The sequence below is a fragment of the Manis pentadactyla genome, chromosome 2 (assembly GCF_030020395.1).
Source record: "Manis pentadactyla isolate mManPen7 chromosome 2, mManPen7.hap1, whole genome shotgun sequence".
NCBI lineage: Eukaryota > Metazoa > Chordata > Mammalia > Pholidota > Manidae > Manis > Manis pentadactyla.
The window spans coordinates 64,886,501-64,993,555 of NC_080020.1; the positions used below are offsets into that span (position 1 = coordinate 64,886,501).

Genomic DNA, 107,055 nt, shown 5'->3' on the forward strand with positions numbered 1-107,055 from the left:
TATTTTAAGAATTTAATAGTTTTAGCCCTTATATTTAGGTCTTTAACCCATTTTGATTGTCAGTTTTTGAATATGGTGTTGATATTCAACACAGCCGTCAAGGTCAGTAAACTGCTTTTTCCCTCCAGTTGGCAAAGCCCTCCCAGCTCCCTCCCCCCTCCTCCAGGCTCCTCTTTTGCCCTGCTCATGCTGAAATGCCACATATCCAAATAACATAAATTGCTCCCCTTGCTTGTGCTCAGGGCTCAGGCCTTGGGAGATCACTCCCCTCTGAACTCACCAGTGCAAAATAAACCTCAGCACTCCAAGACCTCCGAGTGCCACTTGGTTCTTCTGTCAGTGATCCAGTTCAGGTTTTCCAGTATTTTCCATAACAGTGTGAGATAGTGGTCAAATTCATCCTTTCACCAGCACCATTTGCTGAAGTGACTGTTTTCTCCCCATTGAATTGTCTTGACAACCTTGTCAAAGAGCAATTAACCATAAGGTGTGGGTTTATTTCTGGATTCTCAATTAGATTCCATTGATCTATATGCCTGTCCTTATGCCTGTACCACACTGTCATGACTACTGTAGATTTGTAGTAGATTTTAAAATTGTGTAGTGAGTCCTCCAACTTTGTTCTTTCAAGATTGTGCTGGCCATTCTGGGTTCCTTGAGTTTCCATCGAATTTTAGGATCAGCTTATCAATTTCTACAGTGAAGCCAGATGAATTCTAATAGAAATTGTGTAGAATATCTAGATCAATTTGAGGAGTAATGGCATCATAACAATATTAAGTATTCCAGTCTATGAACATAGGATGATTTCTTTCCATTTATTAAGGATTTCTTTAATTTCTTTCAGCAGTGTTTTATAGTTTTCAGTGTATAAATCTTGAACCTCTTTGGTTAAATTTATTCCTAAGCACTTTAATTTTTCTGATGCTAATGTATATGGGAGCTATTTCTTAACTTCATTTTTGGATTGTTCATTTTGTTGAGAACACATTTTTTTTTACTCTGCTTATTTTGCTTAGACCCAATTTCTTCTTAATTGAAGTATAGTTGATAGACAACCTTATATTGGTTTTAAGTATACAACACAGTGGTTCAACAGTTACCCAGATTATTTAATCCTCACCCCAATGAGTGCAGTTACTGTCAACATAGGAAGATGTTACAGAATCATTGGCTGTATTCACCATGCTGTACTACCATCCCTGTGACCAACTTACATTATGATTGATAATTTTTGTTCCCTTTTATCCCCCTCACCTTCCCCACCCACCCACCACAACTCCTCCCCCATGGTAACCACCAGTCTCTTCTTAGTATCTATAAATCTACTGCTGTTTTGTTCATTCTGTTTTGCTTTTTTTAAAAATTAAGGTATCATTGATACACAGTCATTATTTATTTATTATTAAGGTATCATTGATACACACTCAAAGGTTTCACATGAAAAACATTGTGGTTACTACATTCACCCATATTATCAAGTCCCCCCCCATATCCCACTGAAGTCACTGTCCAACAGTGTTGATATGCAATCTTATGAAGGTTTCACATAAGCAACATTGTGGTTTCAGCATTCACCCATATTATCAAGTCCCCCCAACTCCATTGCAGTCACTGTCCATCAGTGCAGTAAGATGCTATTGAGTCATTACTTTTCTTCTCCATGCTGTACTGTCTTCGCAGTGACCTACCTGTCTTGTGAGTGTTAATTATAATGCCCCTTAATCCCCTTCTCCCTCCCTCCTCATCCTCCCCAACCCTTTCTATTTGGTGACAGCTAGTCCTTTCTTGTAGTCTGAGTCTGCTGCTGTTTTGTTCCTTCAGTTTTACTTTGTTGTTCTACTCCACAAATGAGTGAAATTATTTGGTACTGGTCTTTCTCTGCCTGGCACTGAACACAATACCCTCTAGCTCTATCCATGTTGTTGCAGATGGCAGGATTTGTTTTCTTCTTATGGCTGAATAATATTGCACTCTGTACATGTACCCCATCTTCTTTATCCATTCATCTACTGATGGACACTTAGGTTGCTTCCATTTCTTGGCTGTTGTAAATAGTGCTGCAATAAACATAGGGGTGCACATGTCTTTTTGAATAAGGGATCTTGTTTTCTTCAGGTAAATTCCTAGGAGTGGAATGACTGGGTCAAATGGCATTTCTATTTTTAGTTTTTTGAGGAACCTCCATATTGCTGTCCACAATGGTTGAACTAATTTACATTCCCACCAACGGTGTAGGAGGGTTCCCCTTTCTCCGCATCCTTACCAGCATTTGTTGTTGCTTGTCTTTTGGATATTGGCCATCCTAACTGGTGTGAGGTGGTATCTAATTGTTGTTTTAAATTTACATTTCCCTGATGATTATGGATGTGGTACATCTTTTCATGTGCCTGTTGGCCATCTCAATTTGTTCTTTGGAGAAGTGTCTGTTCAGATCCTCTGCCCATTTTTTAATTGGGATATTTGTTTTTTGTGTGTTGAGGCATGTGAGTTCTTTATGTATTTTGGATGTTAACCCCTTACTGGATAAGTCATTTATGAATATATTCTCCCATACTGTAGGATGCCTTTTTGTTCTGCTGATGTTATTGATCTGATGTGTTACATTAATTGATTTTTGGATTTTAAACCAAAGCTTGCATTTCTGGAATAAATCCCACTTAGTCATGATGTAAAATTCTTTATATATGTTGTTGATTCAGTTTCCTAATGTTCAGTTGAAGATTTTTGTACCTATACTTATAAAGGATATTGGTTCATAGTTTACTTGTTATGTTTTCTTCTGCTGCTGTATTGCTAGGGCCAGAAATTGTTTCTTATCAATAGCAGAGAATAGGATAAGAGTGATACATAAGGATCTGAGCAGCACCATGTTAGAAGCTTTGATCTACCTGCTGTGCTCCACCCGATCCCCAGCAACTGGCTGGCCTGCATGAAGCACAGGAGAGAAATCCTCTACTTGGGGTATGCTTCTTGCTCTCCTAGCAGGGTCTGCACAAGTGGACCATGAATGTATGGAGCATCATCAATAAACTTGGTATTCTAAATCATGAAACATCTGCCTTGAAAAATCATCACCTTGAACAAACACTTGTGGAACTGCAAAACCAGGAAATGTTTGCTAAGACTGCTTTCCTGCTTTCTTCCACAGAAGTCCAGGGTCCAAGACCCTCAAATACGTATCTCTTTTATTAGTCATAGAATGTATCCTCTATGTTTTTCTGTGAAACTATTTGCAAAGGTGGCCTGGTAAGGAGTGAAAGAGGACATTTCCCTGGAGCAGCCATAGGCCAAATGCCAAAGTTGCAGTTCATTTCTATACCACTTGGAATGTTGTCTCTGAAAACCACCCTTCAGGGCAAACCAACAGTCAGTACTTCAGCCTCATTTCGGGTTGAGCAGGTTCAAGGGCTAACATGGGACAACCATCTGCAAGGCCACCAAGGCACATCTCTGAGGACTAGCACTCTTCTTGCCTGCCCCACGAGGACTCTTGTCTCACAGATCCTAGGGGAGACTTGTTGCCTGCAGGGGCTTCGCCAGTACTTTCCCACTTTTGGGATGAAGTGGCCTCCAAGCAAGTCCATGCACTGCCTCCTCCTGGAAGGAATTCCGGCCACACTGGGAACCTACCACTTTCCAGAGCCCCTGCCAGAGCAGGTCCTACTCAGGACAGATTTCTAGCTGCCTGAACCAGACCGCAGCTCTGCCTGGGTACTTTACAGGAAGGGGTGAGAGATCCTTTGGAGTTGGCTAACCATCTTTTTTAAAAGAGGGAAATACTTCCATTTTTTGGCCACTCTACCTGAAACTTGTTTTCGTTAGTGCCTTCTCACAGGGGGAGCATTTCCCAGGATTCCTTCAATTTTATCCAAATTTTCCCTAGTCTCTGTGTGAATCTGGGGTCCCTTTCATGAGGGTTGTGTGGGCTCTAAGCCAGCTCAGGACAGACAAGTCTTCCCAGCTATTCTTGGTCACTCCTGGTGAGTACTGGGCAAGGACGGAAGCCACTGGAGTTCTTCTCCCACTTGCCAGTAGAAGTTGCATCTCAGGAACATTCTGAGACTTCTGCAGACTGCTGTTAATTTAAGGAAAGGACCTCAGAGAGGTCAAAGATCAGAACTGCTGCTCTGATTGCTGAGGCTAGAAGGCAGTAATTGAAATAAATGAGGTGGGTGCCTGGCATCTCAAAGCCAAGCAGACAAACAGTGTGTTTCCTGTACTGCACATCTAATTAACCATGCTCTGGGATTTCACCTATGGGTTTTCAACTACAGGAAACTACAGACCCTCCATCTTTTATTGAACTTCAGTGTAAGTCAGGACTCCATGCTTTATAAGTCTATCTTGAAAAATTTTCCATATTCTTGCTTAACTACATGAAAACTCAGACAAGAAAGCACTCTTGAAACTTAGGTTGAGTTGAGCCATGCACATTTATTGCTAATTAGAATTTAGGGGGAAACTGGAGGGAAGCTGAAACAGGCAATTAACTTCCTGCCTCTTGTCATTTACCTGGAACACCCTCACGAATGAATACCTGTGCAGTTACTCAGCACAGATCAAAAATGCCTTTGGTTCCCAATCAGTGACACAGGCATTAATGCAGATGCTTAAGCAGGATCTGGTGAGAGACCTCCATTTCTCACGCTGCACTGCACGCTCACAGGAGCAGAGGGAGAAGTCTGGCTGGGGAATGAGTATCCCCCAACCGTACCCCACTCAGGGTGGTTGCTGTTATTGAAGTGGCTGCACCACCACCCGCCTCATAACTTAAAACCTCCCACCGTGACACCCTTCACTTCTGTTCCTTGTGAACCCAAATGCCTTTGACTATTTACCACCCACCATGCAGACAGTGTGTATAAAACCCAGGTGGCATTCTCCCAGCTGGAGCCAGCTGCTCACATTACAGAAGCCGGCCCCATGTACCCACCTAGCACAGGATCTGGTGAATAGTAGATTATTACAAATATTTATTGAATGAATGAGCCATGAAAAACATTTTAAAAGTATGGCCTGGCTTCCTTCTACTGCTTCAACTTATGGCTGCTTTCTCTCATCCAGTCAGAGTCAGGATGCACTCAGATATTCCAAGCCAATTTTCATATTAGCCTAGAAAAATAAGAAAATATCAGTTGCCAATCTAAAGAGGTAGGCGAAGTTTCCTTTTATGAGAACAATATGTTTGTTCGAAATAAATCGTTGGTAAACTGCTTGGATTCAGGAGGGAGACTCCAAGGAGTTTATCCAAACAGCAAAAGGCTACAGGCCAGTCTTCAAAGTCCTGGGGCCAGCTGCTAATTACAGGTCATTAGTCTCCTTGGGTCCTGATGCCCCTGGGTATAGGTGCTGAGGCACAATGCCATAGAGACATTCCAGGTTCAGGGGATGTCCAGGAGCAAGTGTGAGGCCTGTGTGTGTGTGTGTACATGTGATAGATGAGTACAGTAAGTGAAAGGATCTCCCAGAAATGGCAAAGTACAGAAGAGGCTCTGGAGAAGTGAAATATCAAATGAAGAGGAAGCTGTTCGTTGTGGACGTGAGCATAACCTCCCTCTCAGGCTCTTCCCCGTGTAATCTTAGGGAAAACCTGCATTGCTCAGTAATGCTCTGGCCGCAGGGGCTTTGTGGGAAGGAATCTTGAAGAGGTGCTAGGTTGGGTCTGGGTTTGCTCAAGGCAGAAATGAGATTACCAGCATGAATGCAGAGCAGTGGAAGTCAACTGACATCTAGGTTATGTCTGCATCAATAAATACTTGAAATAGATGACTTAAAAATTCTTTGTTTTAATGTCTTTTCCCATAACTATAAACTTATTGAAGTTCCTGTCCTTGCAGCAACAGGTCTGTTAAAATGTAAGGACAGGAGTCTGCACCCATGGCCTAGAATTCTCTTGTCTATCCAAAGAGAGAAGGCCCAGCTCAAGCTAACTTCAAACTGCTTTAGAAAAATGGCTCATTTTCACCCTAACTGGTGAGGCTAATATGTATGTTCCTTCCTCTAGCTCATCCACCATGATGGTACTTGGCACCTCACTGCTGTTAACCACCCCCCCCCGTCCTCCCTGATGTCCCCTTGGTGGTGAGAGAAGTCTGGCTGAACCCTCCTGACATGAGTATCTTCCTCCTGAGAGAGGCTACTTCAATGCAATCCATTTAGTTTAAACATATAGAAAAGGGCTACTCTTTTTTGAGATCATGATATTTGGATAGTTTACATCATCATTAAGTTTAAAAATTAAAATATTAAGATAGCCTAATTTAGCTCCACACTCTACATTAAGACAATGTAACACCTCTTCAACGGTAAGTTCTAATACTCTTGCTTGTCTCTAAGAAAACAGTATCCTGCAGGCAACTAACTGCACATCATTTGTCTCAAAGGTGATATGGCCTTTCTAATACAAACACACATACAAATTTATCATACACTCTTATATTATGGGGGCCTTACCTATGATATAACCTCTGGTGTCCTTATTTTATCCATAAAATGTGGGAGTTGGACTAGGTCATATGGAAGGTTCCTTTCAGCACTCAGAGAGATTCTAAAACATTTGGCCAATTTCTCTGTCATGTCATAAGTTATATACAATGTTTTCTAGCTAGAATTGAGCCTTAGACATCCTTGATTATTTTGCATATTTAAGGCAAATAAATTGAGAGAAAATAAAGGAAAGGTGTGTATTTATTGAGTACCTAAGAAGCACCAGGTCTATTTTCCCATATACTCGTGCTTCATGCTATTCCTGCAAAGTAAATATTTTTACTCCCATTGCAGATAAGTCAACAGTCAGGATTTTATTTTGTAATTACTTGTAATTAGCTAAGTTCAGTGACAGGGAATTATTTCAGTTGTAAAACCTATAAAACTTCACGTTTTCTAATATAGTATCTCTTGAACAAATGAAATCTTTGCAAATGTAAAGCTTAAATTTATAAAAAGAGGATTAGACTGAAATTATTTCTCTAATTTCCTAACTGGCAAGTTATATAACCTTACTCAATTTTAGAAACTCACTTCTATCTGTAACTAAGGGTATAAACATCAGTAAGTCTCAGAAAGCAGCAGTTTTAATAATAGCAGTTGATGTGTACTATGACACTTACTGTGGTATTTATAGGTACTGTGCTAGGTCCTTTACAGATAATTCATTTAATGCTACCAGCCCTGTGAGGTCAGCAGTATCCCTGGTTTATTCATGGAGAACAGGCAGGCTAATGGGCATTAGGTAACAAGTGGGAAATGACTGAATCAGGAATCAATTCCAGTCCTGACTGATAGCAGTCTATACTCCAGACTTTTAAACTGTAGGTTCCTAGAAATTATCTTTTGTTATGTATAACAGTAACAGTCCAATAGTTTTGCTCAAATTAAAAATTAAAAAGACCTGGGAGGCAAGAAAAATTAGGATACAAACAGCCACTTCACCTATAGGACAGCAAATGTGCAATCCTGCAGCAGGCATCCAAGGATCTTTCCAACTATATTCATGTAGGAGAAGAGCTACAGCATCAGAAAGTAATAAACAAAAAGCTTCCAATTCCCCACACTTGGCTTGTATACAAATAACACTTGCATTTGCAAGCACACAGCTACCCTAACTAGCCTTTCCTAAGCTGGTTTGGCCTCTTATATGTCCCGTCTTGCTTTCCAACTACTGCCTCTTGGTGCAGCCTGCTCAACAGCTCAACTTTGGCTGCATCGCTGACTTGACAATGACAGCCCTGTTAGGTCATTTTATTATGTTACTGCATCGTGGTCTTCCTTTATAGAAATGAATGGGGAAGAATGAAAGTTATTATACATGTAAGCCAAAGTCCTGATAATCCTTCAGCTCAGCCAACAGAAATCACAAGGGTCACAAATCACAAAAGTGTATTTCTACTCCTCTGGACTTTGGTCACTTCATTGAATATCCAGATATCCACGTCGAAAAATAATACAAATGAAGAACAAGCACAAAGCACTGGGGACACACCAGCTGTTGCTGACTGGAACTAGAGGGTGGACTGTAATAATAACTTGGAAGTATGATTTTGTTCTCTGGTAATAACACTCCCATATAGCATGTAAGTCAACTGTTCAACTCACACACAAGCTTTAGGAGGCACTGGATGATGAGAATTGAAGAAGTAAAGCAAAAAGAAAATGTAATCAAACTCATCTGTTCTATGAATTCTAAAAATGATTTTGAAAAACAGAAAATGGTTATTCTCCATCCAAAAGTTCATTGGAAACAAAGTGTTCTTCTCTACCATCATAATGGGTTTTGTTCAATTGTTTACTGCAGACATCCATAAATAAAAAGTCAAAAATTTAACCAGAAGCTTTTGTTCAAAATCTTTGCAATTCCTAAGGGCATTTCTCCAACGTAACGTATTACTAATGATCATCATAAGAGATTTTCAAAGGGTATGGCTTTAAAGTTGTTTTGTTTCCCCAGAAATAAGGTTTTAAGTAAGGCGATTAAAAGAAACTGTATTTGCCCCAAATGCCCAACTTTAAGCCCAATTACCATAAAAGAATATTAGTTCTAGCTTCCACATCTGGAAGCCTAGGAAAGTCTCAATTCTCACTTAAGACGATTCGTGGGCAAAAACAAAGACGCTGCATTTGTAGATCTGACAGGGCCTGCCCCTCGCAGTGTCCTTGGAGAAAGCCGTGCATTCTCCCTGCCCTTATGTGTGAGCCGAGGCAAGCAACGCTCCCTTCCACCTTCCAGTTGAGACAGTGAGTGGTCCTTGGTTTCACTGGCATTAGAAGTTACATATTTCATACTGATTTAGGTACTGAGTTATTATTGTATTCACTGGCTACTCAGGTGACTTCAGTGTTTACAAGAATCAGTTCAGTCTAAAAACTTAAAAATTTCCCTAGATGGAGTTCACTAACTGCTGTTACTGACCTCTCTGCCCCACGTATCCACTGAAAATTTAATCCGCAGCCCTACCCCAAGGGGATATTTGGTGAAGTCGTGTTTGCTTGTCACTGTGCGAACTGGGTACTGCTATTGGATCCAGTTACTTTACAGTAGAGGCCAGCGGTGCTGCTGATCATTGTGAATTGCCCGGGACAGCTCAAAATGTCAACAGTGAGAGTCTGAGAAACCCGGACCTTCATGCAGTCAGGACACTGGGTACCAGTGAGGGAGCAACAACTTATGCAAGTCAGTGAATACGGCCCCTGTCCTGGTAGAGCTCAAAATCTGAGAATTATTACATTATATATATAATTTTTTTCATCCACATAGTCTACACAATATTTATATTTAAATACTTTTATTTTCATTTCACAAAAAAAAAAAGCAACAGTGTTTGCAGTTACACATGCCTTTGAGTCAGTCAGTGCTGGTCATATGCAAAACAAGTTATCAGAAGTATAAAGAAAAATAAGCCTTTTCCCTTTATAAGTGACACAACACAATTTGCATATATAATATTATATATATATACTATTTTCAAAATCTTCCACAAAAGACAGATTATGATATAAATTTAGAATTCCACCCACAAGCTCAGATTCAAGGAACTGGAGACTTCTCTAGATGTCAATACAAAAATGTAATACTTTTGCAAATTTCCAAGTAATTACTTTTCAAAGTGTTTGAAAGAAATTACCTTCACAGGAACATGAAACACTTGGCTTTAATCAAGACAACTATAAGACTAAGTTTTGTCTCAATGTGAGTTTGTTGATTAATGCAAATGCTCCAATTATGCTGTAATTCTCATATATACACACATAAGTGTATTGTTGTACTGATGGTTTATATAGTTCAACTTCTGGAGCATTCCATTCAGCTAAGCCATGACCTGTACTTCCTTTGAAGTTTTTCAAATTAGAACTGTTCAGAAATATCACTGACGACTACCATGACTAACTCTAAAAAGGTGCCCCCTTTTCTTTTATTTATGATCAAAGTTAAATGTGTCATGAATAAACTTTTATTTTTTCTACAGCAGCAAGTATAAGTAACAGCAAAGTATAGGCTAATTTTTCAACACTAGAACCTGAGTTTGGTATGGTAAATAACATCTCTTTGCAAATTTTTTAGGAGTCCTATCACTCAGTGTTTCTAAAAAAAATAATAATAATATGGCAAATCTTCAGCATTATATTCATTATAAATTGCAGAGCAAACAAACAATGCTCAGAAGCTGGAAGGAAGGGAGGGAGGGAGGAATGAGGGGATGGATTTTACACATGCATTTGCTTTGAAACAGACAAATGTGGAGTCATGACATTTACAAGTGGATGAAGAATCAATGTGAAATATGATTGAAGAATGCTGAAAGCGAACATATGGGTCTCAATGTATGAAATGTGTGCAAAGACATACGGCTGACAAAGCAACATTGGCTTACATTGTTGATGCACTTAAAGATAATGTTTAACACTGCGGATGCTGAAGAAGAAAGGAATGAAGAACAGGAAGAGTCCAGCTGATGGAGAACGAGAGAGACGCAGCTACACAGGAGAGCTCCGGGCAGGAAAGGGCCAGCCTGCCCTTCCCTAGGTGGGTGTTCACAGTTAGAAGGGGCTTGCCCGCAAGGTCTTTTTGGATTAGTTTTTGGGTCCATGTTGTCATTCACTAGAACTATGGCAATAACTCAAAAGGTCCATTCCAAAAATCAGAACAATTTCTACTGGGTACACAAGAAAATGCTATTGATAAAACTGCAACAGACTCCTGTAGAAGAACCAGAATTCCAGGCTTCAAAAAGAAGCTGCTCTCAAGGGTCTTCAAGTGAGTGAGTTCTTGGCAGACCTTCTATTGGCTTACCAGTTACTGAAAGATCAATCACCAAAGTACTTTAAAAACACCTTCACTTGGCCTTGTCCTCTGGTCTTTCTGGAATTTCCAAAGTACAGGTCCTTTCTCACCATTTCATTCAGTTTGAATCAGTGTAAAATGCTGCATCTGATTTATTTCACAACTCAACCATATCCAAGTGTCACCTCCCATCTTATTTGCTCTATGCCTGTTGCCATTAGTTACACCACCACAACACTACACCTTCAAGACAGGTGGCAGGGATTTGGTGGGACTTTATTTTGGTTAGACACACTTGGAGTCCTGCAAGGGACTATGCATTAAAGGAAAATAGTGGAAAAACAAAGATACATGTTTGTGTGTGTATTTTTATCTTTAAGGGCATATATCCTAGAGAATAAAAAAAAATAATCACAAAACAACAACTATCCTAGCTACTGCCAAACAAGCCAATATGGGAGAAAGGAAGAAGTATTCTGCCACCCTGTGAAGCTCTACCTTCCTGAGGTTCCTACTTAGCCATACACCAAAGAAAAATGAAGTAACAAAGAATGAAAACATATTAGATGTATCAAGCATATTCCCCTGCCACAAATATAAATCCTCCCAAAACAAACAAGAAAGTAAACACCACACAACTATTCTACGAGCTACTGCCTACACAGGCAATGAGGGGAAAGGAGAAGGGGAGATGTCCATACACTGAGCCTCGATTTTCACTGGGTACCTATACATCCAGGCAAAGGACTAGGTACAAAATCAGTAACAGGAAAACATTTATATACATTTTTAAAAAGTTCATACCCTGCCCTTTTCCCCTACCCGCTACCCACCTAAACAATCCCTCCCTCTAAAAAAACAAACCCAAATTATAAAACTATTGCCTGTGTTAGGCAGTGAGGGAAGGGGAGTAGAGGAGATTTATCATACATCTGGACCTCCAAGTTTCATTACATACCTACAAGTTCCAGCAAAGGATTGAGTACTAAATGAAATAACATACAATGTAGTAAACATATACAGTAAATATATATATATACAACACACACACACACACACACACACACACACTCACCCAGAGTTCCACACCCACAACCCCTTCAGAAAAAAGAAACCAAACACCTATTCTTCTGTCATTGTCTACCAGCAATGAGGGAAGGGGAGTAGGGGAGATTTTTCATAGAATCAATCTCAACCTTCACTAAGTACCTAAATAGTCATGCAAAGGACTAGATTCAAAATGAAGAGAATATTAAAAAGAGGTAAAAACACTGAAGAGAATATTAAAAAGAGGTAAAAACACTTATATACATTAAAAAATGTATGTATTTTGCCTAACAAGCCTGTTCCTCATTAAAAACCTAAAGAACGGAAAACAAAAACCAAGCTCTAAACTACTCTGGTGCTACCATCCATGTACACAGACTGCAGAGGGAAGGAGAGCACACTGACCACCTCTGGTCTGGGCCTCCACGTGACACGGGGTATCTGCAAGTCCAAACAGAAAACTGGGTTTGGAGTGAGAGAAAAAAGCAGCAAACATTCACATACTTTAAAAAAAACGGAAACCCAGAAATTCCCCACTACCCTGCCAAAAAACAACAAAAAGCCTCTAAATAACCACGCCAGAATCATTGCCCAGGCAGGCAATCAGGAAAGGGGACAAGAGGAGATTTTTTTCATAGAATGAACCTTAATTTTTTCATCATGTACCTAAGAATCCATGGGAAGGTCTAGGTACAAAATGAACTTAACAGAGAAAAGGAGCAAAAACATTTATATACATTTAAAAAAGTACATATCCCCACCCTCCCAGAGGAGGGAGTAATAAGAGTTAAAAAAATAATCTAGTCTACTCTAAGTAAAACTATTGCCCACAGAGGCAATAAGGAAAGGGGAAAGAGGAGATTTTCATACATCCGGACCTCCAAGTCTCATCAGGTACCTGCACGTCCAAGCAAGGGACAGGGTACCAAATGAGTAACACACTATAGTAACAAACACTGTATGTACAGTTTTAAAAAGTATAGATCCTGCCCTTAGTCCCTTCCCACCCCCTAAAACTTCAAAAACCTTTAAAAATTATTGCCTACATAGTTATAAAAGAGAAAGAGAGAAGAGGAGATTGCTAAACATCTAGAACTCCATGGTTCGTTAGAAATCTATGTGTTCAAGTGAAGGACTGGGTACCCAATGAAATAATAAAGAAGTAAAAACATACATATATATTTTTAAAGTATTTACCCCAATGCCCACAAAAGAACCCCTGAAACGAATCAACTATTCTACAAGCCATTGCCCAGCGAGGCAATATGGGAAGGGGAGAAGAGGAGATTGTTATACATCCAGACCTCCACAGTTCATCAGGTACCTTCCAGTCTGGGCACCTAATGAGATAATACAAATTGGTAGTAAAAAACAAGTATATACAGTAAGTCCATCTCTCTCCCTCAGGCGGCACTCCAACAACTACTCTAGCTGCTGCCCACACAGGCAATGTGGGAAGGGGGCAAGAGGAGACTGTCATACATCTGGACCTCCACGCTTCATTAGGTACTTTCCTGTCCTATGAGAAGGATGCAGGACCAATTAGCAATACTAAAGAGTAGCAAATTTATTTATATACATTAAGCACATACCCCACTCTCTCCCATCCCACAAAACAGAATTACTCTATTAGCTATTACATAAAGAGGCAATCTGTCATACTCTGAACCTCAATGTCATTAAGTACATATGCATCCATGCAAAGGAGCACATATAAAATGAAATACAAAAAAGTAGCATAATTGGTACATATACTTGAAAGACGATACACAACCCAGCTGCACCCAAGACCAGATCAGAACCACAGCAACTACGACTCCTGTGAGTCACTGTCCATGCAGGTAGCAAGGGTGGGGGCGGGCGACACCGTCACGCTTCCGGGCCTCCATGGCTCACTGGGTATCTACACAGCTATGGGGGAATGAAATCAATGCAAAATGAGACAACACCACAAAACAGCAGCAAAAACATTGGTATATATTTTAAAAAGAACATACTCTGATCTCCTCCCAGTATCACTATCTCCTTCCAAAAAAAGGAACTCAAATCACTCTGTAGCTGTTGCCCACACAGGCAATATGGGAAGGGCAGAAGAGACTTTCATAGGACAGGATTTCACTTTTCATCAGGACAAAATTTACAGAATGAAAGAATATAAAAACATATCAAAACACATATGTACATCTGAAGAGTATACACTCCCAAAAAGCCATTCACAATCAATCAACTGTTCTGTCAACGACTGCCCGTGCAGGCAGTAAGGGAAAGGGAGAAGGAGATTGAGCTCCTTTCATTTGGTACTTACTTGCCAACGCACAGAATGAAGCACAAAACAAAAGAACCCAAAAAGCAGCAACAACATAGACATTAGTTTTTTAGAGTACAAATTGGGGTGTTTTTTGGTAAGAGAGGGAAGCTCTTTAAAAACAGAGTTAAGTCTAATTAAAAAAAAAGTAACAAAGGCCAAGAAGAGAAAAGCCACGCCATACCTAGGCAGCTCAGGACTCCTTCTGCAAACCCAGCTGCCCTTGGCAATGAGACATCTCCTGAGAAGCATACTCCTTCCCTGTAGCCCCATGAAATGCATGAAGTGCATGTGAGCAGCAATCTGAGTGCAAATTACCGTCCCAGGAGCTTTAGTTTGAGGAGACTCTATTTCAAAGTTCAACTAATAGGCACCAGTAATCCAACCATCTCAGCACTTAGCTTTCATTTCTTACTTTCCAGTAATCAGAAAGGATTCTGTTCTGTCCCCAGTAAGACTGATGCAGCTCAACATCCTCTACATACCCGGCACTCTTCTGATAGCTCTTTTGTCCCTACAGTGGTTAAAGTACAATAAAATGAAAACATGAATGGCAAAAAATATTAGAGTCAAGTAGAACCTGTGATGGTAATAAAGTCCATGAACACTGAGACAATGGCAAACAACACAATTTCACTTAGAGACTTAAAACAGCAAGGTGGAGGGAGGGGCACGAGATCATGGTGGAAGCTGACACCACTTGCAGTTTAACAGATCCAAACACTTGATATTAACAAAACAAACTGGACTCCTTAGATTTCTACATTCATAGTCTTTCAGATCTCCAAAGCACAACTTTTTGCTCTACAACTCCAGATTTCCAATTCTGTCTTTCCTGTCACCTAGGATGACGGAAGTGCCTTCTCTACTACATTCACGAGATGATCTCTGCACTGAGTGCCCTACTTGTCAGACAAGCACTTCCTTGCACCGTGGACCCAGCTCCTCGAGCAAAGGGCAAACTGACTGCTGGGCTTCCATCTATCTGAGTTCTCAGAAATACAGAGACAAGGAAGTTTGGGGGGGAAAACCTTCAAAAGCTAAAATTACACTTATGATACTACAGGTTCTGTTACTTAACCTTATATTACTAATTTAGAGTTAGTTTTTGAAGTCCCATATAGATGGATTAGCATGACATTAAAAAATAAGGGAATTCTGTGGGAAAACTTGAGGTGAGACTTTACTAAAACTACAGAGAGTATGGATCAGGTATCAGGGGAATGAGCAGCTTCTGAGTAGAAAGATAGCAACAGTTAATGAATTTCCTCTTTTTTTGGCCAATTTTTTGATAAAATTTTACTTATAACAATACCCCCTGCCCACTACACACACACACACACACACACACACACACACACACACACACACACACAGGGAAAAAATGATGTGATTCAAAACAAGATTTGCCATATTCAGAGCTAATAAAGACAGGCAGGAAAAACTGAAGAATCTTAACTGTTTTCGAGAAGTAGCAAAATTTAAACTCTGTATCAAAGTGGAATTTAGTAATATAACAGTAAAAAACAGCAACAAAAAACACCCTCAAAAGTTTAGTATTTTTCCCCACTCTAAAAATATAAAAACATAATAACTTTCAATATCGACTAAATAATCATTCATTGACTGAAGCACAAGAGGAATAAAGACCAATCATCCCAGTTTCGATAAGACATCTGTAGATGGTTCTGTGATTCTCAGGATATTTGCTACTCTAAAACAGAAAGATAAATGTTGTTTAGAAAATACTGAATTGGGGAAAAACACTAGGATTAAAGAAGGCTATCTTCTAGCTTGCCAACCTTTTAAATTTTGTTATATAAAAATATTTTCATAAAATAAAAATAAAATTTTATACACAATCCATGTATCCTTACTTTACACCTGCTGAATAAAAAAGATGACCTTTCCCACTGTCTCATTCTGTGGAGTGTTTTAAGTGCTTTCAAATGGGTAAACTACCCTTTTTATGTACAAAGAAGATATTTTCAAGCAAAATATAAAGTACTCAAGAATTTTTAGGAAGAAAGCTTTTCTTCTAAGAATCAAAGAAACACAGCAATCTAGGTATAAGTCTGCATAGCTCAGAAAATTCAAGTACAGTATTCATCCTTTAGAAGGAGTAAAAATGCCATACAGTTTTGGATAGCTTCCTCATTTTTCTTTCTTCCTTTCCTTTGCCATTCCTTTTAATGTTAGTTTGGCCATGATAAAATAAAACTATGATTTTTCAACTAAAGAAAAGTACTGTTTTAGTAACAGAAAAAAATCCAAAGCCCACCATATTAAAACTGAATCAAGTTACTCCTATCCTACATTCTCTTTATTCCTTTAAGGTACTATGGTGAACTTCAAAAATGTTCAGTTTCTTAAAGGCCCTATTTAAAAATATGCTACTCTATCATATAAAGTGAAAATACCTACAGATATGATTCAGAAAGTGTCTATGATTTATTATGTATGCCAAAGGCAACTTAAACAAATCATATTCTTAGTGATAGAGTCATGATAAAAGACACCAGTATTAACAAAATGCTTGCCATAAATGTAGAAATACTTATTTATAACATAAGGTGTGTTTATGGCAGGGAGTGATAAAGGTGTATAGATTTGAAGAATTTGGATTTATTTGGCTTATCAATAAAACAAAAATTTTTTGATTTTGTAGCACCTGGCTATTATGCAGAAAAAGATATAGTAGTTACAGATCTCTTTTAAACTTTTTCCAGAAAACAAAGGATTAATCAAAACCCCAAACCAAAGTGGAGGTGCACACCTGAGGTCAGCGGTCTAGCTGCGTGATTCACTGACTTTATTACCATACTTTTTGAAGCTAAGTCTGTTCCACATTCAAATAACATTTGTCAACAAAAGCAACAAATGGCTGATAAACCAGAGCCTGCAGCGATGGAGGCACCCACGGCAGCTTTTTCCTTTTTCCACTTTGTCAGTACCTTCTGGGTAGTGAGAAATAGAACAGAATTCCAAAACAGATTTTTCCCACATTTGTGTATCTTCAAAGTAGAAAAATTACTCATTGTTTGTGTAGACAGTTGGCATATAGGTGAATATAATTTTGTAATAAATAACTACATACTGCCAAAAACTTTCTGAAAAGACAGATGAAAAATACAGATGGGCCCTGAGCTAACTAGAACTCCTAAGAGTGCAAACAACTCAGCAGCAACCTGGTGTCACCTTGACTTTTGCAAAAGCAGCAGAACCCAAGTTAACAAGCTCTCTGGATGGATGACAAAACAAGGTGCAGTTGTGCATGCTACAGCCACCATGTCAGAGTTTTGAGGTTCTTCTCCATCCACTGGATATTCGACTGAATGATTTCCAAAGCCTCCTGGACACAGTGAAGCCGAAAGGTTGCCTCTGACTGATTTTCAAAAAATGCCTGGACCTGTAAATTGCACACAGGTATTTTGAAAGAAGAAAAGAAAAGTAAATTTCAGGTAATTCTAAATATCCTTTTCAAATAAGCTTTAACTCAGTGATAGCTATGTTAATGTCTTAAAAGAAGTAGACCCAAGAAGTACTTTAATATTTGAGATGTTTACACTGAGTTCCTGATCAAGCATGGTGAAATCTTTTAAGTAATTTAAAAACTGAATTCCCCTAACTCCCACAAAGATGAATTTCTTAAATTAAAGAGAAAAGAAAAAAATACGGCTAAGTAACAGTAAATGAGATAGAGTCTAAAGTTAGGTGTGAAACCCAATTTTACCTTGGAGTAGATCTCTTAAAAACAATTTTATTACCACTTAAAAAGAGACCAGTATATGATGGTCTTAATTCAAAAAATTATGTATATCAGGGAGATAAGGGAATATTGTTGAGAATGGAATCAGAATTTTTCCTCATTGTTTTATGTATATCACGCTTCAGAAGTAATCTCAATGCAGAATCATTTGCACTGATGAAGGCAGGCAAGAGAACAGAGATGGGAATTGACGTGAAAGGGCACCATCTGACTTAAACTGAGCAGCCTGAGAGGAAAGGGTTACACGATCTCCCTCCTAGCATTTTACCCAACGGACCTCAGACAAATGTGCCTTTGTTGAAAACAGGTGTGTTGATCCAGCAACAATACTTTGTATGGTATAGGACCCCAGATGGAACCTGAAGAAACACAAATACAAGAGCAATAAGAACAAAAAAATGAGGCAACTGTTGGTAAGCAAAGTTCCTGAGTGCAAAGGAAATGCTTTACTGTATGTTATGCATACCGAGCTGTAGCCCCATAGATCAGGAGTCCCACACACACTTACTGCCAGAGGGAGGGAAAAGTGGGCAGAAAAAGGCAAGAGTTTGAGATAGCCCAATAAATTATTAATCCATTTAATCTACTTAAAAACTACATCATATACCCAGAAATGTCATTTTTGCTTTAAAAGAAAAAAACCTACATGTGCTATCTAACTGTGTGAGTTCTTAACTGATCCCTTGGCAATGAAGAGATATTTTTCAACACTTGTAACTAAATAGCTATTCTGAAATAGTCCATGGTTATTCAAAGCTAAGTGACCTGATGTCAAGCATGGTTGGGCTTGATTAAGACTCAAATGGAACACCACTACTAAATGACTCATGTTACAGAATTATGCTTACAAAGATGAAAATTCTAGGTGTTTCAGTTAAACTGTCACTGAAGCATTTTTATCTCTCAAGCAAATCGTAACTCCTGTGAACCAATACAACTCTGAGACCCTTGTTTCAAATGAGGAGCCTGAGAATATTAAAAACTAATAATTCTCTGAGAAACTTACTTCTGTACAAGCTTGTTCCAGTTTTCTTTGACAAAGTCCCACGCCAGCAAGTAACCAGGAAAATGTCGTCCCACTGTTCTAATGATAAAGGAAAGCTTTTGTGTTCGGATGGTATCTCCACTGAGGCTAGTCTTCATTAACCTAAACAGCAAAGCAGATTTAGCTTCCAGAATAATTATTCATAATGAAGTAATCACTGAACTTCAGTTAGAACCAATCTCATAATTAAAGCTCTACAGCAATTCAAGGGATACAAATTTTGGATCAGTTTAAGATTGACGAATAGATTGAAAACTTGTCACTTTTTTAAATGAAGGAAGAACTCACCAATGAGATAATAAGAACTTAAATGTACTGTCACATAATAATAAGTAGTTCTTGATATAGTAAGGACATTTAGGAAATAATTTCTTGTAGATAATATTGTAATTCTAAGATAGTATTTTTTTTCTGATAAAAATTATATTATTACTCAAAAAACTGAGTTACTTGAATGATGTGAAAAATGAAGAAACATTTCAGAATATACTTCCAATATTAATAGTTAACATTTATTTTTACTTCATATGAACCAGGTAAACTCCAAGTTCTTCAAACAACAATGCTTAAAATAGGTAATTATTACCTAACCTCATTTTATAGCTTAAGAAATGCAGGCTATGTAATTGTCCCAGTTACACTGCTAACCCATACTACAGCCAGGCATTCAACTGTAAGCAGTTCTCTTCTACTATCTATAATATCTGCTTATAGTGAAAAAACACATACCTAAAAAAGAATGGAGCAGTATTTTTAATAGTAGGACAAATCTGAAAGCCCATCAAGATGTGATGTTTTAACTAAACTGATAGAGCCACACTACGGTATATTCTGCAGCCATAAAAACAAATGAGATAGGCTTTATGAACTGACATGGCAAATCTCAAAGACTGGTCATTCACTAAAAAGGATGTCACAATACACTGGGTATGGTGCAAACCTGTATTTATGTATGTAAATCACAGACTAGGACTGGCACTGTTACCAGAGAAGAGAGAATAAGATTGGAAGTGAAGGATCATATGAGAGATGCTTTCACATTTTATTCCATTTTCTAAGGCATTGTTTAAACACTTTACAATGGAAACTTGGTGTATTACTAGTTCAAAGCATAATTATTACCAATTTAAAAACAAAAGCTTTTCTTTGAGTCAGAGGCTGGCTACTACTTTAAAGAAAATGACTACTAACAGTGTATCATTTGGAAAGCGGTCCAGGAGGTGCTGAGAACATCTCTGGGATACTTAGGATTTATCTGAGCAAAATTATACAAAAGCAGCAAGGAGACCCACATGCCTCCCTCTGTTCTTTCTAGTGTTGACTTTCAAGATTCCTTCATATTTCTCTTGGCTGCTTAGAGCTTCTCTCCCCTGCTCTGACTGTTCTTCCTGTCAGGAGGCCCTATTTATTGCTCGTCTTTCCTCCATGTGAAACTCCCATTTCCGGCTCTTCATCAGCTGAGTATTAAAATGTAAAGTTCTGACAAATTCACATGAAGGTGTAACCTGTCAGCTTTTACATGTTACCTTTTCCTGAAGTGTCTGCATTTTCAAAAGGCATCCCATACTGGGTGGGAAAATGCCTTGACCAAAAAGAATGAAGTACTAACTGTGCAATTAAAGATAACATGCCAGGGGATGAAGAAGTTTTTAAGCAGAAACTAGGAGGGGGTGTGATTCTTGGCAGCTCTGAATCTCTTCTGGGCAAAGTACGTGCTGCCTCTCTGTACAGGTCCAACCCTGAGATGAAGCCCCCACATATATAGCCTCCTTACCACACTGTCCAAGTCAGGTCTGGCCTGTGAGTCAGGGCAGGAGAAGGGAGATCCCAGAGAAAAAGAGTTCTCCACCCTCGGAGCACAATGCTTTTACACTTTTGGCTTCTAGATATCATATTTCTTGGGTGGTTTCATACCAGTAAAGTTTCCGTACATCTTCTGAGCTGGCAAGAGCTTCAAGTATTTTATTCTTCTCTGCTTCAGAGCCTATAGAGACGTACTTGCTTAAGAGGAATGACCAGCCTCTCTCAGTTTTAGCCCCAACTTTGAACACAGTAGTCATGACATCAGTAGGTAGGCTGGAAGAGAGATGGTCAAATATGAGAAGAACAAGCTAAAAATCCTGAATACAAAGGCAAGAAATTACTAGTGGTGGTGTGTCTGGGGTCACAGCACGTAATAATTAGAAGTCTTTACTATATAATTAATAGTTGAGAAAATGGTCATTTCACTGGCTGCTACTTTCCTAGTAATGTGACTATAAATTTTAATTTAATTTAATATAATAATTATTCACTGAGCCCCCACAAGAACCAGGCAGGTAACTGGCTGGATGCTGGGGAAGGAAAGAGGAATGAGACATCTCTGCCCTCTGGAAACTCACAGGCTATCACAAAGTATGGCACAGTAAGTACATACATTACAGTACAGTGGAGTCAGTTCCGTGGTAGAAATACAGCAGCAAGTGTCAGCGGGAGGGTGAGGGGAGCAGCAGCACAGTTTTCTGTCTTTATTAAGATCTCAGAGCTGGAAAGGACCTCAATAGCCTATCCAAATCCCCCACCCCAACTCTCCATCTGATGCTTGACTCTTTTTCTATAAAGGCCAGTAAGAAGCCTGGAGAGAACCAATCATCATCAAAAACACTTCTGCTAGCGGCAAACTCCACCTCAGGTTTTACTCCTAAATTACAAGACACTTGTTTGATACTACACATGCCCGTTAGGATGGCTGCTAGCAAAAAACAGAAAGTACAAGTGTTGGTAAGGATGTGGAGAGATTAAAGCTCTCTGTACTGTTGACTAGAATGTAAAATGGTGCAGCCACTATGGAAAGCAGTATGGCAGTTCCTCAAAAGATTTAACTAGAATTACCACACTATCTAGCAATTTACCATTTCCAGGGATATATCAGAAAGAATTGAAAGCAGGGTCTGGAGGAGATATTTGTACACCTGTGCTCATAGTGGCATTTTCCTAAGAGACAAAAGGTGGAAACAACCCAAATGTCTATCAGTGGATGAATGGATAAACAAAATGTGGTATATACATACAACGGAGTATTACTCATTATATATATAATAAAAAGGAAGGACATTCTGACATATGATACAACATGGATAAACCTTGAGGACATCATCTTAAGTGAGATAAGCCAGCCACAAAAAGACAATTACTGTACAATTTCACTTACATGAGGTACTTAGAGCAGTAAACTCACAAAACAGAAAGTAGAATGGTGGTTGACAGGAACTGAGTGGAGGGGAAAATGGAGAGTTGTTTGGGTAAAGAGTTTTAATTTTGCAAGATAAAGACATTTTGGAGATGGTTGCCCAATGATGTGAATATACTTATACTGCTGAACTGCACACTTAAAAATTATTAAGATGGTAAATTTTATGTTATACGTATTTTACCACAATTTTCAAAAGGCAGCCTAGTTTAAGAACACAGGTACTTGGAGTTCACCTATGTTACCACTCAGCTTTATGACATTTCTGACCCAGGATGAGAAGGTATTGGTGTCAGTAGATGCTGTGAACGAAGAAGAGGAAGAGAGTCTATCTGAGTAGAGGCACAGGTCACCTTTGAGTTCCGTTGGACGCCACCCAGTTGCTGAACAGCTTCATGGCGGCAGTGGTGCAGTTCTCTAGGCTGTGGGCGCAAGCGAATTCCAGCAAGGCTGACCGGAGCTCTCTAACAGATGGTGTGCCCTCATCAGTCCAGGTCTGCTGCTGGATTTGGCTTTGAAGCAATTTAAATACCCTGGTCTAAAGAGACAAAATGGATTATAATGGAATAATAATAATTAGGACAGACAGAAAAAAGTCAGGACCACAAGATATCTTTTTGTCAACATTTATGTAAGGAGGAAAAAAGGGGCATAGACACTGCTCATTAAATATCAACTGACATGTGAAAGCCCACATACAGCTGGGATGAAACCATTCAATAACAGGCTATATATACATAAGGCTGTCATCACCAGGGGGGACTTTTAATGACATAACAGAAAGAATTAATGACTTCTGTGCAGTAGGGACCTTTCTTCTGTGTGTACTCAGCTAGAAGTTATTTTCCTGCCAAAAAGTATCACCTATAACACTGTTGGAAGGAAGTTGGAACTTCCTGACCTCATGACTTTACAATCCATAAATATCCATAAAACAATGAGAGAAAAATACACTTCTTTACTGACAGGCAGATGTTTAAATGTTTTTGGATATATTTGAGGGAGGTTTAAAATAGCAACTAGCTTAATGCTATAACAAGTTTATCTAATCAAATTATTAAGAAAATGAGACTGGCTGGGAAGAATGGTTGATTATAATTATTTTTACTCCCTGCCCACAACTTTTTATTTAAAAAATTTTCAAACCTACAGAAAAGCTACAAGAATAGTAAACACCCACGTACTAGATTTTTTTTAACACTCTTATATTTGTTTTGTTTCTATGTGCATATAACACACATATACACACACTTGTTTTTCTGGTTTTAGCTGAAGCATACGAAAGTAGGCTACAGATACAATATTTCATTTATAAATACTTTAGCACACAACTCATAGAAATATGGACGTTCTCCTCCATGACCTTAATTCCTTATCACACTTAGGAAAATTAATTTATGTAGTAATATCATCTATTATTCAATCCATTGTTATAGTCACTTTTGAATGAGATGTCAATCTTAAATGTATACTTTTGGTATTAAGAAAACAACAAGGCTCTTCTGTTTCATCTATCCCCACAACAAAAGCATAGAAGCTGTTCACAGTATATGGAAATACTTCAGTATTGGAAGCTATAGTGCATGAGGAGGAGTGAGGACACATGGCATTTAAAAAAACTCATCATATGGAACATGAACTTATGAATGCCACTAAAAGGAACAAAAAACTCTAACATAAAAATGCCAATAGGTATTTTTTAGAAAATCTTCATGGCTATAAATAAGGAGAACGAAATGAAAAAAATTATAGGCATGACCCGCCCTCAGGGTTCTCAGCCCGGGGAATTTCTCCCCCCTGGTCCTTCTTTAACATCACCACCGTCAGCACGCCTCACCTCAGGTAGTCAAGTACCACAGGTGCCCACATACAAAACTCTCAACCCAAGAAAATTCACTCAAGTTCTTCACAGAGCATCATATTCTTCCAGACTACCACTGTCAAAACCTAATATGAATCCTAGATGTAGAGTTTTCAACTGCTGAGGCCTTTTGCTCAGCGGCTCTTCTCTGACGAAGTCTGCTATGGAGCTGACTATGAGAACAGGAGAAAGAATCAGGGTGAGGAGAAGGGCTCAATGTTTATGATAACTTGCTTTTGTTGGTTTGCTTCGAAAGCAATGAAATAGAGACCAGACACTTTGTGGAATGTGTGAGTCACAAAGCCTGCGAGTCATTGGGAGGACATGAGGTGGAAAAACACTGCCATGCTGACTGATAATGCAGGGAACATAAAAGCGGTGCAGCAGATCCTGCTGGATACACCCGACTGCACTGGGGCCTGCCGCTTCCCCCAGCCTGCCTCCTCAGTGGCAGCACCACAGCAAACCACCCCAAAGGACTCAGGAATAAAATGAATTTTAAAGCTACTCATACCTGCCAAGTAGAAACAAAGGAAGAATGAGAGAAAAAAAAGTTACATGCTTGAAAAAAAAAAACTCAGTAGAGAAAAATGCTCTTTGAGAGTTAACTAAAACATAAAAAAGCCAGTGGGAAGAAATGGCACTTTACAAGTACTGCAAGCAGGGGAAACATGACACCTGAAGATGCTCACGCTGATTCCTGAGCAGCTACTCCACTGGAATTACAGGGTGCAGCTTTACCAGCTGGTCCCTGTCCCAAAGGGTCAAGAGGAATTCCCAAAACAGCTTATTTTAGGCTGCAAGCAAATTCTTAATATATATTTAAATATATTTCAAGTGATAACATAATAGAATAAAATATTTTATTTAAACAGTAATTGTTTTTAGAAAATTTCAGCTGTTATACAGTATCATTTTTTAAGTAGTCCAGGTTTCATTTTTAATATTAATAAACCATACAGCAAGTGCTTCAAGTTATCTTTCCCTTTTAGAAATAAAATTAAATGTTCTTCTGCAGTTCAAAATTAAATTTTTGCAATTTAAAGTCATTAAATAGAATCCGATTCCTCTGATTTCCTAGAGTGAAAATGGCAAGGGGAGAGAGGGAATAAACTGACGGGTTATACAAGTTACGAACACTGACTATTTGGGGAATGGATGGGGGAAGAAGAGACAGGCAAGATGCTGGCATTTATGTTACATACTACATTTTGATTTACTGCTTTAATTTTACACTGATACACTCAGGGAGCTCTTTCTTGGGTTAACTGAGTTTCTTAAAAGTGACGTGTCAGCTTTTATTGCAAAAGGTTTATTCCACCAATCCCTCATATGTAAAAGAATGACAGACTTAAAAGTGATGAAGCAGGAATATAGCTGGGATCAGATATTAACATCAAGTGTGTTCAATCTGTGAACTGAACGCAATTCAAATGTGCCTTGGACCCCACCCACCACACCAGCACAGCATACATCACAAAATGTGATGCACAGGCATGTGTTATGGAGGCATGTGCAGCCTACAGAACAAACTAATGACCAATAAATGTACACAATGCTCTGGCAACAATGACATAAATAATTAATTAGACACCAGTCTTAATCACAAATACTATTTGAAACTGCATCCAAGAACTCAGAACTGCCTGGCATTCCACTCCCACTACAGTGTGTCAGATTTCATAGTTTGAGAGTTTTGATCCTACCAGAATGCCTTAAGATTAGAATAACAGAGATGGTTTCTCCCTCTGGATGAACTAAAGCTAACCTACTACCTTTTAACTAACAATCATATGATGATCTACAGCAGTAAAAGGGTCTGTGGTCCTACCAATACGTACTAAGCCTCCTGCTCTTGCCCTCTAACCATCAGTCCCCGGGCCCCTACCCTGAAGGATGTTCTTAATAAACACATACCTACCTACCCAGTAAACCAGAAATCATCATTTGGGATGAAGATGTAGAGTTACCTGAGTGTCATCATAGGAAAAGTATTTTAAAAATCTAACTCCAGGGATAGTTTGAGGGAAGTATCAAGTGCTTCCTGACACTGGGCCCTCAAAGTTATGGAGAGAGGCAGGGGGAAGAACGGCATCTGCCATCATGGGATTTAACTAGTTGGGCAGCTTCGGAGTAGGCAGATACCTGCCTCCTGTCAGGGTAAATTCAGTACCAACATTTTCCTCTAATAGGGAAAAAAGTGAGTGATATGTGTTAAAGCTATTTATTGCTACCTAGACTGGGTTGAATGGCATTCCCCCCAAATTCATGTCTGCCTGGAACCTGAGAATGAGACCTATTTAGGGAACAGGGTTTGCAGATGTCATCAAGTTAAGATGCGGTCACACTGGATTATGGTGGGCACAAGTCCAGTGACCAGTACTTTTATAAGACCAGGGGACTCTGAGCACAGAAACACAGGGAAATGCAATGTGAAGGCAGAAGCAGAGATGGTACTGATGCATCTACATAAGGAATGCTGAGGATTGACGGCAATCACCTGAAGCTAGGAGCGATGCATGAACAGATTCTCCCTCAGAAGGAACAAACCCTGCCCTGCCAACACCTTGATTTTGGTCTTTTAGCTTCTGTAACAGAGAGAATAAATTTCTGTTGTTTTAAGATACCAAGTTTGTAATGATTTATTATGACAGCTCTAAGATATTAGTTTACTACCTCAAATGGTATTGATTTGATATGGCACTAATAGCCCCTAAACTAATTATAGAGACTCTGTAATGAAAAATCTATGCATGCAATGAAGGAAACAGTGCTGGATCAACTGGATATCCATACTAAAAAAAAAATCTTTCCATCTACCTCACACCATATACAAAAATCAATTACAGATGGATCATATATCTAAATGTAAAGGGCAAAACACTAAGTTTTCAGAAGAGAACAGTATCTTGGGGTAGGCACATTTCCAACATTAAAATTAAGAATTTATGCTAAGCAAAGAAAGATCATTAAGAGAATGAAAAAGCAAGCCAGACTGGGGGAAGATATTTGCTAATATACATGATCAACAAAGGACTCTTAGCTAGAATATATAAAGAATTCTTACAAATCAATTAGAAAAAGGCAGATCATCCAACAGCAAAACAACTGAAAGTTTGGAAACTTCACAAAAGAAAACATTCAATGGTCAATAAATATATGAAAAAGAATTCATCTTCACTAGTTACTAGGGAAATGCAAATTAAAGCCAAAATTGTAATACCACTATAAACACATCCAAATGGCTAAAAGGGAAAAGATTTATTATTTATATTAAGCATTGGCAAGGATATAGAGCCAAATATCAAGAAGCTGACATATAGAAATCAAATTCTCATAAACTGCTGAAGGAATGTAAACTGGTAGTATAACTTTGAAAAATGATTTGGTAGTACAGTATTAACTATGCATATATTATGACTCAGCAATTCTACTTCTGGACACATACTAGAAGTGGATACCAGAATGCATACAGATATTCACCAAAGACATGTATAAGAATATGCATAGCAATGCTCCAAACTGCAAAGAACACAAATGTCCATCTACAGTAGCTGAGCTGGTTCATAAATGGCTCACTTCTTTAATATACTAACAGTAGAAAGTCTGTTCCGGATTCTAAGTTTGCCCTAAAGAGACCAGTAAGATATCTGCATACTTGTTGGAAATGCACATAAAAACTGAACAAAAATATTATTACTAACATTATGGATATAAAATAAATCTCAAATAGTAAGCTGACAACTTCATTTTCAAGAGAACAACGATGTGTTTGAAACGTATCAGTTATAGGTTTCAACATAATGATTTGATATCTGTATATATTGGGAAATAATTACAAGAATAAGTTTAACATCTATTAACACACCGAGGTACACTTTTTTTTCCTTGTGATGAGAATTTTTTAAAGATCTTTCTTAGCAAATTTCAAATATACAATATTACTCGTTGATTTATTTTTGTACCTCTTTATCCTCTTCACCTATTTTGCCTGACCCCCTGGCTATCTTGCCTTGGTAATAACCACCAGTCTGTTCTCTGTGTTTATGACTCTTTTTTTGTTTTCTTGTTTCTGTTTATCAGAAGTTTTGTTTCAAGACCATGTCATGTTAAACCTTTATCAGCACTTCACAGTAAGTGGTGACATTTTAATTCAAAGTAAGGGTTTCACAACTAGGAAAGTGAAGAAAATGGAATATAACTGGTTGCTCTTTCAGCCTATTAGAACTGAATGGAACTATAAATAACAATATTAAAGGCAAGCAACCAAGAGAAATCGGCAAAAAAAAGCAGACTTACCACTAGCCTCGAGGCTAGATCCATGTATCCCAGTTTTTCGAGGAGGTCATAGATGAGGTCTGTTTGATACAGGGCTTCAGTGATGGGTGCTGTACAGGTCTCATTTCTGAGATAATCAATCAGATTAAAGGCTCTCTGGAGAGGAACCTTGCCTAGGCTAAAGGGTAAAAGAACAGGAAAGTAAATATGCTGAGACAGGCAGATGAACTGCATGCTGAGAGAGAAAGTTTATGGCTAGTGGTGAGTCTTGAAGACCTAAAATTTAAGCTTAGAGAGGCATTTTGTAAAGTTAGACTAAATATTATTATCTTTGATTAAGTTCATGTGTGTGACCCAAGGTTAAAGACACATTTCAGGAGAAAGATAAACAATAGATCAGTTTTTATTCTGGGAGTCAACTATGAATTTCTACTGATACAAGAAAAGTATTACAATGTCTTAGTAAGAAAAGATGAAGAGTACTAATTTTATTTACTTATTTTTTAAAAAACCTTATTTCTTTATGTATTACTTATTTTTACCAGGTCATGCAAAAGGATTTGAATCAGAAAAGAAAAACTTTCATTTGTAATTTATATGGGAATTTGTCAAACTTAAGGCAAGGTATACTGTGAATTTATGGTGAATTAACCATTTTACAGAAATCTTAACAATGATGGTTGCTGGATGATAAAGGTCATTTGATAAAAAATGAACCAAAACAAGAAGGTCAAGAGCAGTCAGAAGGAGCACTTTTGAATGTTCCTTGTGTCGTCAGACCCATCCACAACATAGACTGGTGATCTCCCACCATACGCGAGGCCACTGACATTCTTGGCTTTGGGGCTGTTATGCACAGGGTGGTGACGGAGGCAAGCTGGACAAATAAGGAGGCTGCAGCTCTGAGAGATGTCCCTCAAACCAGAAGGCAGGCACTAAACATGACTCTTAAACCAACTGCTGTTTGAAAAGACTTCCCATGAAATAAAACAAAACCAGAACTCCTGCATCAATTTATTCAGCAAATATGTGTCTTGCTTATTGGTATTTACAGTCTTGAAATTTTATTTAAATCATGTCATTTAATTGCTCAATATGTTTGTAGCTGATGTTTGTATATAGATTTTAAAGCTCCTGGGAGCAAGGAATATTTCTTACACTTTCCCAATCCCCCAAAATGATTCTACCTAATAGGCAGTACACACTAGTTCTTTGAACTGTTTTTCTAAACTGTTCTTTCCCTCAATAACTTGTTTAAAAAAACAAAATCCCAAACCAGGTATACTTTACCCTGCAAGTTCAAAGATGTTGTTGATGAGGTTGGCTCGATCTTTGTCACTCAGGACATAAGGATTTATTTTGAGCTGTTTGATTAGTGCTTCCCAGTCTTCATCTGCATAATGTACAATGTAATAGCCATTCATGTTTGTATTGACCTTGATCCACTGCACTTCTTCTGTGAGATTGATGACACCTAATAAAGACCAAAAAATGAGAGACAGAGAGAGAGAGAGAGAGAGAATAGGGCAAGAAAAAATATTAAATGGATGCTTTCTTTGTCTCAAAACTTTTAATATGGCATATTTTTATATTTAATTATTCTACTAAGAAACTAAATGCTTACCTCCCTGAGCAGTTATTTTCATGTTAATACAGATCACAGTCATTCATTTAACTATTATTTACTCAATGGTGAAAAAAGTAGATATGTCCCTTTTTTTCTACAGTCTAATGTAACCCGGTAAATAAAATATCATTTAAATGTTATCACTGGAAAAAGAAAATATGGTGTTCTATGGAAGCACCTAGGAGAAACGCTTCACCTCCCAAGGGAGGTTAGGAGAGGTTTCTTGGAAGAAATGACATCTAAGTTGAGACTTTAGGATAGACAGGTGTTAGCCAGTTGAAGAGGGACCCTAAGTGTTCAAGGCCCAGAGAGAAAATGTGCATTCTGTCACACACTGAACTGGTTGCCAAGCTCACCGTAGCTAGAGAAGAGAAGCAGAGAGAGAGGGAAGGGCGTGTAGGGTGAGGCCGCAGGGCAAGACAGTGAGAGAACTACAAAAGATGTGTTCCATCTCAGCCTTTGTCTTTCATTACATTAGCAAAGGAAGAACAAACAAAGCTATTTAGAAAAGTCATGTAATCTAAAGTTAGCAAAATAATCATCAGGGAAGAATTAAAGTCTCATTAGGCACAAATAAATAACTGAGTTAAAACAATAGAAAAGTGATGTGCACTTCTTGGGCCCCTACCATTATATATACAAATGCTGAGAGAATCGTTAGAAATTTATATGGAATGATTTTAATTAATGCACAAGTAATAAGAAGTTACAAATATATGACTACAAAAACTATGAAATATAGGTAGAAATTTTTTACATCCTTAGAATTACTAATGAAGAAATATCCTTCGACTGGCAACAAGGACATGGATTTAATATAATAGTCAAGGGCTTACTATTAATTAGAATATAAATTCCATGACCTTACTATTTTCTTCACTGCTAATCCCTTAGCATCTATAATAATGTTCCTAGCAGGTACTCAAAAAATACTTGGTGGATTAATGAATGAATGAATGAACAAAAGGACTATGACATGGTTTCAAGCAAATCTAAATAAGGTTTGTAGATGCTTATGATGTAAGATTATTCCACTTTGAAGTAAGGAACACTAATTTTTAAAATGATAAGAGAAAGAAGAGATCAGAAAAACAATCTAAACTCAGACAGTGATAGCCTTGTGGGGTGTATGTCCTCTAAGATTTCTCCTCTACACATTTTAATTGATGTAATATTTTGTACAGTGGATCTATATGCATTTAGTCTTTTACTGCTTTTTCAGCTATGAAATTCTACCCTCTACCATTTTTCTCTTATTTTCATATGTAGTGTTCAATTATCTTCATAATATGAAGAATATTATCTTCATAGTATTCTATTTCAAGACCTACCACAGTTTAATGAATCCCCTATCTAGAAATATTTAGGATGCTATAAAATTTTCACTATCATAATATTTCTATGTGATGGTTTTCGCACATAAAATGCTTTAGAAACACATTTAAATACTTCAGTCCTGAAGCCTTAGGGTCTATCAATTTCAAAAGCATGAATTATTAAAATTCATCAGAATCTCTTAATACCTAAGTTACTCCAACTGCACTGAAACATGACCTATCACATAATAGGTCTTTCTCATTAAAAAATTCCATACTAATTCCATGTTATTGGTGACAGAACAACAGATGGGAAATATCAATTACATTAATAGAGTCTATTCCTTTTTCTACAGCAGAATGCAGTTCTAAGGAATGAATGTGATGGCAACAGTAGCTGTTCCAAGTTGAAGACATTTTTAAAAAACCTATGACAATGAAATTAACTTTTTCATTAGGTAATGCAAAAATGACATTCTCCAGGTCACCAAACACAATTTCCTCAGGACTTTTTATCAAGAAAAGATTTTGTAAATAAAGAACTGAAGAGCTCCAAATCTCCCTTTTCCAAAAAAGGAGGCAAGAAAAGATAACTATGGCTATTTTTCTACTGGATGGTGTGGGAAAACACTGGACCATCTTGGCTGATAAGCAACCGGCTGTGCTGTAAACCTAGCCAAGTCCAGATGGTAGAAAAAAGGAGCGCAGCTGGGAGTGTACTTGAAATTATTACTGTCATCTTGATGACATAATATAAAGCAATAAGGACAGCCAACAGCATAGACAGGAAAGTTATCATTTAGAAATCAACATATTAGTTTGTTTCGGGTCTCCCGAATGATCCAGAATGGAGGATCTTAAAACCACAGACATCAAAAAATAATAGCCTTGCACAAAAGGGAGCAAACTACATTCTGCAGCTCAAATGTGGATGAGGCCACCCTCAGATGTCCTTAATTTATTATGATCATTAACAGATTAGCAGTTCAATTTTCACAATCCAGTGGGTAGTAAAAAAGAGTGAGCAACTCCAACCTTAAATGGCAGAAGCCCAGATAAAGTAATCTAATAGCGATTTTGAAAAACCATTGGTCATTGAGTTATGAAAATCAACCCAACTACTCTTTTATAAAGAAACATTACAGCACAAAAACAAAAAACATGTTATTATTACAAAGTTGCAAAATTTCCCCTGCAGTTTGCCTCCAGAGGGCTGGCATGGTACATGCAGTTGAACTGTAACTCCTCTTGTTCAAAAGTATTCCTTTCTCCAGTACTCCTTTCTTCACCTTTATTTTATTTTGAGGGGGAGGAGAGAAAGGGGGAGATGGCAAGAGCAGAGAATGGCACATGATAAATATCTTAATTATATGCCCTTCCTTCTTCTTCTTTTTTCCAATTGCCTTTCACTCCAATGACATGTCTTTTAGTTATAATGAAGTATCTATGGCACAGAGGTATCCTTTTTAGAAACATGAATGTTTCAAGTTAGAGTTAATATAAAAATTTCCTATAAAGAGCTTAGATCTGAGTTAAGATGTGGATAAAAGGAGGAATAGGAGGGAGGGAGAGGGGAAAGGGTGAGGAAGGAAAAGAAAGGCAGAGGGGGACACTCAGTTTTTTAGTATAATTTCCTCAGTACATGGCTTGAAAAATGGACCCTTTCAGCCCTTCTTATGCAGAATTATTAATCACTCAAAATTGAAGTATATGGAGAAAAGTGACAGTGATACTGACCAAACACAACCCCTACATTTGATGGGACTATTGGACTAACCCAGCAATCCTGGCATTAGAACTCATAGAAATACACTCCAGACTTAGCAATCACCAAGATAACACACTGTACTAAAGTCATGTGGCATAAAATAAGCCTCTGTAGTTACCATCTCTGCTACATTTCTTTTGAGAATAGAAAAAATTAAAATGCAGTAAAATAAGATTGATTGTCACTGAGCAGTAGGAACCAAGAAGACCTAACTGTCCACAGAGCCAAACATTTTTTGTGAGGACAGAACTTTTTCAGTGTGGACTCTCCAAACCTGAACTGCCAGAAATTAAAGCAGCAGCATCAAGGGAAATAACACAGTTAAGAAGAACGGACACTTTCATTATGTATTGGTTTAGTTTCAGCTCTGGATCAGAACATATGTATTGGCTTAGTTTCAGCTCTGGATCAGAACAGTTATGATGCATTTCAGGTATTCCCCTTTAAAAGAATATTTTTGGGTGAAGGAGAACAGAAAGTGTCATTTAATCAGGCTTTGAAAGCTCTTTTCCTAGAACTTGTTTACAGTGAGTTTTGAAATTGAATCACTTCATTATAGATTAAACTTTATGCATTCAATAAATTTTTGCATGCCTACTGGGTGCTACAGTTGCAAAAGTGATTCATATAGCCATAATCTATCTTCAATGGGGGACATATTTAATGTGAGGACAGATATAAGTGAAACAGTAGTTACAGTATATTAAAAGTAGAGAAGAAAAGAATTTTATTAAAACACATAAGTAGGGCATCTAATTTGCCTTGGGGTGAGAGAAGGCTTCCTGCAGCAAGCAATGGGTGCACTGAGATCTGAAGAATGAACAGGAGTAAATCAGGGGAGTCAGGAAGTAAGAGTACTCCTCCAAGAGAAAATATGGCATTCAAAAAGGCCCAGGGACAGGAAGCAGAAGGCATGTTTGAGTTGCTGAAACAATTTTTTTGTGCAGCAAAAATACAGAGTGCCAGGTAAGGACTTATGAAACAAAAGGCTGTAGCAGGAAAATATGAGCTAGGCTGTGGGGTGTAAATATCAAAAGTTTAAAAAGCTCACATATAAACTGAGCTAAAAAAAGTAAAGGGCTAATAAAAGTAGATTTCTTATTGTCCCATTATTTATAATACCACCCGAAACTTAAATACTATTGGGAGATTTGCAAAATTTCCTCATTGATCCCTTTTTCAAAAGGGGAGATAGAATTACTCTCTCTTAGGTCAAAGACTATCTATTCAGAGCTCACTTAAAGTATGGAGTTTTTTCATCAAAGAATACAGTAATTTCTTGTACCTCTAGCTACACAACGTTAATCAAATATATGATGACATCATCAACTGTTCTTAGTTTTTTAAATAATGAGATTGTTGTTGAAACATTCCGCTCTAGTTAAATTGCATCATATATTTCAACTGGCATTACAAATTGTTACCACACAGAAGTGCAACTTAGAAACATATATTAAATCACAAAAAGTAACACAGAATTCATTTTTGAGAAGCAATCCTATGAAAAAGTTCATATTATGAAAAAATATTTAAGATCCCAAATTTTTATTGAGGTGGTGGTGTTTTTTGGAGACAAGGTGAACCAAGAGTCCAATAATAAGGAAACATTAAGTCAATTACTATATATGTTGCTGATTTAAAAAATTTCATTCCCTATGTATATGTGAAGTTTAAAAAAAAGGCAAGAGAAAGTAATCACATGTACACAATGATATGAACTAAGGGAAAAATATTTTTTTAATGGCTATAAAAAATAATCATGACAGTAATTATGATAGGGTGATAATATTCTCCATTTTCTGTACTTCATGTGATGTGGATATATTATGTTTAAAATTTTTTTTTCAATAATAACATTAATAATAATAGCTAACATTTATATAGCACATAACACTGCCAGACATTGTTCTAGGTGCTTCATATAAATGAACTCAATCCTCATCATAACATGATAAAGTAAGTAAGTATAATTACTATCTGCAGCTGAAGGAGGCTCAGAGAGGTCACATAACTCACCTAGTATCACACAACTCAGCCAGCAGGCTAGCTCCAAAGTCTTTTATGTTAACCACTAAGCTACACTGTCTTCTCAAAAATACAGTACTGAACACCAGTTTCAAACTCAACCAAGAAAATTACCCTTTCAAAAAATCTACAGTATCACTAATGGTTCTTGCAGAACCCAAAAGACTTATGTTCCTTCAGGATATAAATTAAGAAGATACATGGTGCGGCATTTGTGGTGGTATTTAACAGATGGTCAGAAACTAAATTTCAATGGCTTTTTATAGAGTCCTTGTGACTCAGCATATACAGTGTTTACAGTTTATTTTTCCGCTCCTTGCAATCATAATTTCTTGCCCCATTTTCTCCTTACAAAAAGATCTATACTATAACCACATGACATTTTGGAGTAATAATTTACTATAAATCTAGATTAAGAATCATCCTTCATTGTACATAAGAATCACTTAGGGTGCTTGTTAAAATGCAGTTGCCTCAGTCCACCCCTAGAAAGTAAGACAGCAGAGCAGACTTTAAGAAACTGTTCTACTTTCATTACTTACTTCATAACATAAAATATTTATCTAGGATATAAAAACATAGCACTGCCATTTTCTAGGAGGGCTGCTAGTACATTGAGTGTGCAACTTTAATACAGCATTTCACATGACTAAGAAAGGCCAGTTTTATGCATGACACATAGAATCAATCTCAGTTTCATCACCTCTTGTACAGGTGACTCATAAAGCCAGCTTAGAAAGTCTGTGCACTGGAGTGTGATATTTCTGCTGCTTGGTCAGATTTTTAAAAAATAATGCTGTTTCCAATTTCTTATCAGAAAGGTGTTAATAATAGTCAAACCTGATTTCTTGTCCAGTAATGATATTGATGGATTTTTTGAGTAATTTCTTCCCTCAGTGACATAGGATATTGGAATATGCCACAGATAGCTGTAAAAAGAAAATATTGGAAAGTTATTACTCTTTCCAATATTCCAATCAGTTAACATAATTTGTTGAGTCTTTTTTTGGCAGGAAGATGAAATTTTTCAAGCTATTCCCAGAAAGAGGTAATCTTGTTAGGTTTTATAAGAACCTATGATTACAAAACATTTAAAAATAATTTCACTTGAGGGTACAAAAGAGAGAGAGCAGGGAGGGAAAGAGGGGATGTACCTTGCATCTGAAGGCTGAATTTCAGGCTTCATATTTGAAAAGAATCTTTCTTGTTGTATAAGAAGTTCCTTTCCTTTTCTTTGAACAGTCACTAAAGGAAATCCTTTCTGCAGGGTCCAGGTTTTCATCATTTTCTTTACATCTAGTGTTTTGTTTGTGACCTATTAAAAAAAAAATTATTTTTGTTTTAAGATAAACAGGTAAGAAACTTAATAGTTTGTACTTTACCCTTTTTGCTACCACATTCTATGACGAGTACATTTAATGTTAATATAAAAAAGAAACATGTAGGCTGAGTTGAATTTACATTTCTAACTTAAGTAAATCAACAATTGCTAAAAGGAAAGTAACATGGAACAGAACTAAGTGAGAGCTAAAGAGCTGAGAGGCACTAAGTTGAAAAAAGCATATATACCAACTGTGTCATTAATCCCTAAGAAGGTATAAGCACTCTTTCTGGTCACAACACTAGCATTTAGAAGGTATGAATAATGATATACCCTACACTCCACAGTCAGAAGCACTGCTACTTACTCCTATGAATCAGCTGAGTCCAGATTTCTCTTTATTCCCCAGACTGTCTGCTTTTATAAATGTTAAAGTTCCTCTTTTACAGAACTAATACTGGGAATGCCCAGGAGCACAGCAGTGTGAAATATAAACAGGTCTGTTGCCTTGACTTTAAATCTCTCCAGAGAATAGTGGTAAACTTTGATGGTCATAGACCTTTTCTTTCCAGAAAATACATGACCTTATCTACAAAACCTAGAATCTAGTGTCAGATGTTCCCAGACACTGTACAGCCCACTGTCCCTAAGACATCTGCTTTTAATGATTAAAAAGCAATTTTTGAACAATCCTCTCTTTAAAGCAGGTGAGTTAAACCTGTGATTCAAGTTATTTTTCTAGATTACATATGGATTTGAATTGCAAGCCAATAAAATCATCAAGTACTTAAAGTGTTTGGTAATACCACTCCACTATGGCAGGCCTGACCTTGATCATTATATACCTATTTATTTAAAGCACAAAAGAATGGAACAAACCTTCCCAAGTTTATTATGGTATTCATCTTACATTTCTCATGGCTCTGACCTACTTATTTCTGGACAAGGGGTTGGAAAAATAAGCTTGCCCGAAAGCAAGAAACTTTTGGTCTTTCAAATGGAACTGAAATGGGGAGACCAGTGTGTAATTTGATGTGGAGGATGAAAGACCTGAGGATGACATCAGACACTGGGTTGGGATAGGAAAATACTGTGATGGGAAAGAAGAAGTCAGTGGGGAAAGCAGAAGTATTATAAATGCCAGCAGATAATACAATGCATATAAAATAAATGATGTGGCTTCTAATTCAATGCTGCTATATGATAGGAGGAAAAACAACTCTTTGGAAGCAACTCTTAGGTAATAAGGACTGGTCCCTCTTCTCAAAGAGAACTGAGACTAGAGAAGTTATATCTTCTGGGCAAAGGGTTAACACGCAGAAAACACCAGGTTTCAGATAAGGCAAGGAAGCAAAAAAAATATATGAAAAGTTCCAGATTGGAGGTTCTTAACCCAGGTTCATCAAGCTTTGAAACAGTGTGTGTTATTTTGGATATATGTGGTTTTTCTGGGGAATATGTCCAAATCTTACACCACATTTTCAAATACACCTGAGATCTTCCACAACATTAAGTACCATTGATCTAGATCAGGGTAACAAATTCAAATGTTTGTAAGGGTTATGCAGTCAGCATATATGCCCAGTGCAGGCTGGTTCACGCACTGCTATGAAGCATTACTTGTACCTAACTATACTGCTTATTAGAATATTTGCAGGCACAACATAATCCAGACTGCCAAGATGATCCAAGGGCAGCATGCAGCCCGTGGCAGCCAGTTTGCGATATATCATGCAGTCTAGAGGAACATACCCACATAAGACAGGAGGATTCATAGGGCAGAGTGTAGAAAAAAATGATGAATGGGAGGTAGAAAAAAATGCAAAAGCATAAGAATAAGAGATTCTTGAAAAAAATCAAACAATGAAAATACAGTAATATCCATTAATTCTGAAAAGACATCTTCCCTAAAAAGCAGGAATAGAAATTAAGGTATAGAATAAAAATGGCTACACAAGTCCACACACAACTGCCTTCAACAATTAAGACTAGCACTTCCATTTCTTGACTTTTAATTCTGTGCTATATTCATAAATATTTATATACTAAGCTCCATCCCTCTCCCTCTTAAATAACTATCCCTGGTACCCTAAGTTATTTACACATTTGTTAAAAATATAAACAGAACTCCTCCTCTCTTCTTACTTTAAGGGCTAAATAAAATATCCAGGTTACTCACCTCATTAAAACTCTCCCACAGATCATCACTTTGAATAGATGCATAGCTATGATTATGCAGATAAAGAATAACAGCATGTTGAAATATATCTTCACTAAGATAAGTTTTCAGCATCAACAAGAGAGAAGCTCCCTGTTCAAAAAAAAAGAGGTGAGAAAGGGAAGAAAATAATAGGATACAATAGGTTTCTAGAATCAAGAATCAAAATTCAAAACAATCATTCTAAGCATATACTTTCATAAATTGAACTAAGTTATAATACACTGTCATTTATTTTCACATAACCAGATCTGAACTGTGTTGAGACTGTCTTAAAAATTTTAAGGGATTTGGAAAAGAATTAATGGAGTTAGATTCCTATGTGCCCTAATTCTTCTCTGAGCTATTTTGTGGTATCTATCAGTTACTCACTGTTTCAGTGTTAGTGCTAAGAAGTGAAATGTTTATAAATATATTTTTAACAGAAAAACAGGCCAGATTTTCTGCAGCAGTCCCACCCTTATTCCCAGTACTTAAAATACTGGTTGAATCCATGGGCACATTGCTTGTGCAGAGCTCTCAGAAGTCTCTCTGCTAGAAAGCACTTTAAATTTCCTATTTTGGTGTATCAGGTTGCTGAAGAAACCAAGATCTCTCTTCTTCCTGCAGAGTCACTTCAAACATGTTTGGAACTAACGAATGTGTAGGGCAGCACGCAGACAGTAATGATTCAGAATGAGGCATGCAACTCTTAAGGCCACACTATATTCAATGCATACTGTCACTTCCAATCTTCAAACAACCACTTCCCCTGCGAAGCCTTCCCTGATTTGAGATAGAAATCAGTATTTCTCCATATTCAAAAGTAACTTATATCACTTCCTGCATCTGCTATAGATACATATTTATTTTCTCTTCTAGACTATGCTAGTTGAGGGGAAAAACTGAAAAGCTCAACTTTAATGACTAATACAATGTCTGGTACACAGTAGATACTCAAATTGTTTTTGAATGCATATCACTTCTGATAAAAATGTAGCAATGCTAAGACCTCAAGATTATCAGATACACATAACTAAATTTAATACCTATTATTCTCTCATTTCTATATCATACTTCAAAGTGTCACTTGTCCTATAAATAGAAGTACTCAGACTTGTTCCCAACAGTTCCCATTCTCTCTGGCACCATTAGCATTCCCTCTCTACCCTACCCTTCCTATTAACAAAAACAGTGTAACAGTCCTCACTTTAAACAAAGAAGAGATGTCCATCCTTCCCTCAACCCCATGCCTCCTCTGGTTAGTGCCCAATTTCTTGTTTCCCCTCTTTGTAGTAAACTCCTTAAGAGAGTTATCTGTATTTGTCATCTCCAATTTCCCTCTTCCTATTTGCACCTGCCATCTTCCAACCATCACTCCACTAGAAGTGCTTTTACGAAGGTCCCTGGTGAACTTCATGGTGTCAAACCAATGTCAATTCCCAGGCTCATCAAAATACTAGTACCATTTGATATGACTGATCACCCACTCCTTGGAAGTCTTTCTGCACTTGGCGTTAGGGCACCACTCTTGATTCTCACCCTATTCACTGGCCATCCCTCTGTCTCCTTTGCTGGATCCTCATCTTCCCAAGGACTCGATTTCGGTATCCCCTGGTATTTAATCTTTACACCTCTTCTCCTATAAATTTACTTTCTAGTTGATCTCCTCAACTCCAGGGTTTTGAATGACTCCCAGATTTATATATCTAACCAGACTTTCCCTCTGTGTTCCAGACTCATAACAACTGCCTGCTTGGTATCTCCACTTGCATATTTCAAACATACTCAAAAATTGAACTTCTTATTTTCTTTTGCCCCAAATCTACTCCTCCAATAATCTCCTCCATTTCAGCAAATAACAACTCCCAGCTGCTCAGGCAAATATCTTGAAGGCATCCTTGACTCCTCTCACAGTCCATATCTAATCCATTAACAAATTCTATGGATTAGACTTTAAATATATTCCAAATGCAACTATAGCTCATCACTTCCACTACTGTCACCCTAGTCCCTGCCACCATTATCTGCCACTGGTCCATTACAACAACCTTCTAACTAGCTATTTTGACTCCATGTGATATTGAAAGTTACGTGTCTTTTAAGAAACTTATCATACTATGGCACTTCCCTAGTCAAATGGATTTTCATTTTACTTAATATATAATGAAAGTCCTCGCCATGTCCTATCAGACCCTACAATGATCTAGAACCCTATAACCCATCTGACTTCATCTAGTACGTTGGGGAAGACCACTGATAAGGTGATACACTACCTGGAGGATGTGAAGGGGTATGAGGCATGTTGATTTCGGGGGGAAGAATGTTCCAGGCAGAGGAAATAACCAAGGTATAGGGCTTATGTGCAGAAATGAGTTAATGTAGCAGGTAATATAACAGACTGCTATCCTTATAAAGGCCTGCCTTCATGGTGGCCACTAGCTGGTATCTGGGACGTTGGATTTTGGGAGAGTTCCCACAATCCCCTGACAAGTACAACTCACTGCGCTTAAACTGTACAATGTAGTTTATGCTAAACATCTCTTTTCCTTCCAGGAGCCTGGAATTTTGGTATGTGCTAGGCCAACAACTCCATGACTAGCTGCTAATAAAAATCCTGGGTACTGAGTCTCTAGTGAACTTCCTGGTAGACAACACTTCATATATTTTGTCACAACTTGTTGCTGGGGAATTCAGTGCACTCAGTCTGACTCCACTGGAGAAGCCTCTTGGAAGCTCCCTGGGCCCCCCACTGAAGGGTGTTCCTGGGCACCCCACTGAAGGGCATTCCTGGGCACCTCACTGTAGGTGTTTGACTTGGTATCCTCAGAAGTAACCCACAGTGGTGAGTATGATGATACACGAACTCCTGTGAGTACTCTGAGCGCATCGTCAATGCTGGGACTGGTCTTGGGGAACCCACCCAACTTGAGAGGAGAGACGACTTGGCATGCTCAAGCACCAGCAAGGAATCAACGTGTCTAGAGCAGCACCAGCAGAAGAAGCTCTATCTTATGTAGAACAGCATTTCCCTTGCCACCCTCATTTCTTCACCTGCTTTATTTCACAACAGCACTTATTGCCAACACAGTACCTCCTTAATCACATTCATTGTGTACTGTCTCTATCTGCTGAAACGGAAGGTTCGTGGTAGAAGCAACATAGTCTGCCTTGTTTCCTGATGTATCCCCAGCATCTAGGACACTGTGAGGGTCAGTACTTGTAAAACATGCTAAATGAACAAATTCTCACAGGACAACCCTTGTCTTTAGGCTTGACGGTTAAGAAGACCAACTAGAATATGTCTTTCAAACACATTTTGCCTACTGACACTCATTTCTTGCACACAACACTGGTAAATTATCCAACGTCCTACCTTTCTCCATTATGTAGGTTATTTGCCAGATTCCCAATTCTGGAATAAGTAGTTATAACCCCATAATACAGGGGTTATGCATGCTATGGAGACCTCAAGATTAGAGGACACTTTAAGAGAACGGGCTTTAAGAATCACAGAAGTAGCTGCAATTGAAATATACTTAATATAACAATTTGACCTCCTGATTTCCTTCCTTGTTCACAGTACCAGCATTCTCTCTGCCAGTCAGGCCTGAAGCTCCCTCCTCCTTCACCTGCCCTACCCTGTCCCTAAGCTTTAAGGGCTTTTTTCACACCCGGCATTCTCCTTGCACTCTCACTATCACTTCTAATTCCAAATTTTCACCATTTCACACTTGGATTTCAGCAATTTTCTGACTTTAGGTCTCACTCCACTTAAATCTACTTTATAAACAGAAACAAATTAGTTTTTGTAAACAGTAACTTTAATCAAGTCATTCCTCTGTTTGAAAATCTTCTAAAGCTTCCCATTGCTTACAGGAAAAAGTTCTGATCCCTGACAGCTGTCAGGGCCTTTACAACCCACCGACCCTTCCTCTCATCTTTCCCCTGCTCCATAGGAGGCTTCCGGTGCAATCAAACATTTACTCCCTAAACAAAATTCCTTGCCCACTAGTATTCCTTTTTCTTTTGAGACCTCATTGTCCCATTCCTGCCCTACTTTACTCTCCTCATTCTTCTTTACCTGTATTCTTCTTATTTAATTTCAATTCCTATTTTCCCCCAAAAAATTTCTCCTCATAATCTCAGACAAAATCACTCTGTACCATTCATTTAGCACACATCATCGCTTGTCAATTCACAAGTACCCACCACCTAAACTTTGGGTTTCTTGATGACACAGACTGTATCTCACATGTTTTGTGTATTTTCTTCTTTCACAATTTATTAATGAATTAATCTGATAGCCAGAGTAAGGAGAAAAATAAGCCATAACATCCACCCCTCCTGCCTACACAAATCCCCGTACTTCTGTTCTCTGACCTGCGGTGATCCTAATCAGGTTTCTAGTTTCCTGATTTTCTTTACTCCCAAAGCTGGAGTCTATCTTTCTGACCTGGCAGTCCAGTCTTCAATTCTTAAAAATCTCTTTTGCTTACATGTTTTGGCATTCTGACTTAGGAACATACCTCAGTTCTGAATAACACAGCTAAGGAAGGGCTTGCTTAAAACCTCCCTAGCCAAACTCTATCTATCTGTAGATCTGGAGAGTGAACCAACTTTAAAAGATATATTGCTGTAAGATCTGGTTAACTACTTAGCATACTAGTCAGAAAACTTAAACAAGAGGCAGAGAAAGAAAGAAAAAATCCAGAAAAAGTTAAGACCAAGATCCGAATAGAAGCAAATATTTAAAGATTTAAACAAGATCCTTGAAAGTAATACTCATTTAATCTTTAAAATAATGTACATAATGCAGCTTGTTCATATATGTGATTAATTTGAAACCTACTCCAGGTACTTTTTGTGCATGGCAGTACCTTAAAATAGGAAAGAGAATCAAACATTTCTTCGATCTGTTCTGAAGACTGAACAGATGATGACGATATTGGGTGAGATGAATTCAAGGAATCTTTCTTCATGGTTTTAAACCGAGCATCTAAGAAATCTTCATACTAGCAAAAAATGAAACTGATTAGGAAATCATGAATAGTATCAAAGGCAAAGCAAGTACTCTACAGCAATTATTTATATGAATTAGTCTAATTACAGCTTAAGGTTCTTATAAAAAAAATAACCATCACTAAAATCAGGTCATAAGAATAGTGTGATATTCACCTATATTCCTTAAATTTAAAAATAAAATTATAACCTCTTGGCCACATGAAAAACCGTGTTTCCTAAACAACAGCCTAAGATGAATTAACAAACTATTACTAAAGTATCCAAATGCCAAACTGAATATTCAAGATGAATTTTCTAAACAGATTAGTTTATATTTTAAAAATAAATCTAAAATTAACAAACAAAAATAAAAACTGGTCCCTTAAGCTGATTTCTCATATATAGTCCAGGTTTTCTATTAAGATAATACACATTTCCCTCATCTAAGGTTCACCTGGAATAAAATGTAACTTTTAAACAGAGATAAATTTTTGACAACTCAGCAGATGAGGTCCCCTAGAATATACATTAGAAGTTTTTAAACATTCTGGGCACCACCAAGTGGTGAAACTGTATATCTCATTGCTTAATTAAGGAACATAGATTTAGGATACGTCGCTTAGCATTCTAGTTAAAATGAGTTCCTTCTATCACTTGAAATTTATGAACAGCCCTAACAGAAAATTCAGATTGACAGCTCTAAGAGCACTCCTGTTTTGAAGCAGTCTTGGATCATATATCCAAGAAATTTAATAAAAAGTCAGAATTTTAGGTTAAAAGGGCTCTTCATGCTTTCCTACCTATTGCTTGAATTATTTGACAATATCTGTCATATCATGGCCTGGTGTGTCCAAATATCTCTAAGGATAAGAAACATCTCCAGAGAATCTAATAACACTGACAACATTATTATGTGCTCTATAACAGAATGGTGTTCCAAGTCTGAAAACAGCACAAAATACGGTTTGTACCTCAAAAGAGCAAATTAATTGTCTGTATCAACCTATGTATCACTGTTACAAGAATGATCAGAGTAATAACAGGGAGACAGCATTGCTAGGAAATATCTTAATTTCTTCTCTCTTTATACACATGATAATGAGTTTTGTTTTGCAAAAAAAAAGGCTTTTTAACTCAAAATTTCTTCAAGCAGAAGGGTCTGAACCTATTAAAAATAAAATGTAGTAAAGTGATTTAAAGTTTTCATCTTAATGACAAAGTGTAAAATAATTTCACATAATTTCAACTTTCAATAAAATATATCAGTAAATAAAGGCATATTTTTCATTGTCAAATCTTGAGAGGTATAGGTATCAATAACAAGGGTCAGTTTTACTGCATCTTTCTAGGTACATTTTCATTACTCCAAATAGTAATTGCATGGAAAATATGCCACAAATATGACTTGACTATTTTTCCCCAGCATTCACAGTTGGCCTTAGAAAACTACTTACACTGGAGAGTTCTTTAAATATTTTTTCCAAAGAGAAATACTCCATGAAAGTAGCAAAACCTTCATTTAGCCATAGATCATTCCACCACTCCATTGTTACCAGATTACCAAACCACTGTGGGGGGGAAAAAAAAAAACACTAACCAACACAATATTTACATTCTCAAGAATTCTCTAATAAACTGAATTGACAGATCAATCACCTGTAACCAGATTACAATACAAAATACAGTTATTACAGTTAAACTATGTTCAAATTAAAGAGTTAACAATAGATGCATAAACTTATTTTACAAATAAAATTAAAATTTTAACATTTTACCTTAGTTGAATGGGAAGATAATCAAGAAAGACAATTAGCATACTTATCAATTTAACATACAAGTTATATGTTATTCAAACAAAAAGTTTTTAGCTACCTCAATAAAAGTGCAATTTCCAAGATAATGTAATTCTTCTACCTTCTAATATCAAGTTAGTAATTTTATTTTTCATTGTCTCAACAACTATTCATGACAACTAAAAAAATTAATTTCTAAATGAGAGATTTTCCTATATTCAGAGAGCCCACACTCCACGTTTCTCCTCAGTTACCCAAGTTGAGGACAGTATTTACATGATTCAAAACAGAATGCAAACAAGATTCCTTAAGAAAGTTGGCATGCATACAAGTAAGGGAAAGCAGAAAGATCCTTAAATACCTTCTATAAGGTAGTAAGAAGGAAAAATAATGGAAGAACCTCCTAAAACAATGAATCCCATAAATCCCTGAAATAAGGTATGGTCATAGGGTATGCAATTTAGTCAGTGAGGCGTAGGGCTTGTCTCAAACGAGTAGCAAATGTTAGGGTTACAAGATAATGAAACAAAACATTTTGAAAATTACAATAGTGTATTTTTTAAAGGTACTATCTTAAAACCTGTTTTAGTAGAAGATGATTTGTAAGTCCTATAGTAACAGAAATACTCTTCAAGTGGTGATGGGTAGCCCCAGAAATAACAGACCCAGGGAAATCCCCCACAAGACAACTTGTTTACATGCCTAAAAGTAGAATAGTAAGCAAGTATGTGCTTCACATGTCAGCTTGTTATGAAGTCTTCACAGGGAGCTACAGGGTCATATACCAACTGTGCTGAAGATAGGGAGTAAACTGCCCAGAGCATGTCCTACTCTTCTTCCATATCCCCTCACCATCATGACACCCCCAAACCAGACCCAACACTGATAAGCATCTCATCAAGGGCATGAGAGAGCAGCTGTTGGGGAAGAAAGAGCCAAGCTCATGTACCCATATAATTTTCTTTTCTTTTTGCTCATGTTATATAAAGAGTGCCTTCCCTCTCCCAAATTAATAAAAGAACCCAGTTCTAGCAGGAGTTAGACAGATGAAAGAGAGAAAGAGAGGGAGGGACGGATGGACAGAGGAAGGATGGAAGGAAGGAAAGAAGGAATAAATAAATATAGTCTTGACAACTACAGTCCAAGAGGTGTGAGAACGGAGTGCAACTGAGGGAACATGTTTCTCCCCCATACTGAGTCACACTGAGAAGCTGGCATTTGTCAGAGGTGAAGCTGTGCATTAATTAGGGGGGGAAATACAGCGAGATCTTGATGACAGAGTGGTTCTTCAAGAACCAGGGCTGCCACTTACCAATGCTGTGACTTTGGGCAAGTCATTTACTCAAGCTGCTCGGTTTCCATATATGTGAGATAGTTTTATCACCTACCTTACATACGAAAGGTAAGTGAGATAATGGATCTAAAATTGCTTTATAAACTATACAATCCTATACAAACATTAGGTCGCATTTTCATCTGAAAATTAAGTTTGTGTAAAAAGCATCATTTTATTATGGAAAAGGCAATGCTATAACAAAAAGATGAATTATTACTAGCCTCTAATTCTACCCTAAAACTCTAGGATATGAAATAGACAATAGGTATATGAGATACAACAGTCTTGGTTGCTCATACCTGATGGGACAACTCATGAGCAATGATCTTAATAACCAGTTTTCTATCCGCCACTGAAGAAGTGTTGCTGTCATATAGAAGTGTCTCTTCTCGGAAGGTGAGCAACCCCCAGTTTTCCATTGCTCCTGCTTCAAAGTCAGGGATAGCCACCAAATCTGCACATAATAGGAAGACGTGATCAACTTTCCCTCATTTAAGGTATCCCTAATCAAATCAAAATATTTTATCCATTGGTTATCACTGTGAATCAGGAGGCAGTGAGCTCATTTTATACTACTAATGAATAGAACCTGCCTCATTCTAGCCTTTTATGCTCCTCACCTGTCTGTCAGTTGGGGAAGACCTGATCAAACCCCTGTGGCGTTACTGTTCCTCTGTCTCTTAGCAAACAAAGAGAGACCTTATTCCTTTATAATGAATTAACCTCTTAGAGCAAGGCCAGAGTACAAGGGCTCGCCTCTTGAACAGCACTGAAATGCTTACTTTCCTGAGCTACCATTTTTCAGTTTCTGTTACCTGAATCAGGAATTTCTGAGGAAGTTAGAATTAAGTCAAAATCCAGACTAAGCCCTCAATAAATTCCCATTTACACAGCACTTTTCTAACAGCCTCATAAACTTCTAAGTGTTTTAGGCTCCACATTCAGACACATTTATGGGATCTAAACAATCTTAACAAACACAAACAATTTTAAAGCATTAACAGTGTTTCGTGGTTTTCTTTTCAAATAACCTCAGCAAAAGGTTTTTCTAAAAAACATTTGCAAAATGAAACTAGGTTATAATGGTAATGAAAATCAGAGGCACTGTTTGAATCTTACCCAGTTTCTTAAGTGGGTATCGAATTTCAAAGTAGTTTTGATAAAAGTCAAGAAGCTTCACAGTTGTTTCCAAGGCATAGTGAACTTGACCAATCTTTTCTGGTACAGCATATATAGAAACCTAAAAGGAAAGATGTATATTGTAAAGACAGGTACAACTAAAATTAGCATGATATTCAGGTGAACACCGAGAACTGCACAGAGTTGCATGAGATTTCTCAGGACAGAAACCCTTGTTTATTGTTCTTTTGGGGCCCACAGTTTAGCAAGTCATTTCCATACATACAACAATGTTAAAAAAAACTTATTGATTCCCTTTTTTTAAAAAGTTAATACAATATCCCAAACAAAACATTCTGGGTCATATTATAGTAATTTCAGCATTTGCCCATTTAATTTTATGATGCTCTTCTCTTTCCATTATCTACAGTTGCCTTTTCAGGCTCATTAGCTATCAAGACTATGAATTATTTGAAGGACAAAACTAGGTTTTCATCTTTTTAGCACATAACACAGAGCCTGGCATTGAGCATACACTCAGTACAGAGGAGTCACATCTTTCGAAGAAGTTAGTTCTAAGGTAAACACACAGCCAGAAACTGTAAATTGTTGAAATTACCCTGGAAAAACCTACTAAAGACCAACACATGGTCTTTCAGTTAAGTGTGGCACTGCCAGTTTTTCTTCCAGCCCTGGAACAGAATACTTTTCTTCTAGTTGTTTGCTTGTTTTCATGGACCATGTTGTATAAAAAATTAGCCAACTCAGCAGAAGGAAACCTTCAGTGAGCAGCACCTGGCTATCGAGGCCAACTAAGGGGACAACAGGCACTGCTACCACTGCCTGTGCACTCCAGGGCCCGTGCTGAGGGGGAAGGCGCATGCAAGCACCCATTTATTTCTTTTTCTCTAAGAGGATAATTAAACACATATGTGACTAACTGTAAATGTCTTATTCAGTAAACATCAAGATGCAAAAATTCAACTATATTAAAAGCCATGGGTTTTAAAAAGCAGTATTTATTTATTTTTCAATTAATGAAAAAAAAAAAGCCCCTCTGTACTCAATGGGGAAAGTGGGATGTGGACAAGACTTAGCAGAAAGTTAAAACCTCAGAATAAAGATCTCAACAGGTGGGAAAAGGAGACTTACTGAATAAGTCATCTTTGGACAAAATACACTAGTGAACTCTTAACTCCAAATTAATTTAGCCTCCCATTAAAGGATGAAAAACTTCCAGTGATGTCTGAGAAGTCAAGTAGATTTCAGTCAAAACTGCCTTTATGTGGGGCTTTGGTCTACAGAACATATGCATTAATCACAGGACCATGGAAGCAAGAAGGCATAAAAATTAAATGTAAAGAAAACAAAATTTTAAAAGCAAAATTAAAAGTACAGCCTCCGTAGTGAGAGTGGGGTTCAAATCTCCACTAGTTGTGTGACTTTGAACAGGTTAACCTCAGTTTCCCTATCTCGAAAATGGGGATCAACTAGCTCCTATCCTCACAGGCCGCTGGGAGGGTAAAATAGGCACTGGCATTTGGTGCTGGGTCCAACAGCTCCCACAGGCATTTCTGTCCACGGATGGAGGACAAACTGTTGTTGGGGTGTGATGACACAAATGAGGGACATCTTGTTCAGCCATGTTGCTTTCATCTAATTTTAATCAACTTAAATTTAAATATCACATAAAGCTAGTGACCTCAGTCACTGTATAGCTGTGTCCTAGAAGCTCTTTTACACAAACATTGTCTCAATCAAATTCTCTTGTAAAAGTAAAATTAAAAGAAACTTGAAAATCATTGACTTTCAGGTATTCAATTAATAATAGTAAATAAGTAAAAAGTAACATTTCTTGTATAAAATGTCAGAGTTGTAATTCAAAAGCTTGATTTCTTTCATAAAGCAGTTGCCAGAAATCATTAAAGAATTCCTCTTCACCTCTTGTGAACAGGCTCCAAGGACAATCACAACATACCAGGGTTCCGTTTACGTCCTGACTCAGGTTCTTCATCTCTCCCACGAGGAAAGCAACCAGGTACGTGCTCATTTTCACGCTCTCGGAAAACTCATCCTGAACAAGCCCATCTTCCATAATGACTGATGACTTCTACAAAAAAGGGGGAAAAGATGACAGCTCTGTAACTATGGGACAAAATGACAGTGGCAAATGGAGAAACTGAAAATTCAAATAGGAAATAAGAAGTGAAGACATTGGCGTGTCTTGATCTCTCAGCACAAGTTTCTAAACAGCATGGCCCTTACCTCTCAGCCTGTTCTACCACCCTTCATCATGAGGACATACTGAGCACAGTGAAAATCCTTAAGGAGAATTTAGTCTCAAAAAATGGCTTGAAATAAATGTAAGTCAGAGAGCATAAGTAACAGTGGTTCTGTTTGTCCCCTTTAAAATACCACCAGAACCAAATCCCTCTTTCCGACCTAGAAGTGCCCTGCTCTGCTGCTACCATGTCCACAGAAGGAGCTGTGGCTGCGATGTCCTTCCAAGGATCTGAAATGGCTTTTGATGTGCCGTGCTGACGGCCCCAACCAGGCCCCGTGGGATCAAAGGCGACAGTCACTTGAGAGCCTGCAGTGGGCACAGATGAGGGAACGCAGGCGACCTTGCGGGGTTTTCCAACCATGAACTAAGTAAGGTTTGTTTTGGGAGACTAGACAAGTAGGCATCCCACCTTTTAAAGAAAGATTAAGGTGAAGAAGACAGCTAGGAGAGGAGCTGCAGAAGTGACAGCCCTGCTGAAGGACAGTTCCGGTCCCCTCCTGCCTGCCAGGATTGACACCATAGTCTGTGAGAAGTGGCTGCTCCTCTCCCCTGCTGCCTGGGTTTGGAGAGGTCTATCAGGCTGCACACAGCTCCTCAGGGGTCACCAAAAGGATCTCCTAGTTCTGTTTAGCATAAAAACAATTCTGCTTGGTTCATCCTCAACGCCTCCCCTGCAGAGCTCACATCCAAGAAAGAGGTTGGAGTTCTTGTTGTTATACCTCCAGGTTCCAATGGCTATTTTTTCATAACCAATAAAATACCAAGGTCAATCATGATTCAACACTACCAAATGTCACTCTTAGAACAGCAAATTCACCATGTCTCAGGAAATATCACTGCAATCGTTAGTACTAGTTCATATAGGACTAATATTTGCACAACTTTAGTATACAGCACACATGTCACTGTTCCTTCCCACACATTCCACATCCAGCAGGTCTCACCTTCCTCAAACGCTCCCCAGCCTGACTTCCCAACTGATTCCAATATATATTTTAACTTTTACCTAAATATTTTAAGAAAGAGTAAGAATATATGACTTTAATCATTCTCAACAGTACCGCAAAGGGAAATTCAAGTAATCATAACAAAGAAAGAGATCCACTCAAAGATTTTACATTCTAGGAACAGAACAGTACCTTAGGCATATTTGATAAAGCAGTGTATTGCTCATCCCTTATGATCTTGATGATAAATGTAGCTTTAAATGCTGGTTCATCAAAACAAGGAAAAGCAGATCTTGCTGCCAAGGGTTCAAACTGAGTTGCTGCAAAGTACCTAAAACAAAGGCAAATCCATCCAATAGTTATTGAGCACCTACTATTCAAGGCACCTTGCCAAGTATGAGGGATACCAAGGTAAACATCGTACAATCCCAGCCATTAGATCTGCAATCAACTGGGAGGCACAGAGATTAACTGCTGGATAGAAATTTCTCAGGTTGTAAATCATGTCACAACAGTGAAAACAAAGCAGGGGAGACAAAGGGTAGGAAACAAATTCTGACTAGCAGTTGAGACACTGTAAGGAAACTGGTGACATAATTTGAGGAGGGCCTTACAAAATAAAGAATATTTGAAAAGGTAGAGAGAGGAAGGGAGTATACTTCAGCAGAGTGAGAAGCACAAGGGAAGAGAGATGTGTACGTTCAGGACTGGGGTACCCAAGGCCACTGGAGATGGAGCCACAGAAGGTAGGCTGTGATGGGTCACTGAAGTCTTAAAAAGGTTTCTGATGGAAGATCAGTATGAAAGTGGTCATTAATTAACATTAACCATCTGTACAGACTCTGGTTTTACAACACAAAACCTCAAATTCACAACTTGCACTTTCATGACGACTAGAAAAAATAGGTGTCCAGGAGTATGCTGGTTTTCTTTGCTCTTTCAGAAATGCATCAAAAATGTCCTCCCTGTCCTACAGCATAGCAACAAGACTTAAGAATTTAACTCATATAAAAGGCCTCAGAGGTTGTTAGAAAAGCACAAAAAGAAAAAGAAATTCAGATTTTCAACTAAGCAAAGGAATAAAACTTCAGGGCAGGTGCTGACCTGGTGTGCATACTTCAGGCACTAATCAATATGGTACATACACAGCCACCTCTCTGAACAAATCAGCCTCACTTGCTTAGGGCTTAGTTTCCACTTTTAAAAGATAAACAGAAAAAAGTGCGGGATTTGGAGTCAGAACACCCAAATGCTGCAGTTACCAGCCATTTGACTTTGGGCCAATCAATGAACCTAATCTCATTTTCCTTATTTATTAAATTAGGATGGAGGTAGGATCCCCTGCCAAATACCCACAGTTTCTGTTAGAGTCAAATAAGACTATTCATAATAAAAACTACTTGTAGGCCATAGAGTTCACATAGATGTTTATTATAAATCCTAGAAACTCAGAACTCTTCTTTCACACTTAAAATTATTGTACTGTTTTCCTGATAAGGATTTGCCCAAATAACTTTCTGTTTGGTAAAAATCAAGACAGCAATCATAATACATAAAACAATTTAAGCTTGTTAATGTTTCTAACATTGTTTCTTCTTCACCCCACTCTCAAATTCTTACCAGTTAACAGAACATTTTGAAAATGGGCCACAAGGGAACAGCAGATAAAGTTTGATGATATCCATGTTGTTCACTTAAGAGAATTTACTTGGACCCATCACTTTGAATAGAAATAGGATCATAGTTCTCTAAGATAAATACAATCTTATTGTTAAAAGAGATGCAATAATAATTATCTCAAATAAAAGCCCCTTTGAGAAGCTGCTTCTTGATGATACTTAAGAGTATATCCCCTCTATGCTGAACAAGTTGAAAATTATTCTTTCATTAGAGACTGTATTTGCTTTCAGAAATACTAGCTGCACTTTGAGCACTACCTCTAGGAGCCCTGAAGACAATTATGAATTAGTTGGGGGTCAGGTAAGAGAATTCCAAGCACTGGGGACAACACTGGGCAGAGGAGAACTAGGGAGGCACACATCACAGTGGTTAAGAATGCAGCCTCTATTAGAATGGCCTTGGGTTTCGGATCTTCCTCTGCTCCCTGCTGGCCATAAGATATTGGAAGAGTTACTTTATGTGCCTCTCCTCCTCAACTGTAAAATTAAGAGAATATTAATATTCACCTTTTACTGGGTTTGTCAGGATAAAAGACTAAACATACAAAGTGTTTGGAACACTTCCTAGCACTCCATTCTCAGTAAATAAAGGCCATTATTATCACTGTAATTCAGGAAGGGCACATGGAGTTCATTATGGCAGGCGAACTGGGAAAAAATAAGGGCAGATCTGGAAAGACGAAATAAATCCTGGGAGAAATGAAGAACTGCGAAAGGATCATAAACCAGAGACCAATATGGTCAGATCTGTACTTCGAGAAATAAGAGCCTGGCAGCAAGAGGCTGGGGAAAGCAGTGGTGAGAACAGAGGCCAGGAGACCTATTAAGAGGGTACTTCAACAGAGTTCAAGAAAAAGACACTGAGAGATTGAAGAACAAAGAAATAAAACACACACCCATTCTAAATTTGTTCACTAGTTCTTTTAGTATCAGTTATTATCTAGAACCTGAAGTCTGTCAACTTCTAGATTTAACTGCAAGGTTACTCACCACCTCCACCTCTTAGGTAACATGGGCAATGTTCCCCCCCACAAGCAGGATCTATCCGTGTTGACATTTACATATACTCTGATTTTCCAGTCAATAAGGAATATACCTCTTAATTATTTAATCTACTTGTTTAAGTGTCTGTTCTTAGCTATACCTCTTGAAGGGGCAAAAGTTTGCAGAAGTCCTCTAATAGAATTATGCAAAATTATAGGTCTGAGAAATACAAAAAAATTGCTTTGAATTATAGTTGTCAGACATACAAATAGTTTTCAGACACATACCTTGAAAGGTATATCTAAACTTTCAACTTGCTTTGAGATATATAATCATGTGTGGCATTCATTTTACTGAACCAGGTAGGTTAATGGATTTACGTATGTTTTTTCTAACAGCAGAGTTTCACAGACTATTTTAATAATTAGAAATACTATTTTTTTAAAATACTCTATTTCTTAATTTTAAGATACTGTTTTCCATTCTTCTCGCACTTTCACAACTCAACCCAGTTCAAGGCAAGAGTCAACAAGTGACCATACTAAAATTCACCTTAGTCTGCCATTCATTTCTTCCTCCCATTATATAGCGGCAGGCCCAAGGGACTCCAAGGGCGATAATCTGACTGTAATAGATAATCAGGGAATATGTCTTAAAGGTTGTTTGCATACTATGAATGTCATTTTTATGTGTCTACTGTAATTCCTAGAGATGTTGGAGATTACAGAAGGAAAGGCCAAGAAGCCCTGAGCTGCTCCTGCAATTTGCTTTTCATGTCAAATTTCATGCAAGGGCCAGCATGCCATTCATTTAATAAGAAAAATGAGTTATCTGAATAGGACTATAATCTTGCTTTGTCTCTTTCTCCACTTAAAAAGGGTCAAAGAACTTCCTTTAGATTTAAAATATTAATTTCTATTTTTTTCAGTACACCAACATACACTAGCCCAATGGCCAGCATAAGCAATTCACATGCTGGTTTACAAAGTAATATGAGACACTGCTCAGCTGCATTAAGCAGATCTAATAAGGACTTTAGTGCACATAAGAGAATTGACATTATTGCTTCTTAAGAATCACCCATACACAGTGTGTGTGACATCTCTTTACAGAAATTTGAACTATATGCTATGAATATTAAGATTAAAGTACAAAATATAGTCTAAATAAGGGAGCTAAATACTTTCACGTTTTGAGTTGTTGTCTTTAAAGCCAAATTCTTTCCTAGATTTTTTTATATTTTAAATTTATTTTTAAAGTTTCTGTGAAAATAGGGCATCTTTTTTATAGACCAGCAAATATTGAGGATACAAAAATGATGTATGTAAGCATACAACACTTCACGCTGTCTTTCTCCATCTCACTAAGCACCTCTAAAGGTTCTGTACATTAAGAAAATAAGTCTTGGAGAATAATCCCTACTCTTCTTTACTCTGCTTCCTACAGAGACCTTGTAAAGTGATAGAAAACTAGATTCAAGTTAAAAGATATAAAAAGTTCAAGATAACTTAAGTCTTCATGATAGAGAATGTAACTGATATAATCTTTTTCCATTTCCTTTCATCAGCATGTTCCCACCCCTACCATAATATATGATATATGCTCAAGGCTCGACTAATATAGAAAATAATAAATTCCTCCAAATCGCTCTTCTTCTATTTTGCACATAATCTCTTCAATTTAAAAAACTGCAGTTAATTCTTTGGTGTGGCAAAGAGATCCACATTGCAAAAGTCATCAAAGAGCAAAGACGCAGAACCATTTAAGAATACTACGTACTTTTTCTTATTATTTTCATCTGTGTAGGAAGTGCCATAAAACCCATAATAAGAACTAGATATATTTGCCGAGTACTCTATCTTCAAGGTATAATTGTGCCCTTCAAGAAGGGCTTCAGGGGCAACAATGGCAATCTGCTCATGAAACGGATATTCCAGGACCTCAACTTGTTTCTCTTGGCTTGAAACTGCTGACATAAAGGTCACTCTTGAAATATTATGGCCTGTGCTGTGAAGAACGATATTCCACGTGGCCTGAAGAGCCTGAAGTGAAATCATCACAGAACCCCTGAATATCATCGAGGTCAGGTTGGGGTGCAGGTTAAGCTCGTAGCGTAGTGGCGTAATGGCAGTGGGAAGCCTGATTTGCGCCCATGGAAATACCTTCCCATTTGTTGCAATTGGCTGAATTAGTCCCATTGATTGGTTTTTTTTATGGCAGCCTTCTTTGGTAAAGGTACATCTGGGCAGTAGATAAATCACCATGATTACAGAAACAGCAACCACAATGACAAAAGCACAGACCACCACGGTCCTCGCAGAGGGTGCCGAGCAAGTCCCGTCGGGGCTCTGCCTGTAGCCGGCTGCACTGTTCCGAAGGCCCGAGCTTCTGTTCATAAAGGACATGCCCAGCAGCTTTGCAGATGACTCGTAATCCTCTTCATCCTCATCCATCTCATGCTCACCAAGACCCCGCACCAGCAGTCGTGAACCCCGGGGCTCATATTCCACTTCATCAGGCTCTAGAGGATGTAAACAAGGCTCTTTGGCTAAATCCACCACATCTGGTTCTTCCTCAAACATGCTGTTTTCAATCATATTCCTGGGGAGCTGAAGCAGATCTAAAAAACCAAAACATAAGGACAAACACAGTTAGAAAAATAAAAATCTCATAATAAAATGTCTGCTAGCATAAATCACATTCAACCTCAGAATTTTTTTTATCATTAAGACATTTCCATCTTAGAGCTACTGAATTTAACAAGATGCTTATAATTTTCTTATATCCTCCATTAAAAACTCAAGCATAAATAAAAGCATACCACAGAGGCAAAACAAGAAGCTAAATAAACAGACTAGTATGTCAAAAAAAAAAGAAAGGGCAGGCTAGTATATCAAAAAAAAAAAAAAAAAGGGCAGCTGAGACTAAACACTAATTTCCTTACACTTCCAGCCTTGTCCTGAGCTTTAGAGCCTTAGAGGGCCCTACCACAGCCTGCCTCTGACTCTGTCTGTTCCACAGGGAGAGGAGGCAACGAGATCAAAGAGATGCGCTCACCTACAGTCCATGATCCCCTCCTGGGGTCTGGGTGCCAGAACCTGCACAATTCCTGCCTGCAAGGCAGGAAACCTGCTTTTAGGGCTTTGGTCACTTCTCTGAGTCCCATTCTCCCCAGGGAGGACCACACACTGGTGTGCCCATTTACAGGCTTGAATGATGGCTAAGCAACAGGATGGGTTATTTTATTCCCCCTGGAAGAGGGATTTCCTTCCTGTTCCACAATAAACTAAAAATGGAAAATTATATAGGAAATTTCCATAATCAAGAAACTTTAGACAATAAGACTATAAAAAGAACTATAAAAACCAGATAAAACTACAATCCAACCTCATGTTATGCTTCCAGAGCATTCAGAAATACAACATATTCCCCTCTGTAACAACCATCTTACACACCATTGAGTATAAGTGGATCTTGGGGTTGGTAGTGGTAGGAGTTTTTATAAAGTACAAAGAACCATACTCTCCAACTTGCCAAAAATCACTGCAGAAACAAGATTCAAAAAGTAAAAGGTAAATTATCTCACATAGATCAGTGATTCCTAGATCAATGTTCTTTACTTAAAAATCACAGAACTTTAACTTTTCAGGAATATCAGAAGTTTGATAATTCAAACTTCCATGAACTTTTCTCGACAAGGTACTTTATAAACACCATTTCTGAACCTCACAACAATTCTTTAAGATGGCAAGTAAAACTGTTTCAGACACAAGAAAAAAACAAAGCAAAAACACCAGAAACGGGTTAATTGATTTTCATAAACTAGTCACAAAACTGATATTGGAGCCCAGGTCTAATAATCTGATTTCATATTTTAGACTCTTTCTATTATTACTTTACACCTTTCTACTCAACTAATTCAATAAAGGATGAGAACTCATATCTAATTTATTTCTTTTATACTAGGCAATGAAGTTGTTATGAGTAATATTTATCATCAGCAGAGCAACTTTACACATAAAATTACTAAATATGTGCTTAACAGAAATGTCATGCATTTTGTGTTATTCAACAAACATTACCTAAATAGTGGCAATTCATAAACCATCAAACAAATCATCAAAAAATATTATTAAAATTTACAGTTTTACTTCTCTAAGTGTGGTCAAGGGACTAGAGCATCTGCATCACGTTGCACTTTTTTTAGAAGAGCAGACTCTCATGTCCCTTCCCTGAATTTGAAGTTTAACAAAGCCTCAGGTGATTTATGTGCACACATGCTTAAGAAGCACTACTCTACACCTTCTCATGGTCAGATCCCAGCCAGCACAGCCCTCCATTCCTGCGTGTGCTCCGGCCACCCCAAACTGCTTACTCTTCGGGAACAAGCCAGGCTGCAATTTCACACTCTCCTCCACGGGCCTATTGCCCTCTGCCCCCTTGGCCAGCATGGTCATCCTTTCTCCCCTCCATCTCAGTCAGCCTGGCCAGCAACTGTTACTCCATAACTCAGCTTAACTTGCTACAAAGTAAATTAAGAAAAGTTACTTTCCTTTTGTTTTTCCCTTTTCTGTATTACCTTTTAAAAATATATGTTCTTTTTCACTTCATCTCACCCCTTCCTGCGTTGGGGAGCACAGAGACCCCAATGAGGTTGCCTTTTCCTACCTCTACCCATCCTAAACTTCATAAAAGCTATGTTACTTCGAAAGCTTTCTTTGAATAAAACTTCTAATCATATTAGAGGTGTGACTTTAGCAAGCTCCCTTCTGTCCACCACCTGCGAATGATCTGGAGCTGGAAGAAGGGTAATTACAAAATCCAGATTTGGGAATTTGATCTCCTACACTTCTTATAGTGTCCCAACTTCTTGTGACAAGGTTCTGTTTTGTTTTGATAGTTAATTCTGTTTGGGGCCATTTACTTCATTAACAGAGAAAATACTGCTATAATTGAACTTAGATGTTTATTTCTTAACTCTCAATAGTAAGAAACTTTCTGTGGTAGCCTTCAGTGCCTGGGGCCATGCTGCAGAATAATAACTTACTTTGCTTTTTCATTTTAAAGTGGATAAAGGGCCACTTCTGGCTTTTTTTTTTTTAACTTCATTTGAGAAGATTATGTTCTCTTAGGCATTTGCCCATGTGTTTTATTCTGTATTAGGTCTTATCTCTACAACAATGGAGTTTGGGCTATATGGCTTTATTCAATACATTTCTAAACCAACTTAAGATATATCTCACCCTAATATTTAGAGCATTCCCATCCCTGAGTCCTATCCCCTTATAACTTTTGATTCCTCAGCCATGCTATGTTTAAAACAAAGGGGTATTCTGCAGTTTGACCATTTTAGCATCTCCTCTCTGCATTTCATTATGTCAAATCTTTTGAAAAGGGCTCAGTCAGATGACTGCCAAAATCCAAATAACTTACTTTTATTATTTATCACGTCAGATTAATACCTACATAGAATTTTAATCTTTCAGAGGACTACACTGACCTATCTGCTGTGCCATACTGCACATTAGAAGCAAACTTTTGTATGTATGTACAATTGTATTATGTTAAATACATCAAACCAGGGGAAGTCTCTTTTCTTATAGGTACCCCAGGAAGACTATACACTTCAAGCCTATTTAAGAAAATTTTGTTTTGGATTCGCAAGTTAGTACACATTGACTTTAGCATTAAATTGTAATGTAATACATGGCTGCTACCCCTTGCTCTAAAGGGATTTATTTGTATTGAAAAGACGGATCCTAAAGAAACAGGAAATTTTCTAAAATCTCTTAACTCCACACAAACAAGCTTTCTATAAGCCAAAAGCAAAGACAATCCCAGCTGAAATGTTTCAGTTTCAAATAACATAGGCCCATGTGGTTACAATCTAAGAAAACTGAAGACATGTCTTTTCATCAGATGACATGAACTGGTTGGTGCGCCTCGGTGTGTTCTGTGGGGCAGCACCAATCCACAAACTGTTTGTTATCCGTCTGTGACAGGACATATATAGAAAATCAGTATTTAAAAACTTTTATAGCAATTTGACAGTAATTTTATGTCTATCAAATTTAATAATCTAAAAAATGGAGTTTATATTCTTTATGTCTTTTTTCATTTCATTTCCTATGATTCATTTTCTTACCTGCTACAAGATTTCTGCAACAGATTAAAAACAAAACAAAACAAAAGAGACCTTCATTTTTTAGCTTAGATAATGTAAGGAAAATTGAGATGGATTGTCACTATAAATGGCAACCCAGGCTGAAACAAAGTTCTCAACTATAACATTAGCAGTGGAAATGAAAAGGGGGAACGACTGCAAATCAAGCTAAAGAGGGAGGACACACAGGGACTGAAGCTCCCTGGGGCAGATGGGCTTGTAAGGCAGAGGGATGGAGGGAGGTCTATGGCAATTTCCACCACCTGTTCAGGCTTGGATAACTCTAAGAAGCAATGGTATTCTCTGAGACTGAGAATATAGGTTTTCATATTCTCTCTCGTTCTCTCTCTCTCTCTCTCTCTCTCTCTCTCTCTCTCTCTCTCTCTTCTTTTTCTTACTTGGTAGGGGCCAGGAGAAAGGAGTAGTGAGAATGGAGTTATGAGATGATATTTGGTATGAGACATGGTGTGTTTAATAGATCTGTCAGATAGCCAGGTAAAGATGTTTGATTAACAGCATATTATAAAGTCCTAACTTTAGACAGAGGTTCAAAACCTGGTGCTTTCAATGACTACTTGATTTCAAACAGGCTACCATATCCCTTAGCTTCGATTCCCTCACCTAAAATGTGGAAAACATTAATATTTTGTAGGACTGTTATAAGGATTGTGTTATGTGGGTCTGGACTCAAAAAGAGGGATCTGGGTGGAAGATTCAATTACCTGGGTAGACAGAGTAATTAAAATCATGCAGATGGGTGAGACTACTGAAAGGGTGATAAAAGTCAGAAAGCATCAGCATTTAAGAGGTAGGTGGAGGAAGAGATGCAGCAAAGGAGAAGAGGGAATGCACTAGAGGTAGGAAAATCAGGACAGTAGCATCCTAGAAGCCAAGGAAGGCTTTCATGAAGGAGGATGCCATCATCATTTAAATGTCTTACAAAGGTCAAGTAAAATGAGGCCTGGAGGACCACTAGATTCGGTAACCAGGGAACCAGTGACTTTAATGAAGTGATTTAAGTGAATTAGTGGGACTGGAAGCCTGATTTCAGTGGCCCAAAGAATGGGCAGTTAACAAGGGAAGGCAAGGCCTACAGACTGTCCTTTCAAGGTCCCTAGCTGTGTATCAAGAAAAAAAACATAGGGTTAAACTAAAAGAAAATATGGCATAGGGAAGAATTCTTGTTTGAAGTTTTTGCTTTGGTTTTTGTTTTAAGATGACAACTTAAGGAAAATGAAGGAAAAGTAAAGAATACAAAATGTGGAGGTGGAGGAGTAGATGAGAAGAAATGCTGGGGTAATATCCTGGAGGGACAAGAAGACGGCACAAGAACCCCAGCAAAGAGAGGCATCCTGTTGGGAGCTAGGCACTCTCCCCCTGCAAGCCAGGAAGAAAGGAGGTGAAGACAGAGAAGAAGCGTGTGTGTGAGCATGCAGAGCCGAGGGTGTGAACAGCACAGGGCCTCCATGTTCTCTGTGACACAGGAAGCAAGACCATCTGCCCAGAGACAAACACAGACAGTCGTACGGAAAGCATAGGTGGCTTGAGGAGACACATGCTACGGGAGAGGACCAGGGAGGGGTGACCCAAGGACAAAGCATGGCCTGGTAAGTTTAGTAATAAATTACTATTAGTAATAAATTACATGAATGTCTTTTGCAGTGCTTACTGGCCCAAGTCTAAAAGAAGAGAAAGCATCCTGTGTATATTTTACCGCAATTAAAAATGAAAAAAAAATTTAAATGTAGAGAAAGAAGATGGTTAATGTAGGGTTAAATATAGAGAGAGGATGTGGTGAGAAGCTAAGGGGAAAATGCATAGAACAATTTGAATGAAAAGAACAAACTTCTCAGACTTTAATCCCTTTAAACTAACATCACATTTTCTGAGAAATGAAATGAAATGGGATGTATTTTCAAATCAACAAGCTGAAACAACTTTAAAAGAACAGGCCTAATTTAAATAAGGCTTTTGGGGCAGAAACAGGATCAGCTATATTCAATTATGTAATAGTAACCTAAAATATTCAAATTAGGCCCTACCAATAAATGATTATTCTTCTTATGACATATTTAAATACTTAAATAGAGCTAAAAGCCTCAAGCGTGAGATAGCATTTATATCTTCTGATCATTTCCAAATGGAAACTTCTTTAAATTTCTCAAGTGATGGCCAATTATCAAATAAAGTAACTCCTTCCCTAATGAGCAATCCTCTGCCATCAAAAAGAGATTCTATTTTAAATAAGTTTAAGCCTAAAAAGAAATGAAAACGACCTAAATTTAAAACAAAAAAAGTGATTTTTCTGTACAGATCAATCTGACAAAACATTACCCAACAATCCACACTCCACATTCAAAGAAAACCTATTCCTATTAATCACGATGCTTATGCTCAGTTGCAAGTTTAGTATATCATTATCTCATCAGTCTAAAGGGCAGCCACTAACAGAGTAAGTTCTGAAGATGTTCTAAGTAATCCCTTTCCCTAACACATCCTGTTTGTTTACACCTCAATGTACAAGGAGTATCATAAAATACAAACACAGAAAGGTCCTGTGTGCACTCCTGCTTTTACTCCTAACATATAGTGTGTTTTCACAAACCACATTTAACTTTTCAGTTGGCAGGCCCAAGGTCATAACCCAGGAAGCAGGATCCAAGTAAGGTCTTTCTCTCTTCTGTTCCCCTCTCCCCACTTGTCTCCCTTTGAAGAGGAAAGAGAAGTAAATGGATGACCAGGGCTGGGAGGCAGGGAGATCAGAAAGAGATGATTCAGTTCATGAGCACCATAAACTCACTTTATTCTATTTAGTTCTAAGAGAGACTAAGATTTATTTTTCCCTTTCAAGCTGCCCCTAAAGTTACTTAAACAAACATAAAAATGCTGTAGAGACTTTCATTTCCAGTATGACAGAGTGAGAGTAATTTGTAGCAGACTTTTCTTCCTCTCCTGAATAACTATGGAGCTAGACGAAATGATGCAACTATTTTCTGTTACTAGAACACAGGGTAAGAATGTAACCTCTGAAAGAAGTACAAGGTGGGCCCACATTTGCTCTGGTTCTTTGCTTGGGACAATTTCATAATTGTAGTACAACAAGCTGGAATCCAAGCAGAGCAGAGCTGGTAAGCAGAGAGAGGGCATCAGAAATGAGGGAACTGTGCAGAGAGGGATCACAGAAATTTGTTACAAGAGTTTCCTGAGATTCCTTAAGCAATGCAGGACATAATTACATGAAGTTTACAAAAGAGTGGCTTTAATAAAGTTGATATAGAATAAAAATACTAGAGGTTGGGCAGTATAGGGAAACACTAGCAGTCTAACCCAGCCCAAACAAAGAGAACTCATTAACACTCAGGGGGCCATCAATTTGAACACTAGAAAGCTTTACTTTAGGAGAAAAAGCACACCCTGGAACACGATCTACTCCAGAATCAAATTAACAAAGTCTAAAACCAAGCCCTAATAAAATTCACAGGGGACACAGAATTTGGAAGATGAATCTTGCTAAGTTAGAGAGGTCCAAGAAAAAAACCTTGAGCTTTCCATAGATCTGCCTAGCAAAATACAAAAGCAAGCCTTAGCAAGGTGATCAGCCAGTAACTAAACTGCCTATGAAAACAAGAACCAACACTCTAGAGAGAACTAAAAAAAAAAAACAAAAACCCAGCATCTCTAAAATTAGCAACACTATCCAATATGTAATAAAAAATCACTACATAATCAATGAAACAATAAAATGTGACCCCTAAGAAAAAATAGTCATTAGAAGCTTACTTAAAGTTGGCCCAGATATTGAATTTAGTAAAAACTTTAGAGCAACTATTACATGCCTCAAAGAATAAAATAAAATATGCTTAAACAACAAATGAGAATATATGAACAGATGGGAATCTGAGCAAAGAAACTGAAACTGCAAAACAGAACCAAATGGGAGAAAAAAAAATCTAGGACCGAAAGGGCCAAAAACTAAAATGAAAAAGTCACTGAATGGACTTAATAATACATTTAAGACAGCAGACGAAAGAGTCCATGAACTTGATAGATAACTAGCAATTATCAATTTGAGGAACAAAGGGAAAAAGAAGGACTGAAGAAAAATGAACACAGCCTCAGGGATTTCTAAGACAGTATCAGATGGTCTAACACATATGTAATAGGAGCCCCAGAAGAAAACTGTGAGAATGAGGCAGAAAAAATATTTGAAGGAATAACAGTTAAAGTTTTATTAAGTCGGATGAAAACACTATTTACCAGATTCAAAAAGCTCAAAGAACTTCAAAGTCGATAAATACAAAGAAAATCCTATCTAGTGACATTATGGTCAAACTGCTGAAAACCGAAGAGAAAGAGAAAGTCTTTAGAAGAAGCCTGAAGACAATGTTTAATGCCAAGAGAAAAAGCATGCTGAGAACCCTAATTTCTCATCACAACAATGAGGTCCGTAAGATGACAGAACATTTTTAAGGGGCTGGAAGAAAAAAATTTTCAACTCAGAATTCTATATCCAGAAAAACAAGAAAAGGGCATTTTCAAATAAATAAAAGCTGACAGAATTCATCTCAAGGAGACATGCACTACAAGAAATTATAAATGAGATTCTTTAGGCTGGAAGAAATGATACCAAATGAAAACTCAGATGGTCAGGAAGGAGAGAAGATTATTAGGAATGATGAATAAGTTATTAAAAGTTTATGTTCTTTATTCTTCTTAACATTTCCTTAAAAGACTATATTTTAAAACTATCTGCTTAAAATTAAGAAAAACATGTGAGCAGTTTTTAACATATATATATATATATAAAATATATAACAACAAGTGTGCAAAAATGGAGAGGGTGAATAGGGAAATTATATTAAATTTATTTGTGAATTGAGAATTAAATTTATTTGTGAATTGAGAATTAAATTTATTTGTGAAGTGTCAAGTGAGAAGTAGCAGGTGTGAAGCTGAAAGTGAGAACTATCAGGTGTAAAATTTGAAGTGCTACAATACTGAATATAAACAGACTTTAATACATTAAGGATGCATATTAGCCCTAGAGTAATCAATGAAAAAGTGATTTTAAAAATGTATAGCTAAGAAGCCAATAGAGAAAATAAAATGAAATATTAAATAATGCAAAAGGAGGCATTAAAAGAGAAACAGAGAAACAAGAACAAAAGGGACAGAAAACAATGGCAAAATGGTAGACTTAAACCCAACCGCATAAATAATTACATTTATCGTAAGTGGATTAAGCATTTCAACTAAAGGGCAGAGATTGTCACACTGCATTATAAAAAGCAAGATTCAACTATACACTGTCTATAGGAGACACATTTTAAATTTAAAGACACAAATAGGTTAACAAAGCAGAATGAAATTTTACAATGATAAAAGGAGAAATTCATTGGAATAAGATACCAAACTTAAATATGTATGCATCTAATAATAGAGATTCAAAAAACTTATAAAAGAGGAAATGGCAAAACTCAAGGAACAGAAACATCCACAACCATAACTGGAGATCCTGTCACCTTTCTCTTCATGACTGACAGAACAAATAGATAACAAGTAAGTGAAGCCACAGGATATTTGAACAATTCTAGCAACCAATTTGGCCTAACTTACCTTTACAGAACATTACACCAAACAACTGCAGAATACCTATGGAACATTCATCAAGATAGACCCAGTACTGATTCATAAAATAAATCACAATAAACTTCAAAAGACTGAAATAAAATTTTTAGAGACTATGTTCTTTGCCCACAATGGAAACAATTAAAAAGAAAACAATAGGAAATTATCTAGATAATCTCTAGATATTTGGAAAACAGAAAATAAGCTTCTAAATAATTCATGAGTCAAAGAAAAACCACAAGGAATTAAGAAATATTTGAAAATAATAAAACACATCAAAATTTAAGAGAAATTTACTGCTTTAAACACCTATATTAGAAAAAGGGTTAAAATCAATGCTATAAGTTTCCACCCCTAAGAAGCTAGAAAACAGTAGCAAATTAAACCTAAGTAGAAGAAATAGGAGCAGCACAGAAATCAGTGAGATAAAAAAAAACAGAAACAACAAAAAAATTAACAAAGCAAAAAATGCTTCTATAGGGCAGGATATTATTGGCTGCAAATCACATTCTCCTAGAAACTGGCCTAAAAATCCTATTGGAAAAAGGTTTAAAATCAATGCTATAAGTTTCCACCCCTAAGAAGCTAGAAAACAGTAGCAAATTAAACCTAAGTAGAAGAAATAGGAGCAGCACAGAAATCAGTAGGTAAAAAACAGAAACAACAAAAAAATTAATAAAGCAAAAAATGCTTCTATAGGGCAGGATATTATTGGCTGCAAATCACATTCTCCTAGAAACTGGCCTAAAAATCCACACATATCAAGTCATAGTGGATCTTTTGAGACCAATTTTTCACTTCTCCTCAAAAGTTATTAGATTCATTAAAGAGAGAAATCAGAATTGGGGCTTAGGCTGGAGACAGAGATCCTCTTAACAAACCAACAGTCTTACATGTGTTCCTCTTTCAAGAACATCTGGCAAACATAAAATCATTTAGCCAGTGATAACGCTAGTGATCCCCAAATTTTAAAACTACATATATTCTTCCTCTCCTCTTAAATAAAATGCTAGGGAAATTTTTAAAAAATAAATCCAATTATTTAAAGTAAATGAGAGCTACTATTTATAAGAAAATTTTATGATCTTTTTAAAAATAAAAAAGTACTGATAAGCAAAAAACTGTACTTAACTCATCCATTTATGAATTTAGATTTTTGTGTATTTTTCTTAAAAAGGGAAACCTCTTAAGTGTCCATTTAACATTTTAACTGATGCTTCATAATAAGAAAATCCAAAAGGAAAATAAAAGCCTCATTTTTAAGCATTTGATTTAAAGTATTCAGTGCATTTTGGGTAATCACATCCTACAGTAGTAGCTCAGGTTCCAGTTAGGTGAAACCAATTTCCATAGCTAGCACTTTTATTCTGAATCTCAGTGACCCAATGGCCAAACCTACATATAAAGTAAATCATTCCTTGGCTCCCAGCCACTTTTGCACAAACCCCTGAAGCACACACAGCTGCGCAGTGCCTGCTCTGCCTCTGATATGGGAAGCCACACATTTGTTGCAAGCATCTCGGTTTCTCTCAAGCCTGCATGGCTGCTGTGTCCACTTCATGTCTGTACCCTTATCCCAGCCTCTCCACTCTCCTCAACCCACATGCCTCTTTTTTTTCCCTCTTTATTACACTAGTCCAATGCAATTTTTTCAAATCCTCAGTTCCTTTTACCTTTTAAAATCAACCCAACTACTATTGGAACAAATGTCCTACTCTGACCAGTCCCCCTACTCTCCCTAAATAGTGCACCATAAAAATTAAGAGGCCTAACTATTCTCTTAGGATGAAAAGATTAAAAGGATTGCAATAAAGAAATGCTTAAATGGGCTCTGATAAAATAACTCATGGAGACTTTCACAGGTATTATTTTTTTCACCTATGGTAACTGAACAATCCAGGAAAAGCAACTTGACTTACAATAAACTTGACCTTATCTAGTCATCATTCTAAAGTAATCCTACCAACATGGAAGATTATCCAGTACAGGCTTGCTTCTTGGTAGCCACTGTCCATAGGCTTGTGTTTATAATTAGACTGTGCAGTGTTAATTATGCAGGTCACCCTGCCAATGTTCTACAGAGACTACAGGGAAAGATCAAAACAATCATTCCCGAATTATGAGTCATCTCTCTCTCTCCACACTCCACACCGCCTCTCAAACCTGGAAAATGGGAGTTGTGCGCACTACAAGCTTATCTGGCCTTTCGCATTTAGGATGAAATACTGAGTTCTGAAACCTGCTCCACATATTTTTCGAGAATAATGGGTACATTTTAATCCTTGTAACTTTTTGCTTATTAAAGAATTATGGGTTGAAGGAGGGAGGTTTGGAATAATTTCAAGGTGTAGTTTACCCTACAGAGAAGGGAATTTCTGCATAAATAAACTACAATTATAAATTTTGTTATATGCTTAAAAATTCCTCCAGGGAGGGGTTCTTAGCTCATTCATCTTTGTATCCCTGGTGCCTAACAGGGAAGAAGCCAGCAGAAAATGTTGAAATTAAGGTAGCCATACCCAACCCATTAAAATGAAGTATTAATTTATGAAAATGACCTCCACCTCCATTCGTAAACAACTCTTAAGGGCTGAATCTAGGATTACTGGAGCTTAGAGTAAGACAGAATGTATATGTTAGCTACGAGGTTAACAAAGTCAGTCTAACACCTCCTCGATCAGCAGGGCTTAGTAGTTCTGCAGTGATTATAGGCTCTGGGTCACGGCACTTCATGTCTGCTGGAGACTGGTTCTTCAGGCTTACTACATTTACTCTTCTTTCCTCAAAACCAGTTCATAATAAACCAGTTATAGTTTGGAAGGCATAAAGTATAGTGAAGAGAAACGGGATTATTGTTCTGACTCTATCACTTAGTGTGTGCTGGAACCTGTTTTCTCATTGGTAAATGGGGATGATTGCCATCTGCTTAGATTATCAGAGGGCTCAAATATAATAAGTGGTCACAACAATTTGCAAACTGTGAAGTGCTACATTAATAGTTCATTGCTAACATACTAAATAATTAGGGTGGGCACTCCAAAATCATAAGCAAATAAACATTTCTTTTACTTTTCAGCCAGCACACTAGTTACTTCTCTTTAAGATCCATCAGTACAATTTCCCCCCTCACACCTTTTACTATATAAATATGATGCTAAAATGTTGCTTATAACCGAGATCAGTAGATAAATTCATAAAATAAGAAGAATCCAAAAACCCCCTTTGTCTTATGTGCCACAAATACAAATGATAATATAAGCAACATCCTGGCCTCTTGGTGTCTTTTAGGATCAGTTAACAGCAACGTCCATGGAAGACTTCAGCTGGATGGAGCAGGATAATTTTAGATAATTCTATCTGCTTCACAGAGATTTTGATATACAGGTTTTATGTTTTAAGTCATCTGATTTCCAAGACATTTGTAAAATGGCTGTGTTGATTGTAAAGACACTATGACACTTCCCAAAATATCCCTAGGGATTAGGTGTACCTACAGGCCATACTCATTTGTTATAACTCCATTTATATTATAAAACTCAGATGTTCAACAACAGCCACAATTTGCAAAATAGCAATTTAAATTAATATAATGCTCAACATTTCCTGGTTGAAGTAACCTAAAGGGCAGCACTACACTGACATCGATTTTACTTTACCAAACTGAAACATTCAGTTGATAAAGTACCACTTCAAATTCTAGCCTGCATTTTACTGAGTCTAATCACAGCTGTTATTTTCTGTGCAGTGCTGTAGTCCTATGAGCAAAAATCAACATTGCAGTGCTAGAGGGAAGAAGCAAAGATGAATTACTTGCTAGATTAACGCAGCTATGAAGCACACTATTATAATACCTGTCATGGAGAATGATGAAAAGGAGGTGTTCTCTTAGAGAATGTGAATTCTAAGGAAAGTATACAAAAACAAGAGCTATAGCACAAAAAGAATCCTGTCGTGAAATGCTTCAGATATAGAATTTAACATAAAGGATCAAGAAAAGGGACAAACACCTACAGTTTAATACAAACATTAATTGTAAAAACAAAAATTGAAAAATGAGAGAGGAGTCATTTTCTTCTGTATAGGAAGGAGCTTTTCCACCTCAACAAGGTACATGTTCAAACCTCCAAATTAACCAATCTTCTCCATTCCCCCGTCAGACATTTTCTGACACCAAGTGCCCGTTGAATGCCTACCATTAGAAGGCTCCTCTCTAGAAGGTCCAAGCACTTATGCTCCCACCAGAGCAGCTGTGTTCTTACCAAAATTTCATTGTCTGTTCTCAAATCAATTTATGCTAGTTGAAATTATAATTGTAGTTATGTAATAACTAAGTATTGCATTAAATGAAAAAATTAAAAAATAGTTTCCATGAAAATGGAATTACGCATCAGAAAGACCCTACAAAGGTGAGTCCCAAAAATAACACTGCTGCCAAATTAAGTATTAGGAATAAAAGCAAAAAATTGAGGAAGATGGTCCTAGAAGGGAGTTAGCACCCAGGTTTCAAAGTGTCTAAGTTCTCAAACTACTCGGAAAAAAAAGGGACCTGAAAGTTGCAGAAGCATCAGGGGCAGCACATGTTATATACGAGAAGAAAGATGCAGGACTGTATCATGAATGGGCTCACATGCAAATAAAAGTCAATAAGACAATATTAGCAACTAAATTTACACATTTTGACTTGAAATGCTAGAGGAGTGTATTTTTCTTTACAGTTTCCATTTTTTACTACATTTTAAAGATTATTCATTATGTTTGAGATGTTAAAGGGAAACTGATGGTGAGTCTAAGGCTCACAACAAAGCATTCATCCTGGTAGTCAAAAACACACATCTAAGTTACCCCAAACACAAACCACAATGTGCACATTTACTTATCAATGTCTAAAGAATAATTTTACTGGAACACTTAACCTATCTCCGTAAAGTTATACTCACTGATGAATTTAAACCAGAGAATTTTAAAAATCATATCTCATCAATACATGCCAAAAAGGCTAAATTGTGTTCTTTGACCAAGTAATTCCACAAGAGGAAATTATCCTGAATAATTGCAGAGAGAGATATATGTATAAGAATGTTTACAGCAGTTTTGTTTACTTACATAGCATGAAAAAGGAAACAACCCCAATGTGTGACAACAGGGGGATAGGTAGATTCAAAACCAATGAAATGTTATGCAGACATAAAATTATTTCCATATATTTGAAACACGGAAAGGTGTTCAAAATATATTATTAAAAGGCAGGTTATAGAATTTTAAATAAATATTCATCCAGTTAGGTACATTATAAATTAAAATGTTAACAGTGATTATTTCTGGGAGTTGAAGTTATGGGTACCTTGGGTATTTCTATTACCTATATTTTCCACTTTTTATATGTAAAAAATAGGAATATCCCTTCAAACATGTATAGATCATGTTTTTAAACAGTCAAGATACAAAGTTAATAAATAAATAAAAAATTATCAACACTGTTGGACATTGTAGAAATGGCCTGGAAAGAACTTGCTATTAATCTCCCATGGGACCTCCTATTGTCAGATGGAGTCTGTGCCTCCATCCCTTTAATCTGTATTAGCCTTACAGTTTTAGTTAATCAATGGAATGAAGCAGAAGTGACACTAAAATTTCCAATCCTAGACTTTCAGAGGCCTTTTCGCTATTTCTCTTTTGCTGACCTGAGAGCCCCATGAGAAGAAATATGAGCTGGTGTCCTTGTGAATGAGGAAACACATGGAAAAACAAGCCTAGCCAAAAGGAAGCACCAACTGTCAGATAATGAAGCTACCTCAAATCTTTCAGCTCCAAGTTAAGCTGCTGGACAATGGCTGCTACCTCAGGCAAGATGGGTAGAAGAAACACCCTGCTGAGCCCAGTACAAACTGCTGACCTACAAAATCACGAGCAAATAAATATGGGGGTTGTTTTAAGCCATTAAGTTTTGTGATTTGCTATGCAGAAATAGATAACTGACTTAGCCATCATCCACACGGTGTGCTATTAATATTTTGGTGTACTATTCTTACACTAATTTATCCCCTAAGACAAAATTGAGATTTTACTGTTCATACTAGTTCTATGATTCTGTGGTATCTCTGAAATAGGAACACATTCAGGGCCTCATAGTTATTTTAGACTTCAGCTCAGACATAAGGAGAGAACGGAACACTTGGTATTCAGAACATTTTGCATTCTTTATACAAAAACCCCTGTGTGCAGCTGTGAACTCTTCCTCCAAAGCCCAAGGGCCTTGATGCACATGACTATTGTTTCTCACTCCCTCACCAAGGAATGTGAGGATGCTCTGCCCCGGGTCCTACAAGGACCAAGACAGAAAAAAAGTAAAACCAAGTTCATCATTACTACTACCATCTTAACGCCACCACCAGTAATGATGATGATAAAAATCAATATTCACTGACCGCTTCAGCGCATGCTAACAATGGGCTGCGCACAGCAGAGCACTTAAGGATGTCTCTGGAATCAGACTGCTCTGTCCCTTCCTGTGTAAACTTGAGCAAGTTATTTTATCTTCCCTAGATCAGTTTGCTCATTTGTAAAATGGACATAATAACATTATCTATCTCAGTGAGTTGCCAGAATTAAATGAGGTAAGTATAAAACATTTAGAACAGAGACTAGCACATAGTAGGTACTCAAAATTATCTTTCTGTATTATTAATCAGCATGTTACCTGTGTCATCTTATTTAATTCCCACCACATTTCATAAATGATGAAGTGAGAGTTAGTTTAAAGAGCCTGCTAGTAAATGGCATAGCCAAGTTTCAAACCCACATTTTTCTGACTGTAGTAGCTAAACCCTTCAACATCACATGATATGACCAAAAGTAGCTCAGGAGCGTCAAACCAGGTCCCTCGTGCCAGGGAAATGTTTCATGTCTTCACAGCCTGTGGAGTTGGGCTGGGGGGTGGTCCCAGAGCCACCTCTAGGGCAGAGCTGAGGAGCAGCAAGGAGGTTTAGGATAGCCCCAGAGATGGACACACTACTACCACATGTCAGAGACTGACTGGTTTCTAAAAATCTCTCAGCTAGGCACTTAGTAGGCATTCAAAATATGCTGTTTAGTGTTACCCATTTATATTCACTATATTACTACGCCATCACAGACAGTTAGTTGGATTGTCCCCTTCATTAAAATTTTGAAGTTATCTAAATATAACACAGTTTCCATTTCACAGAGACTTTATTTTTTGCTACTTTGGAAAAGTAGAAGCTTTCTTAGAGACTCTCTAAACCTATTAAGTTTTACAGATAAGATGATTTTAACTTTTATCATTATATAGGAGGTTAGTAAAATGACTGGAAGTAAGATTTCTTTTTTCAATTTTTAATTTGTAAATTCTATACAGGAAGATGGAAGTGAAACAATGAGTGAGTTTAACCCAGAGAAGCACTCAGCTAAATTTAGTTCTACCCAGATTCACTCAGTGATTTTGAAAACAACCACTTTCTCAGACTTACAGGAAATAGTTAAGCAACCTTAGAGAAGTCCTTTGTTCCCACACCATGGTAGAGAACTTTTGTTTTTTAAGTGAATCTTTTTTCAGGTAATAGAATATCATAACATTGTCCAAGTACTCATCAACCAAAACAACAAATCTACAAGATGCTATAAGTTATTGCTCTATCGAGATATCTTTTTTCCTTTAAAAAGAGCAAAGAGTACCAGCATTTTAAGACCAAGACAGAAGAATAAAAATCATTGCAGGGAACAGAAAAGCTGATGGTTCAAGACTGAGCAACATTGTTGCACCCTGATCTCAGACAAAACAGAAACCAGATATGTTTGAAAAAATTGTATTTTTAGAGAAATTTCTCATGTTGTACTATAGTTGATTTTTTTTTAGAAAATCTGCTCTGCTGTCTCCTACTGAACTACTAGTACCATTAGTACTAGTTGAATCGTGGTGCAGTAAAATGTGATACTTGGAATGACAGAATCAGTAATAGTTACAAATTGGAGTTTTCTGGCTAAGAGATGAAATTTTACTAAAAAATTTTTTTGATATAAATATTTCTAACACATTTCATTACTCTCCCATCTTTTTACAAAAACTAGTCTCAACACATGGTCATTACTAGGAAAAAATAACTGCACTGCCAACTGGAACACAGAACTCAGTGTCTGGCTGATAACAGAACTAATATTAGAAATGATAGCCCCATACCCATAACCGCAGAATTTGGCCAATTAAAAAAAATACATTTCAATTAACAACTTAAAGTTTACAACAAATCATATCACATTTTTTTTTAAGTTTTAGTTTAGATTTATTCATTGAACTAAGTTACAGTGTCACTGTTTATTCCAGCTATATTTCAGGGGATTTATAAGCTCAACTGAAGGTCAATTTTGATTATGATTCACATACTAGACAGTAAACATCTCTTAAAGATAAACAAATTATTCAATTTGACAATTGAGACAAAAGAAATATTTAGAAAATATGGACAGTGTTGCAAGGACCTGTAGGACAATATCAGAAGGACTAACACAGGTGTAATTGGAGTGCCAGAATGGTAAGAAAAAATACTGGGGCCAGAAATATCTGAAGAAGCAATAACACAACACTTTGCAAATATGGTGAAAAATATAAATTTACACATTCAGTAAGTTTGATGAAACTTAAAAAGAATAAGCCTGAAGACAACCAAGCCAAGACACAAATGATCAAACTGCCAAAAACCAAAAGTAAAGAAAAACTCAAAACCAGCTAGGAAAAAAAAAAGACATATTACATACAGAGTAACAACAACTCAAATTACCATGGATTCTTAACATAAAACTATGGAGGCCTGAAGAGATAGAGCATCTTCAGTGTTTTTATATATATGGAACTATTATTAAATATGTTTGTGCAATATATAATACATGTTTTATACACTACCCAAGTATCTTTGAATAAACATGTATCTAGAATACATAAAGAGTTCTTACAAATCAACAAGTGGGCAAAAGATCTGAACTACTTCACAAAAGATGATGAACTAATGGCCAAAGGAACACATAATAAGATGATCAATATCAGTTATCATTAGGGAAATGCAAATTAAAACCACACTGAGATACCACCAAACACCCACTGGACTGTCTAAAATTGTAAAGACTAATCATACCAAATTTTGGCAAGGATATGGAGAAAAAGCACTCTCACACACTGCTGATGGAAACATGAAATGGCAAAACCAGTTTGGAAAACTGTTGGCAGTTTCTTAAAAAGTTAAAACACAGCAGCTACCAGATGACTCAACCTATCAACTCCTAGGTATTTACTCAAGAGACACAAAAATAAAAGTCTATATGAAATCTTGTACATGAATTTTCGTAGCAGCTTTATTCATAATAACCCCAAACTGAAAACAAATGTCCATTAAGAGGTGAATGGATAAACAAATAATGGTATATCCATACAAGAGAATACTATTCAGCAATTAAAAAAAAAGCAAAAACTGAAAAAAAAGGAACTAGTGATATTACATGATGAGTCTCAATGCTGAGTGAAAGCCAGGCCAAAAAAGACAATGAATGATTCCATTATATAAAATCTATATAATTCTATTTGTATAAAATTCTAGCAAATGTAAAGAGACCTACGGTGACAGAAAGCAGGTCAGTGGCTGCTGAGAAAAGGGGATGAAGGGAGGAATAAATTGTAAAGATGTTTTGTTTTGCTTTGACTTTAAGTTTAAAAAAATGCTAACACTAAGAATCAGGAATATGCAACACTTCAGTACTCTGATTTTAATTATACAAAGGCCAATTTATGAGACTTATTCATTTGAATAATTATTGTGCATTCATATGCCAGTCTCCAGGCCTTTGTTCCAAAATTACTTTTTGCCTGTTCACACAAAGGAAGCATAAAAGATCTTCTGTTTAAAAGTATTCCTTACATTTACTATAAATGCCAACAGAGTGATTGAATAATATTCTAATTCTCTGTAATATTATTTAGTATTTCTAGGTACTTTGGATGGGTTAGGATGGGTGGGTATATCACCTACTTTTATAAAACTCTAGTTCACTGAGCTGAACCTATATATACATACATGCCGGGTATACATGTTTACATTTAATCACAGTTTACCATATGTCTTATTTTGGGGGTAGGAGAAGGGCAGACAGTTTTAAGTAAATCAATCCTAGTTATTCATGGTCCCAAAGAGCTCAAGAAAAACGAAGGTTAATTCTAGTTTTCTTAAAGGTCTAGATCATTCTATGGCAGGGCTGCTACAGAACAAAGGGTTTTGTACCATTCTGGACTCCATAGATCAGAAGAAGTAGAAAAGAAAAAATCAACTTAACTTAATATGTAAGCCTTTAATTTATTAAAATTAAGGTAAATCTAAGAAATCACTAATGGGCTGAAAGTTTAATGAGCAGTTAAATGATGTGTGCATAATATGCATATGTTGAAGGGATGGGGTATTGGGAAAGAGGAAAATTGTTGAAAATACTTCAGAAATAAACAGAAAATAGATAAAAATAAATTATCTATTAAAGGTAATTAAATAGTTTAAAATTTTTTTGTGTCCTCTCTAGTTTAGAACCATCCAGGGCTGAAATGAATGACTGTAGAATCCTCAAATAACCAAGACATCTGATGTGTGGATTGTCAGATATGCCTGGCTAGAACATTTCCTTCTCCTGTGACCTAGATCTATCTTGGGAAACTTGGTGCCCAGTTCCAACAGCTCCCACTTTCTATCTGCTGTAGACTCCTAAGTTATTCCTCTCCAGTCCCTATAAAAGGCAGGTTTAATGTTTAGAGTAACAGCTCTCAAGATGTGGTATGGGTATCCTGGGAATCCCTGATACTCTTTCAACAGGTCTTAAATGTCACAACTATTTTCATAGTAAGTAGAGGCTATTTGCTCTTTTCCCTGCCATTCTCTCATGAGTGGAGTTTTCATTCTCAGAGTGGAGTTTTCTACAGGCTACATGACACATAATATAACAGATGAAATGGAGAAGTATGAGAATCCAGTTGTCTTCTATTTAGTTAGGCATTAAAGAGATTTGCAACAATGTAAAATAATGTCTCTCATTAATTTTTTGTTTTGGAAAACAGCTATTTTTCATTTAAAAATGTTATTCATGTTAACATGTAAAACATTTTTTGTTATTATGAAATTAATAATAAAAATGTTCAGTGTTAATTTATAATGCAATAAATATCTAGAGCTATAATCCATGTAAACAAAAGCTCTTAAGGCACACAATAATTTCTAAGAGTATAAAAGGGGTTATGAGACCAAAAAGTCTGAAAAGCAGAACTCTGCCTTTAAAGATAAATAAAAAATTCCCAGACTCTCCAGACATTTTGATTCAAGCATGGAAGCCTCAGCAGTACACACTGTTTGAAAAAGCAGGTAGAATGTACATGAAGTAAGAAAAACTGATATAGAAGGTCTAGATCACGGTATAGCAGAGAAGGAAGGGACAAGGGATTTGGGTTATCCTGGATTTCCAAATCCAGAAACAAATAACTGAATTTAACCATATATGCTCCTTTGAGCACCCTCAGGCAGGAGGAATGGAGACACAACAAGTTGTTCCTATGGAAAAACACAATCTCCTTTACCTTGAGGTAAACAAACTGTCCAAAACGAAGGCCGCCTGTTATGGACTGAATTGTGTCCCTGCCAAATTTGTTTGTTGAAGTGTTAACCCCCAATGTGACTGTATTTGGAGACAGGGCCATTAAGGAAATAATTAAGGTTAAATGAGGTCATAAGCGGGGGGACTAATAGGCCTGGTGTTCTTGTAAGAAGAGGAAGACACGTCAGAGCTGGCCCACTCTCGCACACAGGGCAAAGGCCCCAGGAGGACACAGCAAGGCGGCGGCAGTCTGCAAGCAGGAGAGCTCTCATCAGAGACCAACCTGGCGGCACCTAGGTCTTGGACTCATCTCCACAACTGTAAGAAAATAAAATCTTCTGTGACTGAAGCCACCCAGTCTGTGGTATTTTGTTACGGCAGTCCGAGCTAACACACTGCCCATACTCTGTTTCCATATAAGTAGCTCCATAAATATATTAGGAGGAAAAAAAATTGAGATTTGTTAAGGGGGAAGGAGATGTTGAGTAAATGACTTTACAGTTCACACCCCATAATTTATGTTACATGGACACTATGGAGTTGTTTAGATTTTTGTTCTTCTCAAAATGTCATTTAATTTTTATCTTTTGATTAACATCAGGACAGAAACATCCACATTTTTTCTTCCTGGTTACTGTCAGGTATAAAATTCAAGCTTTCATATCTTAGCTCATACTGTAACTAATTCATATCATTAGTTATTCTGTTCTGTTAACTAACAGAGAACCCTGCCTCCCAGTAGCTTTGCCTAACTGATAGCCATGCCATAGCTTCACCAGGTCACTCTTTCTGTAACACCGCATGAATGCTTATCCACAACCAATTATGCCTTCTTACCAATTCTGACATAGTAGGAAATTCCTTTTAAAAAGTTGAATCTAATTGGCCTGGGATTTGTTTCTGTGGCTCTTTAATGAAGGGCAAAGTACCCCAACAGCAGGTCCCCAGAAGGCCCACAGTTGTGCAGCATAGAAATGGATTTAACTGAGCCACTTTGGTTTCAAATGCACAGTAACATTCTGACTGTGCAATCAGCACAGGAGATGAAAGGAGGAAGGCAGAAAACGTTGGGTCATTCTCTAATTTTGATTTTGCAAACGCTTCTGAGTATGAGACTCTCTCCCTCTAGCCATCATCTTCCCTCCCCTAAAACACAGAGACCATGTCTTACTTAGCACTGTCTTCCCCATACAAAGCACACAGCTAGCCCTCAAAATACATTTCAGTGGAAGGGGAAGCTGAATGAATACTGATAAGAATATTCCAAAAAAGTGATTTGAAACTACTCTAATTTTTGTAGAGAAGTTTATAGAAAAGGTAAAAGTAAAAAAAAGCACTGAAATTTACTCTTATTTGGAAAAATTCTCAAGAGTACGAACAAAACACTGTTGTTATTTAAATGTTTGTTCTGGAGTTCTTTGAAGTGATACTAGTCTCAGACAACATTTGTTGGGCATCTAATATGTGTGGGTTACTATGTTAGGTGCCACCTCTAGTAGCAACCAAATACAAGAGAACTGTGTTTCTGTCTGTTGTAACTGATGGTTCCTGGCTAAACAACCATATACACTCTTTACATAAAACTTAAAATGTAGTTTTTTTAAGAACTCATACACCTACACCCAAAAAGCAAATATCCCTATTAAAAAATTGTCAGAGGATATGAACAGACAATTCTCCAAAGAAGAAATTCAGATGTCCAACAGGCACATGAAAAGATGCTCCACATTGCTAATTATCAGGGAAATGCAAATTAAAACCACAATCAGATATCACCTCACGCCAGTTAGGATGGCCAACATACAAAATAATAGGAACAACAAATGCCAGCGAGGATGCGGAGAAAGGGAAACTCTCCTACACTGCTGGTGGGAATGTAAATTAGTTCAACCATTGTGGAAAGCAATATGGTGGTTCCTCAAAGAACTAAAAATAGAAATACCATTTGACCCAGGAATTTCACTCCTAGGAATTTATCCAAAGAAAACAACTTCTCAGATTCAAAAAGACATATGCACCCCTATGTTTATCACAGCACTACTTACAATAGCCAAGAAATGGAAGCAACCTAAGTGTCTATCAGAAGATGAATGAATGGATAAAGAAGATGTGGTACATATACACAATGGAATATTATTCAACCGTAAAAAGGAAACAAATCCTACCATTTGCAACAACATGGATGGAGCTAAAGGGTATTATGCTCAGTGAAATAAGCCAGGCAGAGAAAGACAAGTACCAAATGATTTCACTCATTTGTGGAGCATAAGAACAAAGCAAAAACTGAAGGAACAAAACAGCAGCAGATTCACAGAACCCAAGAATGGACTAACAGTTGCCAAAGGGAAAGGGACTATGGGGGGTGGGAGGCAAGGGAGGGAGAAGGGGAATAAGGGGCATTACGATTAGCACACATAATGTAGCAGGGGGGCATGGGGAAGGCAGTATAGCACAGAGAAGACAAGTAGTGACTGTATAGCATCTTACTACACTGATGGACAGTGAGTGTAATGGGGTATGTGGTGGGGACTTGATAATGAGGGGTAGTAACCACAATGTTGTTCATGTAATTGTATATTAATGATACCAAAAAAAAATATTAGGAGATACTTTTGAAAAATAAAAAAAATTTTAAAATGTAGTTTTAAGTATTTATAAAATGGAGCTCCAAACAGGTGGTACTTTTGCTTTCATAACATACTATTTACGCTTCTTTGAGCATCCTTTGTCAGAAATGTGAATTCCAGTAACTTAATTCTGTGGAAAAACACTATCTTCTTAACCCTGATGTTTCCCAGGAACAATTGTGGCCGAAGGTAAGAAATGCCTCTACTTTGTCCCCATGTAATCCAGCCATATAGCCAACAAACACTTAAAGGATTATTTCTTACATCCTTCACCTTGCTATTTGGTCAAAATCATGACCTTATATATTACAGAAGTTCAAAATATTACTTTGTGGGAAAGAAAAAAACCAACAGATCCAGAGAGTCCTGGCAGGGCAAAGGTAGGGAGGGTATGCCACTATAATTCATAATAGATGCTCAGAGCCAAAAGCTGCTGCTATGTTACACTTATTCAGCAAAAATAAAAATAATAAAATAAGGGTGCCACAGTCACTAGAATAAATACAAATCCATTAGCAAAACTAGCTTCTTATTAAGCTTATGTGAGGAAACATAACGAAACAGGTATGAATTTAAACACACGTGATATTACAGACATGTTTGTTTGCATTCTTGGTGCCTGTGAAATACAGGCCTTGTTACTAGTTAACGAAGTATGCTTATTCTTTATCTTCATGCTAACACTACCCTTTCTGGTCTTAAATTCTATTTCAACCCCACCTGACAGACAAAATATATTTAATATCTGTTTAAAACGGAAACAAGTTCTACTTGCATGCATAATGAGGTATTGCATATTTATATTTGCTTGAAGGAACCAGAAAAACATATCTACATCAAATTAAATTGGATGTGGAAATGAATAGTTCCTCTACTCTTACAAGGTAGAACAGGGACATGATACAAGCATGATTAATTTTTCTTGACTATGATGAAAATGCTGAGATATAAATACTATAATAACAACAGGAAGGACTCCATCTTAAGGCTAAGATTCCATTTTAAATACCAGGGAGTTAGAAGGTAAGGTTCCTAATATATTTTACAGTGATTAGCCAATAACCAACACTACCTTAAGGCAGGGCAAGCAGTCCTAAATGATATATTCAGTGCTTAAGGGTAACCACTCTCTTGGACAGGAACAGGATCAATAAATTCCTTGTGTTAAGTTTATCTTACAGAACATATAGAGGACTGACTATGGATGATGACATAATGTCTCTCACTGGAGACAGACATCACGAGACCACATGTCAAGCCTACGCCCCCACCCGCCACCCTTTGCCCCATTCTTGAAAGCCTTAAGACAGAATCCTAAGCCTCTGAGTGTACCTTCTCTCTGAGGTTACCTGCACTTCCCTTTGACTATGTGCTTTGCCTTAAATAAAGACTTCTTGCTGCTCAACTTACTGTTTTGTCTCTGTGCTCTTCCAGTGGTAAACATCTTTGTTACTTTGCTATTTCATTCAATTTTCTAGACTTAAGTGCAAGTCTTCACTCTCTCTGTCCTTGTTCAGGTAATTAAGAAAGGGTTACTAAGATCTCTGATTTGGGCTTGCAAGTTCCAGATGAGAATGCAGCTGTATGATCATGCTCTTTGGTAACCTGCCTGAAAATCTTCTTTCTTTGCTTTGGGAAGTTCTCAGAACATAATCTCACTCCATCCAGTGCTCTGTGGCTCCCCCAAATCCTGGGATGGTGGGGGCTTAGTTCCTATGCCATGCAGATTCAAGCAGACACTGAGCACCAGGTGACCCTGGCTTCAGAAGTTGGCGAGGGATTTGCCCTATGCTGAGCAGACATTCAATGAGCTTCCCCTTCCTCTGTCTGCTCTTCCATGCTCTCTGCTGCCTGCACAGCTAGTGCCATTTGCTGCTATCTGGCTTTAATGATTCCTTCCTTACCCACGCTTGTCCAACCTGCTCGAGAATTCTTTCTCCAACAGAGTCAAGAACCCTCTCCCATCTAGGTTGAAGTTTCACCTAGTGCTCAGGGAGAGAGACCTCCCCAGACACAGCTGCCCGACAACACTTAGGCAACACTCCACTGAAAATGTTACAAATGCATAATTGTTAATAAATATGAAATGGAAAAAAATCCTCCTATACTGGTCTCAAGCCTTTAGTAAACAAGACACAGGAAATACCATTTGTTCCCAATTTTGCAAATCTTATTATGACTGGAAAATGCACAAATTATCATGTATCTCAGACCTCAACTAATATCAGAAAGTTTTCAGTTTCTGTACACATTTTAGTTTTTTAATTAAAGATATTAAAACATCCTGGTAATATCTTTAAATAAGAATCACAGAGCTAGTGAGTGAAGAGCAATGATTTGTCTAAACTGCTCTTCAACATTATGCTATGTTATGCAGCAATCTTACAAAATAGGTAGGTTCATGGATAGATCTCCAAAATGAAAAAAAATAAAAGATACCATATGTATCTAAAGAAAGCAGTGTGGGATGGGACCTGTGCTTACAGAAGTCTGACAGTTTTCGAAGAAAAAGAGTTGTTGATTGAGACAGTTTAAAATGGTATCCAAGAAGACTGTATTAAATTGTCCACTTTCTGCTTCTTCTCTGGCCCCACTTCTGACTCCCCAGTAGAAGAATGGAGCTAAGAGACATGGAACACTAATTTTGGTTTGCTTAATTTTTTTAGTCTTTGTGATAAAAATAAGAGATGAAGAAAAATTATTAGCATGATATAAAAAAGAATTCAAAATGGAAAATAACCAAAAAAAAAAAATTCAGTAGCTTTGAACCCCAGTATTATCTGTTTTCAATAAGACTGAATTAAGCCCAAAGCACCCATCTTCTAAAAATGTTTTTATACAAAAAACTGTATATATATATATAAGGATTTATTTTCTCTGTTATTTACAAAGGAGTTATATAGATCCAAGAGAAAATATAAAATTTATAATAATATACAAAGATCTAATAATAGTTATTTAGTTGTACTGAACAACCAGCATTCGAAAATTGTGTCAGTTCCACAGAGGAAATATCTAGTTAAAATTCTGGCTAGGGGACAACTAAAAAGCATCAGGTTAACAAGTATAACATCATATTCCATGGACTGAAGAATACAGACAAACAGCACTGAATACTGAGAGCATCTGGTTCCTTTACCTTTATATTTACCATGATAGCAATGATCAGAACTCAGATAAAGATACAACATCTTAATCACTTAAAATATCCTCGTGGAGGGAAAATAAAATTATTTTAGCTCAATGTTCAATTTTTTCCTTTTCTAGGCTAAATTATTTATCCCAGTGTTTATATTTACACCCAACTTGTCCTCCAAATTTATAATCTTTACCTTCTATAGGATTTTTAAAACTCTTCCCTCATAATATAGGTCCCACAGTCTTTGACAATCCTCAGAATACCTCTTAGATTTAGCTATAACAAGTTATTGAAATTGTCAACAATACCGAAATATTTATGGTCATTAATCTCTCAGGCAAATCTCATAGCTATAAATATCTTTGTAGGATCTAAAGCTAAAGAGTATATTTTTAATATTATCAACTATTTGGATATAGTTTCAAAAGAATCCCAACCTGTCATAATTCCTTATTTAAAACGAAAATTGGCATTAGGCATAACAGTGCCTGTGAATAATTTAACAGAGAATGCACATCACTGAATAAGATCTGCAAAGTTATAAGGAGTCTTCATTGTATATAGAATGTTTATGAGTTAGAAAATAGCTCAACTGGTGAATAAACTTACTGAACTTGATCTCAGATGGATATGAACAATGAATTATTTTGCTGATAATTCTCTGAAATACTTTTCCATCTGAAGCATGAGACTGATAAAACACAAGGTAAATGACAGTCTTAAATCTCTATAGCAAAAATTTTGCCATCAATTTACATTTCATAATGTATGTAATTGTCAAATCACTATGTTATACACCTGAAACTAACACATCAACTATATTTCAATTAAAGAAAAAACCACTTCGCCACCAATTACAACTTACTGAGGGTCAGTTTGATTATCATCAACCAATTAAAAAAGTGATGAGTTGGAGTAAGGATTTAAGAATATGGGTAATTGTTGAACCACTGTGTTGTATACTTAAACTAATATAAGATTATATATCAACTATATTTCAATAAAAAAAATAGTGAATACCCAAAAGTATGGAATTGTAACCACATTCTTTCTACCAACTAGTCACTGTCATTTCATTATCTGCCAAGAAAAGCTTCTATGCATGAGTTCCTCAAGTTTTTCTTTCAATAGTGTTTCCTGAATTGGTAATTGATTAAAACAGAACTATGTACCCAACTGCGATGAACAACTGTATGAGAACAAAGTTAACCACACTTTGGTGAATATGTGTGTACTTCTATTTAACTCACCACACTATATTATTTAATCCCCAAGACAGACTAGACCCTCCTTTCTACACTCAATTATTTTACTATGTGCTTCCTCCAACTGGAAAGTTACCAAGCTTCTCAGTAGCCTGTATTGATGCAGATGGAAGTGAAGCTGTTTTAAAGAGAAATGCATTTTTATTCCCACTAACATCCAATACTCTATGCTCAGTCTGAGTTTTCTTAATCCAGTCACCCAATCTAGATACTGAAAGGAAAATGAAAGGCTTAGGTACTGAGCATTTAAAGAGCAGAGAAAGTACTGCTAATAAGTATAAGGGGGAACCAGCCCAAACTCACAGACATGACCTTGGTAGGCTAGGACACACTAGTTCTGCCCACAAGTCCCAACGACCACAGCAGCCTCCCCTACTTAACTATCGACAGCCTTTTAATTATGGGACAAGAAGAAACTAGACAAGTTATTACATTATTCCTGTCTTCAAATCATACTACCAACACCAACTTAAAGATCTTTTAAACATTTAACTCTCCTCAGTCACTCCCACCAATCTCCATTCATTTTTCCTCTAAAGAGAACCTTGGAATGGTGTAATTGCAGTTAAAATGATGGCTATTCTAACAACCGTTTTACATCTTATCAGTTTCAGCTGTGAGAAATATCATGGCCCAAAGCCTCCTTGCCCACAGGAAACTTCCTCTACAACAGCCAGTGACACCTGAGGGAGTTGTCTGGGAAACACTACCACACAGCCCTGGTCATCATTTGCTGTGAGTTCCAGGAAGTAAAAAAACACAACTCACAGAGGTACCAGTTCTCTTATCGCACTTCCCATTCCCCTGCAACCCCAGTTTATGAAGCTGTCCGCATCAGGAAGAAATATCACGAAGACTTCTTTAAAAGCTTTCATCCCAGATTATTGGCTTGACCTCCCCCAATAGCACCAGGAGTCTGGGGAAGCCTTGGGACCATCCAACCCCCAAACCTACAGAAGTCCAGACAATTGGCCTGGGTTTTGTTTTGGTGAATGCATTCCTGAAATACATGGGAGGACTGACCAAGAGGACCTTCATTAAGCAATACACGCTGAAAGGAAAAGAACTTCAAAGGGTCTTCCACAGTTGAACTTGACTCTCCTTTGTTTTTTCAAACTCCCTTGGAAGCCTGAATTTTCTTTATTTGGCAAATGAACTGGTTTCCTCCTAGTTTAAATGCTAAGGTTGGAATTTAAAAAAAAATCAATTGGCTCATTGTTCAACCATAAGCATCAACAGAAAAGTGAAGCAAAATCAGGCAATAAATAAGTTATTTCTACCATAATGGTCCCACAAGGTCAATAGCTCTGTAGTCCTTTGTACTTTTTTTCTTGAAATCTAAAACATTCAGAAGATGAACAGTCCTACCTTACAAGTAACTATGAATTTTCTCACCATGAAAGAAGTACACAGTCCGATAAACTCGTGGCAGATGTTTTCTCTTTCCAGTACCTCCAAATGCCAGTCTTAAATCATTCATCCTCTCACTTATCGAATCCTTTTGTCCAACCAGAACCATTTAACTCTGCCTTCCAACCCTGATTTTATCTTTCAACCTCATACTATGGTGCCCTACTCCCCAAACTAGGCTCATTTCTGAGCCAGTGACTTACAAGGCTCAAGATACAACCACTGTGAAAATCTCTGCCTGTCAGCTTCCTCCTTTACCTTAAATTTCTACATCTCTTTCATCTTTATCACTAATTCTATATAGTCCCAGTTTTCCTAAAGATATCTGGACTCAGAGTCCTACAGGTGCTCCCAGGGCAATGACACATGGATTACAATAATGCACCAGATTACAAGGGAATCCTGGTCTCCTTCCATAGACAAAGGAACTCTCACCATCACATTTACTTCACAGGAACAGCAGGGCAAAGTGCAACCTTCTCCACAAAGGCCACTAGATATAAAAGGAGCTGTATCATTATAAGGGCCCCAAAATTTCCCTTCATTCCCTATCCCGGTTTCCTGTGAATATTCAGAAGACGAGCATATCTAGGGATTCAGATTCAAATTTTAAAAAAAACAGTTGTTCCTCTGGTTGCTCCAATAGTATTACAGAGAGGCCTACTAGTCTTGGCTCAAATTCCAACCACCTCCATCTTATAGTTTTTAAGACATGAGGTAACTAATTGACAGAACATGGCTGCACTGTTCTCACCTCAGCTGAACCATGAGCCTATTCTAGCTCCATTCCACATTTTGCAATAACCTTGGATAAATTCCTCCATAGCTCAATTTCCTAATGCTTTCACAGAGCAGGTTCAAAATATTATTCCTTAACAGGACTATTACACTACATCATTAGAAATGTGAACTTACTGGTGACAAATATTATGTGAACAGGTTATAAAGACAATTCTGTGCATTTATTTCATAATTACAAAGCTGTCTTAAAGTTTTATTGCCTTTCACTTCTTCTATATTTTTATTTTTTATATTAGCAGGAAAACTAAACTAGATTCTTCCATTTCATTTCTCTTGAGGTTATCTGATGACAGGTTTGTGGGTTCCTTGTCAACTGTGCCTGGCGGAAAATCTGCTTGTAAGTGGCCATTCACAAAATGGTGTTTGACTCGAGTGCTGAGGAGGAAATTACCCCTTGCTCATTTTCCATATGATAATTTCCTTATAACCAACCTTTCTGGTTACGTATCTTTCAGGCTGAATTCTCAAGGATTGTCTATAGACAAGTGACAATCATGGGTTTTAATCATTTCTAAAATACGTTGTCAGTTCAACTTGTCTCAAGACACTCTTTTTTGGAAGTTGTTATGTAAAGCAAAGCAATTTTCCACCACAGTTTTCCTTAAAAACTGGTTTCTAGTTACACCCTCAGCCTTAGACTATTATGTGGTGTAAACACTCGATTTCTATATAGCCCTATTTCACTTAACTGAAATAAAAAACAAAACAGCAAAACAGGAGGATAAACATAGAATTTAACTTACATTCTATCACACAAAGAAACTATGATCTTCCATTTTTTAAGGGTTTTCTCTCAGTGGGATAAATTGTGATAGAAAAGAAGAAAAAATATATATACACCCAATGTAATAAGTTCACATTTTTGACAGATGATACTAAAACTTTTTTTTAAGAAGAAATGCATACCTATAGGACAACTGCTATTTGTAAGACAAAAAAGATGAAATCACAATTATATACTGTTTTACAATCCACAAAAATCTAATTTGTTTTCCAGACTTTCCACTGTGGAAGCTGGATGCCAACTGGAAGCCAATCTGAAAACAAAAACAAAAACAAAGACAGAGTCTCTTGTTCAACTATATAGGAGGCTATTGCACTAAAGTGATTCCTAGATGCTTGGTTCATATAAAAAAAATGACAGACTGTGTTTTCAGTTCTGGGATATCAATGCTTTTCCACCCTCTATTTACTTCAGACTATACCACAAACTAGAAAGCACAAAGAATATATATATAATAACAAGAAAATATGAAGCCTTCCTCCACCAATATGCTTTTAAGTCCTGAATTTGCTTGCCCATTAAACCCAAAAGCGCCTTCTGATGAATACTTCTAGCATCCTCAAAATGAAGTCACAGATTTCTAGGCCCAGATTCCAAGAGTTGTGCCCTAGCATTTACATTCCTTTACATGAATTTAAGTTATTCTGAAATATCCTAATCGCTGCATGCAAATGCGATAGTCATCAAATAATAACTTGCCCTAACCTAGAACATCCATCAAAAGACCTGGACAGTTGCCATCAATTTTTTTTTTTTACTTTTGGTAATACATGAATTACTACTTTCTAATATTTTCACCTCTACCTAACAGGACATAATAATTACTGACTAACCAATCCTGAGTACTGGTCCAGCACATTCCTCTCTCCCCATAAAAAGTCACCAAAAATCCAAAGCCAAACTGGATATCCACTCTTCAGCATTAAGAGTCAGCAGTGTCTCCCAAGAACAAGATCAAAATATCTCCGGAACCAACTGGGAATTCCTGACACTAAGGTCTCTCCTTAGATGACCTTTCTGGAGATACGCATATTAAATGGGTTACAGTAGTATTTTTACCTGACAAGTTAACATAGGATGTTCATCAAATAAACCCATTATCAGCAGACAAGAGAGCAGGGTCCAAGAAAAATGAGCTATACCAGCAGCAAATTTTGACAGAAAACAAGGAGCCCTACTGGAATAGATGAATACTTAAAGTTATGAAATAGAAACTAAATGTGCCTGCTTTGCAAATTTATAGGTCAGAGGGTGAAACCACTGACAAGATTTTTAACTGAAAGGTATGTGGTCCAGAATAGCTGAAACTTTTTTGTAAGGCTTTCACACCTCTCTCCATATGCAGGAATATATGAGAAAGGGTTTCAGTGGTGAAGACTCTATTAAAGAGGATGAATGTGTAACAAAAGCCAATATCAAGCTTGATAAATCCTGCAATCACAAATGCTATGCATAAAGAAATATTCTATACCAGAACATCAAGACCTAAATAAAGAAGAAATAGATGTACATACCCTTTGTACCTAAAAGGATTAAGTACAGAGTCAAACATACTTTCCGCTATACAATGAGGTGTTTAAAGACACTAAAAAATTCTACAGCTATTCTTCAAAATTTCTGAAATAACCAGTTCATCTCAAATTGCTAGGAGCTAATTTCTTGTTGACCTTAGATGCTGTTTCTATTCTCCTTGTTAAAGGACACTAGATAAACCTCCGAGGAGTGATTAACACATTCACTAAAATGATGCACTGCCAAACTGTCTCCAGCACACTCTGAAAAATCTGGAAGACAGATAGGGAAAGTATTAGAAATCAAATTTTATACATGAAAGTTGAAGCACTGCTTCTTTTTTGTTCTCCTCTCTAGAACTTCTCCATTGCTCTCCTAAATGTGACAGTTTGCAAATATTCACATCTACAGGAACATATTTTAAGAGAAGAGAAAGGCCCCAAATTTAAGACTTGAGAATATATTTTAGATCTGTAGACACAGGCTCTCCAAATCAGTTAGCAATAATTCCCACTTAATGGGTGACTCAGCCTTGTTCTCTCCTTTTTTTTTAAATTTAGTGAAATCTCACATTTAAAATCCTACAAACATTGGAGCGCCAATCATTCTAACTAAAACAAAGAAAAAGCCTTATTATATTCATTTGAAAGGATTTAATGATTTGTATTAAACATTTTTTATACCAAAGTACTAGACAGTCCTGTAAGACTTCTTTCAGCTCAAATCTTCCTTATTCTCTTAGTAACTTTATCAGACTATTCTTAGAACCTTAGTAATTACAAATAGACCTTAACTAGAAAAAAAATTGAGAATTAAAGTTGTCATCATTAAGCCTAATTAAACAGTACAGACAGGCAAATGTGAATAGAAGCAAGCATTCTGAATTAGGGACAGGGAAAATATATGAGTAGTTTGTAGTCCCATGAATGAAACAAAGCACAAAACATAATCTGTTTGGGGTTTGGGATATACTGGATAATATCTCTATCTCTTGGGTGGCAACTGACCCACCTAAACGGAGGTACAACTTTGGCTTCTATTAATGCGACAAACTGTCTACTTTAAGTAACCTCCGTCCCCTGCAAGAAAACACGTCAATTAGAGAGTGAATCGTCTAATTTGAGTGTGAATTCTCCATTACTAGCAGTTTTCCTACTTTCTATCCCAAAAGAGAATCCATACACTCCACGCCACAAAATGGTAGGTTATCTCACCCTTATACGGTGACTCTGGCACTTCTGGTCCAAACAAAAGCTACCGGAACTAGGATGGGATTGATTCTGTTTGCAGGGCATGCTGCAGGTTCCTGCTTTGACTCTCGCCTCAAGTCACCGTGACGGATTACTGATATTTAATGAGACTTCGACTGAAAAACTGATATTATCAGGAGCTGGGTAAAAGAAGCTTGAACGCCCTGCGGAGTGCCTCAGCAACAGTCAGGAGGGTGGCAATGCGGGCAGGCACCTCCTTGGCACTGAGCGCCGGTGAGCCCAAGCCTTTCCGCAAGTTCCCTTCCTTGCACTAAATTAACCTGCCAAGCCCCCCATCCCCACCCCGCCCGATTAGGAAAAGTCACGCGGAACTCGCTGAAGGACAGGGGGACAGCTCCCGGCGCACTACTCAACTTGCGCTAGGCAGTGGCCGAGGCTTATAACCCTCCCCGCCCGAGAGCCGTAGCTGACATCGCCTCCTCCGGGGGCAAACCCGGGGTGCCAACTTTCCCGCTGCCCCCTCCTCAGAGCACAGCAGTCCAAACTTTGCCGTTCGCCACCTGGCCGCGCAGCGGAGCTTCGGGTCCGGATGTGCCCGATGCCCCTTATCCAGGACAGGCGGTGGCACTGACCTTCGCGCCAGCTCCCGACCCCGCGCCGCCAGCGGCCACCCCCAGTCCCTTCCCACCGCCCCCAAACCCCAGTGGGAAACCCGTCGTGGGGACGACTGCAGCCCCGCGCATGACGACTGCCCACGGCCTTCTGGGCCTCAGAAAGCCACGGCGTCCCTGGCCCACCCACTCACCATTGGTGAAGGGATCCATTTTCCCCCCGCCGCGGCTCTTGCAGCCGGAGAACCCAGGCTTCCTACTCCAGGAGCTGAGCGGCCCTGCCGACTGAGCATGCCCAGCGCGGCCGCCGCGGGCGGGGGGAGGTGCCGCGAGAGGTGCCACTCCGCCGCTCGGACGTTCCATCGCTCCAGGTTTTCACTACAGCCACAGAAACAGCCAGGGGAGGTGGAAGGAAGAGCACCGCCCCGCCCGACTCCCGGGAGAGGAGGGGAGGCGTGGGTCAAGTCCCGGGGCTGGTACGTGGGCGGGGCCTCGAGAAGGCCCGCCCCCACAGAGACCAACCCCTCTGGGTCTGGCTGTGCAGGGAAAGGCGTTCAGTCGTTCAGCAAACGAAGGGCTTAATGCGTTCCGGGCCCTCCGGGTTCTAGAGCCCAGAAGCGGTCACTGGCCTGGAAAAGCACTGTTGTCCCGTGGAGCGAACATTCCAAAGACAGAAATAAACACAGAAGGCACAGGAGACAGAAAGAAATGCTGAGCATTAAAATCAGGGTAATGTGATAGTGACTAGCTAAGTTGGATAGCTTGGCGAGCTGAGGCCTCACTAGGCGAGGCCACTAAAGCCGAGATCTGAAGGCAGAGCAGGAGCCTGCGGGCGACGTACTGCGAAGCTTCTTTTTCCCTGGGGAGGCTGGCTCTGAGGGAGCCGGCGCGGAGGGCCATCTCAGCAGGGCTGCTGCCCAGAGCAGAGTGATCCCGAGAGGTCGGGGGCCAGGAGGCAGGCGGGAAGGCGGGGACTCCCGCAGGGCCGAGGCGCTCAGAGTCCAGCCTTCGGGCCAGCAGCTTGGGGCGCGGCCTCTACGTGCAGGACCATCACAAAACCCGGCGCCGGATTCTCTGGGAGCCGCGCGCGCCGCAGGATGTGGGGAGAAGGCCTGCTGGAGCCTATTCTTAAATCAACACCTGCGGTTGCCAGGGGTGCAGTCGTTGGGGCCTAGGCCCGAGAGGCGGAAACGCCCTTAAGTCGCCCCGGATCCCCAGCACTGGCGCCTTTCTCTTTATCCCCAAGCCATCGTTGTTTCCAGTCAGGTCTGGGCATACCCGGCGAACCTACGGGATGCAACAACCTGGGGCCCCCTTATGCTCCGAGGAGGCTCGTTGGGGGCCCCTTCATACCTATCGCTGTGCGCATCGCTGCCACGCTTGCGGAGGCCTCGGCCCTTCCATCACGCTACTACCTAATCTTCCCCATCCTCCCCTCTTGCAGCCCTGGCTCTTTGAGTTACTTGGCTCTGGCTGTGTCTCACTGCGCTTGCCAACTGTCACACGCTCCCCAGAGACTGTCAGCAGCAAGGCGTCAGGGTCAAACAAGTCGGTGGCGAGCACAAACAGCCTGGGGCAAACGGACGGAGGACTGGGGTGTCCTCTGACCCGCATGGGAATTAGAAATTAGGTTTCAAAGAAATAAAATAGAAGTGCAATAGTGTATTTTTAAATGTCAGTTGTATTAAATTACCCATTTCCCACTCATGCTTTAAAACTTCCAATGGATACCAATCACAGAATAAAAGCAAAACTCCTCATTTAATTCCTGGACCTCATCTACACGTGCTTGTATTGCTTTGGCCACAGAGGACTTCTTGCCTTTTCCTGAAAGTCTCCAACCAGCATTGTTAACCATTCGTCTTGCACGCTTCTCGCTCAAGAACTAATCCTTCTGCCTGGTACTTTGCTAGGTTCTTCTTGTCATTTAGGTCTCAGCTCATGTGTCACCCTTCTCTGACCACACAATCAAAAATAGCCACAAAGTTTTTTGGTCTGTAAAGACTGGGCCCAGCTTTATTTTCTTCACATCACTCACTACTCTAAAACAATGTTTTTGTTTATTGTTTCATCATTATCAATCTCCCTCTCAAGAATGCAAGTGCCATGAAGGGCAGGGTCATTGCCTCGTAAAGGCCTGTATCCTAATGCTTAGATAAGTATGCAATAAATAACTTTTGAATGAAAATGGGAATGGATGCAATGGAATTTAGAGTTCAAGTTCACTTGCAATGTTGAAAACCCTTCCAGAGAACAACTGTTTACTGAATGCTGTGTTTCTGATCAGTACAGAGAAGGTGTCTGTCATATGATGCCTCAGAGCAGCTCTCTCCCCACTATTAAAGATAATCAGAGCCCTTAAGCTACCCTCCACCCGCTCAAGGGCACTTTTGAACCAAAAATAGGAAGTGAACCACAGGAGCTGGCGCCATCAGTGTTCAGGTATTATATAGTATATGTATGGTATATTTTGTTCAAAGGAACCCCACATTTCATGGCTTAGATAAGAGGCTCTTTCCTATATTTTAGGTCATGTTCCTTTGAGTTATTTTTGCAGCCAAAGCACTTAGTATCAGAGATATTTAAAACTCCACAGCTTGTTAAATCCCTCCACCTTACCTCATCTGTAAGTTAGTCTATCATGCTTCTAAGTGTGAAACACATTATCTGTGTTTTGTGCCAGAACTTCTTTATCCCCTTTTTGCCAACCTCTTGACTCCCATGCCTCCTATTCCTACACACAGACACAAAGACTTAAGGAACATTTAAACACTTAAAGTTTTGTATTGGAGGTGAAAATAATAAAATCAAAATGTTTCAGATTCCACCAGTTCTTAAAAGAAATAATAATAATTCATTTTGTTATGTTTTATTCTGGGTTTTTATGCTTGTTTTCCTTATTTTTTTTTTTTGGATGTGATACCATTTCACATTTGACTTTATAAAACCTTTTTGAGGGAACACCATTTCACAAATTCACTACCTAAACTGATTATGTTTTAGCCTCCTCCTATCCTCCTACACAGAACTTCCTGTTTCATTTAAGGGTATAATGCTTTAAATTATTTTGAAGTTACTATCTATTATCAGAGGAGATATTATGACATTATCCACCATACTCGTGTACTATTTTCATATCCTTGCTACTATTTAACATTTGAAAAATAACAATTTGGAGGGCTATTTATAACCTACAATAAATAGCATGAAAGGAAAAATATGAGCTCTCCAAATAACAAACAGCATTTATTTGTTTATTAAAACAACTTGCTAGTTGACAGGAACTTTTTTTTTCACCAAAATAAAAACTTGGCTTGCCATATAGATCAGTGAATCCAAGTTTCAATTGAACAGATGAGGGAACTGAAGTCAAGAGAGGACAGACTCCCTGGATTAAAGATGGCAGTGTGAGAGGAGAGACAGAGGCTTCCTCCTAAAACTGGATACAATTTGAAAATTTAATTGGAGCAACTAACCCTGAGAGAGCAACAGGAAAGTGGACGGCATCAGACTGCACACACCTGGAGAAAAGAGCAGAATTCACCGAATGAACGGGGTAATGTACCAGAGCTGTGGCTCCGCGGGACCCGTGCCCCTCCCCCACCCCAGCTCACCGGCGGGAGGAAGACAAACGGAGCAGGGAGGGAGTGGAAGGCTTGGGACTGCTGAATACCTAGCTCTGGAGATCTGCTCTGGGAGCACAAACCTACATTTCATGGTGCTTTCATGAGACTCGCATGACTACCGGGTTGGAAAGTTAATACGGGCAGAGTTCCTGGGGAGACTGGGATTCCGGCCACTTGTGGAAAGCAGGGATCCATATCTGGCTGCTCTGGGACAAAAACATACCTTTGTGACCGGCCCGCTGACTCAGGCAGTGGAGAAAGGCACAGCAGCCAGGAGGCGGGGAAGAGCCCTTTCCTACCCCCAGGCACCAGTACCGCTCCCCTGCAACCCCTGACATTGCTTCAGGGGCTAAGCAGCTCCAGAATAGAGCTTCTGGGCACTAGAGGGCGCCATATACAAACATGAAAAGCCAAAGGAACCTTGTCCAGAGTAAAATTATTAGTACAACTCCCGAGAAAGATTTAATTGATATGGACCTCGTGACTCTTCATGAAAGGGAGTTCAAAATAAAAATCATCAACATTCTAATGGAGGTACAGAAAGACATCTAAGAACTCAGGAATGAATTCAGGTCGGAGATCCAATAGTTGAAGAGCACGATGGAGGGTATTAAAAGCAGGTTGGATATGGTGGAGGAGACAATAAATGAAATAGAAACTAGAGAAGAGGAATAAAAAGAAGCTGAGGCACAGAGAGAAAAAAGGATCTCTAAAAATGAAAGAATATTGAGAGAACTGTGTGACCAATTCAAGCAGAACAATATTCGCATTATAGGAATACAGAAGAAGAAGGGATTAAAAGTGTCTTTGAGGAGGTAGTTGCTGAAAACTTCCCCAGTCTGGGGAAGGAGATAGTCTCTTAGGCCAAGGAGATCCACAGATCTCCCAACACAAGGGACCCAAGGAAGACAACACCAAGACACATAGTAATTAAAATGGGAAAGATCAAGGATAAGGACCGACTGTTAAAAGCAGCCAGAGGCAGAAATAAGATCACATACAAAGGAAAGCCCATCAGGCTAACATCAGACTTCTCAGCAGAAACCTTACAGGCCAGAAGGGAATGGCATGATGTATTTAATGCCATGAAGCAGAAGGGCCTGGAACCAAGATTACTTTATCCAACAAGATTATCATTTAAATTTGAAGGAGGGATTAAACAATTTCCAGATAAGCAAACGCTGAGAGACTTTACCTCCCACAAACCATCTCTGCACTCTATTTTGGAGGGACTGCTATAGATGGAAGTGTTCCTAGGGTTGGATAGCTGTCACCAGAGGTAGTAAAACCATGGTAGGGAGGGTGGAGCAGCTGATTGAGAGGCAAATGAAAAATTAAATTGACTATCCCCAAATTCAATCAATGAATAGACAAAAAGTACAGAATTTGATACCTAATATATAAAGAATGAAGGAGGAAGAAAAAGGAGGAGAAATAGAAAAGAACCTTTAGATTGTGTTTGTAACAGCATACTAAGTGAGTTAAGTTAGACTCTTAGATAGTAAGGAAAGTAACTTGGAACCTTTGGTAACCACGAATCTAAAGCCTGAAATGGCAATAAGTACATACCTATCGATAATCGCCCTAAAAGTAAATGGACTGAATGCACCAATCAAAAGACATAGAGTCACTGAATGGATAAAATAACAAGACCCATCTATATGCTGCTTACAAGAGATGCACCTCAAACCAAAGTCAAGGGATGGAAAAAGATATTTCATGCAAACAATAGGGAGGAAAAAGCAGATGTTGCAGTACTAGTATCAGACAAAATAGACTTCAAAATAAAGAAAGTAACAAGAGATCAAGAAGGACATCACATAATGATAAAGGACTCAGTCCAACAAGAGGATATAACCATTATAAATATATATGCACCCAACACAGAAGCACCAGCATATGTGAAACAAATACTAACAGAACTAAAGGAGTAAACAGAATGCAATGCACTCATTTTAGGAGACTTCAACACATCATTCACTCCAAAGGACAGATCCACCAGACAGAAAATAAGTAAGGACACAGAGGCACTGAACAACACACTAGAACAGATGGACCTAATAGACATCTATAGAACTCTATACCCAAAAGCAACAGGATACACATTCTTCTCAAGTGCACATGGAACATTCTATAGGATAGACCACATACTAGGCCACAAAAAGAGCCTCAGTAAATTCCAAAAGATTAAAATTCTACCAACCAACTTTTCAGACCACAAAGGTATAAAACTAGAAATAAATAGTACAAAGAAAGCAAAAAGGCTCACAAACACATGAAGGATTAACAACACGCTTCTAAATAGTCAATGGATCAATGACCAAATCAAAATGGAGATCCAGCAATATATGGAAATAAATGACAACAACAACACAAAGCCCCAACTTCTGTGGGACGCAGCAAAAGCAGTCTTAAAAGGAAAGTATATAGCAATCCAGGCATATTTAAAGAAGGAAGAACAAACCCAAATGAACAATTCAATGTCACAATTATCAAAACTGGAAAAAGAAGAACAAATGAGGCCTAAGGTCTGCAGAAGGAGCAGAAGGAGGGACATAAAAAAGATCAGAGAAGAAATAAATAAAACTGAGAAGAATAAAACAATAGAAAAAAATCAGTGAAACCAAGAGCTGGTTCTTCGAGAAAATAAACAAAATAGATAAGCCTCTAGCTGGACTTATTAAGAGAAAAAGAGAATCAACACACATCAACAGAATCAGAAACGAGAAAGGAAACATCACGACGGACCCCACAGAAATACAAAGAATTATTAGAGACTACTATGAAAACCTATATGCTAACAAGCTGGAAAACCTAGAAGAAATGGACAACTTCCTAGAAAAATACAACCTTCCAAGACTGACCAAGGAAGAAACACAAAATATAAACAAACCAATTACCAGAGAAGAAATTGAAGCGGTAATCAAAAAACCACCCAAGAACAAAATCCCCGGGCCAGATGGATTTACCTTGGAATTTTATCAGACATACAGAGGAGACATAATACCCATTCTCCTTAAAGTTTTCCAAAAAACAGAAGAGGAGGGAATACTCCCAAACTCATTCTATGAAGTCAACATCTCCCTAATACCAAAACCAGGCAAAGACCCCACCAAAAAAGAAAATTACAGACCAATATCCCTGATGAACGTAGATGCAAAAATACTCAATAAAATATTAGCAAACCAAATTCAAAAATATATCAAAAGGATCATACACCATGACCAAGTGGGATTCATCCCAGGGATGCAAGGATGGTACAGCATTCGAAAATCCATCAACTTCATCCACCACATAAACAAAAAGAAAGACAAAAATCACATGATCATCTCCATAGATGCTGAAAAAACATTTGACAGAATTCAACATCCATTCATGATAAAAACTCTCAGCAAAATGGGTATAGAGGGCAAGTACCTCAACATAATAAAGGCCATATATAATAAACCCACAGCCAACATCATACTGATCAGCGAGAGGCTGAAAGCTTTTACTCTGAAATCGGGAACAAGACAGGAATGCCCACTCTCCCCACTGTTATTTAACATAGTACTGGAGGTTCTAGCCATGGCAGTTAGACAAAACAAAGAAATAAAAGGAATCCAGATTGGTAAAGAAGAAGTTAAACTGTCACTATTTGCAGATAACATGATATTGTACATAAAAAACCCTAAAGACTCCACTCCAAAACTACTAGAGCTAATATCGGAATACAGCAAAGTTGCAGGATACAAAACTAACACACAGAAATCTGTGGCTTTCCTATACACTAACAATGAACCAATAGAAAGAGAAATCAGGATAACAATTCCATTCACAATTGCATCAAAAATAATAAAATACCTAGAAATAAACCTAACCAAAGAAGTGAAAGACCTACCCTGAAAACTGTAAGACACTCTTAAGAGAAATTAAAGAGGACCCTAACAAATGGAAACTCACCCCATGCTCTTGGCTAGGAAGAACTAATATCGTCAAAATGGCCATCCTGCCCAAAGCAATATACAGATTTGATGCAATTTCTATCAAATTACCAACAACATTCTTCAATGAACTAGAACAAATAGTTCAAAAATTCATATGGAAACACCAAAGACCCCAAATAACCAAAACAATCCTGAGAAAGAAGAATAAAGTCAGGGGGATCTCACTCCCCAACTTCAAGCTCTACTACAAAGCCATAGTAATCAAGACAATTTGGTACTGGCACAAGAACAGAACCACAGACCAGTGGAACAGATTAGAGACTCCAGACATTAACCCAAACATATATGGTCAATTAATATTCCATAAAGGAGCCATGGACATACAATGGGGAAATGACAGTCTCTTCAACAGATGGTGCTGGCAAAACTGGACAGCTACATGTAAGAGAATGAAACTGGATCACTGTCTAACCCCATACACAAAAGTAAATTCAAAATGGATCAAAGACCTGAATGTAAGTCATGAAACCATAAAACTCTTAGATAAAAACATAGGCAAAAATCTCTTGGACATAAACATGAGTGACTTCTTCATGAACATATCTCCCTGGGCAAGGGAAACAAAAGCAAAAATGAACAAGTGGGACTATATCAAGCTGAAAAGCTTCTGTACAGCAAAGGACACCATCAATAGAACGAAAAGGTATCCTACAGTATGGAAGAATATATTCATAAATGACAGATCTGATAAAGGCTTGACATCCAAAATATAAAAAGAGCTCACGCACCTCAAGAAACAAAGACCAAATAATCCAATTAAAAAATGGGCAGAGGAGCTGAACAGACAGTTCTCCAAAGAAGAAATTCAGATGGCCAACAGACACATGAAAAGATGCTCCACATCGCTAGTTATCAGAGAAATGCAAATTAGAACCACAATGAGATATCACCTCACACCAGTAAGGATGGCTACCATCCAAAAGACAAACAACAACAAATGTTGGCGAGGTTGTGGAGAAAGGGGAACCCTCCTACACTGCTGGTGGGAATGTAAATTAGTTCAAACATTGTGGAAAGCAGTATGGAGGTTCCTCAAAAAGCTCAAAATAGACTTACCGTTTGACCCAGAAATTCCACTTCTAGGAATTTACCCCTAAGAATGCAGCAGCCCAGTTTGAAAAAGACAGATGCACCCCTGTGTTTATCGCAGCACTAATTACAATAGCCAAGAAGTGTCCATCGGTAGATGAATGGATAAAGAAGATGTGGTACATACACACAATGGAATATTATTCAGCCATAAGAAGAAAACAAATCCTACAATTTGCTACAACATGGATGTAGCTAGAGGGTATTATGCTCAGTGAAATAAGCAAAGCGGAGAAAGATAAATACCAAACGATTTCACTCATCTGTGGAGTATAAGAACAAAGGAAAAACTGAAGGAACTAAACAGCAGCAGAATCACAGAACCCAAGAATGGACTAACAGTTACCAAAGGGAAAGGGACTGGGGAGGATGGGAGGCTAGGGAAGGATAAGGGTGGGGAAGAAGAAAGGGGGTAGTATGATTAGCATGTATAATATGGGGGGTGGGGGAAAGGGGAGGGCTGTGCAACACAGAGAAGACAAGTAGTGATTCTACAACATCTTACTATGCTGATGGACAGTGACTGTAATGGGGTTTGTAGGGGGGACTTGGGGTAGCAGAGAGTCTAGTAAACATAATGTTCTTCATGTAAAAAAAAAAGAATTACTTCTGCCCCCCAAAAAGAAAAAAGAGAGGATAGAAGATTTACTCACAGTCAGGGGCAGACACAGTCTGGCACTCAGGTGGTCTGTATTCTAAACTGTTTTCTGGGGTTCACTGTTGCTTCCCTATTATCATAGGGGAGTCAGAATTAATGACAATAAGACACAAAAGGATATGGAGTAAAGAGAATTAAAGCTAACTTCAGGCTACTGTAAGGTTATTCCATTAATTATGCAATTGATATTCCATGGCAACTTTAGGTTTATCATAATTAAGTATTCTAATTATTTTGAATAGGCAGTAAACAATATATTTATTCAGTGTATACATTTGAAATAGTTTATTCAGCACTCTTGAATAAATGGAGAATGCCACTTATTGCCAGAACAAGGATGATCACCAGGAGATTTCCAGCTACTGCAGACCTTACCCAGCCACCCCAAGGACAGAGGGGTCAATATCTCACTACTCCCCATAACCCATTTGCAGCACACATGCTCTACATCAATTAGTGATATTTGAAGTTATACCAATTTAAGAAATGTTTAGAGCACTAAGGAAAGAAGAATAATTATTCAACAGAGTTCTTGGGGTGTTTAAACATGAGAAAAAAGATTCAGCTAATTGGGAAGGAACAGTTATATAGTAGTTCAGATGCTTGGACTACAAAAACTAAAATGTTGAACCAAACTTGCTTGGAAATTTATCATCTCACATAGCAAGTCCAGAGATAAATCAATCTCCAATCACATCTCCCCAGCCTCATCAAGAAATTCACTCCCTGAGTAATTTTTCCAAAGGCCAAGTATCATGTGGTCAAAAAGGGGGCTGCAGCAGGGGAAGAAGAAGGAACATTTCCTTCGGTATCTCTTTCCAAGAACAAAGGAACTTTTCTCAGAAATTCTCCTTTCAAATTCTTCTTAGGTTCCTTTGCCAAAGCTGTATTTTGCACATTTCTAAACCAATCACTGGAAGTAAAAGCAGGGTTACTATGAATGGTTTTAGACAAAGTAGAGTTTAGGAGTGCTGACTTTAGGATTAGTTCCCTTGTTTCATATAGGGGACTTTGACATAATCATTTTTCTTATTCAGAAAGGGAATAGACGGTTAAACTAAAATGTCAGGTAGGCAACCTAAACGTCCACTAAAAGTTATAAACACTGATATATTTTAATAATATTTGGTAACCTTTTTACCCTAAAGTTATTGTACAGGAAAAGTAAAGATAGAGCCCAATTCAGTAATTTTTCATATAATTGAACAATGTAATAGGATTATAAACAAAGAAGTGGTATATTATTGAACCTGGAATTCTGATCTGAAAGTAACTAAAATAGAAAGGTAAACCTTAGGCATTTGTACTAGTTTGCTAGGGCTGCTGTAAAAAACTACCACAATCTGAGTGGCTTAAACAGCAGAAATGTATTGTCTCATAGATCTGGAGGCTAGAAGCCCAAGTTCAAGATTTCATCAAGATAATGTTGCCTCTGAAGCCGCCAGCTTAAGATATGTTCCAGGCCTCTCCCCAAGCTTCTGCTAGGTCCTTGGCTGGTAGCAACATAATTTCAATCTTCCCATGCCATTCTCCCTACGTGCATGTCTGTGTCCATATATCCCCTATTAAAAGAACACTCATCATAGGATTGGGGCCCACCCTACTCCAGTTTGACCTCATCTTAAATAACTATATCTGCAATGACCTTGTTTCCAAATGAAGTCACACTCGAGGTACTGGGGATAATGGTTTTAACATGTGAATTTGGGGGAAGCACAATTCAGCTCATCGTAATGGCATCTTTCTAACAGAAGTATGGTTGAAGTATCAAGAAATATTTGCTTGAAGAATAGCATCAGGAGTAAAGAGACAACTCACAGAGTGGTAGAAAATATTTGCAAATCAGATAACTTACATGAGACTTGTGTCTGGAATATATAAAGAACTCTTATAACTCAGTACTAAAAAACAAACCAGTTGGGTAAAGGACCGCCTGAATAGCATTTCTCCGAAGACCATATATTGTACCACTCCATTTGTATGAAATGTCCAGAATAGGCAAATCTATAGACACAGAAAGTGGATTAGTGGTTGCCTAAGACTGAAAAGACAGAGGAATGGAAACAGGGGTTCTTGCTGGGGTGATGAAATGTTCCAGAATTGATCATGTCTATTGATAGGTACAACTCTGTGAGTATACTAAATAAAACCCATTGCCTCTGTGACTGGAGCAAGTTACTTAACCACCCTCAACTTCATTTTCTCCTTGGTAAACTGAGGATAAGTACCCCCATCACCCCCACTTTAGGGTTACTTTGAGGATAAGATGAATTAAAACACCAAAATGCTCTGAACAGAGACTGGCACAAAATAAGCACTAAAGATGTATTTGCTATTACAGTGAGATGTGAATTGTGAAACTTTAATACCATGTATACTGCATGCAAAAAAGTTTAGATTTGCAAGGGATAATGTAAGAGCAACCAAATTTGTATAATGCTGACATATTCCAGCCTGGTCATTTAAAATGATGTTGTCCTGAGGAAACCAAGTTTTTGGTGTTTTGAATTGGTATCTAAGCCCTGCATCATATGGGGCCGAGCCAGGCCTGAAAGTGGCAGGGATGGTGGGCCCTGCTCCAGCCATGAAAAACAATCATAAGCCCTCTTCTATAAAAGTCAGAAGATAAAAAGATATTTTTAGAAATGATCTCTAGCTGGAATTTTTGACTGACTTGCTCTTTCTAGGGAGATACACTCCTGAAGATCCTGATTCGGTTCCAATTTTCCTTAGTTTCTCACGAGTATGCTGAAACTGAGCCTAAGGTTTCATTCCTGTAAAATGTGTCCTTCAGGCTTTTGTTTATTTCTGAGCAGGAGAAGGTCCTGTAATATTTATGCAGAAAATGACACTTCCCTGTGATTTCTGGCTGACTCTCAGATGACTCAGGTGCATTTTCCCTTTCTCTGGTTGATAGCTGCCAGCACAGGCTGTCAGCCAGTCAGCCATGCTGGCAGAGTGCCCATGTGCAAAGTACCGAAGAACTAAAAACAAAACAGGAGCTAAACTTTTGCTTTTAAGGTGTTTATACAACATTGGCCCAATCAGGATAAGCACACAGGATGTATATATAATGCATAATACACAACACAAAAGCATAAATCATGTACTAGCAGGACCAAAATTGCCAATAGGCTCATGTCTGCTTTCTCCTAGGTCCTGTTTTCTATTTTCCTTCCTCACTTCAAGGAGCTTCCTTACACAGTCAATAAATATTTATTAAATGTTATCTGTATACCACACCTTTGAGTAAGTGACACATACCGCCCTCCAGAGCTTCCTATTCAACTGGTACTTTTTGGGTAATTGCCTTCATTCCAGAATCCCCACCTGCCAATCCTCTCTCTTAACTTAGGGCCCTTTCCTCAGCTATCTGTAAAGAAATGGGTATTACTTAAAAAAAGAGAATGTCACACCAAAGCATGACTAATGAACTACAATTTAATATTTTAACTTATTTGTCCACAGGAATGATTCTATACTGGTGGAATTATAGGAGAAAGGGCAGCTAGGTAAGGAGAGATGTAGTTTGAACAAAACCCCATGAGGCTTTCTTTCATAGGCAAGTACTCTTTAGATGGGGATTTGCAAGGCTGACACTGCAGGGATTACTTCTTCCTAGATCCTCTGTGAGGTGGAGGCAACAGTAGGTATATTCCTCTTGGCCTTAAAATCCAAACAGCTAGGCTTCCCGGGGAAACAGTTATCTGAAACTAGGAGAATAATATTCTTTTCCTACCTAGAATGATTGTTCTAGAGTACTGAACATTATTTTGGCAACAGTGCTTTGATCAGTAATTTCTTAAATATTACTTATTGATAAGGCACCATTTAGAACAAAAGTAAACAAAACAACAAACCCTTATATGCTGTACAGCCTGTCACATTAATCAACAAATTATTCAGTGTTGCTTATGTGACCTTGATTCAGTCCCTGAGTGTGCGTTACATTAACTCACTCAAGACACAGGATCTGACTCCTGTGAGCTCTGTCCGGTTCATACAGACTGTACATGGTTGTTTCAGACACACCTTTTCCTTGATGTTAATCAGCTGAAGTCTCTCTGTTTACCCCTCACCAGCCAGAAAGCTGTTTGTCCTTCTAAGTAAGGTTCCTGTTTTTAGTCTTGGGCTCTACATCTGGCAGTATGAATAGGAAGAAAATATTATTATACTCCAGGAGCTTTATGCCATGGAGACAATTGTTTCTCTCTTAGAAAAAAGTTCCCCCATCTGTAATCTTGTCTTTTTCCATATTTGAGTTTTTAGTGTTCTACTCTCTTTCCAACTCCAACTCAAAATAATGAGTTAGAAATTCTAAACTCAGTTTGCTAGAAAACAGCTCTTAAAATGAAATATGATTTTAAAACTGAGAGATAATGTCCTTTGTATCTTTTAAGTCTTTTCATAGGCAATTTACTCTGCCAACTTTAAGATGAGGTTTGTAATTATAACTGAGGTATTGTTAGGTGACTAAAGGGATATGCCAAGTGGTATTAACATGGGAATTCCTTACAGAGGCATGAACCTGAAATGTTGTATTGAAAGGAAGAAACATAGCAAATTCAACAGAGGGAGGCATGAATTTTGAAGTGTGGGAAATTATATGTGTAAACCTAAGCATGAGGATTAATTAGTCACTTACTGAGGACAGAAAACTGGGTTCCCAGCCTTATCTGGGAGCATGGTAGAATATAAGGGCTTTGGGGAAAGAATAAATTACCAAAAGATCTTGAAGTTATGGCAGCAAAAGTAAAGTTTGAAGAAGTGATTGAAGCCTAGGAATGTTTTTCTATCTTGTTAGTTAAGTCTGTATTTCTCAGACTTTCTAATCATTTCTCCCAATGAATATCAGAAAATTTTCCTGATTTAAATCCTGATCAAATGATTTACTTATACTGCTGATGTTTTAAGTATGATATAGTGTTAGGCATCCTACAGCCTTATTTATGAGAAATCAGTACTGCGTAGTTAATACCACAAACCAATTTCCATGCTAAGGAGCCTGTTAGGTAAAAGTGTCAGCCATTTGCATATTGCAAAATAAATTATTATGGCTTCTGGGACTATGCTAGACTGGGTACCCTGAATGACCTTCTTGCTAAAAATAAACAAAAATGTAGAGTAAAGTACATTTTAAAATTGTTCTAATGCATTGATAACCTGGAAAGTTAGTAATGAATACTCATGGATCAAAACCTAAGCAAAGGCAGGAACCCTGAGGGTTAAGCAGAAGGCTGAAGGCAACATTTATCTTGAGAGCATGTGAAGCTTCAGTCTTTATGCTTTTGAGCGTGGAGCAGACAGATGACAAGCCTAGGCCTGCTCAAGTTGGAGAACATAAGAAGAAACAAAATTCAGGTATAGTCTGTTTACAAAAATATTCACCTGAAACTAAGAGATACAGAAAAATTCAAAGTAATAGGATACAGAAAGATTTATCAAGCAAATACCAACCAAAAGAAACTAGTGGCACATAACTATGTAAATATCTGGAAACTGCACTTTACCATGGGAAGTATTACTAGATATAAGATACTAACAGGTACAGGGAACAGGGGTAAGAAAAAAGTAAATTAATACCTCCTTTCAGGAAAATAACCTGGCAATATCTATTAAAATATTAGATTATATAAAACGCTCATGTGCTTCAACTCAGCAAACCCACTTCTTTCATAATCCTTTTCACCTCTCTTCCTAATGATTTGATTTTGATGAGATTAAGGCTTCAGGAAGCAGACAAGATAATAGACAGTTGATTTAAAGTCTGTAAATATAAAATTTGTGAACCGTGACCATTACACATTGAAATGAAATATGGTGACCCTTGGTTTAATGGAAGAAGAAAGCCAATAATGAATATAAATGAAGGGGTATTGCAGAATGAAAAGGTGTCTATTTTCAACAACCTTGTGTTTGGGAGATATTCATGTTCGGCTGGAAAACTAGCTTCTGTGACTATTTGGAGGTCCCCTTGTAGTTTGGGATGGAATAAACCCCTCTCCAATTAAAAAAAATAAAAGCCCCACAACACAAACAAACCCCCCCCCAGAACTTCCCGCAGAAAATCAGGATGTTTTGTAGTAGCTCCTGGCCAGGTTTACTTCTCAGGAACCTCAAATAGACCCAATGACACAGCAAGGAATGAAATGCAGAAGTATGCACATGAGGTAGGACAAGAAATTCCTGTCATGGTGGTAATGGAGGGTCGATGTGCCCATTCTCCTGACACGTAGCCTAAAAAGATCAATCTGCTGGGTCTGGGCTCTCCTGATCTAAAAGATTTCTTTTCTAAATGGGCTACAGAGACCACAGAATTCTCCCAGGGTCTCTGTGGAGAATGAGGGAGGCATGAAGAATGTCTGCTCACTCCATCATCTGTTTATGATCTCGTATATAAGTTTTCACAACTTGTTTGTTAATTTGGGGTAAAAGAAGGTAAAACTAACTTTAGCCAAGTCTTAGTTGGTTTTGGGGGTCTGGTATCCACCATAAAGATTTTGAAATACCACACTAATAAGTACAATACTTCTCTTTTTTTAAAAAATTCTTTATTTGTTAAAACATTGTGACAGTAATGCTCATGTTCATTCTCATCAAATAATGGAATTGCTACTTTTGGTATTCAGTTCTTCAGAAGTTGGTAAATCACACGTGTATTTAAATAGGGAACTAAAAGGAAGAGAATTAGAAACTTGGAAATTTATGGTAGGTAAGTTACTATACAAAAGAAAGAATTTTACCTATTTACAGAAATGTTAATGGCACAGTTCTACAGAAACACGTACACATTTGCTGCTTAATTTACATATTTTCTGGGTGGAAAAAAAGTAGAATTCTTTACTCTTTTGGTTTCCTTATGCTAACCTACCTGTATTTCTAGAGAGATATCACTTAGTAAACCTGAATGATACAGATGTTGGTAGGACCATGATCCAGTCCAATCTAGAGTTAAAGGTGCTTCAGAGATTCCAAGTAATGATTTGAAAACAAACTTAACAAACCTATTGGATCATGCTCAGGGACCATCCAAACTATATCTTGTCTCTATGGCACCATAGAAAGGTCTCTAGACCTTCAAGATGGCACCCCACAATGGACTGGATAACACCCTCCCCACCCTGCTGCCACCCCAACATCCCCAGTTTCCCTTAATAACCCAGGTAAGTCTACCATCTGTGTATTGATTCAAATCATTCTAGG

General features: G+C 37.9%; 1 protein-coding gene across 3 annotated transcripts; it reads right to left on the reverse strand.

Annotated features, from left to right (window-relative positions):
- Positions 1 to 12,050: 12,050 nt before the first annotated feature.
- On the reverse strand, positions 12,051 to 91,382 carry LNPEP (leucyl and cystinyl aminopeptidase). Of its 3 annotated transcripts, none has more exons than XR_008994113.1 (19): positions 90,688 to 91,382; positions 55,494 to 56,334; positions 51,244 to 51,382; positions 49,799 to 49,930; positions 47,821 to 47,941; positions 47,001 to 47,155; positions 45,027 to 45,140; positions 43,449 to 43,583; positions 38,551 to 38,682; positions 36,205 to 36,365; positions 35,891 to 35,979; positions 29,605 to 29,788; positions 28,336 to 28,492; positions 22,529 to 22,713; positions 20,861 to 21,022; positions 18,908 to 19,048; positions 18,179 to 18,260; positions 17,331 to 17,541; positions 12,051 to 13,738 (listed from the first exon to the last, which is right to left on the reverse strand). XR_008994113.1 is itself a non-coding variant. In XM_057493114.1 (19 exons), the coding sequence occupies exons 3-19, from the start codon at positions 56,309 to 56,311 to the stop codon at positions 17,410 to 17,412; spliced, it is 3,039 nt and encodes a 1,012-aa protein (XP_057349097.1). In that variant the 5' UTR covers positions 56,312 to 56,334; positions 57,170 to 57,257; positions 90,688 to 90,744; the 3' UTR covers positions 15,396 to 17,409. The 3 variants fall into 3 exon arrangements, 2 of the variants coding, with proteins under 2 accessions (XP_057349097.1, XP_036781654.2); XM_057493114.1 differs by lacking the exon at positions 12,051 to 13,738 and adding an exon at positions 57,170 to 57,257 and having other exon boundaries at positions 15,396 to 17,541; positions 90,688 to 90,744; XM_036925759.2 differs by lacking the exon at positions 12,051 to 13,738 and having other exon boundaries at positions 15,396 to 17,541.
- Positions 91,383 to 107,055: the final 15,673 nt, after the last annotated feature.

Excerpts from the sequence above, each read along its gene's own strand:
- LNPEP (XM_036925759.2), bottom strand. The coding sequence starts at position 90,856 with ATGGAACGTCCGAGCGGCGGAGTGGCACCTCTCGCGGCACCTCCCCCC. Across the intron at positions 29,789-35,890 it reads ATTACTGGACAAGAAATCAG|GTGTCATCAATCTCACAGAA; the intron begins GTTTGACTATTA and ends GGTCTTTATTAG. Across the intron at positions 17,542-18,178 it reads CAAAGGCACATTTGTCTGAG|GTCCAGGCATTTTTTGAAAA; the intron begins GTCCGTTGGGTA and ends TGCAATTTACAG.